Source organism: Gallinula chloropus, assembly GCF_964237585.1.
Source record: "Gallinula chloropus genome assembly, chromosome: 4".
In the NCBI taxonomy this organism is placed as follows: Eukaryota; Metazoa; Chordata; class Aves; order Gruiformes; family Rallidae; genus Gallinula; species Gallinula chloropus.
This window is the reverse complement of record NC_140088.1, coordinates 16,460,943-16,564,274: the sequence shown is the minus strand read 5'-3', so window position 1 is coordinate 16,564,274 and position 103,332 is coordinate 16,460,943. Positions and strand designations below refer to the sequence as shown.

General features: G+C 42.7%; 2 protein-coding genes across 2 annotated transcripts; one reads left to right on the top strand and one right to left on the bottom strand.

Annotated features, from left to right (window-relative positions):
* Positions 1-4,854: 4,854 nt before the first annotated feature.
* On the bottom strand, positions 4,855-16,210 carry EXD2 (exonuclease 3'-5' domain containing 2; the record flags this gene model as incomplete). The annotated part of the gene is made up of 8 exons (XM_084263804.1): positions 4,855-6,404; positions 7,513-7,869; positions 9,013-9,148; positions 9,370-9,476; positions 12,480-12,802; positions 13,581-13,707; positions 14,740-14,996; positions 15,872-16,210. 8 exons carry the CDS (start codon positions 16,208-16,210, stop codon positions 6,188-6,190), a joined length of 1,863 nt encoding a protein of 620 aa, XP_084119930.1. The 3' UTR covers positions 4,855-6,187.
* Positions 16,211-26,888: 10,678 nt separating this feature from the next.
* Positions 26,889-102,239, top strand: DCAF5 (DDB1 and CUL4 associated factor 5; the record flags this gene model as incomplete). Its single annotated transcript, XM_084263327.1, has 9 exons — positions 26,889-27,102; positions 36,192-36,335; positions 41,952-41,988; positions 44,220-44,359; positions 47,727-47,856; positions 67,550-67,763; positions 82,039-82,105; positions 93,487-93,614; positions 100,335-102,239. The coding sequence occupies 9 exons, from the start codon at positions 26,889-26,891 to the stop codon at positions 102,141-102,143; spliced, it is 2,883 nt and encodes a 960-aa protein (XP_084119453.1). The 3' UTR covers positions 102,144-102,239.
* Positions 102,240-103,332: the final 1,093 nt, after the last annotated feature.

Below are 103,332 nucleotides of genomic sequence, written 5' to 3'. Positions count from 1 at the left end.
CTACAGTATTTCAGCTTTTCTCACCCTCAGGTCAGCGCTGATCGTTTGCAGCTGCACTTGTAAGGAAGCCATGTGACCTGTGTCATAAAGTGATGAGTACCATAAGGAAGCTTTTCTCCGTGACTAGCCCAAATCTTCTTTGTTGACATTTAAGTCCATAACCTCCTGTCCTGGCTAGGCAAGAAAGCAGACCACAAAAATCCCCCTCCTCGTCACCACAGTTATTTATTGGTTTTAATCTCCTTGTCCCTCAGTTCTTTGTTTCCCTTAAGCTAGTCAAACTCAGTTCTTCAGGGTTTGGCTCATAAGCCACGTATCTGTGCTGGTGTCCCTCACAGGGCACAGGGCTCACTTTCCAGAGCGGCAGGTCCATAGAAAAAGAGGCAGTGAGGAGGACAAGGACCCATTCGAGCTTCCCTGAGCTCCCTTCCCTCCACGGTTAGGCCAGGGCCAGCTGAAACGGTTGAGGTTATCACCCGAGCACAAACCTGCTAGCTACCTCCATTTCTCTTCCTTGTCACCTACTGCAGTCTGTCATGAGAAATAAGTGTTTGCTATGAACCCACTCATGAGCCATCAGCTGAGGGCGAAACACCTCCAGCTAAAGGATGATGGCTAGCAGGAAGCCGTTCTGGTTTTAAGTGGTTATTATTTCAATTAAGTGAAATGAAGATAATCCACTTTTTAAGCTCTTACATCTACCTACCTGTACCTACCCCATCTCCCAGTTTCTTTGTCTGAGGTTGCAGCAGGGCTTCCCCACTGCAAGAGCACCGTCTGGTATTTCACTACACATGGGGAACCTTGAAATCAGTGACCTGTGGGAGGGGCATGGAGCAAACAGGGCCAGAGCTCAGTGGCACTGGGAGTTCTCATGCCCATTTACAAGGCAGAGAAAAAAAAAAAAAGATACTTGAGTATTCTTGAGGGTCTCATGCTCAGCACCATCAGGCAGCTGTCCCCTATCGCTATCACGCAGAGAACATGCACTTGAAGGCCTGCTGAATACTGAGTTTTCTCCCCCGTAACCAATTTGTTAAGAGACAGACAGTCTAGTCTGGTGTTTTCCAGGGCTCTGTAAGGACCTCTTAAGTTCTAATCTTACAGCTTGGACTGACTCTTTTTCTAGTGTTGGGAAAATAGCTGTAAAATGGAGCCAGTCTTTTAAGACATCACAGCACTTTGAGATGTGCAGCTGAACATCTAGTATCGCTACCCATATATCACAGGAGAACCAGAGGGGGGAAGAAAAGGGCGTCATGCATTTAAAACATATGGAAAGCATTATCTGAATAGCAAAAATCTGACATAAAACTGTATACATGTACTTATAGCTCAGCTCTTGCTAGACACGTAGGGATAACTATGTTTTATTCACAGTGCGTTGGAAGGAGGTCCCACTCTCACAACTTGCCACCACCAGCAGTCGGTCTCTCTGCCCTTATTTACAGCTACAAGTCCTGGACAGTGCCAGGGCAGAGAGGAAAAAGGGAAGAGCAATTGGCAGCTCTCAGCTGATGCAAAGTACTGATTGTCTTTTGAAAAACGCCAATCAATCACAAAGGACCCGCTGTTAATCAATGCGAAACAGACTCGGGTCAGCTCCCCACAGAGCACAGTACGATGGGAAACAGCTTCTTGGAGTAGCAGGTTTTTTGTGGAGGGGATTTGGACAGGCAGTTTTTCCCTCAAGCCTGCGTTTCTGACAGCTGCCTACTACCTTTTCCTCAGACTCGACACATTTGTGCCCAGATAGATAAATGTCTTTTCTCTTTCACTCCTTAACTACTGCATCATCTCTCCATTTTTTTAAGCAACAAATGACAGAAGCCACATTTTGTATCATCTATAGCTGAAGCTTTGAGCTTTTCCTGTACAAGGCAGTGGTTCCTTGTTATCCAAAGATGACATCTCTTTTACAGCAAAAGCCTCCATCCTTTTTTTTCCAGTTTTCTCAGAAACTGAACTCACCCAATAGCTTGCACAGAAGAACAATGGAAGAAAGGTGGTTTTGCTGTTTCCTGGTGACTCCTGCCACTGAGACCCCAGGTAGGACCACGCTGGCTGATTCAAGACAGAAACAGGCACCCTGATGGTTAAGTGGGAAGCGAGGATGCAGCGCTAACCTTGGTGCAGAGGATTCTCACCACAGCTGCCTGCTGTTCACGATGGAATTCACAGTGATAAAAGAATCTGTTCTGAGTATAGGAAATTATGTTCTGCACATGTTTGTTTGGCTTCCCCACCACCTCCCTTACTAAGCTTAACCATACTGGCACTCTTCCATTACCATCTCTGCCTGCAAAAGCCTGTAACAAAACTCCCTTGATGTGGGGCTAGTACAAAAGGGCAACTCTGAGTCCCTAATGACTTAATGAGAGAAAGCTAAATACGTCTTAACCACATCTTAACTACATCTTAACTGGCACTTACCTCAAACTGCCACTCCCTCTCACCAGAACAGTGTACATCTGAGGGTGGGAAATAGCCCTTACACCAGCAATACACCACTAAGTAAACATGAGAGGAAAGAAAAGGCTTTAGAATGGCCCTTGTTTCCAAGGGAGGTCAAGGGCATGACAGTTTGTGTCAGACTGTGGGAATGAAGAGGGCAGTATAGTCCTGGACTACTGTGGACACCTAAAGGAAGGAGAAGATCAAGGAGCAGCGATAGGAGCTGACCAACTGGTTCAGACTGGAGGTGCCCAAAACACTCTGGCACAGGGCCAGAGCAATGACATGCTGCTCAAGGCTAACCACATCACCCTCACTGAAAACAAAAACCCACCAAAACCTCATTACAGGTAGTGCAGAGTTGAGATACTCCCTGGGGAGCTGGAGCAATAGAAATGCAACAGGAAGACAGGTTCCCATCCCTGCCATTAGTGAATGCCACAGAGAAAAATGCAAGAAGCCCACAGGTATACGTTGTTTTCAGTCCTTAGTCATGGATGTGACAGCTGAGACCTTTAAAGACTGTCAAAGGAAGGAAACTAAGGCATTCCAAATACCAAGTCCATCAGCAGTGTAATTAACATGTCAGGTATGGTCTGCTCAGAACTGCGCTCAGGCATCGGAAATGCTGCTCAGCTGGCAACTCCTGCACCTGGTAATAATGCCTGTGGAGCACTATTAATTACTGCAGAGCCAAGAAGGTGGCAACCCGTAGTGTCTGGGAGGACAGAAAGCAGTCTGTAGCCCGTGGGGGAAGGCAAGCTAACCTATCACTGGGGCTGGAGGTACTCCCACTCCAGAGTGTCTCTGGAAACATACCCAGTCAAATTCTTCAAAAAGCACATCCATTTCATGTGGGCAGAACACCTAAAATATAAGGACAGAGGCAAGTTCTGCAGGGAGTTCATAAACTGAGCCCCCTCAGCAGCCGGAGCATGCTCCCCACAAACCTGCATGTTTGAGGCAGGGAAATTTGCTCTCCCCTGTCTCTAGCAGTGTACCCTGGGCAAACTTACGAACATGCAGTAACAAAAGACAGAAAGAAAAATCCCATGTTGTAAGAACTAACCTGCACAGAAAGGCTTGACAGACAAAATGGATGTTCCAAGTAAGAGGGTCCCATTATGGGCACGATACTTGGGGCAACCTAGGTAAATTCTCAAGTTGAGCAAAATCTAAGTTTTTATGTAAAAAATGTAGAAGCACAACCAACACGACTAACAAGACCAGGCCAAGGACAGCACTCAAATGCACAAAGTACTTCAGAACAACAATTCAAGTATACCTGAGCAAACTTGTTATCACACTGTGTAGATGTACAGTATTGCAGCCAGCACGGGCTCTTCCATGGCTGATCCCTGGTGTATGGATCAGGGAAGGCACCGGAAAGAGAAACTCAGAGGTTGAGACCCAGGTGTAACTGTAAGGAATGATGGTCTCACAAGGAAAGGGTGAGATGCAGGGAAAGAAGAGAAAGAGCAGGCAGGCAAAAACAGGACAAAGAGCTTCACCAGTAGTTGTGGTGGTTTGACCCTGGCTGGAGGCCAGATGCCCACCAAAGTCAGTCTATCACTCCTCAGCTGGACAGGGGAGAAAATATATATTGAGAGGCTTAGGAGTTGAGATAAGGACAGGGAGACACCATTCTATAATTAGTGTCACGGGCAAACCAGACTCAACGTGGAATAAAATGCAACTCATTTATTACCAAACCCACAAAACTCTTCAGTGATATTACCACCTCCTTAAATTTAGAGGACCTGTAGTCCAATTCTTGTCTCAACATAATTTCCTTGTCTTAACCGAAAAGGAACACAGCAGCCCTGTGGTCAGCCCATCGGTTCCAGGAAACAAGAAGAGCTTTACCAGGAGTTCCTGCATCAGAACAAAGGGAGAAAACCAAAGCAGAATGAAGAAGTGAGATGGACACCTTGTGCTCCTGATTACTGAAAAGGCGTGTCTGAGCCATGCAAAGAGCTCTCCCCACCCTGACCAGGTAGCGCTAAGGACAGGAGATAGCACAATCTGAACACACGCAAAGTGCTTTGGAGAGCAACAGCTATATCCCAGCTGCTGCTCTAGACAGGAGGTTCTTGCTGAGATTACAATCAGCACAGAGACAGAACTCAGTTTGGTGAGATCGGGTTTTGTTATGACCTCATCAGTGGCACAGGAAAGGAACAGAATTGCCCTTATAATGAAACTGGTCTCATTTGAAGCTCAGTGGCAAGTAGTATTTATCATCAACTTTTGATTCCCTGTGCTCAGGCTGCTACTGCAGCTCCTCTGGGATGGCATTAATGTACCATTTCTCCAAGGCTCCTACTTATCTCAGACCTGCTGCAAACAGGTTTTTCACCCCTGGCCTGTAAAATCTCTTGAATTATCTGATAAGGGAGAGTTTCAGCCACAGTCACAGCAGATTCACGATTCTGCCCCAAATGGTATAACAAAATATGGGTCAACTGCACTATATACAGCAGTGTGAAGTATGAGTTCAGAGTTTTACTGAAACTTCTTTACAAAGATGTATGAAAGTTGAGAATAGCTTCATCATTCAGGAGAAGCACACTCATGCAACCAAAATCATCCAAAGTGACTTCATGAAAGCAGTATGTATTTTAAAAAGTTAAATATAATCAAGATCTAGCACCAGGCAAAAACCATGACTATGTAAGAAAGTCAGACAGCAGCACATTTTAAAAAACAACAGTAATAATTAACACACACTAGCTTCTATTTTCAAAGCATTTTACAAAAACATGAATTAATTAAGCCTCACAACACCCTTGTGAGATATGTAAGTATTATTAGTCCCATTTTAGAGACAGGGAAACAGGCATGGAAAGAGTATGACCTGCTCACCACCTCAAATCCAGGAATAGGACACCTGATTTTCCAGTTTTCTGCCACACGTGTCCTGATCTCTTCAAGATGCTGGTCTTTAAATAAAATTTGTTTCCTCTCACCCCTTTTAAGACACCTGATCTCCTTTCAGTCTGTTATGAAAAGGTACCCACCAAGAACTATTCATGATAAACAACTGGAAGTAGGAAATCACTTTTTTTTAAAAAAAAAAAAAAGATGATGCTTTGCTGTTTAAGAAAAGACTTGACATGAGTGTTTCCATACTGCCAAAAAGTGACACTTCTCATCAGGCACCTGCCACCAGGAAATTCACTGAGGTCCACTGAGGCAATGCTGATACAGCCCAAAATCTGCAAAAAAAAAAAGGTAAGGTTTCTTTGCCACTTCCAAATGAGGAATCTCTCTCTGGCAGGGGGTCTTCTCTGAGAAGAACTCATAGGTGTACAACTGCACCAAAAGCAGAGTTTTATCAGGAGACTCCAAGGCGCAGCTAAAGGTGCGCTGGTATCTGTTGGATAACCTGTTTGTACATTGTGCTCTGTGTTAAGTAAACGAGCTGGTCTGGAGGCATCACACACCCTGGGGGTTAGAAAGTAACTCTCCGTAGTCTCTGACAAGGCAAGTTCCCTTAGCACATCACTCTTGCACTGAAATAGTCAGTGACAGACTAGGATTAAAAATTAACCACCTGAAAAGTCAAAGTCACCCGATTTAACTCTATAAAATGCCAAATCTGGCAGATCCATTGCTGCCTGTTTCCAAATCCAGGCCCAGATGTTAGTGGAGACACAGAAACAAAACCCATCCTTCCACCTGCAGTTACATATCTCCATTGGACACTATCTGTAGTCCAGGAAGTTGAGTCTCATGACAGATTGATCTGAAGATCCTCCCCATACTTTTGGATCAGCCTCACATGGTTATGGTCCACTGACCACTGCTCTGGGAGGTGCTTGGGCTGCATACTGTCCAGGAAGTGCTGCCGCCAGCGTCTCTCCAACTGCATAAGGGAGCGCAGGCCTCCTTTAGCAAAACACTGCACCACCTTCAGTCCGTGTGGCATGTAGCTCTCATTGCAGATCCTGCCAAGACACAAGCAGAGTTCACCCTCACACAAGCCTGTTCTCAGACTCCAGACGTGTCTACTACAAACAGCAAGACACTGCAGATACTTTCCGCTGCGAAGTTTAATTACAGACACAAGCTAACCAGGAGGGAGACTTTTTAGCTTTGCTTCAACAGCAGGCTCCTTTCTGGAACACACTTACAGCAGGAAGCTGGTTTCTTTGAATTGAGAAAGTATTCTGGTTTTATAGCAGCACCAAACAAAGCTCTCCAAGTCCATTACAAGCTCCTCAGGAAGACAGACTGCAAATTTCTCAAGGCAAGAGCCATAGAACAGTCCAGAGCCCTGATCCTGCCACTGAATTCCCTGCCTGGATAGGTCCTGAGTTATAACACCAGCACATTACACACAACGGTGAGCATGACAAGGAGAAAATACTGGCTTCATGCAGACAGAGACCAGATATTTGGGGAGGCTTTGAGAAAAAGAGGAGACTTCTGGTTGGATTGTTTTTCAGTCTCCCTGGTCTTTCAAAAGAAATATTTCTTTCAAAAGAAATATAAAAGATCAGTGGGGAAGATGGAGAGCAAGAACAGAAGGAGATTGTTGGAAGAGAAAGGAAAAGGAAGCAACAAGAGCTGCAGTTCGCAGACCACTGCTGGATTGAGGGGAGAAGGGGTTAAACAAAAACACAGCAAAAAACAGGGTGTGCTTCTCTGCTTAGAGCCTTAGACTACAGCACAGTTATCTCCTTCCTGTCCTTGCTTTCTAGTTAAATGTATCAAAGTACTACAAATCCAGACTCTGCAGGGTAATCTCATGCTTTCAGAAGCTTGATCAACTCTGAAATTCAGACACTCCTTAACTTGACATCATCACTTTAGGAAGGATACATCAATGTCCCAAGGAGACTAGCAGTTGGTTTTGTCTTATTATCACTACAAAGCCAGGGGGTGGGTGTAAGTCAGCATGTGTGATTCTTAGCTCTGCAGATCCTGCTGGATTTCATTTTATTTTGCTGCCTCATATTTACCCAAGGCTCTGTGCATAGGCAACTTGTCATTGAACTGATGTGTCAGCATAAACGACTAAAATGTTACACCTACTTGATGGGCTTGTTATACCTGGTTTCCAGACCAGCTGCTTCCTGGAGCATCTCTGGGGTGACTGCCTCTGTGTTAAAGTAGTCCTTGATACTTTTCAGAAGTTCTGCCCTTCGGGGGTCAGGCAGGCTGTCTGCATTCAGCAAGGCCCGGGCACCCGAGCGCACTTGCCTGCGCAGAGGGTCCTCCAGCACACGCACACCTTCCTCAGAGCCGATGGGGGCACCAAACTCCTCAGCCAGCTGCTGCTTGAGGTGGTTGTCATAGTAATTGGAGACCGCGTGGCAGGATGTGCAGAGCAGGAGCACATCGTGGGAATTGTGGTCCTTCATCTGGATGGGGAAGTGTCTTCGGTATTCGTGAGGAACAATGTTCTTCCTAGGGAAGAGAAGCCAGCCAGCTCATTACATTTGCCTGGAGCTGTGACTCTCTGGTTCCTCCTCTTCCTGGTCCACAAAGGGTCAACTAATACTAAAAGCCCAGGAAAACAAAGAACCCCAGGGTCAGGGCCCTGAGGGCAGCAATAGGTTTATTTGGTTATATAAGCTGTAATACCGTTCTGCAACTTCTCTTTATTTGTACTTCCTTTCAGGGGTTTTCTGCATTTCTTTTTCTTCCTCCTTCCAAAAAATAATTGGTTTATATTTTAAAAAAATAAAAATTCATACTGTTAGAAATAATAATAAAAAAGAACAATGGAGTAGTGCAAGCATACCTCTCAGCAGCAGCTGCTAAGACAAAAATCTCACCCTTTGTGACCTCGTGGGCTTCAGGCTGACCTAAACCTTTCAAAACTACAAGATTTAGTAGTAGCACTATTGGCAGGAGATGCCATGACAACAGCATGCGTCGGCACACTGCTGCCCCCTGTCACTCAAACTGCCTCGCACACACTTCTCTCCCCTGCCTCTAGAAGAGGCAAGGCTGACCTGCTCACTGCCAGACATACCCAGACTACACAGCATTCGAACAGCGACGGCCCACCCGGGATGATTAAGGGCCTGGAGCATCTCCCCTATGAGGAAAGGCTGAGTGAGCTGGGAATGTTCAGCCTAGAGAAAAGACTAAGGGGGGACCTTATTAATGTTTATAAATATCTTAAGTATGGGATGCAGGGGGAATCAGCCAGCCCCTTTTCAGTGGTCTGTGGAGACAGGACAAGGGGCAATGGCTGCAAGTTGGAGCACAGGAAGTTCCACACCAACACACAGAAGAACTTTTTCACAGTGAGGGTGACAGAGCCCTGGGACAGGCTGCCCAGGGAGGTGGTGGAGTCTCCATCTCTGGAGATATTCAAGACCCGTCTGGACACCTATCTGTGCAATATGAGCTGGGGAGCTGCTTTGGCAGGGGGGTTGGACCCGATGATCTCTCAAGGTCCCTTCCAACCCCTATGATTCTGTGATTCTATGTGAACCAGCAGGGCATTTCAGGCCACCATCCAAGCTTCTGGATGCCAAACTAGATACAGACCTCTGTCCTGTTTAAATATGCATTTTTCTCCTACCCCACTAAACTCACCGGATGTAGGACTCCCGCTTGCCACATACGACACACAGGTTCTCTTTGACTGTCAGGTAATAATCAACTTGAGACTCGGGACGTCCTGAAGGCTCAAACCGCAGCTTCACCACAAATGGGTCTGTGCTAACAAGCTCTGACAGGGGACAGGCAAACAGAGAATAACCAAGACAACTTTGTATTTGCAAGGTAAACTAACAGCGCTAACACACAGGCGTCATCCTAGTGAATCCCCAGCAGTATTTCCAATAAGGACACAAAAAATTCATGCCCAGTTATCTAAGAAATAAGGCAACAAGCCCCCCCTGCCCCACCCCCTCAGTCTATCAAATACCGACAGGAAAGCTGGTAGCTCACCTCCGATCCCCTTGTCCAGGTACCACTGGGCCTTCTTGCGATCACAGGTGCACAGGGGCTGTCCGTCCGGCGCGTGCAGGAAGCAGTTGTCATACAGCGGCGATTTCCTACGGAGCAAGCGCTGCGTGACAGCGCTGGAACCCCGCGCCAGAACCGGAGCGCTCTGCGGCCACGGGCGCCACGCTGCGCTTCCTGCGGCCTCCTCCCGACCACAGCAGCGCCTCAACACACGCTGACAGCTGCTGGGCGCTGCACAGGCTGCTGCTCAGGGAAGCAGAACATCTGAAAACTTACCTGGGGTTCACCAACTGACCGTTAAGGTTATCGCTGCTCTCCTGCTGCCAGCAGAATTCTAACTCTGAACCCCAGTTTTCAGAAGAGGCCATCAGTTTTAAAAAAAATTACATTAGAAAAAAAAAAAGGAAATTGAAGTCAAGAAGGACAATGAGCTAAGAGTAAGCTACAAGACAGTGCCAGCTTACAGGCAAGGCAATTTCAAGGATCACTTGCCTAAGTCTGTATTTTAATGTTTTATTAAGACAACTTTTCTAAAACTTACTGTGAACAGCAATTACTTTATTCACCCAAGAGAAATACTACCAAAAAAGCTCTTGGAGCACTGGGAACATGTTAACTCCATGGCAACAATTAAGCTGAGCTGAGGTCCTCAAACACAGGCACCTAACCTTAGTCAGTGGGGAAAAGTCCTGCTTGAGCGGAGTCTGGGGGTCTGTGGCCACGTGTGGTTCTGCTTTCCAGAAAAACGTTTCCTTACTCTGCCAACCTCCCTCAAAGAAAATCAAACAGGAGGGCAGGCTGGGCTCTGGGAGCCCCTGGGAGGAACTGGCCAAGGACCCAGATATGTCTCAATACATTATGGAAAAGTCTCCTTTCTTTCTATCAAGATTACATAAATAGAATCACAGAATCATTGAATGTATTGGGATGGAAGGGACCTTTAAAGGTCCAAGCCCCCTGCAGTAAGCAGGGCCATCTTTAACTAGATCATGCTGCTCAGAGCTTCATCAAGCTGACCTTGAATGTCTCCAGGGAGGCGGTCTCCACCACCTCTCTGAGAAACCTTGCCAGTGTCTCACCACCCTCAGAGTGAAGAACTTCTTCCTAATGTCCAATCTCTCCTGCTGTAGTTTAAAACCATTGCTTCTCATCCTATTGCTCCATGCCCTTACAGTCTTTCCCTTCCCCAGCTTTCTTGCAGGTCCCTTCAGGTACTGGAAGGTCACTATAAGGTCTCCCCAGAGCATTCTCCAGGCTGAACTAGCCCAACTTTCTCAGCCTGTCTTTGTAGGAGAGGTGCTCCAGCCCTCTGATCACCCTTGCAGCCTCCTCTAAACTCGCTCCATGAGGTCCATGTCCTTGTGTTGAGAGCTCCAGAACTGGACACAGTAATCCAGGTGGGGTCCCACCAGAGTAGAAGGGGAAAAATCACCTCTCTCGACCTGCTGGCCACACTTCTTTTAATGCAACCCAGGATGTGGTTGGCTTTCTGGGCTGTGAGTGCACATTGTTGGTTCCTGTCCAGCTTTCTGTCCATCAGTATCCCCAAGACCTTTATTGCAGGGCTGCTCTCTATTACATCATCCCCCAGTATAGTAAATAGTAAAAAAAAAAACTCATCAGAGCTCTACCAGCTGAAAATGTTGATTTACAGACCATGTAATGTGACAAAAGGATTCCTTCTCAGATCTATGGGGAGGGAAAAAACCAACAAAACAATAATGATACAGGAGGCCTCTTTCCACTGAGCATCAGCAGTTCAGCTCAATCACCGTAATAATTTGAGTACTTCCCAATTTCAAACAAATAAACATTGAAACTAAACAGGCTTAAAGAAAGAATGGAAAAGGACTTTTGAAATAGTATCAAGCCTTATTACAGACCTGAGACAGACTGTTGGAAATACTGTAAAAAAGAGGCTCTAAAGATCTCTCATGAAGTCAAGCATGGTTAAAAACAATAAATAAATTAACAAACATTGGGGAGATTTTATTTAGCTTGGAATGCAATTCCACTTTAAAAAATTTAAACTTTATTCCTCCCATGAGGTGCTGTCCTGTTTGGTCTGACACAGGCTCCAACTGAACAAAAAAACAAATCTGAGGGGACTTGCTGTGTACAATGCAACACCATTAATGACTGGTAATGAAATCAATATTATTGACTGCATTAAAATGCCTTCATTGCCAATCCAATAAACTTGAAAAGGAGACAACAAATACTTAAGTGAATGGGTTTCTTTCCAAATGGTAATTACAGACAGTTTTAGTTCCTACATCCATATAATTAATTTGATTAGATTGCATCCAAACAAAACCAAACATATGAACTTTCCACATCTACCACCATGTCAAGCTTAAAGAGACTTCTCCAACTTATTTTAATGTAAAAACAATTGAAGTTTCGTTAACAAAAGGCTGTAAGAATTTAGGATTTGCTGCACAGAAGCCTCCTGCTGGACAAAGATCTTGAGTCCAGCAATAGTTGTCTCTGCAAGCCCCAAGTAGCACCATTCCCTCCTCTCTCTCTCTCCCTAGCCCACACAGAAGCGCAGTACTTTGATGTTGCCATAGACTGTTCCTTCCTGTGCTCTCTGGCATCTCACATAACCCCTCTCACCCCTCCCAGCTTGAGCTTTCAGCTCTGCTCAGCACCCTCAGTACTCTGCTTAGCACCTCTGTGCCCACAGCGACCTGGGCACAATACAAACAGCAGCCCAAGAGGCAGATTCTGCTCGCAGCACATTGAGGTGGTAGGGGATGGCTGACGGGGCAGTAAATGCCACCTGGACAGACAGACGGCTACTTCCTGCTGGCACTCTGCTCTCCAGCTAAGACTTCCACAGGAAGAGGAAGGGTAAAAGCTGAAGACAACCCCTCAACTGCTCATGACCTAGTACAGGCCCAAGTGCAGCCCCACTTTCAGTATCACGTAGAGGAAAACGGGGACAACAGAAACAGGATCTGTCTCCCAGCACTGTCAGGTCCTGTGTTTCCTTTCCCAGCTCATATTAGCCATTTGGTTTAATGAGGAAAGTGTGAGGCATTGTTTAAAGTCTCCCCCCTGCAGCACAAGGAGTAAAACATTCTCACCTGGCAGAATATCCCACACCAAGAGGCTTTCGCTTCTGCCTCCGTGGATCCCTGATCTGCTGACTGACAGAGGGCTGCCCATTCACCGAAGACTTGCGATTCTTTGCTTTCTGAGGGGAGCGCCCCTCCCCACTCTTCTCTCCTGTGCCACCACTCCTTCTTCCTCTAAAGGGGATGTCCACCAATCCCCGGCATTTACCCAGGGCTCTTTCCCACGCAGTGACAGGGTTTTCACCTTCAGATGTAGGGGGGAGCCTGGCAAACCCCAACAAATGGAGGAACAGGGCCACGGAGACCTGGGCATCCCGTGCAGCATAGAGGACCTGCAGGAAAAGTTTAGATATTGGGATAGCGATGAACAGCGAACACTCTCAGACACACCAGTGTTTAACATCAGGTACAGTGAAGCCAGGAGCTGGATTTATTTCCTTCTGAAGTTCACACAAAGTTCTGGCAGTTGAGCGAAACTTTCACAACATTATCACACCCCTCAGTTTTTAGGGTGCCTGCCAGAACCACAAGGGACTGAAAACATTTTAGGTCAGACAGGCTTCAAACACCCTTGGGTCCCACCAAGCCCTCCCTAATTAAAAAAGCAACAACAAAACAACTCCCTTTTAACACACTGAATATTCTGTATGGTTCTTTATCCTGTCACTCCCTCTACCGGCCACTGAGTTTGTAGACGTCTGCACCCTGACTGAAAAGAAAAGGAGCCATCAGGGAAACCATAATGGTCTAAAGATGGTGAACAAGGTTTCCAGGATCCCTCTCTAACATTGCATCAACAGCTATTGATTTGAGGAAAGAAAATAATAAAAAGGTGACGTTTTGGATGCACAAACACTTCTTCAAGGAATCTTGCCTTATAGATCTTTCAGGACTAAAGGAAAACAAAGGTCAAGAATCCAGGGAGAACAGCAGAAAATTATCTTCATGGAAAAAGGGAAACCCAGGCACAGACTCTGAAATTAACTTCAGACCAGTCACACATACCATTTTGAGGCAGAACTTGATCAGATCTCCCTGTTGTCATGCCTCTTCTCTACTAGAAAAGACTACTTTTCCTCCCAAAATACTAAGTTGGAGTGGAAGACACACCTGATCTTGCGTCAGTTGTTCTGCCTCCCAGTCGCTGCAACGCACATGAGGAGACTTGTCAAGCGGGCAGTTGAGGACTTTTTCAGCTAGAGACTTAAGGCTAAGGCAGTTGTGAAGTAGATCCTTCCTTCAGTTTAACAAAGAAAGTGAAACAAGCATATTAAGAACAAAACTATACACCCATGCAAATTTGGATGGCCTCATACACCCTGAACCTGCCAGAACACAATGCATGTGATGTGTGACTCCCACTCAAGCAGCACACAGACGTCTGTCAGCTTTACAGCACCTCTCCCTCCCCTCAAATGGCCTTTCTAAATTTAGTAATCATCTAGTGCCTGCAATATGCAAAACAGGCAAGCCTGGGAGTTGGTAATATTTAAGGCTGAAGTGTTTGGCTCTAACTACCCAATTCTGAAGGAAGAGGTCTGTCATAGAGCGATGAACCACCTATCTCAGGGATTCATGAGGAGCATGAGAGCCAGGAACCACTCAGAGGAATCCTGGCCACTACAGACAAAAAGTCGATGCTCAATGCTCAAAGGCACCATCAGGTCAGCAAAAGCAAGCTCCACATCAGTAACAACCCACCCAAGCATGCACACTGTACATGAATATTCCCAAGTAAAACATTTTACTTTTAAGAAGAAAGAATTATGGGAGAATGACATCACAATTGTAGTCTTTTAATTGAATCACTGTTATTAGAAAAAAAAATTAGAGCTGGTTTATTTTAGCCTTTTTTCAAGAAAGCCTGTAATTCAACAGTTCCTCTTAGGTGCCCCTGGCGCATTTACCCCACACTTCTAGGCAGTGTATTCAAACACTTGCTGATATGGTGATTACTCTCACTGTGTTACATCACTGTGCCTGGACTTCTTAGAAGCTGAAGCATGATACTCAGAATGAGTCCGTACTGGTACTAAGAACACTAACAGACACCACTAGTGTACTGAAATCTTTGTTAAGGATTTCCACCAAGAGCACAGAATAGAAGCATGACATGCTCTTGGTCTGCAGATGTCAATGCCCATGCCCTAAAACCACCATGAGAACTCCAGACCTACCCTCCTGTTATCGTTCAGCCTATGCAAATTAATTTAAGAATATTTCCAACTCAAACAACACCTCAGAGCTGCATCTGTCTTCAGACACTCACCGCTGTCTCACGGCCAAATACCGGAGATCCACATTCCCTTTGACTGGAAAACCATAATCATGAAGTAACTTGCAAGCATCTTCCCAGCATCCTACCCCAACTTTCAACACAGTGCTGTCTGCCATGATGTCCAACAGAGTCTTTGGGATAGCCTGTCCACTGGCAACAAGCCTGGGCAACCGAACAAGAACGCAGAGGCCACTTGAAGAAGCCATCTGTAGAAGGGATACAGGATTTGGTCTTCCCTCCACAGATACCTGAAACAAAGACAAAAGTCAGAGTCTGGATTACAGTATTTGTAGCAGTACTGGGGCTGGAACAAGCTGTAAAAGAGGCCACTGAAGACAGGAAATACCTATTAAGTCTATACAGTCAAGTTATCACCTCTTGAATTTTATTGCAAACGATGTCATCAGTTTCATAGTATTACTGTATTACTGTGCCCCAGCTACTTTCTGACACACTCCTACTAGAGAAACTTCCCCCCTTTCACCCTTCCCTCTCATAGCTGAGCTGGTTGAAGAAATTGGACACAGTTTCTTAACCCACACCGGCACAAAGCCACCCACTGCATAAACGTTTATGGCAAACACACTGTTCAACTGTGGCTTATACTAATGGCTGTGAGGTGAATACATTTCCAGCCAAAATAACAGCAAAGCCAGGCTTTATCTATTACTCAAAGCCTGTTCTGAGGGTTCACACAGGCAAATGTACCAACATAAAAGGATCTTTGTTTTCTAGTCCTTCCAGTGAGTTGTGTCTAGATATCAGTATTATCCTCCCTTCTGGGTTTGTTATTCTTCAGAAGCTGTTTCTTAAGTATGTGGCTAGATTTAAAACACAGTGTAAACCCAAGCTACTTTACAGGTATGCTGTATTTAGTCCAACATTTATCACTACGTTTAGTATAGGTGATTTATGATAGGAGTCCAGCAAATGAATAGAACTAGTGAATCAGAGACTTGCAGTCTGCACACTTAAATACAATGAGACTTAGCGGCCAGTACACTGCTGTCAGGAGAGATAATCACACAGGCAGTTTCCATAGTCACTCCTGTCTTATCTATTCAAGTAACTGGCTTCCCATTGCAATTTCCAATCTAAATGAGAGGGCTTCTTGATCACTTACCCACTCACAATCGATTCCAAGCACCGGCAGCTTCTCCAGCTCCTTTTTCAGCAAAGGTTCAGCCCGATCCCACTCCTCCTGCTTTGAAACTACCACTATGTCTGCACCAAGGGTCCTCTCTACCCAGGAAAAGGTGGGAGATCTGAAGAAGGAAAGCACTTCCTTATCCTCTGCCTGAATCAGTTTTTCATCTCCCAAGTTTATAACTGCTTTCTCCTGCTGACTACTACAGCATGCTTTTCCTTTCCGACGCTGCGTTGCTTTCCACAAAACCAGGCCCCCCACTGCAACACCCAGCAGGGTCGCCAAAGTAATCGTCACTGCTGTTTGCTTGGTCATTTTTTTATCCCCCTTTCCCCCCTTCACTTCACCCACTCAAAATGGCATTGTAGGATTTTATCATGGCCTGCAAAGAGAAAGGAGAGAATTGAAAATTAAAGACAGCTTAATGAAACATGTTTAGAGGCATTAAACACACTAACTGGTATCATACCAAGGTTCCAGCCACAACCTGTGATCCTCACCAAAAAAGGACTGGGTTTCACTATGATAGACTGGGGGTCAAGGGACAGACTGCTGCAGTGGTGGACTGGGCAGCAACAGGAGACTGAATACTGCTGTTCATCACACCACCAGAAACTTTAAAGAGAATCCACTGGCTTATACTAATGCACTTACATGCTTCCACAAACTCTAGTACTTAAAAAAATAATAAAAATCAGGACTATTATCAACATCTTTTAGCTCAGTTTTGAACCAGTTTTACACAAGTAGCTGCAGAATAAGCATGTCCACTCATGCATTAGTAAAAAATAGGTATTGTCCACCTGTATTAAGGTGACATGGCTCTTCAGGCATTGAAAAGCCCTAAAGAAGCAGCACCTATTCTTAACACAGCTTTCCCTCTATCACACGGAAGGTTAGCTCCCCTTCAGAGTAAACTGAAGTCAGTCCTGCTCATCTTCCTAGCCCCCCAAGTCACTTTTGAAGGTCTACACACTCAAAGAGAAGTTGTGGCATTGCAGCTACCAGGGCCTTGCACTGCCACTAACAGCATTCAGAGCAGGGACAGCTGCCTCGGTGCTTGTGATGCGACAGGTAATCTACTCTCACTTCCTGACCCGAGCGAGAACTCGAAAACCAGTGAGGGCCACCCGCACCTGGCGCCTCTCGGCCCGGTCCAAAAGCTCCCACCTCTTTGGGAAACGGGGCTGCAGACCGCGGCCCTGTCAGGCAGCCCGTCCGTGCGGATGCCCCATCCCGTGCCCAGCTCAGCCCCAGAGCGGTGCGTGGGGACGCCGTCCGGGACGAGGAGGCCCAGATCACCCGCTATGGGGAGGCGCAGGGGCAGGCCGAGGACCCGAGGCCGGGGCCTGGGTCCCTGGGAGAGAGCAGAGAGCGCTCCTCCGGGCCGCTCCGCCGGCATGGGGGCAGGTAGGCGCCGGCCGTTGGGCCCCCAGGCACTACGGCTGCGGGGGAAGACGCTGCCCGTTTGAAGCTCGCTCGGAGCTGTATCGGGAAAAGGCCGTCGCCAGGGGGAACGGGCAGGTGGAAAGCGCCGAGAGCCCGGCCAGGGAGGCCGCGGCCCACCGGCCTGCGCAGCCGGGGTACCTGCCGGCGAAACCCGCCCCCGGGCTGAGCGCAGCCACCTCTCCCCTCCCGATCCGGCCCCGGCCGCGCCGCCACCTGGCGCACAGACGCCCCGTCGAGGGCACCCGCCTGCCCGCTCGCTACCTGCGTCTCGGCGGAACGGCTGTCTCCGGGGCGGCAGGAACCCCCCATAGAGTAGTCGCCACGCACACCGGGAGGCTTAAGAGCGGCGGACGCTTCCTCCTTCCTGGCGGCGCGAGCGGGCGGCGGGCGCTGCCATGTTGTACGGCAGCTGCTGCCCGTGCGGCTGGGGCCGGGCGCGCGGCGGCGGCTCTCCGTACTGGCCCGGCCCGCGGCCCCGGGGTGCTTCCGGGCTGCCGTGCCCAGATCCTCCGCGGAAGGCGTGCGCCACCTTGGCCACGGAGCCTCCGCTGCTACCCCCGGAGCGCCCGTGGGGTTGTCGCGCCGCTCCGGGGGCGATTGGACCCGGCCAGGTCTCAGGCAGCGCGCTCGGGGCGGCGGCCCGATGACGCGCTCGGGTGGCGGGGTTAGGGTGGCCGCGGCTGAGACCCTGAGCGGGCACCGCGGGTCTCCAGCTGGGGATACCTGCCCGACAGATGCCGCTGGGGTATCTCGGCAGGCGAGCTCCCTGGGGAGGCTTAGCCGTTCGCAGGCGGGGAGGCGCGACAAGCGAGCTGTAGCGGGGCTGCGGCCGCCCCCCGTGCCCGGAGAGTGCCGTGAAGCGGCTGGGCAGCGGCCAGACCCCAGCGCTGGGAGGTGAGGCGAGCAGAGAGAACGGTGAAGAACAAAGGCTGGCGGGAGAACGAAAAGCAAATCGTACCCACGTCCCGGGTAGCGAACGGGAAGGAAACAAGTGCGAGGGGAAGGAGTGTCAGCGTCAGAGCTGCAGCACCGCAGCACAGACAGCGATGATCCAGCCGGCTGCCATGCTCAGGGTTACCCAGGATTACCAGAACGCAGCTTTCCAGCCCAAATTCCATTGCAACCACAAGGGATCCAGGGACCCTATTCCTTCCCATTTCTTTTCAATTGCCCATATTTTGCAGGTTTTGTGCTGTTACAGCCCCAGCTAATTGCATCTGAGGAAGAAACTGAAGCCCCAGGAAACCACGCTTTAAATTTCTCCACCGATTTGTCAGCCAGCATCGAACTTCATTTCGTTTTAACTTTGCCACTCAAAGTGTAATCTTCAGGGTTGGAGCATCTCCCTAGCAGAGACCAGGCATTTAGCAGACAGGTTGTCCAGGGGGTGCAACGGCAGCTAATGGCCATCATCAGGGTAGAATCCCTACAGAAGCTGTAGGTAAATGCTTGCTCCTTCACACACACACCCCCTCCACCTCGGGGATGAGGTAAGGACCAATTGATAGCACACAAGGAACACAGCTGGTTTCTAGAAGAACACTTCTCTGAGCCAGTAAGGCTCTCTCCTGCTGAGTGTGATGCCGTATGGTAGGGGACATCCCTTTGGTCAACTGGGGACAGCTGTCCTGGCTGCATCCCCTCCCAACTCCCTGTACACCCCAATCCATCCTGCTGGTGGAGTGGTGTGAGGAGTTGAAAAGGATGTGACTGTGTAAGCACCTTTCAGCAGTAACACAAACATCCATTATCAACATTGTTTTCAGCACAAATCCAAATCACAGCCCCATACCAGCTACTGTGAAGAAAATTAACTCTATCCCAGCCAAGACCAGCTCAGGTCCCACCAGGAAAGTTTGTTTTCCATTGATTTGTGTCTGTATTTTGAACATACAGGTGAGCATACAGAAACTTTCAGCTTCTGTATGTCTTACTACAAAGACCCTCAGTCTTGCTTTACAGTAAATAAATTTTTAATCCATTTTTATATTTATCCATGGGGAGTTACAAAGCATTGCAATCTCACACGCTAACTCACAGATCTTGTCTCTGGTTCATTCTCCTCTACAGGGAAGGTCTGCATGACCCTTCCAGCTACAACCCAGCCAGAGCTTCTCTGTCCATCTCCTGTGATCTGATGGACCAGACACAGCTGACCAGCTGAAACAGAGGTCACCAAGCAGGAGCCAGCACTACTCTGAAGCTCATCATGTGGCTTGTGCTCAAGAGAAAAAGCTCTAAGTCTAGCTATAACCAAGTTCCCACAGTCAGACAGACATCTTCTCCATCCTTCACACCCCCACCCTCTGCCCCTCAATGTATAATGCTTTGCTCTATGTGGTTCTCACATAAGTCTGGATCACCATTTGGAAGGTTAGTCCCACATTTCCTGTTCAGCCTGATTGCCTGCTTGCTCCTTGCTCCAGCACCAGCATTTCTGTAATGACAGGGTCAGAGAAACAGGGAACTGATCCAGCTGTAAACTACTTAAAAAAAAAAGTTAACATCTGGGGACACAACAGATTTATTTCAAGGCTCAAGTGACTGGAAGGAGACCCAAAAAGCCAATGTGGCTGCAGCTCCAGGATCCAGCTGCCTTGTGTGGAGTTGGCAAGGTATTCCTGAGAGAACTCTATCAGAGCTCAAGGTAATCTCAGAAGAAGAACCAAATCTGAATAGAACTGCCAAGTTTGTTCCTAGCTGGACCCATCTGTAATAAACTGGCATGCACCCAGAAATCTGAAATAGGCCAGTTTTTCCTTCTACAAACTGTTTATTTTAGTTTCTAAGGTAATGGGAGCATAAATGTACAGTCACAAAACAGGAAAGCAATTAAATACCCCAGCATTTATTACGCAGTTAAAGTCTCACAGAGAAGATGCTACGTAATGGAACACCCAAGTCTAGCTTTTCTACACTAACAAGACTGTATCCTTGGCTGCATTTACAGCCTTTATTTTTCATGGCATCACTGACATAAACAGAGTCCTGTAAACCACAAGTCTCTAACAGCTTGTTTTACTACCTACATAGCCATTTATTCAAGTATAAAGGTTAAATTAAAAATAAATTAAAGCAGCTGATGCATGACTGCACTCTGGAAAAAAAAAAAAAAACAAAACACACAAGTTCCCAAAGCCTGATGGGGTCATTGCTGGGGATGAGAAGGTAACTGAGTGAGTAAACACCAACTGCTGGCTTAGCCTTACTTATAAGAAATCTGTTATGGCAGGTATCTGGAAGCCTTTATGTGGTAAACAGCAAGATTTACTTTTCTTTCTGTCTCCATAGCCTGATCTGACTCATTTTTAGCCTGATTTCCTAAGGAAAGAAGGCTTATGCAATTACACTGTCTGTTGGTATTTCTGCCTGTGGGTCTCCTTTCTTCCCCCCTTCCCTTGCCAAAAAAGCATGTTTAAGACATTGCCCAATTCCATCTAAAGTTGTACAAAGGTAGCTTCTGTGAAATGCAAAGCCAAATCAATGAAACAGACCCTAATAAAGCTGTTCCTGATAAAACAGCCAGCATGTGCAGAGACTGCTTAATATACATACGAGAAGCCACACAGCAGTGCCACATCAGGACAAGCCCATAGGAGACCAGGCTTCACTTGTTCTGCTGATCACAGGGAAAAAAAAAAGTATTTTTATAATCACATTAGCTCATCCTTTAACAGGGAGAAGACTAGGTTAAATGACTCAGTCTTCAAAGGAAAATCAATGATTGTGGAATATCAAAGGGAAGAGGCTCCAGTCAAGACTGAAATTGCTGTTAGCAGACAATGAGCAGAGAGCTGCATGTAGTCCCCACTAGCTCATTAATAACACTACTTGGGGCCCCATCCCAAGCTACAGGACAAAGCCAAAGTTGCGTTTCAACGCATAATGGGAATTTATCTTTCTTGTGCCAATGCTACTAACCCCAGGACTACACACTCAAACAAGTAATTTTGAGCAAGGTTTGTTTTAACAGGGCTGATACCAGCAGGCAGTAGGACCACTTCTTTCATCAAAAAGTCAGAATGAGATCCATCAGCTGTGAAGTCACTTCCTGACGGTGGAGTTTCACACTGCAAGAAGGCGGACAGAAGGTTTAGCTTCTGTTGAAAAGGCAACTCTGCTTCCTGTAGCATTTTTAGAATCATTTAGGTTGGAAAAAACTGTTAAGATCATCATGTCAAACCATAGCCCTAGTACTGCCGAGTCCAACCACTAAACCGTGTCCTGAAGTGCTACACCTGCACGTCTTTTGGGCAGCCTGTTCCAGTGCTTGACAACCCTGGGGCTGTTGTGACCCAAGTGCAGGGTCTAGCACTGAGCCTTGTTGATCCTCATACAGTTGGCCTCAGGCTATTGATGCAGCCTGCCCCTCTGTAGAGCCTTCCTCAAGCAGCTCAACACTCCTGCCCATCCCATCCAATTTGGCGGCATCTGCAAACTGAGTGCTCCCTCTGGGTGAGCACTCAATCTCCTCACCCAGATCATTGATAAGATATTGAAGAGAACTGGCCCCAGCACAAGGGGACCACCACATGTGACCAGCTGCCAACTGGATTCAACTCCCTTCACCATCACTCTTTGGGCCTGGCCATCCAGCCAGCTATTTACCTGAGGAACTTGAGTACACCCATCCAAGCCATGAGCAGCCAGTTTCTCTAGGAGAACGCTGTGAGAAGTGGTGTCAAAAAGCTTTACTAAAGTCTAGGCAGGCTGCCCAGAATTACCCTGATTCTACTGCCTCACTTCTGCTAACACTGGTGCCAGTCTGATTCAAAGAATTGTGAGCAGAAAGCTATCACAGCAAAAAATAGATTTCTTCTGGTTTAACTCCTTGAACTAGCTCACCATAGAGCCAAATCTCAGCAAAACTACATCCTAAGCCAAAACATGAATCAGTGGTAACTCACTGCAGGGATCTGACAGAGTTTGCAGGTTTCACAAAGAACCTGAAAAAACTGCTCTGAGAGGCACAAGCTGCCAGCTTGATCCCATGAGGATGAGCTGTATTAACATTCATCATCATCCACACATTTCTTCATTAATTGCCAGCTCTTCCATTGCTTATGTAGGTACAGAGAGGAATTTCACAATTCCGTTTCCTGAAGAGCTGCTGACTTTACCCCAGTGGTTCAGTTCCAGAAGGCGTGCTAAGCTGCCCTCACAGCCCACAGCTGCTGAGGAGACACCCCCCATCTCCCCCAAGACTCCATTCCCAGCTGGGCACCACTGACTAACCTGTCCTGATTCTGTCACTCTTTGGAACACTTATACTTTGGGTTTGCATAGCAAGGGGGGAACAGCACTGCAGGGGCAGCTTCTGGAAGAAGCTGCTAGAAGCTTCCCCCAGGTCTGACATAGTCAATACCAGCTGGTTCAAGGATGGACCCACCACTGACCAATAGGGAGCCAACCAGTGACGATGGTAGCACCTCTGTAGTAACATATTTAAGGGGTGTGGTGGCTCAGCCTCAGGCAGCAGCTGAGCACCACAAACCACTTGTTCACAGAGAGGAGAAACAGACAGAGCCTCTGGGTTGGGATAAGGACAGTTTACTGACAAAATCACCTTGAAAGGGGAACAGTAACAGCCCTTGGAAAGTTTTACTCACACCCAGTGATAACAGAGTACCTTGCCAACTGGACCAGAACACCAACAGGAGGCCTGACCCAACACCCCACCACACTCTGACTGCCCTGGAGGCACGGAGAAGCACCCATCCCCGACCTCCTTTTATGGAGGACTGATATCAAGTGGTATGGGAAACAGCCCCGGGCTAACTCAGATCACCTGGGCTGGATACTTGGGGAGGTCAATTCTGGCCTGACCAGGAAAAGAAGGAAAAAGTTCCTGGCAGGACCTGCAGCCAGTGGAGATAGTGGCCCACATCTGGGCAGGTTTGCTGAGGAGACTTGTCTCAGCCTCATTTTCCTCCTTAATACCTGCTCTTTTATTTCTAGACTCACTCCATAGACATCTCAGCACCCAAACTTCTCCATTTCCACTCTGGATTCACCAAAGCCATTCAAAGGTTCCACAGAGCTCAAAAATTTATTTAAACCTCATAGTCTCTGACCTGACAATCAATCACACTTCATTTAAAATCTTTTCCTTTTAGCCATTCAAGCATTCCTTCTATGTTTTTGACAGACTCTCACAGAACTGCATCCTTGGTCTTCTTTCATTCTCCCACATTATCATCAAGTTCTCTTACCTGAAATATAAATACAGATAACATCTCCCTACAGATGATTTACAGATCTGTTCCTTTCCCCAGAGCTATCACCTTCTATCCAAACTCTAATCATAGTTTTTTCTCTCTTCTATGAATGACTAACAGGAAGTTAAAGCTCAGCAAAGCTAGAACATGGTTCTTTTCCCTGAAAGACCTCTTATTATCTTCATTCTGCATACCTGTGGATAACACCACCAGTCTACCTGCCCTCAAGCTTGTATGTCTACTGTCCGCTCCAACTGAAACCTTTTTGTAGATCCTGGCACCCAGGACACATCTAAATTTTAGACTTCTATATGGCATCTCTAAGACAAAGTCCTTTGATCCATCTGTGCACCCAAGACCCTTGTTTAGGTTTCTTCTTTCCACACCCAGACTGCCCCAGTACCTCTCCCTTTTGAACCAACACAGCTCATAACACAACAGCTATTAACTACTGTAAATGCATGATCTGACAATACAGTGAAGCTGACTGTAGGCCTCCTCTTAATGATCAAATATGGCACGGCCATTAAATGGAAACCACTAATGAAATTTAACTCATTCTGCCAATTCAAATTCATTCAGAAAAAAATGTTGAAGGGATAGTTTTGTAGCAGCAGACATCAAAACCAGATCAGGCACTGTCAGTCCTTCCAGAGGCAGAACAAAATCTCTGTAGCACAGGCAGAAGGTAACGTGAGAGCAATGTGACACCATGGCTATACCTGATCCAGATCAATTTAGTACTGCAGGGAGTCAAGGCGGTGCACAGTGCTGGAATCAACAACTCTGAAACCACAACCCAAGACTGTTTACACAGATCATTACTCTGACCACACCACTTCTCTGTTGCGTTCTGCTAGTTCCCTCCTCTGTATTGCATCAAACATTATTTACTCATCTTCATTTTCAAGAGCACCTACTGAAAGTGACCACCCTGTAATTATGTCCCCGTTTCCTTTCCAGTTGACTCCTCTCTACTGCCCACTTGTTGAAATTCCAATCAAAACTTTTTTTTTGGTGCTTTGTTTCCTGCTGCTTTTGAGGCACGGAGACTATAAACATCCTACACAATTAAGTTTCTCAAGCAGCGCGTAGAAACAGATCCTGACTTACTCTGCCCAGTGAGTCCAGCCAGGCACAATCCACTTTGGTCTGTGACATTCAGCCTCGGTACATGCTACGCTTAACACGTCCAACAGAACAGAGACTTGATGCAATCTCCTTGACTAAGTACTGTCCATACCTTAATTCCGTTCCAAGCTGCGGAAGGTTCCTATTAAAGTAGGAAAAGATGCTTCATTGATGCTATGACTCAAGCCAACAGCATATGTGTTTTGAAGAGATTACAGCACTCTGGCATTATTAACACAGCAATATGTTATTTTCAGAGGAAAATTTTACCAGTGTAGGGCATGATAACTTTCCTAGGTGTTATTCCTCTGTTTAACTTTGAAAATACATAAGAGAGTGAAAAGAATGCTTACCAACACCTATGTGTATGTAGTCATGTGAGAGAATACTGCATTTAGCAGGAAAGGCTGGCAGACTTGTATTATTTTTCTTTCAAATTCTGACAACATGGTATCTTCTTTCTAACTGCTTACAAACTTGATTAAAAAAAATAATAAAACCCAACAAACTTTGTTTAAATTTTTCCTGCAAATCCTGGCACTGAGGATTTAGGAAATAATTTCTGTTTGTCTGTGTAAGTACACCACGTTCCTAGAGACTGGAACCAGAACACAGAGAAAAAGCACCAAAGATTTTATTGTGTTGCATTTCAGTTGGAAGCCTCCTACATTTTTTTTTATTTATTTCAATACAGAATGTTTGTTATTTGCTTTTGTTATATGTTAAGACTATAGTGTTCTCAACTAAGAAGCGTAGCTTATAGAATTTCACGTTCTTTCTATAACCTTAGCCAAGAAGAATCCCAAAGCACTTAACTGTCTATAATGAAATAATTTCAATTTCTACAGAAAAGCTGTCAGTGGAACACGGCAGCAGTCTGACAGTACCCATTAATAGTGCCACACCACAGTTTATGTCAGGAAGGATTTTTTGTTTATTTTGAAGTTTGGAAACTCCTAAGTCTCATCAGGTACAATTCCACACAGAGAAGGCCAGGTCCATCATGCTAATAATTCCTAACATGAAAGCTGTATCTTCCCTAGGTACTGATGCCAGTTCACCTGCACAAGTGGGGTAAATACAGACCTGAAAGTTTCAAGCCACAGGTCTGGGACCACTCACCTTGTGCGTAGGGAGTCTATGGTCAGGCACAGCGAGGCAGGACTGGGGGCTACGTGCCATTGCTCTTCAAATGCCAGTCCTGCGTCTCCCAGTGTCAGGCACTGTATGTGAGGAACAGGGTCTAATGAAAGACATTTTTTGCAACAACCACCCTGGTTAGGGCGTTGTAAAGTGGTGAGGACAACACAGATCAGTTCCAACTGTTTAGCTGTCTGCCTTTTTGGGTCTTGTTGATACTGAAGGGTAAGAGAACTAAATGATATTTCTGACAGTTTGTGCAGAGAGGTCTGCTGCTTATTTGAGAAGGGGCAACCCTCGTGTTGTCAGCGTTGCTCAGGCAGGATCAGGAAAGAGCAAGCAGTGCAGCTTCTGACAGTCCCATAAAAGCTGTCTCAGGTGAAAAAAAGAAACAAAAGTCCGAGGACGCGGTGTTTGGAAGCGCCTCAGAAATCTCTCACCGCTTCCACAGGGCAAACCCCGCTGCAGAGTCGTTCTCCCTCCTGAGGCGCCCGCAGGACCCCGCGGAGCACCCCTCGCGCCCCACGGCATGCCGGCCGCGGCGCCGGGGAGGTCCCTTCTTCTTCGCCTCAACCGGGGGACGACGCCCGCTGGCGGCGGCAGCACCTGCCCATCGTCCGCCCCCCGGAGCGGCCGCGGGGCCGTTGGCTGCAGCGAGTCCCCTCTGGCGGGCCGGGCCGCCCCTCAGGCGGCGCGGCGCGGGCGCGAGCAGCGGCGGCGGGAAACCTCCTCCCGCAGGTCCTCGGAGTTGCGAATTTATCCACCCCCCCCTCGCGCCGTTACAGGAGCGAGTTAAAAAGCGGCGGCGCGACGTTAGAGCCGGGCCGGGAGCAGTGGGGAGGCGCGGGCTGCAGCTGAGGATCAGCTGCTGAGGGGAAGCGGGGAGGAGCCAGTGGGATCAGGAAGCGGTGGAGTGTCTAACACCTCTCTGCCATGGCTGGCTAAAGAAAAATCATCATAACCATAACAAGGGGGGAAGCGGGGGAGGGGAGGCGGCGGCGGCGGGGGAAGGGGCGGCGGGGGAAGGAGCGGCGGGGAGCGGCGCAGGCGGCAGCATGAAGAGGAGAGGCGGCCGGGGGGGCAGCATGCGGTCGGTGGTGGGGTTCCTGTCCCAGCGGGGCTTGGAGGGGGACCCCCTGCTCACCCAGGACTTCCAGCGGAGACGCTTGCGGGGCTGCAGGAACCTCTACAAGAAGGACCTCCTGGGCCACTTCGGCTGTGTCAATGCCATTGAATTCTCCAACAATGGAGGCCAGTGGCTGGTCTCAGGTAAAGCGAACGATCCCCGTCCCTCGCCCCCTCCCGCCACCCCCTCCCCAGAAAGCATCTTCTCCTCCTCGGCCGCCTCCCTCGCGGCCCGGGGGGAGGGGAGCCGCGACGGCGCTCAGAGTCATTTCTCAAACCCACCGGTGCCCGGGAATAATGTTTCCCAAGTAGAGATCTAAAATGGTTGACAGGTTTTAAATTCTACTATTGGAAGGGTGGGGGGGGAGCCCTGGGCAAAGTTTTTACGGGAGTGTTTCCAGGGAGCGGGAGGTGGAAGCTGGGGGTACCTTTATTTGCTGGCTGGCGTGTTCTGCCCCTGAAAAAAAGGGGTTTATTATTTGGAGGGGGGGGGGAGATGATGACGGAGGGGACGCAACCCCGCGGCATGCATTGTGGGCGCCGGGTGACATTTGTCAGCGTCGTGCCCCGGGCCGGGTCTCCGGGGCACGGGCGGGGGTCAGCGGTCGCTGCCGGGGGGCTGCTGGCGGGCCAGAGTTTGGCCGGAGGGGGCTGCAGTCCCGCTTAGGCTGGGAACCGGATCGGTTTAATTTCGGGACCGGTCACTTTCGGACCACACCTCCCCCCCCATCTTCTTCTGGGGGAGGGGAGTAGGTTTTTGTTTTGTTCCTTCTTCCTCCCCGTACAGGGCGCTGGGGGGGGGGAGGGGAAGGAATTATTTTGGTAGTGATGGTTTTGGCTTCAGTCCCCCCTGTTGCCTGCCCGGGGCTGAGGGAGCCATGGGAGTGAGGAGTGGGGGGATGCTGTCAGGTAGGAAGGGAGGTGAGGGTTTGACATCTGCTGTGATATCGAGAACAGGGAAAGGTTCTATACCCCCTTCCTCCCGCCGGGGAGGGGCTGCGGGTCTCTACGGCCGGCTGCCCGTCTCCCTTCACCCCAGTAGTGCTTGGCGCAGGTGCTTCTACCTCCTTCCCTGCCTCTGGGCTCGGAGGTGCGGCGGGGAAAGGAGACAACTTTAGTCCGGGGCCTGGCCGGGCGCTGCAGGCCGCGCTCTCCTCGGGCGGCTCTTAGCGACAGGCCGGGGAATCGAGGGCCTATCCCGCCCGCGGCGGGGCACGACGCGGCGCCCCGAGGACTCGGGCCGTGAAGGGCCACCGGCGCTCCTCTCCTGCTGAGCCGGGAGACCCCGCGCCTCGCTGAGAAGGGGCAGACCCTTCGGGCGGCGGGGAGGGGGCTGCCAGTCCGAGAGGGGCCGCCCCTGCCGCGCCGCCCCTGCCGCGCCGCCCCTGGGACGGCCTGTCCGTTGAGCGCGGCGAGTCCTTTGCAGGCCGCGGGCCAGGGGTTCTCGTCGTGTCCCCGCCGCCCTACGCCCCTTCCCCTCTTTCCTCGTGGGCTGGGGTTGCCGACAGCTCCTTACGCGGAGGCCGGGCTACGGCGGGGAGGGCCCGGTCCCTGTCGTGTGGGGCAACGGCCCTCGGGGGAATTGCAGAGCTCCTTGGCATAAGGCCGTAGCAGCTTTGTTGAGAATGGTCTAGGGGGTAATGGCCTGGTTACCAACCAGGGGTGGAGGAGGGGCGGGAAGGTCTCGGTTTTCCCTGATCATCCTCTGGTGGGCTGTAAATAGCGACAGGAGCTACTGAGGAAGGTGATGAGGGCATATCTGAGTGGGCTGCTTATTGCTGTGGTGTCTGCCTGGACAGAGGCAGGCTCTATTGCACAAAGGTGACAATAATAACTCCAGAAATGTTGCAGGGATTCAGTAAAAAGTTATTATGGCTGTTTTAAGCAAGGAGGGACTAAAACCACCTTTTAAAGTGGAAGCTGATACATTGAAATCTACCTTGATTTAACTTTCTTACTGAAGAAACTTAAAACCCTGAGTCCAGTGATGTCTGAAATAAATGTCCATCAAGCATCCAAGACTTCCTGTCAGGTATTCTTGTATCTATATGCACATGTGACTGTTGAGATATGCATCCATTTATCTTGTGAATATATGGATACATATATTTATGTATGTATATACACATGTGTCTGTGTGCTGGGGGGAATGCTTATTCATTTAAAGTTTCCAGATGTGGTAGGGTCAGCATGCTGGTTTGTACAGGTCCTTCTCCAGTAGTAAGTAGAACTAGGTATTTCTAATCATAAAGCACTACAGAGAGCTCAAGTGCATCTGTTGTTGCTTTTTGATTTTCTGTGATAAGTGATGGAAACACCATCTGTATTTTCTGTTCCTGTTCAAGAAAGCCTTGGGAGGTACTTCAGGTCTTGTCATACCATTAATGTACTTACCTAAGTGGGCATCCATTCTTTAGGTAGAAGCATAAAAAGTTGAGAGCTGGAAGGGTCTTCAAGAATTAATTTTGTCCAAACTGCTTGAGTCAAGGCATGGTAAGAGAATGAAGGCAGATTTACCATTATGTGAAAACGTAAAGAAGTGTAGGAAGGCTCTCAGACTATGTCCAGTTTTCAATTTCCTAACTTCTCTTAAAGCTACAAGATGTTTACAGGGTTAAACTTTTCCCTAGTATGTAAAAGATAAATAGCACTAGAGTTTTACCCTCCTCTAAGTTTAAAAAAAAATCCTAGGAAACAAGCGAGGGGGGAAAAAAGTGGGAGTGGCAAGAGGATGCTTAAGTTACAGGTGTCAGCAGTGCACAAGTTTTGGATAATCAAGAAAAGCCCACCATAGGCCTGTCCTTGTATTGATGCCCTGACAAAATTAAGATTGCTAATTACAGTAACGGTTTTTAACAAAGTTTTATGTTAACTGTGACCAGAGGATCTAAAATGCTTATTGTGACATAGCGACAGCAGACAGGTGCTTTGTTCTTCCTTCAAGAATAAGACGTTATGGATATTTATGGATACTCTGTGAAATTTCTTGCCATTGTAAACCTTGGCTTCATTAAAATTGCACTCAAAATGCTCCTTTTTAAGGTCATACTTAATCTTGAAAGTCTGAGAAATAGCAAAAGCAGGAAAAAAACCTAAGAAGAGCTCAGATGAAAGATGAAGGGTATAAGCTGCCTCTAACGTGAAGTTTTCCAGAAGAGCTGCTTCAGAAGGCAGATAAAGCCTTAGAATAGATGGCATGTGGGTCTCTCCTCCCTCAAAATAGTGTGCTGAGGTAAGGATGAGATGTTAGAGGCTTCCATCTGCGCTTATAGCAGCTAGGAGAGTTAATGGGGATAGTGGAGTGTGTGAAGAGGGAGGGTGCAAGCAGTCTTTTCAGTCATTCAGTTTTAAGTAATACGTATATTCTTAACCTAGAGAAGTCTGCTTCAGCTAATTGACTTGTTAACAACTTAGGCCTTGTTAGAGCTGTTTTAAGTACAGCTGATACAGTGCACTTGCGATGGCTATACTGATGCCATTTAAATGCTATCCTGCATCCAAATTAGTGCAGTTCTCATCAGTATTGGCTGGAATGCCTTTTCTGGGCATGTCCCCCACGTTTTTTTCTTATTATTTTATTTTTATGTGTATCTTACAGGAATAAGTCTGTAGGGCTAGTGGTTACTATTTCAGTAAACATTTCAAACTGCTTAAGCAGAGTTTACATTACAGTTCCAGATCGTTTTTCTGTTCGGATTTTGGAAAGAGCGTCAGTGATGGCAAGCCTCAGCAGGCCTTTTGAAAGCATGTTTGAAGCTTCTTGGTATCATAACGTCTTTCAATCTTCTACTGGAGATTACAGATCTAATAATAAGTAATTTTGTTCCTAACCATATTTTCAAGTTAAAAAGTTTAGATCAAGCGATTGGGTTAGGAGCCAGTCTGTAGGCTTTTGTTGTGTCTGTGTGGAAATAAACAGTGTCACTTTAGAGAGGCACTACTTTTCTGGGGCAGGAGTGCTAGAAGAAGGGGCAGGCGTAAGAATTAAAAGACCCAAGAGAAATGAAAGGAGGAGGCAAATGCTTGGGAGAAGATGCAATGTGACAAGTAGAAAAGGCCTATCTGTAGAATGACACAAGGAAAGAGGAAAACTTAATGTAGAAGAAATGTGTAAATGGGCTGAAATTACCTCTAACTAGCTGCTGGATGGACTTGAAAGACTTAATTGGACAAGATGTGTCTTTGCAACACTTTATATACTAGGTGGTTGTTTTTTCTGTTACCAGTATGAGAAACACATGACTGCATGGAAATTAACCTAATGCAACTGACTTCTTCACTCAGATACACCAAGCTTCTCCTCCTGTAATTTAACTTCTTAAAAATCATCTCTGCTTAGTCTCTTTAATAGGCTTTCTTTCTCCCATCCTTGAGTTTGGTGGGTATGTTTTACTATTTGTTTATCTGGCTGTCATTTTTCATGACTGCTATCTCTCAGAAACATGAGTATCTTTATCGGAGCGTCCCATTTTTTTTCCTCCCTACTTTAAACTGCACTTTCAAGATAACTTCTGGAAGTACTATAATCTGAGGTTTACTTAATCCATGCTATGTTCTTTTTCTCTCAACGTTTTTCCCTTACCAAATAATGCAAAAATTATACCTCTTCTATGACCATAAATTTGTAGGGATGTGAGAAAGTACTGGAAATTCATCTGTCATTTGATTGCCATGTAAATTTGAAGAAGCCTGAAACAGGACAATGAGGCGACTTCAGGAAATGTAGTGGAATATTTCTTCCGAACTAAGGAGATTGTGTATCAAGTATGTTTTAAAAACAGGAAGTCTTGATCTTAGTCCCTTTGTATCAAGCAGAAATCTGTGTGAGGTGGGATCTTGGGTCCAGTTACTATGTGGTGTTTTCATTAATGTCTGAGAAACTATAAAATTTAAAGGTGATACAGTAGCAAACTGTGGCATATTAATAAAAATGCTCAACTTACAAATACGCTATGCAGAATAGACTGTAGTCATGAAGAAGAGGATTCAAATGTAGTAGATCACAACACAAGTATCATCAGATATGATAAAGCATGTGAAGTAATCCTGCTTTAGTTGGTGCTACTGGGGCCCCAGGTGGAGCGTTGTGCTCAATTTTGGGCACAGGACTTCAAGAAAGATGTGGGCAAACTAGAAATAGTTGGGAAGGGGATCTGAAGAGTGATCAGTGGTCCAGAAAAGGGTCCATTTAGTATACCGAAGGAAAACCCAACTAGTGATGCAAATCTTAAACTGCATAAAAGTGTTTTTAATTATTATTACATAAAGGTGTAAACTCTGCTTTGTCTGCTGAGAATAGGCCAAAGAAATGGCCTGAAATTAGAGGAAGAAATAGTTTAGGATGCTCTTTGATCTTACATGTTCCCTTCATTCTGTAGTTCATTCAATTATTTCTCGTATCCATTGTTTGTAATGTGGGACTTAGACCAGTTGATGACTTTAGGCTATAAAATGTAAACACCTGAACAGTGGGAAAGAATAGGGAAGGAGAGGTTGTTTGTCTGACAGTTTATTTTCAGTCAGGTCAACTTCTTTAACCTACTTACCCTCTAGCTGTATCACCACTGGATTCAATGGGAAGGAAAACAGCAGAAGCACATGGCAAGGGGGGGGTGGGATTATATATATAAGTCAAACTGCACCCTTGGGCTACATATTAGGATAATCTGCCTAATGGCAAAGATAATGAAGCACTGAAATAGGCTGCCTAAGGAGGGTGTGAAATCTACCTCAGTGGTGTTTTTTTTAAGAACAAACTAGACACACATCTACTGGGAGCAATTCTGTCAGTCTGGCCTTTTGCCTATGGCTGGGGTCAGCTAAGTGGTCAACTTCTTGAAATACTGTCTGATTTCTCTTTCTGTGATTTGTGCAACTCCTGGAGTAGATAGAAGCAATAAGATTAATATGTTATGATTGAGAAGTGTTTCCCACTGGACCTGATAAATGGTAGACAAAGAGGAGTAGCAGTCTTGAGTTTTGTATAAATCTTGCTGATTGCAGACGTTGTAAAACTGCAGGTGTGAAGTCTTGACTGGTGGGAATGTTGAAGTGCTTCTGGTAGCACACAAGTGCTCAAGCGCGTTTCATGAGCAATGCAGATACTGTTTGATTTGCTTTTGGCAAGGGTATGTTCTGGCTCCCTTTGAACCATTTTAGGACTAAAATAACAGTCATGGACCACTGTTACTGTAAGGTAGACTTTTCTTCCAAATTTGTTTATAAATTTAGTGATTACCTATTTAGAAGGTACTCACATCAGAAAACTTTATTTGGGCATAAGTAGTCCAAAAGCAGGGCAAAACCAGGAAGTTAGGAACTATGGAAGTAATGTTTGTGCTGCAATATATGCCTTGCTGAGTCATATGGGACCTGTTATCTACAACAGACATATTCTACCTATAGTGTTTGTCTGTGCTACTTAAAAAGCAAACAAAAGAAAAAAAAAACAAACAAGCCCAACACCCCAAACACCAAAAGAAAAGAGAGAACTTTTGTGGGGAGGCTTTCTTTGTAGATGTCCAAGTTAGGACTTCTGGCACAATGAACTGAAAAATTAACAAATTAAGATGTTATATGGGACTTCAATTTCCAGCAAATCCACATGTGGAGCCCTGATGGCTAAGGTGTTTTAATATGAGGCCATACATCTGTATTTCTCAGATATGTAGCAAACCTGTTGCTGTTACATGCTCTGTGTCATGTCAAAAACATACCCTCGCCTTAGACAGTTACTCCCTTTTGGGGGAGCATTGTGGGGTTACCATGAGTTTGTGCAGCAGGACCAGTGCTTTTTGAGAAGTTTTGAGTGGCTTCTGTTTCACATGTTATGAAATTGGTGTACACACCCAATAAATGCACTGTATAATGAAAGCATCTTAACCTATCTGCATTCGCTGATCAACTGTACAGACCAAATGCTATAGGCCTGGACTTTCCTATAGTTCTCAGCTTTATGAGGCATAACATGCATACACTTGGTGTCTGAGTCATGGTTCTTTCCCAGAGTGTAAAAGCTCTATATATTCACATTTTCTTTGCTCTCTCCCTATATACCTTTCCATACAGTATGTCTCCCTCCTTTCTTCCCTCTACTTAAAAGTCCAATTTTGATAGTGGAGAGTGCATTTGTGGATTTGCATCTCTCCCTGTTTGTCACAAGACTTGCCTTTTCTTGGGTATATTTGCTTGTGACTTAATACTTCTGTTGTGTGAAGATGTGGTATTATACTTTTTGCCAGAAATCCTCCTCTGTGACTGGACACATTGATTGGTAAGGCTTTTTCTTAAGTCACAAATATTTCTGCAGTAGCTGAATTGGAGTTTGAAGGGAACACATTTCCAACCCAGTTAACATTGTACCTTTATTAAAATTTTCTGTCTCAGCAGGGTATGAGAGGAATGAAACTGAGGCAAGAAACGGGTGTAGAAGTTCTCAAAGACAAGTATGTGCAAGGCAGTGCATAGATGGAGAATGCACAGAATTGTATGAGTATGGCAAACATTTAAAAGCTCTTAAAGCATGGAACCTGGGCCACCATAAAGGCAAACACAGTTCTCAAGACTGCTGTAGTCTTTAATTTGTAATAGTGAGGCCCTTTGTATCCGAGTATCACATAGAGATCTTGGTGTCTGGGAAGAGGCAGGTATTTGGGTTTAGTAGGAAGAGTTGCTTCTAAGCTGGGGTCAGAAGAAATGGACACAAACTTATAGGAACTTAAAAGTTGCCACTACTTTTTTTTTTTTTAAACACTGACAAATATTTTTCTGCAAAGATTTATCCCTTAAATTTATCCCTTACCATACTGTATGTGTGCTGGAAACCACAGTAATGTTTGTTGGGTTTGGATATCTTTATTATTTTTTGTTTGTATCTGGGCTAAGTGGGTAGTGGAAATGAATAGGAGTTTGCTGTTAAGTGAAGCACCTAGATGGCTGTTGGAGGATGAGTAGACTGCAGTGGCTTTGCGAATTGGTTTGCTGTGGTAACAGTTAACAACAGTATGTTAATATGTTTTGTCCGGAAATGTCTTTTACGGAAGTCTTGAAGGACAAAATATGTAGTCTGATAGATGCAATATTGATGTTCACCACCTTAAATGTTGCTTGAGTTGTTTACCAGGTAATCATAACATTAAGATGTGGCTGTTGGCAGCTTTGGAAAATAACCATTTCAAGTGTGACAATCACTTCTTGATTTCAGCATGCCCAGCGTGGTCATATGTTTCAGCAGTCCTGCATTTCTGTGTCTCCTTATTCCTAGTTCATGTGCAATACAACTTTCTGTCCTATTTCTAGACTGAAAGTACTCTAAGCTCCCATCAGTGTAGTTGACTGCAAATGACTGTGAGTTTTTCTGGACCCTTCACATTTGACTCTTATTCCCAGTAGTTATGAAATGTGTCACAAATCTTTATATCGTGTATTACTTGTTTGCTCTGTAAAGTACAAAATCAGGAGGAGAAACACACAATAAATTTCATGGAGCATGGGTAAGCATAACATGCAGCTGTACTGTCTCTCAAAGTGATTGTCATAAAATCTGTTAGGAGACTTAAAGGCTGAGAGGCTGTTAATGGATGTTTGACATAGCACGGTTCTATTGGAAAACTTCTTAATAGCATCACATGATGTGAAAAGTTTTAAGAAATCTGATTAAAACTAGTAATGAATTCTATTTATGCATTTACTTCTTGAAGTAAACTGCAGACCAATTGATTTGTTTCCTTTTGTTTCGTGCTTCATGCTTTTTTCCTTCTAGATAGCAACTCAGAAGTCTGTCATAACCTTTACAGATCTAGAAGCATGATATAGCTGTGCATGCTGAAGACTTCTGAATGCTTCAGTAAAATCTTTTTATGGCCATATGTCAGTGCTGTAGCCAACCTATACTATGAAGGCTTTGCAAAGACTGCTAGAGGAGATACAGTTGTCAGTGAAAGGGGAAAAAAGTTCCTATTTCATGAATAACATTAAGTGATGCTGGCAACAAGGAGTTGGTGTAGAAGCATTTTGCCAACATGCATATGTTAATTTGGCATGTAATTCATCCACAGCTTGCCACAGAATTTTACATACCAGTAAAACTCTTGAGTCTTCAGGTTGCTGTAGGTTGTCACTATGTGTTGGCAGAGTGGCAGCTGTTTAATCCAAACTTTTCCTGCTGATTCTTCTGTTTCCATTAATTTACATGTGGCTCAGACAGTAATGCACATTTCCTTCCTTTCTTCTAGGAGGGGATGACCGCCGGGTTTTACTTTGGCATATGGAAGAAGCCATCCACTCAAGAGTCAAACCAGTTCAGCTGAAAGGGGAGCATCACTCTAATATCTTCTGCCTCGCTTTCAACAGTGGTAATACAAAAGTGTTCTCTGGAGGTAAGGAAGGAAGAGCACCCTGACTTCATAGGACTTTGCATTGTGAATGCCTTGGAGTAGAAGTCGTGACAGATCCTGCCCCATATGACAGGTTTTTTCTGTGGTCCCCTGCGGATCTGGAAGGTGTTGTCAATCAGTAGCTGAAGGTCCTTAGGGGACAGGGAGTTCTGTAGCTAGTACAGCATTTTCAATTTTGTTATGCTTTTCCTTTTCCAAACTCTGGTGTAAGGGCATTGTGTCTCAAGCCATTGTGGTGATAATCCTGGGTCTAGTCTGCTCCCAGTTGTGCTACAGGCTGTGGAACATGATCTTTGTTATTCCCTCTTAGCTGACCTGGGAGCAGACCCTGCATCCTCTCTGGCACTCAAGCCTGATGCTTGAAAATCTCTGCTGCTATAGCTGATTTTAATGCACCCTTAGATGGCTAATGAAGGGCTGTTGCCATCTATTGGTAGATCACTTTTTCACAGACTTTCACTTTCTTTTTAGCCCTCACTAGATAAGTGTATGCCTTTTAGAACTGTTGGCACACGGGGCTCTAATTCGCCTTGTTATTCTTGATCTTTTTAAATATAAATCCACTTTTCAACAGAAAATTTAATTCAGTCTTAAAGCTAGTACAAGGAAAGTGGGCATGTATTCATGTATGGGCATGTATAATCCTAGAATTTAGGTTCGCTTCATCACTTGATATTTGAAATGTTGAGGTAGGGATGAAGACTGAATTGAGAAGAAAAAGGAACAAGACTCAAAATGGATTTAGTGTCACTTTCTTCTGTACTTCATTTCCTCTATCTAACAGTATAATAGAATGGACTGGAATTCGTATCTTTCATCTGTATGTTCATTAACATATAGCTAGATTTATTTTAGGATATTATGAGACTACTTGGTCAGAGCCCTCTTATGACCTTTTTGGACCAACTGCAGATCAGTGCTATAAATTGATTCTAAGTTCATGTGAATGGTGGAAGCTTCCAGTCTTTCCATGCTGTGTTAAATCTCAGAGTGTGGGGGAAGGGCATGACAGAGCTTAAGATAATGTCAATTTTAAGGATGAAATTATTCAGATATACTTCTTGTGTGGAGAAAATGCCAAAAATATCAAAATAGTGATGCCTGTCTTCTAATTCTGAGGTCAGTTTGTTTTATGAGAGAGACAGTGTCCACGGTGTCTTCAAATGAACATAGTTGCACAAGGGATTCCAGTGAAATTTTGGGCTGGAGTCTGTTTTACTTCTAGTTTGAATTCAGACAAATGAAACCTTACATGAATATTCAAATAATGAACTTTGCCAAATCTTGTTGGTGCAGCTGTTAATGGTATTTTCTCACTTCCAACTCAACCCACTCTCCATTGGGCCCTGCTATCAGAGGCTACTGTTTCACAGGAAGGGCAAAGTGGTCTGACTGTACCTTGCCACTCCAGCTAACACCTGCAGTTAAAGATTGACACCATCACTGATGATGGTGGAATTTTGCTAAGATGCCAGGTTAGATGAGATGTGACAGCTGATGCACAGACAAACTGGCCGTTCTCCTCTCTTTTTCCTCCTCCAGTTTGCATAAACTGTGCCTCTGCCAGGAATTATTTCCATTGCAGGAGTCAGGAACTTTCAGCTGCTCCACCAAGATTCACAGAGCTCAAGGGCTGTGAGTCTGACTCTTGGATCACTTGTAGGGAGTCATTTTGCTTCATGGCCTACATGTGCCATCTGTTTTATCTGTCACTAAAATGGGGCTAACTATATTTATTCACTCAACAATGTTCTGGGAAATTCTTAAAGGGTCTGAAAGAATTGTGAATCCCAAGATCTGTTGGTTTTCATCCCCCTTAGTACTGAAATTGGACTTGTACTCAAATCATGGAGGTCAGAATACTTAAAAAAAACCCCTAAAAATTAGAGTATGGATGCTAGCACAAGGTCCACAGAACGCAGTTAATTGTGTAAATAAAGTTGCCAAGGACTAATGACTTAGGATCTGATGACCTTTCCCTAAAATGGCTCTTGATAACAGAGGAGAAAGGATTTTCCACTTCAGTACAAATTGAATTGCATCCAAAACATTTGCAAGCTCTCTGCTTTGAAGGATTGCGTGTGTAGTATGTACCTCATGTAGCCATTACAAAAATGGAAGGCAGGAACTGAGTGGAAAGCATTTTGTTTCTAATCTCTGTAGGAAAAAAAACACAAGATACTAAAGAAGTTCCCATCCCTGAAGAATACTGTTGCCCTTCTCTGTCCACGCACACTGAGAGGAAAAATAGCATTTGAAGTGAAAGATTGCCTCTTAGTAAACCACATGGAGTTTTGGGGGTTTGGTTGGCTTTTGTTTTTCATGTTAGGTATGAAAAGCTGAAATAAACCTACAGGGAGTTGCATTTGTTTCTGCAGAGGCTTGGTGTGACAGATGTGGGGTTTAGGCCACCTTAACTGTGCTACTCCACATGTGTTCTGCAGTGTTTAATCCTCACAAGTATAATTGAGGGGAATGGCAGATACTTCTTGTTTCTGATCAGCATAACTGCAGTTACCAAAACAAGAGAGATAAACAGGAGAGTTGCGTATACAGCTACCACCCAGGTATTCTCAACAAAGAATGAGCTCTCCCGTGCTGATGCAAAACACTGTAAGTGGGAACCCTACTGTACTGAACAGCAGTGATGTGTTCTGCAGGGATGGATCCTTACCGGAAGCAACTGGGCAGTTAGAGTTTTGTCAGCACCTTTTCCTCCCACACAAAAAAGAGAGAAGCAGCGGTTATTTTACACCCCCCCTCCTTTCATTTTTTTCTCTTCCCATTTTGGAGCTTGCAATGGAAGGGAAGGTTGATCTCATGTTTACTAGTGGCCTGAAGCCAGGTATCTAGAATGATTCTTGTGTTCATTTGTCATGGAGGATGGGAAGCAAGAATGTCTGCTGGAGGAAACTTTGTCGCTGGAGAATCTAGACTACTCGCAGGAACACCACGCTGCCATTCTGGACAGGGAGAAGCCAGTTGAGATTCAACAAAAGCACGTGTAGAGACTTGCACCTGGGAAGGAATAACTGCTTGTATCAATACAGGCTGGGGGATGACCTGCTGGATGTCGTGGTTTCACCCCGGCTGAGAGCTGAGATCCACGCAGCTGCCTGCTCCTTAAAGGAAAAGAGCAGGGAAAAGGGAAGGAGGGGGGTGAGAGGCAAGGGAAGGGAAAAGGAAGGGGCAAATCACCCCAAAACCAAGAAACTAAGAGGCCCATGGGTTGGGATAAGGATAGTTTACTAAGATAACAGAAAGATACAATATAACAATGCTAACAGGACTTTAGAGCAAAAATCTATGAAGCTGTTGATACACAATGCAGTTTCTCACCAAACCACACAACTCAGGCCGTGCCACCCAGAGCCGTCCCAGAACCTGACCGTCCCCCAAGAACCGCACGTCCCAGAGCCCCCCCAGCCTTCCTCCTGTCAGCCCCCCCCCGATATCCTGGGCAGGACGTAACTGGTGTGGAATACTCTATTTGGTCACTTGGGTCACCTGTCCTGGCTTCCCCCCTCCTTTCTCATGAAGAGCTGAGAAAGTCCTTGACTGTCTGACAGCAGTGAACAACATCAGGGTGTTATCAGCACTGCTCCCCTTTTAACTCTCAAACACAGCATTCCACCCGCTGCTACAAATGAAGTTAACTCCATCCTGACCAAAACCAGGACACTGGAGTCCTTCTGTGGAGAAGGACTTGGGGGTCCTGGTTGATGGCAGGTTGGCCATGAGCTAGCAGTGTGCCCTGGTGGCTAAGAGAGCCAGTGGGATCCTGGGATGCATGAAGTGGCCAGCAGGTTGAAAGAGGTGATCCTCCCGCTCTACTCTGCCCTGGTCAGGCCCCACCTGGAGTACTGTGTCTAGTTCTGGGCTCCCTGGTATAAAAAAAGACAGGGATCTCCTGGAGAGAGTCCAGAGGAGGGCTACAAAGATGATTAAGGGCCTGGAGCATCTCCCCTATGAGGAAAGGCTGAGTGAGCTGGGAATGTTCAGCCTAGAGAAAAGAAGACTAAGGGGGGACCTTATTAATATTTATAAATATCTTAAGTATGGGATGCAGGGGGAATCAGCCAGCCCCTTTTCAGTGGTCTGTGGAGACAGGACAAGGGGCAATGGCTGCAAGTTGGAGCACAGGAAGTTCCACACCAACACGCAGAAGAACTTTTTCACAGTGAGGGTGACAGAGCCCTGGGACAGGCTGCCCAGGGAGGTGGTGGAGTCTCCATCTCTGGAGATATTCAAGACCCATCTGGACACCTGTCTGTGCCATATGAGCTGGGGAGCTGCTTTGGCAGGGGGTTGGACCCGATGATCTCTCAAGGTCCCTTCCAACCCCTGTGATTCTATGATTCTATGATTTTTCACTGGTGAAATATGTAGACACTAGAGTAGTTTTACTAGGTAGAAGCCTTTCCTGTAATGTACAATGGGCAGTTTCCATTGCAATTAATGATCAAAGGACACTTAGATATAAGTGACTTGTTTATTGTACTATGGAAAAGATGAGCTAAAGCTGGCACAAATTAACTAGGAGCCTGTACAAAAGGCAAGCTGATGTAGAAAAATCTCACACCTCATTAGTCAAAGGGAAACATTCTCATGTTTCTTCTGTTGGGACAGAATACAAATTGAAATGTGTATGGCATAAAAGAAAACTGAGTCAACTGAACACTTAAGAATCATAACATGAAATCTTACTACTGAACCTCAGGCTTTGTGCATTAAGAAAGCTACAAAGACTTACTGAGCATAAAAATACAACTATGTGAGCTTTGTTTTTTTTCTTCTGAATCAAATACTAAATTATTATCCTAAATTAAATTCTTTAAATATTTCTAAAGGGGAGGTGCCAAACTAGATAAATTAATATTAACTGAAGAGGCCTAAAAAAGGTTGTGTTGCTCTAGTTTGAAGAACACTGTGTGAGCTAGTGGAATTACATTCTAGCTGTGACCCTCGTAGTTTGAGTGCATGTGGTTAGTTCCCATTGTGTTCAATGGATGTGATCAAAGAATTGTGACATGATTGGTTGCTTGGTTTGGTTTTTGTTAGTACAAAAGAAATTACACTAGCTGTCATGTTTATGCCTTCTCAGTGGTTGCAAACCCCTGAATGCTGATAGTGTGAACTGGCAGCGTTGGAGTTTGAGCCCAGTGCATGTTGCTTATGGCATATTTCACCTTCTATTATCTTTTTATGGAGTATCTTCTGAGCAGGAAGAAAGGTGTATTTACATGAGAGCTAAAGGTGTTCTGTGGCTTCATGTGATATTCTTTACTGCAAATGTCCCAAAGTCAAGCTGAATAAAAAATTATCATTACCACAGTTAAGTGGAGTTATATGGTGAGCAGTTGCAGGTGGAATGTATTTGATCAGTGTATTTGATCAGGCCTGGAAGTTATGGAGCCTTTCACATAACTGACCAGAGGGCTGACCACTTGAGAACTGAACTGTTCTCTCTGCTTCAGTTCTGTTTTGAAATATAAAATTAAAGCAGAAAACATTTATTGGTTGGTTGTGGGTTTTTTCCAAAATAATGCTTTTTAACCACTAAAATATGATGTTAAGTGTTTATATTTCTCTTTATAGGCAATGACGAGCAAGTTATACTCCATGATGTTGAAAGGTAAATACACAGTTTCTGTTTCCACTGCTTCAAGAGCTTCCTTAATGTCATCTCACTGGAGGCACTCTTTCTTTTAGAGAAAAGCACAGTGTTTCAATCCTGAAACGCGCTTTTTATTTATCTAAATTAATATCTGGAATGAAGTATTTCCCATCACACTATTTTTGTTTGTTTGTTTGTTTGTTTCAGGAATTGGATTCTGCATCATTTTGACCTTTGGAAATAGTGGTTATTTAATTCATGTGGCAGGCAGCATAGTAGGTTCTGGGTAGATTGAGTGCTGGGTTATTCTGGCACATTTACAAATGCTGTGGCACTCACCTGACTTGTATTTTACCTAACTGCTATTTAGGACTTTGGGTGCAGCTGCCTGGCTCTCCACACTAATGTGAAGCATTTATTTTGGTACTTACTTCTTACCAAAAGTGCAATTAGACTTTGTTGTACTACGCCAAGATTAGACTGGTAATCAAAATATAATTAATACAGTAGTGGTAGTGTATTAGGTTGGAGTACTCTGGATATTTTCTTTTGAGCTTACTGCTTTTGCAGTAGAAAAGCTATAAAGTTAAAGTTTTTGGTCTACTAATACCTTCACAGATTTAAGCAATGACCATTCAAATAACATGAACTCCAGAAAAATCAAATTTGAAGAAAAAGCAGGAAGTGATATATGTGAGAACAGAGAAGTAGAAAACCTCAAATCTTTTAAAGCTGCCTGAATCTTGGTTAACATAATTTGGACCTGTATTTTGCTAGATTTGTCCAGAGCCTTTTGCATTGAACTGATCAGTGTACAACTGCCTTCTATCATACCTTATATCTACTTACAAATCTTATATGAGAGCTGGGTAACAGTAACTATTGTACTTTTCTAATGCTTTCTTAAGAATATTATGTTGTTTGATGGTTGGGGTTTTTGTTGTTTTGGTTTGACTACTGGGGGGTTTCTTTTTTGGGAGGGCTGTATGTGTTTGGGAGGATGCTTGCTTTGAGGGGAGGTTTTTTTTTTAATTTTTTGTTACTGGTTTTTAATTAATTGTGGAAATGTGGAAATTTTAGATGCTGATATTTGTGTTCTGTTTCCTCAAGCTTCTTGATCTTTCTCCTTGACAATTTTCTGTATAACACTTTTTTTTCTGCTACGTCTGTCTTAGTTGTTTTAACAAGTCTTCTTGGTATGTTTTGTTTTTAATGTGCTTTCATTATCAGCGTTTTGGGGTTTTTTAGGCATGCAAAGATTGGTTGTAACACATACAGCCTTCATTCCTCTAGGAATATTTGTGTCATCTTCTGAAAGAAATCTTACTAGGCTGGCACACTGAATTCTGAATGATTTCTAGAGAAAGTTACCCTGAAAGTTCTTTTTCTGTTGCTTCTTTTTTGGCCTTTTTGTTACTGGTCCATGAGACAGAAGTAAGAGTATCAGTTGCCATGTGAGCAAAACACTGGTTTTATTATTGTTTTGTTGGAATTTTTTTTGTGGAGTTTCCATGAGGTACAAAGTGCATTCTCTAAAGACATAATAAAGATGTTTTGCCAAAGAAACAAAACAATCTCTAAATCTTCTCTCTTAGTATTTTAGCTTTTGGCCTCTCCATGCTACTATTCCTCCTTTTTAAATGATCTAAAAAGATGAGAAAGGAGCAAAGTGGGCTTTTTTTATAGCTGTGGAATGGCTGGAATCTAGGTACTTCTGAGGGAACATGGGAAAAAAAATACAGATCTGATCTATCCTGGAGAACCAGGAAAGCTTGCTAAAAAGCCAGCTAGATAGTTGCTCTTTTATGAGTATCAGCTGAACTTTTGGAGTAAAAAGGAAAACAAGACAGAAACTTGTTCATTTCTGTCTCATTTTCATTTTTACATTAAGTGGTAAGAATGTAGTCCACAGGTCCCAAGACCTCTTTCCCTTTTTCTTTCTCCCAAGCTTATTCTAAGACAACATGATTTCCATGACATCTTGCAGTTTCTGAAGTTCCTAATATGTGGGGTTTTGTCTGAGGGGTTTGGTTTGGGTTTGTTGGTTTGTTTTTTTTCTTGTAGCATGACATCTTGTTCTCTCTATATGGGCTTTTTGGTTTTTATTCCAATTAAATACAAGGGTTGTCTTAGGAAGTTACATAAACCTTGTCACTATTACTAGGTAGAAAAAAATGTAAATACTTTGCTTTTTAGAACAACAGCAAAAGAAGGAAGAATAGTAATATCGTGTGGGGTTTTTTTTCCAGCACTGAGACCTTGGATGTGTTTGCCCATGAAGATGCCGTGTACGGCCTTTCAGTGAGCCCAGTAAATGACAACATCTTTGCCAGCTCATCAGATGATGGCCGGGTTCTTATTTGGGACATCCGAGAGTCTTCCCATGGAGGTGAGATCTCAAGATGGAAAAGAACATTGATTAGGAAGAATCTGGTCAAGGCAGGGAAGGGAAAATTTATGTTTTTCTGGAATAACCAATAACGGAGTGTTGGAGAAGGGCGAAAGATGCGCAACTCCTGTGGCTGGTGATAGGCAAGTTTTGGTCTTTACAGTTCAGTGTTCCTGTCTTAAATTAAAGTGCCACCATAGAACTTGATGTGAATAGGTTTTGACTTGAGTAAAGAAGCAGTGGAGGACATGTTTCTTCAATAAAAGCATCTTGCTAAACTTGGTATCAGTTAGGAATGTGGAGGGTTTTTTGGTTTTGTCTATAGCCCGGGATAAAAGATTTTTTAAAAAAGCTGTTCCTTTGATTTGGATAATTTTCTAAATCTATTTTTATACTTCCCTGTGGCCGTGAGAATTGTTCTTATGCATAATGTTTTCTGGGTATATGGAAACTTACGTGATACAGGGAAGTTGAATTACTACTTCAATCTTTGTTTTCTAAAACAGAACTGAATGCTGTTGATTTATGTAACAAACCTGCAGCTTCTTCAAAGCATTGCAGCTGTAAAAACACAGATTGCAGTTTCAAGGCTGAAGAATCTGTTTAGAATGGTAGTTACATAAATTTGAAGAGGAATACTTCAGTAATTGAGTTTCAGTATATGAATACTTAAGTAATACTTCAGTAAATGAAGTTGTGAGTTTACTCCATCCTAAAGAACACAAAGCTGAGAATTTGAAACTTAGCAGTCTACAGGAGTACAGAGCCTGCTTTCCTTCCTTCATAGTTAAAATAAACTTTCATCTTCTTTTTGTAAGCTAATGAAATGCAATTGCGTCAACTCAGTTTCTACTGGTCTTACTGGAAAGTCGTTCATGGCACTGAAATCCAGCTTATGCACTTCGCAGTGATTTGGAAATGTTTTTTGTTGGGACAAAGTTGCTGTTTAACTGAATTAGCTTTTTCCATACCTCCGTGTTTTTCTGGTTTTATAATATGCAAGTGGTAAGACAAGACTCTGAATGTGGCTTCTACGTTAGAGTTGGTGAAATGCTGCTTTACTGCCTTCTGAACTCTTTGCCATGAAGATGATCTGTCTCTGTTAGGAGAAGTACCTGTTGCTTATTGTGGATGTCAGCAGTCAGCTGGACCCAATGCTTAAATGCATCTGTGTGAAGCTGCTCAGTATCATGAGCTTATGTCCAATCTGATCTGAGTTTCTGAAATTGCATGAAATGAAGTTTGTTTTTACTGTTGCTGAGACTTTGAAGGAGAAAGCTGCACCAGTGAACATGGAGTGAAGAAGTGTTTGCTCTGGTTTATTTGGAGCTTTTTTGGAGTAGTGTCTTAGGTTCTCTGAATTTTTACTAAAGGGCTTTTTCATGCTTATATAGGAGTCCCGAGTCAGCATTTATATGTGAGCCCTGCCAATGTTTACTACAATATGCTGCTTGTCACTGGGGTAATCCTCTTGTCTGCAGTGGTATTGTAATGGGAATAGGCACTGTGCCTGCCAGTGTTAGGTACAGTTAGCTACCCTGAGCGGCCAGGCCATTAAAATCTTGCAAATAACCTCCTATCTTAAAAAAAGTGTATTAAAAAAAGGTGGAAAATGAGTTTTGTTCCCCTTCTGTTTCTCCCTGCCTTTCACTGCTGAGTGATTTATTCAGTAATTTCTATAAGCTCTCTTTTCATTTTTGTTAGAGATGTCGTTGAGCTACTCCCTTAAGTGTTTTCATATTGCAGTGTATAAGAGCTATGACTGTAAATGAGCATAAAGAACAAAAAAAAATAAGCCCCCTACTTTTCATTAGTGACTTAATGCCTCCTTAGTTTAGCTCCTGTAATCTCTTTAATTTAACAAGCTGAAAGGCAACTTTTGATATCTCAGAAGGAAACCGTTGCACCAGGCTATTTATTACAAAGGGGTGAAGGAAGACGCTATTTATTACAAAGGGGTGAAGGAAGACACCAGTATTTGGTGATAATGATTTGACTAAACAAATGATACAAATTAACAGTTGAAAACCAGCAATTTTATGTGGCAATATGATGTTGTTGGGCTCTTCACTCAGCTAATGCAGGCCATTGCTCCTTAGTGGAGGTTGCCCTTTTAGTACCAGCCTTTTATGTCCCAGCAAGGATCTGATTTGATGATGCAAGTGTAGAAGGTCAGTTTTGGTGCTGTAACTTACTTGGAGCTGCCAGCAGACCATCAGCAATCTCTAAAGCCTTTGGGCAGGCTGGCAGAAGAATGGGTCTCTCTCTTTTACCTCTGACTCCTATGACAAAACTTAACCATGTTTTGTATATCTTGATGAGTGATACAAGGGAAAAATAATTAAGTACCTTTGGAGGTGCTTGTGGGGCTAAAGGTGCCTTCACACAGCAGCTCAAATCTGGGCGGTAAAATTCTCCAAAGCATGTGAGCAGCACTGGTTACATCAAAACAATGAATAGAGAAAAATCTGGCATAATCCATGGATTAAAATTGGCATTGATTCTGGTTTCTTAGTTGAGGAAGGAGTGGCAGTGTGCCACCAACAATACGTCAAAGAGAATTTGACTGTGTGTAAAGCCAAAAAGCTAGGAGGAAGATACAGGGAAGGATGAGAGTGTCATGGCTTTTCCCCTGCTCTTCATGGAAGCAGCTTTTTGATGGAGTGAACAGGGCAGAGTAGCAGGCCAAACAGAATCTTGTCACACTGAGATGAGTGATCTGGATGAGCATGTTTTTAACTCTGTGTGAACAGCAAAAGCCAACTGCTAACGTTTTATGTAAGAGGGGCACCCTTGTGTACATGTACAGCTGCTTGTGCACTGAAGGGGTGGCAGGCCTGTCTTCCCCAGGGTCGGCAGCTTGTTTTGAGCTGAGATCCATACAGACTCCCTCACTTTTTATAATATTATTTTCCTGTATAAGCAATGGCTGCTGCATTTACAGTTTGGGTGAACATCAATGGCTGTGGAAACGTCTGGGTATATATTGCTGGGAAACGTTCAGGAGCCCCCCAGAGTGTAGTCTTCCATAGATGATGATTTGGTCATGGGCCTTAAGAAGACTGAAATGCTTCATCTTTAAGTGGCTAGTTTTAAACTCTGATAACCTTCCATAAGCAAAATGGTGTCTTGAAATCCAGTATGTGTCATTTTCCATATTTAGACAAAGTTAATCTACATGTGGGTGGATTTTAAAACCTCAGGTTTTATATTGCTTTGGATGTGTCAGCATGAGAAGTGGTTTGAACATGTCTCTGTATCTTCAGATCTTGTTATGCTGTTTCCACATTAAGCTGCCAAACTCATTACACTGAACAGTTATATGCATAGTTTGTTCTTATGTCTGAAATCTCAATTTTTTCAACAGAGCCTTTCTGCTTGGCACACTACCCATCAGCCTTTCATAGTGTGATGTTTAATCCAGTAGAACCCAGATTACTGGCCACTGCCAACTCTAAGGAAGGTGTGGGACTCTGGGATATTCGTAAACCTCAGAGGTAAGATCTGGCTGTTCTTGTCTGATGCAGGGCTATTTTTTTCCATGGAAGGGTGATGGTATGCCTTTTTAAAGTCAGAACATACGATGGTAAGAGCAGATGCAGAGCAATGTTAACAGCAATGTTAGTAATGCCAAACTAAATTATTTTGCATAATTAACATTCTACTTCATATGTATGATCTAATTTGATTTTAAATGGAGCAAGATATTCAGTGTTAAGGCATGTGAAATTTTTTTTTTGGAATCCTGCCTGGCCTCACCACTGCAGATTATCTTGGATTATCGTGTCAAGTTCACATTGTTATATTTAGCACTGGCTTGTGAATACTGGAAGAGAAGGCATGGTGGGCACTGCCTGGTTGGCTGCCTGAGTTTTTTGGGGGTTTTTTTCTTCCAAGCTTAGTCTTCATTGGCTTACTACAGATTGTGGTCAAGGCAGCTTTTTACTCAAAGTTTAAGAGGTTTACATGACTTCCTAGACACCTGGATAATCAGTTTGGCTGCATAAAGTGCTTCCAGCTTTTCATAGGATTTTAAAAAAAAAAAAAGTTTGCAGTATGAAGTGTGGTTAGGCTGGGATCTAAAGTAGATATATGCAATGTCTGATACCAGAGTGTTGCATGCATGAGAGATTAAGCTTCTATTGAAGTTTTTTTTTCAATCTTTTAGATTTTGAAAGTAATTTCCTTTTTCTTCCTAATTATCATAATAAGAAATTGAGCACCTGAATTAAATTATTTTCCCGTATCCCCCAACTTTTATTTGTAATTGTAGAAGGAAAGGATAACTTCAAAAAAGTGAAGAGTAGAAAACAGGCGGTATTTGTTTTACAGTACAGTAGCCTCAGCTATTTAAAATCTTCCAGAGTATACACGTGACTCCTTATTGCTGAATTTCTTGGAATATCTAGAGGTGCCTATCACTGAAACATTCTTCTTGGGTTTGTACTCTAGAGAGAGAAAAAGCAATCTGATATAAGGTTAATTATAACTGGCTTAAAAAGTGTTAAAATGTTTAGACAACCCTTACAATAGCAAACAAATATGGTTTCAGAAGGGTTTATTATTCTTAAATTGTAAACACTAATGGGTTGAATTGATTTTTATTTTTAAGCTTGAATAAGAATTTGTGTGCTGACTGATGCTGGTGGCTCTGGAGCTCACTCACATGTATAGTTTGCCAGAGCCCTTGTTGGCAGCTGTCCTTGTCAAGCTCTTTATGTCTAGGTCTTAATAAGGAACTTTCTCACATCAAAGTAACTTAATTTACTTGCTAGGGGGAGAGAAATACAAGTTGCTAGAGTTATTTAGCTCTTACAGCAGTTTGCCGATAACACCAAGCCATTTGGGGGGGCAGGGGGGGTCCCCCATAAAACTTCTGTCATTTTAACTTGAGTTCATGCCTGTTTTTTCCTTGTGAACTGAAATGGACAAAGTTGGCTGCTTCTTCCCAGGCCAGCTAGCCTCATACTGGGTTTGTAGGATTCTTTGTTTCTCAGCTTCTACCTCATTTTTGTGAACCCATACTTCTGCAGGTTGCGTTGGTCTGTTACACCAAACCCAAAGCATTTCTCTTTTCACACATTTATTCTCAAAGTGTGATTATAAAAGGTATTGTGTGTTACAGTAGAATGGTGTAGCTTCAATAGAGAATCAATAGAGATTCTATATGGATGCAAAATTTAGAAGTCTTTCATTTAGTGAAAATGGGATCTCCTCTGGAAAGTTTGTACAAGGCTATCTATCTGTCTATCTATAAAACCAGTTATATCTGACCAGGGATGTCAATGGTGACAAGAAAAGCTTCTGTACATATGTCAGTGATAAAAGAAAGACTTGGGAAAATGTGGGCCCTCTCTGGAAAGAAATAGCATACCTGCTTACCTGGAGTATGGATAAAGCTGAAGGACTCACCCTCTTTGTTTCAGTCTTCACTGGCAAGTGCTCTAGCCACACTGCCCATGTTGCAGTAGGCAAAGGCAGGGAATGGGAGAATGATGAACTGCCCATTGTAGGAGAAGATCAGCTTTGAGATCATCTAAGGAACCTGAAGATGCACAAGTCCATGGGACTTAACGAGATGCATCCTCTGTTTGAAGTTGCTAAGCCACTATCCATCATATTTAGGAAATGCTAGTCCAGTGAAGTTCCCACTGACTGGGAAAGGGAAACATAAACTCCATTTTCAGAAAGGGTAAAAAAGGATGACGACCCAGGGAACTACAGGCCAGTCATTCTTACCTCTGTGCCCAGGAAGATCACAGAGCAGATCCTCCTTCCATATGCTCAGGCACATGGAAAATAAGGAGGTGACTGGTGACAGCCACCAGGGCTTCCCTAAGGGCAAATCATGCCTGACAACTTTGATGGCCTTCTATGACAGGTTTAAAGTCTTGGTGGATAAAGGAAGAGCAACTGATATCATCTACCTGAACTTGTGCAAAGCATTTGACACTGTTCCACATGACATCCTTGTCTCCAAATTGGAGATATGTTTACTTTATGGATGGACCACTTGGTGGATAAGGAGTTGGTTGGGATAGTTGCACTCATTTGTGGTCCAGGTTCACTTGATGTCCAAGGGAAGACCAGTGATGAGTGGTGCTCCTCAAGTGTCAGTATTGTGACATGCTGTTCAGCATACTTTTTGGCAGCATAGGCAGTGGGATTGTGTGCACCCTCAGCAAGTTTGCTGACAACACCAAGCTGTGTAGTGCGGTCAGCATGCTGGAAGGGATGCCATCCGGTGGTACCTTCACAGGCTTGATGGATTGGGCCCATGTAAGCCTCATGAAGTGCACCAAGGCCAAGTGCAAGCTCCTTCATGGGGACAGGGACAATGCCAAGCACAAGTATAGTCTGGGCAGAGAATGGATTGAGAGCAGCCCTGAGTGGAAAGACTTGGGGGTGTTTAAGGAGAAGTTCAACATGAGCTAACTATGCACTTGCAGCCCAGAAAGCCAACTATATCTTGGGCTGCATCAAAGGAAGCATGAGGTCAAGAGAGGTGATTCTGCCCTCTCCCTCTACTCCAGTACATTTGCAGTATTGCATTCATCTCTGGGGTCCTTAACATAAGAAAGAAATGGAGCTGTTGGAAGAAGTCCAGAGGATGGCCACAAAGACGACCAGAGGGCTGGAGCATCTCTCCTATGCAGACAGGCTGAGAGAGCTGGTCTTATTCAGCCTGGAGAAGAGAAGGCTCCAGGGAGACCTTAGAGTCAGCCTTCCAGTAGGCTGGAAGGGCCTACAGGATAGCTTGAGTTGGACTGTTTGTTTACAGGGGCAAGTAGTGATAGGACAAGGGCTTTAAGTCAAAGGAGCTTAGATTTCATTTAGATATAAGGAAGTTCTTCCTTGTGAGAGTGGTGAGGCGGTATCACATGTACCCCGGAGAAGCTGTGAATGCCCCTTCCTTGGTGCCTGGTAGTGTTCAGGGCCAGGTTGGATGGGGCTTTGGGCAACCTGGGCTAGTGGAGGGTGTCCCTGGGGGTTGGAACTAGATGATCTTTGTGGTTGCTTCCAACACAGACTGTTCTATGATTCAATATAGAAGTGTTGAACTATTCCGTGGGGTGGCAGCAGCTGTCAGGTCATGGAAAGATCTCCACTCCAGATGCTAAGCTGCCTTCTTCCTCAGTCTTAACCACAAGGCAAAGTGCTTGCTTTGATTTTGTTGGGGGCTACTGTGCATGTATGGGATAATGGTCTGTGCTCACACATTTAAGGACATGCATTTTTTTCTGTATTGTGTTATTGTTCTTTCCAATGCCAAATATAAAATAGCTATAACAGAACTTAATGATCCTTGGCAAGATTATTAATTTTTCTCCAGTTTTAACACTAGTATTGAAGACTTAATAACCTTTGACGAATCTGAATTCTACAGTTTTCCACTGAATGATGAAAGAGGAGGAGAAAGGTTGCTTTATGTTACAACCTCTGGGTTGTCTTGAAGACCTTGCATAAAATAAATTGTTTGCTGCTTGTACACTTACATCTGATGTACAAGAGCTGCCCTTCTCTGGTCCTAAACTGATTGAAACAGATCTTTAAAAAGTTAAATGGTGATGGCTAAACATCATACCTTGCAACTACAGTGCTGAAATCCTTAAGTGGATATGTCACACCACTTTTTCTATGCATAGGGGTGTGCAGGCAACACCCTATACTGGGCAGCTGTTCCCTGAAGCACTGAATTTAAAGCCTTTGCACTTAATAGGTGCATTGTGTACAGTAGGCACATGCTTTCTGCCTGTAGCCTGCTTCTCCCAGAGACCTCAGACAGGAAGGTGAATGAGAGACAGGCTGCTCCTTGCAGAGTCAGTGCTGATATTGACAGCCCCAGACTTGGGCTGAAGAAGCTGTAACTTGCATGGATACACCTGGTAAGTCTGCTTCCAGCTGCCATTTTCCTGGGACAGCAATGAGCTTTCCTCCTTTGCTTGATCAGCAATGTGCCCAAAACACAGTGAGAAAGATGTGCTTGGCTGAGGGTAAGAAAGTGGTCGAAAGTGGTCTAAAGTGTTCTGTTGCCACTGCAGTTTGTTCTGAGGAAACACTCAGGAAAGACGTGCCTTCAGAGAGAGCTGCCTGTCCTGCTAGTGGGCTGCTAAAGTCTTTATTGAACTAACAAAGCATTTCCCAAAGCTCATGCTGATCTCTGCAGATCTAATTTGCTGATCTGGAAATGTGGAACTTGGTCTTTAACATATTTGGGGGCAATCTACTTTGTCTTATGAGGAAATAATTGTATGAATTTGTAGATCAGTTAAGATGTAATCCATGCTCCAATGAGGAAGTGGAAACCAGAATTTAGATTTTTATCTATGAGGTTTAGTTCGTTACAGTTTCTTCTGGGGAAAATACACTGTGAACTTCCATTATCAGGGCAAAAAAAAAAAGATTTTGGTTGTAATCCACATAGTGAATGCTTAAGTACTTGTGATGGATAGAACATAGAACTGAAGTTGGTATGTGAGGAACTTTGTATATTTTCTGTATTCTTATTAATAATAAAAGATTCAACAGGTAGTTTCAGGTGAGATGTGTGCCAGAAGCCCTTTGGCTGATAAATTTTATAGGCAGAATGGATTAAACAGCCCTGAAGTTCTCCATAATCTCAGGAAAAACAGGAAGCAGCCTGTGTAACTTGCATGCCAGCACACAGCAAAGAAGGCTTACTGCATCAGCTGCTTTTCTCGTTGTCAGAAAAGTCTGCTGATGGTGGATATCTTTGCTTCTCTGCAGGTTTATAGCTCTCTTCTATATTGATGTCAGTATCCAAGAAAATGTAACACTGCCTGAGATGTAGGAAGGATGAAGGAATAGAGACTTTCAGGGGGCACAATGTGGAAGTATTAACTTGCTGGGTTTGTTGAACAGCACAATATATAACTGTAGTAAAAAATTGCTATTCCTTCCCTAGTCTATTTATTTCCATTGCTGTATGTGAAGCTCGCTTGTGAAGGGATTTTATGCCTTAAGCTGTCAAGGAAAATTCCTCCTTTCCTTCAATATTGATGCAATTATTCATAATACTGTAGATATTGTGGGAGTTTCTCAGTCTTATCGTTCCACCTGTGGTGCTAGCAGAAATTACTAGATGAAGGAAACCTTAGCTGCTTTGTCACCGTGTGTGGTAGTGGGATTTTGATTCAAGGTCGAATGGACAGACAGGGAAGAAGTGTAGATAATTTTTGTGTTTGTTATGGATTGCCAAAATTCCAGCTTCTAGTGGGTTAAGCAGGGCTGCAGCACTCTTCCAACATGGGAAAGGTGAAATGGTTGGATGTAGTTAATAATTTGCTGCTAGTATAACACTTGATGTAAAGCTCATTTCCCCCAACTACTGTCCTGTTCTCTGTCAGTTCTCAAATAGGAGTTACACTGACACAGCTGCTAGTTGGTTTGCCTCATAACTGGAGGCTGTTCTGGGGACTCCTGTTGCTGCTTCCCTGCAAGATCCATAAGGCAAATGAAAAGCCTGGAATTTCAAGGATTACCAGTTTACAGCAAATAGCAGTACTGTAGTTAGCATTACCTTCACATAATGTGTATTGTGGCTAACAGCAGTTCTCTACAGATAGAGGTGAGGTTTGATAAGCCCACAGGATGCAGCTGGCCTTCAGTCATTTGGAGGGGATCAGCCTTAGTGCTGAATTTCTGGTTTTAATCAGCAGACACTCCTCAGGTGAGATACAGGGTTTTTTTTTAGCTTCATTCAGCTTGATGCTACATGGTCAGAAAAGGGATGATTCACTGTTAACTTCAAAACTTGTATGTCAGTGCAATATGGCTTATTTTGTGGTTGTAAACTAATAGCTTGAAAGTGTCAGAATCTTAAAAGGAGCAGTGATAACCTAGTGAGTTAGAGAATTCAGGTGTAGATTCTGCTCGTCAGAAATAAATGAAATGCATCACTTAGCAAAAAAAAAAACCAGAGGACTTTTACACCAGAGTATTTTTTTCCAAAATAAACAGCTCTTCTCCAATTGGGTTACAGGATAATGTATCTTCTAGCTTGCTGTTACATGCTGACAGCCAGGAGATTTGATTGTATCCATCTCTTCAGTCAGGCAACCCTGAACATTTAAATAATTTTTTTAGAGTTAGAAACATGTCCTGATTATGAGTAGATTTTATGCCTATACTGTGAAATTAGCTAACTTTCTGGTGAGAAGCTGGGAGTGTTTTATGCTCAGCTACAACAGTGAAGACAATAATTGAAAAGCCAGCATTTCTTGGCATGGATGGAGAAATGGAGAGACCGTTGCCCAGCTCTGAATTGTGAAAAGTTTAGCTCGCTTCAAATAGGCATAATTTGATTAGTCTTGCTGACTGAGTCAGGGTTCAGAGGCGGATGCATTTTGCTTTTTCCTAAAGCTCATTCACAGCTTGATATCTCTTTGTGTCAGATTCAATGTAATTGAGATTTCCCCCTTTTCCCCCCAATATGCTAACAAGATCTGAAGGTGGTGGAGTTGCCTCTCAAAATAGTTTATGAAGCTCAGTTGAAATAGAAGTTCAGTTGGATTGCAGGTTGACTAGTGATTCTGGAAACCTTACTTTTCTATATTTAGAACGTGTGAGTATTGACAGTCTTTCAGGTGGACGTTAAACTGAAACCAATTGCATTTATTTCATTTTTTAAAAGTGCATTGAGAAGTTTGAATACGGTCTTGATTAATTAGGCTGTTGTAAGGCGCTCAGACCACTAGATGGGGTCTGGAAGCTGTGTCTTTTTAAAGTCAGTCAAAAAGGGCACGTCTGTGCATCTTAAACTGCTTACAATAAAATATGTGTTGCACCTATGTTTTGTTTCAGAGTTGCTGGGGGCATCTCAGCAAAGTCACTATACATATTGATTTCAAGCAATGACTGTAAAGTTCCAGTTATTTTTAGGTACTTGTGTTCCCCCCCTCTTTCCCTTTTCCATACAGCCTCCTTCTTTTTACTGAAATAAAAAGGCTGTTGTTTTGGGGTGTTTTTTCTCTACGAAAATATGATAATGGTACTCTTAATTCTTTCTTTTCTTATGTTCCCCTCCCTGCCACTTGCATCAACTAATCTGGAAGCTTCTGAGATGAAAATTATTATTGTCCTATTAAAGACCATCGCATACTTTTAAACTGTTTTTCATACTACAAAAAGGTTGTTCACAGAAGTGTTTTCTGCCTGTGATGGAAGTATTGAGTGTGTGTTTTTAATACAGTGGGATCTGTTTGTGTGTCCAAAATGGTAAGTCTTGGGTCAGTATCAGAAATATGTATCTCAGGGCATTTTTATGAGCCTGGGAGGGCTTGGCTAAAAGCTCCCAGGCCCTCATTTCTGCTATGTGCATTGCACTAATTCTGTGGTTGACCTGTTTTTTTTTGAGCCAACTCATTGTGCTCATGAGTTAGAAAGCTAACCTGGAAAAGCTTTGTAGCTTTCTTATGGCCTGGCAAGTTGGGCTGGGTTCCGGGAGGGCCCAGTGAATTGCGTAGACGGAGAAGAAAGCAGCAGGCATCTGAGGCTGAGATCAGGAGATAAGAAGGAAGACCTTCCTCATTTGAGGAGCAGTGAGCTATTAAATATGTTCAGCTGCTTGTGGCATTACTGTTTGACTTGCTTCAGTTTCTTTTGCTACACTAAACTTTCCCCCTCTTGCCTTTGTTTTTTTTTTTTCTTTACTAGCATTCCTGGTGGCTTTTTATAAGATAGAAGTGGTGAAACAACCAAAGTTGGGGGTGACTCACCTGCCAAGGTGGCCTGTTTCATAAGGATAAACTGTAAGCAGAGAGTTTGAGAACTTACGTTCCTGCAGCACTATGTAATGTTCCAGGACACCAGTCTTGAATGTTGAGTCTTGAACTGTTTAGTCCCCAGAACTCAAGTTCTAGATTCAAGCTCTAAGTGAAGTAGAAATGCTTAAATGCATTTTAAGATTATTCCAAAAGCTTGAGGAGTCCTCTGCTGTCTGTGTAGTTACAAGTCTGTGTATGTAAAAAGCCCAAATGATGAGTTAAAAAAAAAATAAATCCTAGACTACTAGGGCAGTCACTTGGTGACTGTAAACCATATGGCATATTTTAAAAGTTAACTTGATCATAAAAGTCATAGTAAGCCCAAGTTAAAAGAATGGCAATTTCAGTGTTTTCCATCAAGGCTTTACAGAAAAAGCCAAACAGGAACATTAATTCAGCTTTGATTTCTCTTTGTCTTGGCAGAGGAGGAACTGCAGTTCAGAGCCTTTTTAAGCAAACATTTTTAGCTCACATTTAACTGAATATTCGTGTCTCAGAAAATGCCTATCAAGGTGGTTTTCATAAGACTTCAAACTAAGGTCAAATTTGCATCCTGCACTGAGAATTCAGAAGAAGCAAACTCCTAAGCTGTGGATGAGGGATACCTGTTGTTAGTGATTAGCTCATTTAATAGTAAGCAAAATACAGAAATGGAAACTTCTTCCCTGTAATAGACTAATTAGGTTCAGGTGGATCTCGAGGGAGGGCTCTCCTTAGCATGTTTATGAATATGGAGATTTGTTGATCTTGCCAGTGTGTGGAGGACTTTGGAGGATGGTGTCTGTATGGTGCTGCTGGTCTCCAACTGACAGTGTGTTCTCTAGTCTTTGTCTTGAACAGAGCTTTTTCTGCCAAGTGCTGATTACTAGGTGTTGAGCTTAATTGTTGTCCGCAAGAAAACACGTGTACTGAATGCATAACTTCTGGTCCAAGTCTAATGGAAATCACAGGTACTCAGTATTTAAGAAAATCTACTTCTTGGCTCCTGATTGCTTTGCCTTGGTTTCATTTCTTTCATTTAGTTTGCAGCCTTTTAAAGACTCCATGAGTGTTACCTTCTTGTTTCTGGATCAGTATAATGGTCTCTGGTAGCAGGAAGAAAGCACTGCACATACTGCATGTCTTCTTTCTGTGGAGGTATATGGAAAATCTCTATATTTTTGCTCCTTTAAGGATGTAGAGGTCTTGAAAGTGGCTTATATTAGATTGATCTGCTGATACCTAGTTGGAAAAGCTAGTTTGCAGGTTCACAAATGCTTTGCCTGTTTTGAAACTGAAGTGGTAGCTGACAGAACTACAGGCAATTTGAGAACAGTTCTTCAGTTTACTTAGATGTATGTCAAATAGACCGTATTTGTAAGAGTGGGCTTAAGTATTACTTCTGATTAGAGGCATGGTTAATTTTGTTGGGTTGGGGTTTTTTGTTGATGGGTGGGAGTGCAAGGAGCAGGGAGGGAAGGGAGATGATGAATATTTGCAGCTCTGCCTGTACCATCGATGATATTTATAGCCTGTTGCACAGAGAAGGCTTTAAAAAAAAACCTTGTGTGGTGATATGGAAAGTATTCTAATGTCATAAAACCAGCATCATAAATCGTAACTGAGTCCAAATCCATAGATTTAGGCCTCCAACAGTTGCAAATTTTAGTTTCCATTTTACTTTCAAGGTATTTGATCCTTAAAGATCATGCCAGAACAACAGAAACAGCAGTTACTTTCTGAGAAATGCATGTGCTGAGTTCTACCCTTTCTAGCTTATCTTCCAGATGTCACTCTAAAAAGTAGCTGTTGACTAATTTCCATCTATGTGTTACCAAGATGTCTGGTATGTTGGCTGAAATACCAAGCTTCTGGAAGTGCAAATGTGGGATCCAGTATTGTTGATGATTGTGTTGCAGGGGATATTAATCCAGGGGATAACCTAAGGGTTTGCTTCTGACAATCAGTGAGTTTAGTGAGGTTCAGGACTCTTGAGGGGCCAGGACTGGTAGATTTTAAATTTTCTCAAAGTAGCCCCTTGGGTTATAATTGCCTTTTACTTACAGGTTTTTAATAAGGTGTTACATGATTGCTACAGGAGTGGGAATGCAGGAATGGTGTGGTGTTCTTTGGCTGCCTTCAATGTAAGGGAAAGAAGCTTGTGATTATTATCACCACTAATGCATGTTCTTTGGATTGCCAAAGCCCCTGCTCATGGAGGAGTCCTCTGCACCACTGCATTGGCCCACTACCTGTTTAAACTGTTTCAGTGCTGAATGTTTCTCTTTGGATACTTCTGTCAGTCCTGTTCTGAGCAGAGCACTGTTGTATTAATGAGTACAGGAGAAATGTGTGTACCTTGGCAACCACTTTTTCATTGTTACGCTTATCAGTTAATTTCTTTCCTTGTGAATTTTGACTAATTTTATCCTGCTTCAAGTAATAAAATAACAAATACTAAGTGCTGTTTAGGCATTTACCATATGGGCCAACCACACCACCTCAAATAGTTCAAGTAACTATTTGTCTTCTCTTGTAGCTCAGGAAATAAAACTTACCCCACAGATGTATCATTCTCATTTGTTTTGCTTCTGTGCTATTGAGGCAGCTCAACTGATCTGTATCTTGACCTAGAATTTAAAGCTCTCCTGACCATGTCCCACTTGGTATATTTGCCCCAAACAGAACCTAAACATAGATATTTACCCTTCTATTTGTTTTCCATTATTCCTTAAAAGTGCTTTTTAATGTCATAGAACGTGAGTGGGTTGTAGCTTAAGTTCATGGGCAGCAAATTACTCTTTGGAAATCTTTGGGATGTGTTGAAGGAACTTTTGAATCATAGTGGCATCTGGGAGGTGGTATTTTTTGATTTGTTTTCCTCATTGTAACCATAAATAGCTCTCCAGCTTGTGTTTGCCACATGTTTAGCCAAATCAGATGACTTTTTTAGTGTTAGAAAAATCCAAGGTAGTCTCATCTGCCTTTCTAGTATGGGGGAACTGAAGGCAAAAAAAGGACTTTGGTCAAAGAGAGATGGTGACAATCCTTAAGGCTTTAGTTATGCTGATGTCTCAAATGGTATTTCTGCTGGGAAGAGCACTTTATTGCATATGGACTCCTTTTTTGTGGTTGCCACTTTCAACCAGTTGATGCTGTGCTCTTTTATCTTTTATTTTAAAGACAGAAGTGCTGTGCTAAAGCTGAAGATGTAAATCAGTGAATTGATTGATTGCTACATATTTTTTTACTCTGAAGCAAGTGATCCTTTCCTTGGTGTGAGCTCCAGGTAGTAGTCTAGAAATACTTAAGTAAGTGTGCAGGTCTGCCAAATACTGCCTGTATGTTCAAGGGTGTGAGGCAGCTGCTGTAGTCTCTTTTTCCCACCTCTATGTTGTCTTATTACTGTGACATTAACTATGATGGTGCCATGTGAGGGGCCCTCTCACTTAGCTTCTGTCTCAGAAGTACACATTCCTTGCCTCTTTTGCAGTCCTGCTTCATGCCTGATGTTTTCAGCCCCTCTTGCGATAAAGGGTTTAGCTTAGCTCTTGCTATGTTTAGGCTGGTATCCTTCCTTTGGTGGAGTGTATTCAGATTAGTCCACTGATGTGCACACTGAAGGTCTTTGAAGTTATTTGGTTGTTTTTTTCCAATAGCAGAATGAAATTATTTTTTTTTGCCTTCCTGCAGCATCCCCAGATTTGTTGCTCAGATACATGTAACTGAGTTGTGGAGTGCTGAGGTTCAAATTGGGTAATAAAAATGTGTATTGTTAGTAGTTCAGTGTTTAATTCTTTACTGTTTTCACATATGGCTATAGTGACTCTTCTGTTCATCTTTGCCTGTCTTGATTTAGTATTTTTCTTGGACCTTCAGTAGTTAAAATCCATTGCAGATAGTTAGGTCTCCATCATATACATGGGTTTTTTCTAATTTGAAGATTAAACTTTTTCACACCTACCAGCATTCTCACACTAGTCCTGGTTTGGTTCTGGTCAGGCACTGTAAGCTGGGTATTGTCCCTTTGCTATGTGAGATCCAGCTTGTTTCCAGAAGCAGCAGTGGTATTCAGGTTTATAATTTTCAGGAATATAAAGTAGCTTCATGCAGCAAATGGGAAGTCAGAAAACCTGGTTTTGTTTCACAGTGTTGGCTAGGTCTGTTGATTGACCTCTCTTGCCCTCAGTTTTTCCTGTATCAAGGAATGGGAATACTGCCTGCTTCAAAAGCCTCATAATGCTTACATTTTTTGGTAGTTTTGAAATTTTCTAAGACACTTTCTAAAGCAAGAATTTAAAGTGCAGAGTATTGTCCTAGCAATGCAAGTTTAAAAGCTACAAAATAGTAATCTGATGTTCAAAAGCTCTGCCCTAATGGGATTAAGAAAGCCTGCTTTCTTAAGGAAATAGGTCTGTGATCATATAAACCTTTCCCTAATCATCTCTATGCCTCATTTGGAGGAAGGAATTAAAATGAGGAATGAAATTAAGAGATACCTCTTCCTTTTTGTATTTTTTTAAATGGTGACTGAATGCAAAGGAGAGTTCCCCCCTTAGTGAGTTTACTGGGAGAATATCTGAAATGTTAGTTTGGCCTTATTGTAAGACAAGGGAATTGGTCTTGGAAACATTAGTCCATGGGAAACTGTGATGGAACTAAATTGATGAGACTGAAGTTTGTGTGGTTCATTCGGTTAGTTCTACATGTAATTTCTATTCGTCTTGTACCAAGTCAAATGCTGTACTGATTCAAGACTGTATCTTCTCAGCTCTTGCCAGTTTTCCTGACAAAAGAAAGGCCTGCTTTCTTGTTGCTGCTCTTTAATTTCAGCTTCTGTAGCGTTGGTAAACTAAAAATTCATGTAGCTTTGCTAGAGAAAAGAAGGAGGGTGATTGTGTATATACTATTGGATGAGAGAACAGAGAACTATTGGATGAGTAACTGATGTTACTCAGCTTTCCTAATGCGATGTAAGAACTGCAGCACAGAAGTATGTGTAGGAAAAAATGCTTCATAGAGCTGCAGTATTGATACATGACTGCTTTTGCATAGGCAGTGAGGTGTGAAAATAGATTTAATTTTCAGGAGGAGTTACCAACTTTTACATTCAGATTATTTTTCTGATGTAACATTCACTGGTGTCTGTGTTCTTCCTGTTGTGCTGACTTAGTGTGCATCGTTTTGGAAACAGCTCCTGTTCCTTCATTTGGCCTAAAAGGTCATTTTCCCATGCCATGTCTGGCTGTACTTGCATCTTCTCTGCCTGATTATCTGATGGTCTGATGGAATCTACTCTCTTGTGTTTTGCTGGATTCAGATGAACAGTGTTCTCCCCTCATAGTCTGTACTCAATCCTACAAGGTACAATTTCGGAACTGGCTGGGTAATGGTCTCCGACTGTAGAGTTTTGGGATTAGAAAAGGAGGAAAATGATCAAGTGATTTACCTGAATTTTACCTGGTTTGTCTGTGGCTGCTGGACAGTTAATCTCTGCTTTGCATTCTCTACTTTTTTCTAATCTTGCACTTTTTTATTGTGGTTTTTTTTGCGAAGGAACACTAGCATTCTGTGACTCAATTAGACTGTAAGGGTCAAAAGCATGCAAGTCTTTGCTGTTATGAGGTATCACTGCTCTGGGCTTGTAAATCTGGTGATGTTCTAAAGGCTCCAGAATCTGAAGTCATTTAACAGATATAAATCTGTCATTGTGAAAAAATTAATAGATTATTTTTTCGAAGAAAAGCTTCTGTTTACCTTAGCGCTTGCCAAACAAGACAGTTTATTAATGATGGATGATATCTTTCTATATACTATTTTACATGTTCCTGACCCAAACAGTAAAGTGAGGAAGGAATGACGCATTCTTGAACATTCCAAATCTTCACCTTAAATCCCCTACTTTTCCAGTCTCAGTAGAGCTTACATGTATGTTTTCAGTTGGGTTTTGTTATTTTTTGAAGGAAAGCAAAGGTGGTTAGTTTTGCTAACAATGCATAGCCTTTATTTTCTATTCTATAAAGTCCAAGCAAATACTCCTTGCTTCCTATTATGGGTTCTGGGGGATGTAGTTTTTGAAGATAGTTCTTGTAAGAGTAGTGGGATTATCAGAAGTGATGACAGAGTTTAGGAAAATGAGCATGCTACTGAAAAATAATAAAATCCTGGGTATGGTTTGTGTGCTTTTTTTAAGACACTGATGGACATTCTTAACATTTGTTAGCACTTCCAAATACATACAGAGGAACTCCATGCACTTTGCCACGATTTATCTGCTCTTCAAAGAAACTATCGTGAGACTTCTGGGAGACTTGTAATCTACTTGGGGAAAAAAAGGAAGTTAATCCTGTGGTTGATTTTCTGTTGTTGGTTAATTTAGCTCTTTCTGAGTGTTTGTTCCAGACTAAATAAAAAAAGTGTGTTTTTACACACACAGAATAATTTTCTTCCAAATAAACCCCAAACTTTCCTGCAGCTTTCCAGGCTGAGATTCTGTTTGCCAAGTTCCATTCCAGTTCTTTTTTGTGCAGTTAGAATTTCTCAATTTTGTGGTTATAGAAATGCTGACAAATGCAGTTGTGTGCAATGCTGTGTATTGGTTACAAGCATTCAATTCATTTTTTCCATTTAAGATCATTCTTTCATTAAGTTACTTTCACACACTGCTGTTTATGGTTCCCTTCCTCCCTCCCTTTCTTTCTCCTTTCCCCCCTTCCCTCCCTCCTTCCTTCCCCCTCTTAAATGACACTCACTTCCCAATGACATTATCTGTACTGATGTTAGTTGTCAAATTTGCAGCTTGTCAAGAGAAGCTATTCAGTGGTTTTATTTCATGATTCCATTTAATGCTCTCATGCATGCTGTTTTCATTTTATTTCTACCAAGACACCAATATTTTTTTTTCTCTCAGTTTTAATGGCCACTGTCTGTTGCCAAGCGAACTTTTGAATAGCCTGGGTTAAACTTATGTTACACTCAGGCCATCCAGTCCTTTGAAAAGGATGAAACAATTTATTTGTTCAGAGAGAAGTAGAGCAGGAGGAGCAAAGGGAAATGCTTGTTTCAGGTATAGGCTTGAGTGCAGAGACTACGATTTCCCTCACCCCACTAGCTGCCAGTAGAAATGGATTTATTTACATTGGAGGTGCTACTTTTGGGTTGAAAGCCTTCCTTTGTTTGGCTGAGCTGGTATTTAGTTGACACTTGAGTGCTGCCTTTGTGCAGCCTATCTAGCTACGGAAATGACATGACCATATTGCACGTAACTGTCCATTCTCTCCCTCAGCCTCCCTCCAGCTCCAGCACGTGTGTTTGGATTGTTGTGTTCCATCTGTGGACCAAATGTTTCTCTTAATCACACAAGATGACTCTTTAAAAAGCTCAGAAGTACGTGTGCGTCTTTATGTTGCTTCTGGATGTGGTAGGCAACATCAGCATTCCGTGGCTGACTGAGCCAAATTTGGAAGCGCAGTAAAACCCACAGTAGTCTGGGTTTGAATTCATAAATATAATGCCTCTGGCAGAAAGGGCCATCTTGTTCAGAGATGCTCTTTCAGGATTGTCTTCAGATTTTTTGCTAGCCTGGGTCTTTGAGGTGAGAGTATTGCTTTTAGTCTGCAGCAGTAAACTGCAAGAAGGCGTTCCCTTTGAAATTCTTTTCCTGGAGCATGGAGTAAGGAGCAGACAGAAGTGAAAGTTCTAACATGAGCAACGAATCCAAGCATGTCTCCACTGCCCCATGTAATCCTGTATGAAAATACCCAAAAGCAGCACTGACTAAAGGTACAGAACAGCACCACAGTGCAATGGGGAAAGTGGTGATACACATTTGAACGCTGAACATCTTTTAACACAGCTCTTCCCTGCTTTTTCCCTCCCCATGCTCCTCCAAAAGAGAAAAAGTTTTAGTTCTGATTAGAAGATTATTTATAGAGTTTCTTGATTCAGATACCCTCTTTGGTACTAGTGAGTATTATTAGTGGTTTAATATTGTAAAAAAAAAATAACTTCCCCCATCTTCTTTCATGGAGATGGCTGACTGCTTTTTCCTTTGATTTTGATGGAGACTAATACTCTAGCAGTAAATTTGGACATTTATTTCTTTTTCCCTAGAGCCATTGTGGTTGTTTTCTTATCAACTAAATTTTGTAATTAAAGATACTGAAATCTTGGAGTTTCTCAGTTGGAAATACTGCCACCATGTGCACTGTCTTCAGCAGGAGGCAGAGGAAGAAAGACTTCTCAAATATTTTGTTTTCTATTGGTGAGCTGTGTGCCCTGCTTTTCCACCAATACTGAGCTGCACCCTTCTGTCTCTTCCCCCATCATGTTTCAGATCATCTCTCTCAGACATTGTCTCTTAGTAGAGAGAGCATGCAAATATTTCTCCTCTGTTTGGGTCAGGAAATGGATTTGGGGGTGGGGGCTTGGTGTCTGTCACTACTCATCACCTGACTACTTGCTGCCTCTTTTTGTAGCTTGTTAAAGGAAAACACTGTGCACTTAATGTTAACAAACCATTTCAAAACTGTAGAGACAGATCGAGCAGGGTGGGGAAAACAGAAAACTACTGTCCTGTGTTTAGTGCAGCAAAGTGCACTGGAGTCTGATTTTTGGGAACAGAATTGAGGTTAAGTGGAGAGTCATCAGCATGCTGCTCTTATCTATGAGTGTTGAGTAGCTATTTTTAGCATTTTTTTCTCTATCAGCCAGACTTAGGCCACTGCCTTTTTTTTCTTAGGCTGGGTTGGTTTTTTTGTTTTGGTTTGGTTTTGTTTCATTTTCCTTTGAATGAAATGTCAAGTTCAAGGAGCTGCAGCAAAAACTGTATTTCCATTACACCAGTGGCTGGACTGTGTGGAGTTGTGACATGAGTGGGCAAAGTGATAGATCTTTTAAGGAGTCTCAACTATGCAGCTCCTTCATTCTAGACATCTTATGTGTGTATATGATCATAACTTCTGAAGTTCTAGTCTTTGTTATTTAATTTCTGAAATAAAATACTCTTTTAGGTCTCTTTTACATAAAGTTCCTGAAATACAATACAGAATTCAACTCTGAGAGGTGTTTTCTTTGATAGCTATGACTGCTATAGGAGTTTAATGAAAACATCTACAAGCAGAATGGAAGCTGGTTTAATATTGCACTACTATCACTATAAAATAGAATCTCAAAATATTTCATTCAGGGCATAATAATAGTAACCATAGAAACTTTGCTTGAAAACTTGAAAGGATGGGGCATCTGGTAGGCTCACTCACTTGCAGGCAGGAGAGAATTCCAGGTTGCATTTTGGATTGAGGAGGAAAACTGGTAATGAGAAGAGAGGCTTAGTCTTGGTGCCGTGGTGATGGCACCTTAACGTGAAGGCTGGTTGGTGCATGTAGACTACAGCATTCTTATCCACAGTGGGAAAACTTACATGTTTTTATAGAAGAATTGACCTTTCTTAGCCAAGAAAAAATACCGATTTATTTCTTCTGCGTGTTTTTTTCAGGTTGGGCTTTTGTTTGGTTTTTGGGTAGTGTTATTGTTTAATTTTTGTCATGGTTTGGTTTGTGTTGGGGCTTTTTATGTTTGTTTGTTTTAAGGAAGTAAAAACTTACATAAACCTGGCGGGGGGAAGGAGAAATTTGTGTTTCAGAGGTTTTTTCTTAGTGTTTTTTTTAATGCCTGACTGAGTATTTTGAACTGGTTGAATACTTTAGTTGCTGTTTATCAAGATAAATAGGGGTGTTGGGGGGGGGGGTGCACACACACCTAAATTCTTGTGTCAAAGGTTGCAGTTTCTAGTATTAAATTTTCTCACGTTTTAGTTTTAAAACCATGAACACTACTAAGAGAAGCTCAGCGGCTTCTCCACTTGCCTGGGAGGGGCAGAAGGCACACAATAAAGAGCAGAGCTCTTCATGCTCATACAGACATTCAGAATTTTTGGTGGGCAGCCTTAAGCTCTTACTAGTTGGCTGTGACAGTGTGACTTCTGGTTCCTTTGTGGCACCTTGGCTTTGACTGTTTGGCCCACAAAGTGCGTATGTGAGAGAGAGAGCAGTGTAATTCTAGTGCAGTCATTGTGTGGAGTCTCCTTTTTTGGTTTTGTTTAACTGGCTTAGAAACAATAGTTTCCTAACTTTACAGTGTCTCATGTAATTCTGCATGCTTCAACCTGCATGGAATGTGGCTTCCCATCCGTGTGGAGTGACTAAGTTTCACAAGTGTTGGGGCAGAGGACTACATCAGAAAGTATAATGCATTAAAATCTAGGAGTACACTTCCCTCTAGATTCTGCAAATTCTGTGCTGACAAGTCTTATCTGGTTTAGAAGTCACAGCTCTTAAGATTTCATCCAGGGTTGCTCAAATGTTAAAAGGTTGAGCTCTGGCACTGCTTAAAGAAGTTTCAGTGATTAGTGAACAAAAAAGGGATAAAATATCTTCTTTGTCTCCCTTTCCATACACACAATTGTTTCTAGTACAAAGATTGAAGAAAGTCTTTGAAAAAAGCCCAGAAAGTCCATACAGCGCAAATTAAATTTCAGGTCTGCTTTGGTTATCTTTAGTTTACTGGATGCAACAAATTCCATATTCTATTACAATTTTAAAGAGAGCCTGGAAACTTGTGACCTTTTGGTTTTGGCTTGTATATATCAGTAAGAATGGATACAAATACTCCAACTTTGATCAGACAGCCTTATGTGGGATGAGGAAGCTAGCTAATTCAACCATGTGAGGATTTTAGGGAACAGTGTCATGTGGTAACATAATTGTCTTGCCTACTTCGCAATATTTTTAGATTAAGCAAGTTTGAGATCAGCCAAGATTAGCAAGATTAGCATTTTTTTCAATAACTTTGTTAGTATGACAGCCTTTTATTTGAGACATCTGGAACTGGTTGTAGAGTTCAAACATCCTCTGATGCCCTGTAGAAATGAAAATAGAAGCAGAAGTGAGATAGTGGTCAGAGTATCTACTTTTGGAGAAGATGCCTTCCAGTGCTGGAGTAGAAGTGAGGAAAACGTTTGAGCTGGCTGGATTCAGTCACCAGCTAAGCATAAAGAATGCTGATAGGATCAGTCTCAAATGCAGACACCCCAGAATTACAAGAACAGTCATTTGAAGGCTAAGACTGCTCAGTGAGGTTTTTGCTCCTGTGGAGGAAATGTAGTTGTTATTAACCAAAACCAATCACAGTGTTTAACTTTGCTCTTCTGAAGGCTTTATAGAATTAGCATTTTGATGCTTTTTCATGCAGGTTTTTGAATCAAGTTTGTTCAGGAATTGATGCTTTGAAGCAGAAACTAAATAAGACTATAGTTTACTGGGCACGTTTGTTTGAAAGGACTCAGTGAAGTTAGAGTTCTGTCTTTTAAGTAGTTCCACTCACATGCCCAGCCCATCTGACTTGTTTCCTTTGTCCTTTTTCTCAGTTCGCTTCTCCGCTATGGTGGAAACCTCTCCCTTCAGAGTGCCATGAGCGTCCGGTTCAACAGCAATGGAACCCAGCTGCTGGCGCTGCGTCGGCGCCTTCCCCCGGTCCTCTATGACATTCACTGCCGGCTGCCTGTCTTCCAGTTTGATAACCAAGGGTACTTTAACTCATGTACCATGAAGAGCTGCTGTTTTGCAGGTGATCGTGATCAGGTAAATAAGCAAGCAATGCTGTCCAGGTCTCCAGAGTTTTCGTGAGTGTTTGAAAACACCTCAGTAAAGTCTGTTTTGTTTTTCTGATTCAGGAGACAAAGCAGGAGGCAGGGCACATGTAGGTTTGCCTCAGAACTGCCTTGAAATATAGGTTCTGAGAGAAAATAAAGGTATACCAAAGTGCATAATAAATTTTACCTCATTTGGTGTGATCCAATACTTGGAAGGTAGTATTCACAAGAAAAATATTTGCAGAGGCTTTTTAGGTCCAATTAATGTGATTTTTTTTTAAATCATATTCTCTACATATAGTAAGGAATCACCTTCCTTACCATTCCAGTATTGTTGGGCACAGTAGAGGCACTTCTAGAAAATACAAATATAATCCTTCAGATTATAATGGTTCTCCTTTAATAGTATACAATACTATTGGATCAGATTATAGATCTTTACAGTTGGGTGTTCTTTAAGTGGTGATGGCGGGCAATCAGGAAGGAATAGTTTGTTACTTCACTGAGGCAGGAGTCTGTCGGTACTAGTAAACACAAATGAATGGGTCACACATGCAAACAACTAACAGTACCTTTATCATTCTGGATATTACCTTTGGGCAGTTGTATTTAATATCCACTAACAGTGTTTAAGGACAAAAAACATTTTTCAAACCAGGATAGCATAGAACTGAGATCTGGAATGGTCTTGCTTTTATCAGCAAAACTGCGGTCAGAATTCAGTCTTAATTCTATTGTTGCTGCTGCAGGAGGCAGAGTTGAGCTTCTTTCAGATTGCAAGTGGGAAATATATTTAAATCGCTGTACTTGAGCAGCGTTTCTGAGTTTTACATAGTTTTTGGCAGAAGGAGTGTGAAAATGCAGTAATGAAACCATCTTAGATAGTGGTTTACCATAAAAATGGGCAAACACGTGTCACTGTGTAAGTAGAAAACTGCTGATGATTTGTGGCCCATTACTTAGTCAGTCTAAGGATGACAGATGCTCTTTTCTCCTCTGGAAGTCAGAATAGACCTGTGTGCACACTGACATAGAGTTTAACTTCTCAAGCTTGACTGAGTTCAAGAAGCGTCTGGATGATGCCCTCAGTCACATGCTCTGACTTGGCTGGCCCTGTGTGGAGCCAGGAGTTGGACTGTGAGATCCTTATGGGTCCCTTCCAACTCAGGAGATTCTGTGATTGTCATTTGTTAGTGAAGGTGTAGATAAAAGCTAGAGAAATACTTTCTAAGCCATTTTCTTGTGGATATGTTGTTATTTTAAAGGGAAGGATATGGCTGTTCTGTATCAGGTTGATGAGTACTTCAGAAGCCTTTTTAGGTCTTGGAAGTATTTTTTTAAAAAAACCTCTATTCCTTTGGCTTGATGGACATTCTCTTCAGATAAGTAGTAGTATATAATGCTATTAACCAACAGGAAATCAGAGCAAAAGGCATTCATATTCCCTTATAAGTGCTGTAAGAAGCTAGTAGGGAAGATGAGGTTAATGTGTAATATTAGAGGTGTGGAATTTGACATTTAGGTACCTGCTTGTACTCATCCTCTTATGGGAAGGTAAAAAGATAATGAAGTCTAAGAAACATGTGGTCCAACTGTGCATACCTGAAACTTTCTAGTAATGCTCAAATTCAGCTAAGATTGTAAACACTATGGAGAAACCTTAGGGACTTCCTTTTACAGAGGATCCAAATCCAGGTGTGTCTAGGAAAGAAAACGAGAATCGGAACCTACTGTAAGATACCCAAGATCAAGGGAAAAAAAAATCACAATTTTTGAGTTTTCCACTTCTATACAACTAGTATGCTTTTGCACTTGGAGTTTTGTGAGTAGGAAATAAGGTATAAAAGATTCCCCCTTCAAATTAATTCACACAAAACAAATACAAGTCTGTTTCCAATTTAATCTGGTTCCAGCCCCATCTCCCATTTAATAATGCTGTCCTTTGCGGTAATGAAGAACGTCTTTCATTCAAGATCCATGCGAAGTGAGCTTTATAGGATTTCTTGTTTGTGTTTCCTTGTGGGATCAAAACATTTGGGCTATGGCTCATTTGAAGGGTGAATAAGGATAAGAACGTGGTGTTCAAATTATGAACGGTGCTTATGGTAGGACGACTATTTCAGAAATCTCTCATTGCACCTCTCATTTTCTCTGCCTTCAGTTTTTCTTTCATCTTTATTAAATTGATTTGATCTTCCTTTCTCTTTTAAGCTGTCTTAAATAGTTAGGTTTTAATACTTCATACAGAGCCTAATAACTTAAAAATGTGACTCTTTGTTCAAAAACTATGTGTTGCCTTGCAGAGAATGCAACTTTATCAGATGAATGATATTTTATTCCTTTCTTACTGGACTATACTTAAGTCTTCTGTGCTTAGAATGCGGAGTTGCATTGGAAAAAGGGTCAGCTGCTGAAAGAGGGAAGCCTTTCTTATCTAGCAGAGGTGATACAAAACCTTTCACTGATTCAGCTTCCCAACCTGGCAGATGTGTGTACTTTTTTTTTTTTTCCTCTGGGTTCAGTTAGACTTCCAGGTTTAAAATCCCACAACTGTTAGTACCTTAGTACTTACCTTTGGAAGTTTGCTGTAACACAGTGGTGAAAATCTACAGAGAAGGTAAATGACACCATAGTCTATATGGAGCTGTTGGATTCTGGGATGGCAAAAATTAACAGATCCCAAGCTGCAAGCACACATCTTAAGGATGATCTCTTAGAGAACCCCTATATCTTAAGTAAAGTATGTAAGTCCCTAGGATGATCAGATGTGTTATTCTTGGTTTGACAAGGGATGTGTGTTTAAATTAATAGTTTCTTTGCACAAGTAAAACACAGGCTACTAGTTGGGGAACCGTTTGATTGGTTTGTTGATGGCAGTTAGGCTCTGTATACTATCTCAGTGTTGTCTTTTAGTACCCACAGCTTGGGTCAGGTACTCGACTGGACTTGGATCCAGAACTCCTGATTTGTCACTTTTTAGCTGGAGCCTGATACCAGGAGGTGTGCTTGTTTGATTGGAGCACCTTGCATGCAAGTAGAATGAAATCTTGTAACAAAGAGTGAAATACCATTAATGCTTTAAGGAACTCAGAAACATTCACCTGTTCACCCCCATGATTTTTCTTTAAAAGAACATATTCTGAAGTGCTTAGATGGTTCTGAGTTGTTACAGGTATTTTGGGTGTGTGGGCTGTAGCGCAACCAAAGTGACAGGGATCTTGGAAGATGAACAGCTTTGCTTCTTTTTATGTCTCTGCAAACTGTTGTTTTCTTCCAAAAGCATCATTGCTCTATTCCTTGTGAACCTGATTTGAAAATTGGTGAACAGTATATGCAAGCATTTTTCCTAGAAATACCACAGTCAAACTCTGCTTTACTTGTTAGCACTACGAAAGCTTGAGAGGCGATGTTTAGCTGGTGTTTTATTTGCACCCGTTTATAATTGCCTTCATTTGCTCTTCTCAGAAATAAGACTTGTCCACGTCATGAGTGTAATGACCTCATTCACATATCACCAATTTTTCTTTTCTTTGTAGGAGAGCTCTGATGTTGGTAGATAATCATGTTGAAAATTGTATGCCATTTGTGTTACCTGGGAGCACACTTGAGTCATACAGCTGTGGAAGGAAGGGAGGATAAGATGCTAGGAGAATCAAGTATGACTCTCAGCTGCCCACTCCCTCTGGCTGTAGAAATTTATGTTAGCATATAATGTATCCATCCTTCTGGTACAGGCATCCAGGCCCAGAACGCTGAAGGCATTTATTTATGCACCCAGCTCCCACTGGCTTTACCCGAGTGCGCACAAGTGTTTGTTTACGTACAGATCAGAAAATGTGTGAGATCTCACGTTGTGTCAGGATACTGGGAGAATTTCCATTCTTGTCAGTGTTAGAATTTGGGAAATGTTTAAATACTAAGGCTTTTTAGATGCTAGACTGGTATGGAAACTATCTTTTTGAATCTGATGATATGGGAAGCATTAAAGGGCTTCAGGTAACCAAATGCATTTTTGAGTGTAGGCACCTTGGAGGCCACAGTGATAGGAAGCAGCAAAAAAAGCCCTGCAAACTCCCCCCAAATGCAACCCCCCCTTCAAACTAAAATAGACCAAAAGTTTTTCTTGCTCAAGAATTGTTGCCTGTGTCATAATGATGAATGCTATCAGCTCATTCCTTTTTTTTACTGCGCAGATAATGAGAGGCTCTATAACGCTTGTAGCTGTAAAACCAACTGCTTATTGCCCGCTTTAAAAAAGGCGGGGGTGGGGAGAAATAACTTGTACCCTGTGAATCAAACAAAAAGCGTCTTGACTCTGGCATACCCTCAGACATTACATCACCGCTTAGCCCTTTCTGTTGACATTACACTGGTATAGGAGAGTTTCAGGAATGCACCGCTCATGGTAGTGCAGACTGCTCCAACTCCCTATAAAGTTACAGCCTTCATTATGTGGAAGTCTGTGTGCTAAATAGCTCTGGTTAAGGACAGTCCAGTTTTTAGCAGGACAGAATTATTACATGAATGTTACCCTTCCAAAACCAGGGTTAGCTGTATAGGTGCCAGAGGTCCTCTGTGGTTTTGCATGGCCTTTTGAACTTTTCTTCTGTGTTCTTCCTTGTGTCATCTAACTGAAAGGCCATTTATCTCAGGAAATAGTACTTATCAATGTCTAGCTTTAAAAACTAAAAAGAAGAAAGGGAATTACTCTTCTAAAGAATATATTGTGAGTTTCCTGTGCATAGCAGACTTCTTAGTCATAGCTTATTGCAGTCAATATCTCTTAATATATGAGAAACACTCACTTTGCAAATATGTCATCCTGCTTGGATGAAAAGGAAATTGGTGTCCTACATTGTCTTATATAGGTTTCTCCCAAGATTTACTGATCAGGTTGTATTTTGTTTTCTATTTTGTCTAAATAGCAGTTTAAATCCCAGCTATACACATAACATTACTTCTATATAAAATACATAGGCAAGTAATTTATCTTGCTATGAAATTACTTATTTCTTTGTTCTCCATCACTTCTGGTAACCAGTGTGGGAGGGTCATACTGAAAGTGGTTTTTCAGAGTCAGGGTCTCAACAGAAGGGGCTAGGAGTTTTCTTTAACCCTTCTTATTTAGATCACTTCTTCCCTGTTCCCTGAGGCATCCTACCTGTTCCATTTCCTGTCTCTCTTCCTTTCTGCAATCTTTAAGCCCTTCAGGGGAGATTTTTAGACCCATACTGAAGCTAAGTTCTGGTGGAGTGGAACACTGACCCACAGACTTCGGTGTTTCTAGGCTTCATGTCCCTCAGAGGCCCATCACAGGAGATCTGCAGTTTAGTAGCATCCCTTGCAAGCTGGGGAGAGGGAAGGGCTGGGAGGGTGAGTTGGAATGCACTGCTAAAAATGCCACACAGTGGGTGCCACATTCACTATGTTTCTTGTTGAACTGTTTAAACAAGGCTTTGTCTGCATACTGAAAAACAATACTATGTGTTCTGGAAGATTTTGTTTAATAAAATATTTCATTTAATGTGTATTTGGAAAAATAAGAGATGGCTGAAGAAAACAAAACAGAGCAATTAGGGTACAGACGGTTTCAACCATGAGTTCCTTTCATATGCTCAGGTAAACTTCGTTTTGCTTTTTGTAGAATGTAAAAAAGTATTTTCTTTGCCATAGAAATCCACTGTAAGGCTTTCTAAGTTGCCTTTGTTCATGAATAAAATTACTGTTACGGCTTTTCTGCATGGCAAAAAGGCAGTTGTAAAAATATTGATGGATTGTTCCCGATCATGCTTCTGTGAGCATTTAAAACTGCCCCACACAGAGTTGGCTACATACAAGATTAGGGATTTAGGGAGTGGGAATACAAAATTTGGCTTTGAATTTTATGTATTAGAAGCGATTTGTGTTTTTCTCCAGTCTGCTGTGTCACAGCTTTTCTTTTTCCAGATCATAAGATAGGCATGCTTCTTACTGAGGAACAAAGTGTCTGTTGTAAAAAAGCCTTTGGACGTACCTGCTTAATTCTCAGGCTGAGATGGAAAACTTTTAAGCTCTTTTTTTTGTGCCAGTTTCAACATTGCTGGAAACGGTCTCAAACAGTACAGGTTGCAAGCTGCTCTTCTGGCCAGTATGAAAAAAGGTGGCTGTTTTCAAAGCAAATGTGTTTCTTAATGGCACAGTGCTGTGAGCCCTAGTTGTAGATTACTCTTAAAATTTCTTAAATGTTGCACAACAGTTTCAATTTGTGCCCCAGAATTTATTGCAAAGCAGAAGATAAAAGAATGTATAGGTGTCATTTCTTGTAGGTAATTTATTTTCTGTTAACAATAAGTTTTCCACAACACACTTCAAAAATAGTTTTCCCGGTTCTGTTTCTTCTTGCTTTAGGCTTTATCATTGTGAGACAGCAACAAGAGGTTAATAGCCTGTGCAGGTGACTGCTCTTTGTCTTCCCCGCACGACCCCCTGCTTAACTGCCCTGGGGGGAGGAACTTCTGAGTTAGTAGTAGCGAGAGCATCTAAAAGAAGAGGCAGCATTCTGACTGGGGTTGGAGTCTGACGGTACAAACACTACAGTGTGCCATCGAGAGGGGAGATCCTGTACTTCACTTGGGCTGTATTGACACCCACCCGAGCCCTATACAACCTGGTTGAAATCCTAAATGAGAAGAAATCTATTGAATGAGAGATTTGTATGGGATTTTATTGTTACAGCTGCTGAAGCAGACCACTGCTGGTCTCAAGAGCTGTTGTTGGCCCAGGGGATCTAGGTGGGAGTTTACCTACCAAGGAGGTTAGCTGATGAACATCAGAGCAGTTTTTCAAGCTGTAATTTGTGAGAACTCTATGCTAAAAGCCGAAATTTAACACCATAAAGGTGAAAGCTCAACAGAAAGATCAGGAATTGCAAAGAGATGCAAATACCTGACCAATTGACTGTTGTTTATTTCTTCATTGTTTAAGAAAAGGAGTCCTCTGGGAGATCCTTTTTTTTTTCTTTTATTCCTCTGGTACTTCGCATCTCAAACAAGCTGTATTATCTTGGTGGTTCCGTGTTTGCTTGCTTCTTGTTGCTTTATGAATAGGAGAAAGTCTTCTCCTCCTCCGTGGTGGGTATGGCCTTACCTTGTTTTCCCCCTGAAAAGATGATTTGAAAACAAATCTTCAAGTTTTCTACCTGCACAAAATGTAGACTTAACCCTAAATTCTGATCACATCGTAAGTTAAGTATCAGTTGTTCTTTAAAAATGGATAAAATAGCAGGGGAAGTATCACTTACAAGGGAGATTTGTGGAGCAGAGCAGCCTTGGCATCAGAAAAGGCCCAGAAGCAGTTACAGACACAAAACCAAACCCCAGTAAACAAAACTTGGTTGTGTTGTGTCAAACATTTTTCATGCAAAATATGTAATGTATAGCAGGAACTGTGTTCATAGTTGTGGTATTTTATATAGGTGTATATGTGCAAGCATAGGCATATATACATATGTGTGTATGAGGTGACCTTTCTTATTTTATGCTCCTCATTCATTTATAACTTGTTTTTGTAGTCCCTTTGAAATAGTCCCCTGATAAGCAGATCATGGTGATATCACTGGGATTTGTTTGGATTCAAGGACAAGTTTAGTAGGGGGTTGTGATTATGGTGCTGCTTTGCTCTCAGTGGCTACTTAAGGGGTCTTTCTCTCATCTGTGTGGCTGTCTGTTTGAAAAAAAAAAAAAAAAAGAGTGTTTGTAGGCAGCCCATAATTCTGGAACCCTCAGGTTCTCTGTCAAATTTGAAATTGGCCATTAGGCTTAAAAGTTCTGGGAGACTAAGAGATGCCACAAAGAACAAACTAGCATAAGCCCTGTTTCATCAGGAAACTTTTCCTCCTTGGAAAAATACACAGTTTTTATGTTATTCATGTAAATGGATTCCTTCTCCAAAGTGCTGATGGCTATGAATTTCAATCTCTCTTGGACAAATAATCAATGTTTTTCAGACTTCAGTGATGCTTGCTGTCCAACTGTGGTTTCCTCAGTGCATATCCCACCACCGAGATGATATGCAAGGCAGCTCTTCTCCTATGCTCAAGAGGAGTTAAGACTTCAGCCTAGCAAATTGCTACTAATCCAGTTTTATCTATTGCCACAGGGGGGAAAAAAGCAAGAGCCTACATTCCCCCCACCTCCCCCCCCCCCCCAAGTTATGTTATGTTACTTGAAGGGATTGTGTATCCTTCTTCTTAAAGGAGCTGTGCAAAGCACCAAATTTGGATGCTTCTCTGCTTCTTCCCCAGAATGTGGATTTGCATTACTTCAAGAAGCTAAGGGATAGCTCACTAAAATCCTGAGAAAAATTCTCTCTGCTCTGATCTTTCCTGCCCCAAGTTTCATTCTCCCCTCTGAGGAAAGGACACGTGTTCCAGCGAGTGGGAATTGAGATTCAAGAAGTACAGTCTGTTTCAGAGCTGCTGTGTTAGTGAAGCTGCAAGCAGCAGCATGGAATTTGAGTCTCCCTAATAACTATTTTCCTGTTAGTAACTTAGCAGCAATCACTTTTCAAGTGGTTGTACTTTTACCCCTAGTCTCATTCATGCATTTATGGTGATGATGCTTTTTGTTTGTGCTTTTAAGACAAATTCTGGTAGGTTCTTCTTGTTCTCCCCGACATTAGGAGAGCTGTTCAAAAAGACTTGCTGATACTTTTGGGAAAATGATCCGTGCCTGCTGGTGCCTTTTCTGGGGCCAAAAGCTTAAAAATGTTTCTGACATAGGTCATAAGTAAAGCAAAATTTTATGGAAACAGGAAATGTCGATGCTGGAAACTGTAAAATAAGGTTTGATTTAGAAACAGTTTTATTGAAATGCTCCATGCTCGGGAGCACCCGAGGAAACGCAGCTAGTGGGAATTTGAAAGCTTTCAAACTGGCAGTGCTAAGAACAGAAATAAATTCCCCAGAGTGGTAGTACTCTGCAAAATGCAATGCTAATGCTACTGTTAGGAGATTATAGCAGCAGCAGATTAGATCTCCCATTTATTTATATCGACTGCTGCAATTTCCTTGGGAAAAGAGAAAATTAGAAGAGTTAGAGTGGAACGAGTGGGGAGTGCTAGTCTGAAGTAATTCTGCCAGATTCCTGATGATAGCTCATTTTAAGCATTTCATGCGTACTTGAAGCTCAGGCTGAATTTGTGTTTCTCCAGCAGCAGACTCTGACTGCGCCTGAGAGTTTTCTTCCTTCTAAGGCAAACTTCTGAATCAGCAGCTTGTAGTCATCTGGAAGCCTTTTCCTGTCATTGTTGCTAACAGCTAGACAGAAGCTGGTTCTTCCCTTCTAAAAAAAACTCCAATATTAATTATTAGCAACTGTTTTTCTGTCTAATCTCATGTTCATGTGAATATTGTGAACGTTGATTTCCGAAGTCCTGATCAGATACAGCAGCAAAAACGCAGAGAATGGAACAGGTGGTTTTAATATAGGTCTCTTCCCCCCCACCTCCCCCCGCCAGACATGTGAACATCTGAGCTCCTCATGCAGTGTCTGGTCTGATTCACAGTTCGGCACTGCACTAGTTCTTGGGGTTATGTTCTGCTTGGAGTTTGTCTTTTGGGGGGCGAGAGCCAGAGGAGGAGAGGGGCGCGCTCTCTTAGCCATTTCCTTGTCTCTGCTAATGCATGTGTGCTTGCCTCTCACTGGCTCTCCTCTGTGATTTGATTATCTGGGCTTTTGTTCCTAGAGTGAGTAGAAGGTACTCTGCTAGGGATTACATTTTGCACATTCCCCTCAGGACTGAAAATCCTTGGCCACAATTAAGTGGAGTCCAAGCATATGCAGCATGACATTCTTTCATCTACCTCACCCCAACCATTTTTCTTTCCTTTCTGCTCCTTCCTTTTAAGTCAACTCTATTCTCTCAGCATTTTAGCCTTATTAACTAGAGCTTGGTGCACTTCATAGTTAGTATTTCTTCAAACTTTCTAGTAGTATGGACTGACTTTTGTGTTTTCTCAATCCTTATTCTCCAACTTTCTCAACTAATGTGGAAAACTGTTTGCTTATTGTTACACTAATAATGAATCCATCGAAGAAAAATTTTGACAGATGATCATGTAATGTCCTAGTAATGTCACTCCAGAGGCCTTGGGTTCCCATTGTCTTGTGCAGAGTACTAATTGGAATTGGGTTTCTTTTTCAGATGCCATGGAAGAGGCGTGTTTCTGGCTTTAGCAGCTTGGGTGTCTGCTCTTGAAGCTTCAGCTGGCACATTTTTCTTGCATTAGCCACAGCCATGAAGCTGTGTGTTTGCCAGTCTCTTGGTCTCTGTTTGAAAAGTCACATTCTGTTTCTCAGAACCCTATCACCTGGTCTTACAGCAAAGGACAAAAGGAATGTATTTGGGTATTCAATTCTGGGTTGTGAGTACCTTAGAGGTATCCTAACGGGGAAGCATTGCTGGTTCCTGTAGTGGTGGCAGTGAAATGGCAGAGATACCAAATAGTTGGATAACTTGTGGAACATGATCTGTTTCTGGTAATTATTGGCAAAGCTAACTTCATATGAATTTAAATTTTATTTTGATAAAGTTTTGCAACTCACAGCCCATTGCTTACAACATCAAACTTTTGTAGATGATCTTATCAGTTAATGCTTTTGGAACTTACTGATGGCTCGCTCAGTTGCAGGATTAAACCCACAAGCACTTCAGCTCAGATCCTGAGCTGAGCTTTGTTCTGTGACTAAAAATAAATAGTGATGCAGATGCTGTATTCATTCATTCATTCCTACTTATTTTCTTTTGATAAATGGAATACTTTGGCCAAGTTGTTTGATTGGTGCAAATGTCATTAGGCTAGAAAATGGTAATGAAGTGAAGGACTTAAGGGTGCTTTTCAGTAGGTAGGAAATATCTCACCAGGAAATAGTTGGGTTGCGTATCTCCTCCACTGGAGATACTCAGATGCCATCTGGACATTGTCCTGGTCAGCTGGTTCTAGGTGGGTCAGGTTGGTTGGACCAGATGAGCTCCAGAGGTCCCTTCCAGCTTCAGACATTCTGTGAACTACTTAAAGAAAGAAATTGTGAAGTATCTTCGTATTCCCCAGACTTTAACTACCTGAATCGATGCAAGTCTTACGTGCTGAACTGAAGCTTATGTCTCTGCCTGTGTGGCCTAAGTTCGTATTCCCAATGGAGTTTTCATGAAGCTGTGATCTGTGATGGAGTCTAAAAGGTTTCAGGTGGGTGTTTTCCTGACACTGCCCACCTCTCCTTTCCCCTCCACTCCTGCCCTCCAACACAAAAATCAACCCACATCCACCAAGACAATTATTTCCCTTTTCATTTTGGTAATCTTTGGAGGGGAAAAAGTTGAATCAGAAGAGAGCTCTGGAGGTATCTGATCTCAGAGTGGAGCATCTTCAAAGTCAGATCAGGTTGCTCAAGGAATTGGCCAGGTAAATTTCAGATTTACAGTTGTGGGGATTCCACTGCCTTTCTGTGGCTGAGTTGTGTTTGTTAGACTACTCCTGAACATGCTGTTCCTTTGTGCTCAGCTGGAATTTCCCTTGCTGTGACTTGTGACTGTTGCTTCCTGAGAGTCCACTGCATTCCTCTGAGAAGAGTCTGTTCCCGGCAGCTCTGTATTCCTCCAGGCAGTGGGAGACTGTTAAGGTCTACTCTGTCCTATCATTTGATTGTCTGGCTAAATAAGGCTGGTTCCCTTAGCTTTTCCTCTCTGTTCACATGCCTTCAGCCCCAGTGGCCCTTCTCCACTCTCTGTCCTATTCATCAGTGTCATTCTTATATCAGGGGACCCAAACAGGACACAGTACTCCAGGGGCTTCAAAAGTGCCAGGTGAGGGGAATAATCACTTGGTTTGATCCACTTGTAACACTCTTGATAGTGCAATCAAATTGCCATTAGTCTGCATCACTGCAAGGACACTCTAAATTTTGCTGTGTCCAAAGCAAGACAAAGTATACTTGGATCAGTGGTCACTGCAGGTAATATGTTCTTGTTCAGCAGGCAGTGATTCACCAGAATTCCTAGATAACTGGCCATTGCATCTTACAGGATACACAGTGTGTTCCTTTGCAGATCAGTTTTGAAGCTGATTGGAAGAGCCTCTCAGACACTTCATTCCCTGCACATATGTAACATGTTGGGGTTTTTTCTGTGCTGTGTGCCTGGTGCAGGATATCTGAAATATGTCACTTTAGGGCCTGTCATTGTTGGTAGGCTTGTTTGATTTATGACATAAAGTGGAAAATGCCTCTCATAGTGAGGTGGTGTTAGGGCTTGTTTGGTTTAAAAAAAAGTGTGTCACGGTCATAAATTCAAGATACCAAGCTTCCTACCTGTCTTAGTAATCTCTGTTTCCTCCCCAAGTCCTAGGCAACCCAGTCCCTGTTTCAACCACATGATTTGATAACCAATACTAACAATTGGCAACATCTTTATAACTTTAAACAAGACTTTTTTTCTCCGCCCCCACCCTCCCCTGCCCCCAGCATTTCTTGTGTAACAAAACCTATTAAGAGGTGCTTTCTTTCTGCTTGCTGGGAGGTTGCCTATCTGAGCCCTAATTTGTGTAGTTTTGGCAGAGTGGCTCAGCCTGCTGTGGGCTAACATTTATGAGCAGTCAAATGAAAGAGAAACACATATTCCTGGCACCATCAGGTCAGTTTGGCAGAGGTAAGCTATGTAAGTGCTTGAACATGTTGGCTTGTAGAAATAACTTTCTGGCTTGGACATACTAGGTCTGAGTGATGCAGAACTAGTGGGCACAAGTTTTTAAAGGAACTGTTGTTTGATCAGTGCTCCTTATCTGTCAGAAAAGGAGCAGAATTGCATTTATAAGTGCTTACTCACATCCTACATCGTTAAAATTAAGAGAACAAAGAATGGTTGGATTGTGGTAGTAGAAGACCAGAGAAGCGATTTTAGTGGTCAATTATTGCATTTTTGCAGCTGAAAACATTCAACCACTGCATAAACATAATTAGCATTTCAAACAGAATGTATGCAAATTTTTAGCCATTTTCTCCGTGTTACTGTGTATGTTTTATTTGCTTCTCAGTCCTACGTTATTCCAGGACTGATCTCCTGACTACTTGCTGTTTCTTTGAGCTTCTTATCCCTGGAGACCAAAAGATAGAAACCGGTTATATTTGAGCCAAACAAAATAGAATTTGTCTCTTATCAAAGGTTAGAAAAGGAGCAAACTTGCTCTATTTCTTCCTTTTTCTCCCTCCCCTCTACCCTAACAATAATAAAATGAAAAACCCAACTTCTTGACTGCATTAATTAAACAGAAGTCTTAAGTCAGTTGAGGGCTAGAGATTTACACTGTCTACACCAGTATAACTGGAATTGGAATCTGCATTTGGTTCCACTGTGTGCCGTCTCCTCTCTAATTTGGGAGAGAAATAAATGACAGGGAGTACAGTTTATTGGTGAATAGATACTTGGAGACAAGGGACAGTTAGTGACCTCTTGTAACTGAGAGGCATAAACTTCTTAAGATGTCAAATGTCACCTGTCATTCCAATGCATGTTTGTGGTATATTAAGCTACTTTAAATTCCATATTGCCTAAACTTGTGTACAGCAAAATGATTGTTTATCGTTCGTGCACTGTTGAAAAAGGGCAGCCTCCCATCACTTCAGAGCAATTGCAATTCAGGAAGAAATGAACAGTGTGATAAACAAGGTTCTTTTTAAATGGCTTGAGACTTGCTGGCAGACAGTGTTTAGCTTTGATTTCGTTCAGTGTTGAAGATCATCGAAAGTCAGTGACTGAGGATAGTCTTTAGTCAATTGATGAGCCAGACATGTTGTGCTTGTGTGTGATGGATGTGCTAGCTTTCTTTTTAGGTATGTGTTTGATTGAGTTTTTTGGTAGTTTGGGACCCAGATAAGGAAAAAGGATGAAAGACACTTAAAAAAATACCAGAATTGTAGGCTGCAAGGTACAAGAGTTTGATCTAGAAATGCTTGTATTAAAGCCAACCAAAAGCCATAGCCTTATTTAGCAAAAGAAACACACACTTTGGGCAGTAGGCATTAGATACATAAAGCATGCTTTTCAGTTCTGTTTATATGCATGCAAAGTTTTTGTGCTGGTACCTGACCCCCAGTTAAGGGTAAGCTGCAAAAGAGTCATACAAATTGGCTTTGTTTTTAACTTGTTGTTTTGGATTTGGAGAAACTGGATCTGCAGTAACATGATTTAGGTGATGCTTTGTGGTAAACCGCTTTCATTTTTATTCCTAACAGTACATCCTTTCGGGCTCTGATGACTTCAATTTGTATATGTGGAGGATTCCTCCAGATCCAGAAGCAGGTAAGCTTTGTTGTTTTGGAACTTGGGGAAGGGGGGACAGGTGTCTGACAAATACTAGCTTGTTTTTTTAAAAAATTGCTGTTCTCAGTCTCTGGATTGAGAGTAAATCCAGTAAAGCTGAATGTGGAGAGTTTACAGATGCCTAATCCAGTCTCTGTGTGACAATGGACAAAACCGTTTGAACCTTTATCATACTGATTTTATTTCTCTTCTCAAATAATGATCATTTGAATGTTCTAGATGAGCTGATGAAGAGAGAGAGAGAGACTCTGCTCCAGCCACAGCTTTCCTCCCTCTTGTATACCAACTCCACTGCTTCTAAGCTGATCTGAGTTTACTGAAGAACTTACAATGCTACTAAGAAATTCTATCTCGTAATGAAACTTGCAGCATAAAATGGTGCTGGGTTCAGAGGCTGCTCCTTACAGCTCTGGTGCATTGGCCTCTTCCCCTCTTTCTTTCCTCTTACACAAAAACCCTTCTACTGGTTTCTCATGCAGAGCAGTTATGCTCTTTTACATTCTGGGTGGAGGAGCACTATCAGCTGGTGGAAATGACCGTTTGGGGCTCATTTCTGACCCTTTCACATGCTGGGGCAGGCGTGCTAAGCAAGTAGCACTAGCTCAACTTTACATGAATGTGTGGGAGAGGGGTGCCAGAGCAAAGAAAAAAGGAGCAGCATGTGGGATTTTGCAGAAGTGTTGCAGATGCCACAGGTGGTCAGTGCCTAATTTGATGTTGTCTGGTATTACATAAGATGTGGCAGTACATCATCCACTGCTGTCTCTGAGCCACACAATGTCAGCACATGTCTTCTGTTGAAACAAATTGCTGTGCTCTTTTAGAGGGGTGTTGAATCTTGATTGAAAGACTCAAGACTTCAGGAAGTGCACTACTGTTTCTATTTGTAATGGCTCTGACAGTTTAAACTGTACATTTCAGAGGTATTAAGTACAACTGAGAGCCATCCTGTGGACTCAGGTGCTTTAGCAATAGTGAGAGCAAATTGCAAGCTGTGTTAGAAGTAAAATGAAAATATTTTGTTTCATTTTCAAAGGCTGTTAATCACAGCTGTGTAGTCCACAGCTGAGAGGATGACGAGCTTCTACAAGGATCGGTTAGCGGCAGGGTTTTGAGGAAAATGGCATTCTAATCTTGGATTGATTATTTCACCAACATTTGATGCTGTAGTCCAGAATTCTTTAAGATGGTCCTGCCTTCTGTCTTTTTGTAGGGTCTGTAGGGACTTCTCCCTGTTTTACTTTTAATCTGTATGATTTCTTTTTAACAATTTTACTACTACTTAGGGAATTTCCTCCTTGTTAAAACAGAGCTCACGTACATTTAAATTATTTATCTATATGTTTTTGTATGAGGAATGTAGAATTAGATTTTGTGTATCTTGCTAGACTTGTCCAACTCAATTTGTAAATTCTTGATTTGGGATTTTATGTTTATTTGGCTGTGATGCTTTCAAACTCTTTTTCTCAGGCAGCTGCCTGAGACCTTTGCACAAAGGGCGATAGCTAGAGTTACCACAAAACAATGTCATATGTGTTTTGGTCAGCTTTCTTGTTTCTGGTTCTTGTAACTTGAGGAAGGGTGTCAGTAAACTTGCAACATTGCAGTTACAAAATTAATTACTTAATGGCAATTGCCCTCAGTGGTTGCTTAAGTATCAGAAGATCCTGTAGTAGGGACCTGTATATCTTAGTCTCTTGTAACTTGAGCAGTTCTCTTATTACAACATTTTAGTGAAACTGGTGAGCTTGCTTTGTTAGATCTATGGATTAGGCTTCAGTGGCAAACAATTCATTTGCCATCCAAATCACCTGTGATGGGTGATGATTGGAGCTCTTTTCTTCAGCTCTTCTTGAAGGGCTGTGCCTGTTTTGGATGTGATGAATAATCACATTGAGCTAGAGAGGTTGCTGTGTTTCCTTCTTGGGGAAAGACTCTTGCTGTGGGGATGTGGAGACCTTGGAAAACTCCTTGTTCTCATGTTCTAGCGTAAAATAGGAGTGCCTTTGGGTCTGTGATCTGAGTGGGTGGAATGTGGTCTTTCACTTTGAAATACAAGCTAGACAGGATGATGTCATGTCCCACAACATTGGTTGGTTGGTATTTTAAATAAAAATGTCTCTCTGATTTCTACCTTCTGGTTGAATTCAGACATTGTGTTGCTATAAATATTTATAATACACCTCCCTTAAATTATTTGTAAGTAGCAACGTTTTTGCAAGTATAAATCCATAAATCTTTTTACAGAGCTGCATTCTTAATGACAACTCTAAAACAGATTGTGTTGCTTAAGTACAGGTGCAGCAAGTACTAGCTATCTAATGGTTAGCAACATTGTTACATAAAAGAGGAAGAAAAGTGGTAAGGAACATACCAGTCAGGGGATTTCAGGATGGAGGAATGTGGTTACCTGGACCCATATTTTGCCAGGAATATGGAACAAATTCTCCTGTGTTTTGCAAATAATCGTAATTTAGAGGTGCTTCCCAGTAGGTTGTGTTGAGTCATTCTCCCTCAGATGGAAATTCTGCCAGCTGTTTTGTTCAGTCCAGTTGCTAGACAGGATTTACCTCAGGGCAGGGAGGTCTGTGGAAAAAAAAAAAAAAAGGTATTTTCTAAATTGCTTAGGAAGCTGTTCTTTTGAAGAGTTTTATTGGCTGTCCACAATCTTAGATTATTCTGAATAGACCAGGATTTCCAAAGCCACAAGGTTGGTTGCTTTTTTTCCACCTTTTATCCTTCTTTGAAGATGGACTAGTTTGCTTATTTTTCCACTTCCTTCTCCATCTGAGTACCACCCAGCTTTCCACTATGCTTCAGGAATAATTGCTGATTGATTGTTTGATAAATTTGTTAGCCAATTCCCTCTTCAAAGTATATATCCTAGTTTTCATCAGAGGCAGAGCTTCCAGCAAAATTAAGACATTAGTCTGGCAGAAGCAAAGTAGTACTGAATGTCCACAGCTTTTAATTTACTCCAAGGCAAGCTAGAAGTGAGAAGAGACCTGGGCCCTATGTGACCTGTCCAGCAAGACTCTTAACATACAAGCACTTCAGGCAGTATTTAAGCTTAACTCCTATAAACACAGTCTCTTAAATGGTAAAGAATCCTTGTTCAAGACAGAACCTGACATGTCTTGTGGGGTAATAGAGGGCTTAGTAGACCACATGTTTTGCAAAATGGAATTTACATTCCTCACCCGCTACTCTGAATCATCTTTGCAACTCAGAGCTTGTCTCTTGCTTTTGAAATACTGCCCAGAGTTGCTCTGTGAGGGATGTGATATTTATTTGCCACTGAGAAGACGGTTGGGGATTCTTCAGTTTCCGTGTGCAGGCTGTCACCAGACTTCTGGAAAACTTCACTAAATCACAACAGCAAACTGCATTTCAAAACCTCCTGTTAAGTCTGTCTTTGACTGTAACTGCTAGCAAGAAAGGGCCTGTCATTGTGGTCCAATTACTAAACTAATTGCACCAATTTTCAGCAAACTGATGTAATTTTTCTTCCCCTTTTCTGTCCTCATTGTTCATTGTAAATGCAGACACCTCTTTAGGCTTGAAGATTTCAGTAACTGATCTTTTCACAACACTTGAACAGAGTTATCTCATTGGAGAAAGCTTTTGCTTTAAGTTCTCAAAGTTCCAGGCTGATAAGGGGAGAGGAATAGTAGATGATTGAGAGTTTCTTAATGTCTTTAGCTATTTGTGAGATTTCTGTATATGTGTACATACACATACTGGTGGGGATGGGTTGGGGGAAGCCAGCTAGCCCAAAGGGAAGCATGATCTGAAGGGTTTGTATCTCTTTTTAAAAACTGATTTTTGTGAGGCATGGTGTTGGAATCTAATGTTTTGCTTTAAGGACTGTAGTTTGTCTGTCTCTCTCTCTTCCCTTTTTTTTTTGTTTTGAGTGGTAGTGTTGACTGTAGTGGTCTCAGGTACAGTTGTGTCATTATCACAGCAAGTGCATGCTGGGGCAGTGTAGAAGAGGCCCTTGTATTCAGTGGGATTTAGACAGGTTTCCATGTCATGTGGGTTATAATACCAGAAACTGCACAAGTGTCCTGACCAAATGGCATCTCCCAGAAAACAAGGCAGTGATGAGTGCTTCACAGTGCTGTAGCCAAGAGGAGGCAGATTCAGCATCCACGAGTGTTTCTGTAACCAGGCTTAGCATGTTTAATACCTAATTTAACACTGGAAAGCTGAAAATAATGCTGAGCACTGGGAGGGACTGGAGAAGTCTCATTCCCCAGCAATTAGCCACCTGATTGTACCCAAAGCTCCTTTCTTTCTATTGTATTGAACACGTTGGCAGATACCAGCACAAAATAAATGCACAGGCAAGCAGTTTTCACTCCTCTAGTTAAAAAAACACAACAACAAAAAACCACAACAACAAAACAACCCAACTTTCATTTGTGTGAGAATTTGGCTAACTTTATTCCTTTTATGTTCAGAAAGCATAGTTATTGCTGGTAATCTGCATGGTTCCAATAACATTGTAAAAAACATTGAGACTTAGGCAGTTAAACATGCCAAAAGAGTGACCTCTCTCAGATGAGGAGTGGGGACAGAGTGGAAAGGGTGTGCCAGAGTTCATTTCTATAGTCATTTTGTCTTAGTTTTCACATTGTTGTTCAGCATTACTGGTGATAACAACGGTGGGAGTGTTGGTATAGATAAGTGTCGTGGTTTCACCTGGCTGAGGGCCAAGATCCACGCAGCTGCCTGCTCCTTTAAGGAAAAGAGCAGGTTAAAGGAAAGGGGAGGGGGGGGGGTGAGAAGTAAGGGAAGGGAAAAGGAAGAGAAAGGGGCAAATAACCCCAAGATCAAGAAATTAAGAGGCCCGTGGGTTGGGATAAGGATAGTTTACTAAGATAACAGAAAGATACAATGTAACAATACTAACAGGACTTCAAAGCAAAAATATATGAAGCTGTTGATACACAATGCAGTTTCTCACCGAACCACACAACTCAGGCCGTGCCACCCAGAGCCGTCCCAGAACCCGACCGTCCCCCAAGAACCGCGCGTCCCGGAGCCGCCCCAGGCCTTCCTCCCGTCAGCCCCCCGATATCCTGGGCAGGACGTAACTGGCGTGGAATACTCTCTTTGGTCAGTTGGGTCACCTGTCCTGGCTTCGCCCCTCCTTTCTCATGAAGAGCTGAGAAAGTCCTTGACTGTCTGACAGCAACTAGAAACATCAGGGTGTTATCAGCACTACTCCCATTTTACTCTCAAACACAGCATTCATCTGCTGCTACAAATGAAATTAACTCCATCCTGACCAAAACCAGGACAATAAGGCATAGATAGGTTGAGCAGCAACAAAAGAGGGGAGAAAATATGTATCCAAAAATAGCCACCACCACTACAGCTTTCTGCATGTTCTTTAGATGTTTAAGTATGATTTTTTTTTTTCCATTGGCTTTTGGAGCTTCTGCAGCGGTACAAGACCACCACAGGGCTGGTTTTAGGTGTAGGCTAGGCAAACTACCTGTTTGCCTAGAAGAGCAGGTTGCTGACACCAGCACACTGCTCCTCATACTTATGCTTAAAGCTCTGCAAAGCCAGGCTGATCCTTTCACCTGGCCTGGGAGGTGGAGGGTGGGTTCAGAACTGATGAAGGAGTCATTCTGCGGGTGGAGTTGGAGCTGCTTTCTTATGGGTAGACACTCCCTTTCACTTTTTCTTGCAGCAACAAAAGGACTAAGCCAGAGTCTTCTGGTGCCTCCTCCAAACTGTCTCCTCTTACCGTTCTGGGAGGAGAAAAGATGTTTGCCAGCCCTCGCTGTTCACACCCTGTCTTTCCTGTGACCAAAGTCAGTTTTGCTGTGCTGCTGAGAAGCCTTGAAGTTGCCAGAGCTGGAATCAGTTTCCTGATCCTGCAGGGCCTTGTGCTCTTGGGATAGGAGAGTTTGTGTTTATTTATATCTAGGCTCTCTACAGAGGGTCTCTGAGGAGTAAAGCCACCTGGTGACACTGTGTACTAAACAACTGGAGGTGTCTGAGTGACCTGGGAGAGGCTTTTAAGGGTGTTTGCACGTAATGGGCTGCACTGAAGGCAGAGGCTGTGCATATCTGCTTCCATTGTGCTGGGCATTTGCATTCCAAACTGTGGTATCTCTCTTCTGTTAGTACATCATGACCTCATAGGATTCAAATGCAGGGCATCAGCCTATGGTATAAATGTGTCCTGGATTATTATTAATGAAAACTAAATTAATTTTAAATAGGCTTTCTACTGTAGTGCCAAGTACTACAGTGGAATGGTATGCTATGGCACACTGGCAGCTGCTGCAAATATCTGGTTCTTCTCAGGAGTTTTCAGCACTTTGAGTAATTCACAAGGCTTGTATGAAGTTATGCTTTGGGTTGTGGAACGTCTTTCTACCTTATATGAACAACTAGTGAGACTTCTTTTTCAGTGTCCTAGATAGAACAGACTTCTTCTTAATGAGGTCATTTAATTCCTTTGTTACAGAGCCAGTGGAGGATTGTTCCTTATCCCAGCAAGTTCTCTGGTGCTTTGACAGTTTCTTTTAATGTTTGGAACAACGTGGCTTCCATTAGTTTAGAGACTGTTCAACATTTCTACAGGAATTTTCTGCACTAGGGCACTTTTCCTAATAATCTATCACTTGTCTTTCTTCCTTATACTTTAAATTATTCATTCTTCTGTTATTTGGGCTTATTTTTTCTTTTTTAAAACACTGCTATGTGTTGTGGAACTTGTGCATGGGAAGTCAGATCGCTGTCCAAATATCTCCCAGTCCTTTATGATTTACTGGTGTTTTTTAAAATGTTGGTATGTAGCATCCAGCATCTTCGCAATATGTGAAATGTCAAGTTATTTGCATAAATATTTACAAATCTACATAATTGACACGGGTTTCATTAGCATAATGTTTAAAACATAAAATAATAAAGCAGACCAAGAAGTAATCACTTTGGCAACTTAGTAGACATTTACTACTTCAAAGCTGTATTATTCCTTCCTTATACTGGAGCCTTGTGTTGCCATGGTATTCTTGTCAAGTGTGTGCAGAGGGAATCTGTTTGAAAATGTACACTTATAAGTTATTTCTTCCAGCTGATAAGATACGATAGTAGGATATTATTGAAACATATTTTTTTGTATTCCTCCTCTTTGGAGCCCTTATTTGCAAGGTGTAAAGAATGGAAGAGGGATTTTCTTGACATTTCACTTTGTGTATCTAATAAAAGCAGACCAAAAAAAACCCAACATTGACCAACACAGTTACAGTACTGAACCACTACTCAGTACTGTTTTTAAGTATGTTTTTTTCAAAAACTGCTGGTTTTGGAAAGTGTTGCAAAACCAGCTAGTGTATCGCCATCCCTTGTCTCCAGTCCTTAGAGGTTAGAAAGTTAGAAACGTTCTAAAATCATCATAATCAGCGTCCAAAGACTTTGAAAGATGTTAGTAGTAATATATACATAAGCTAATGGCTTCTGTATAAACACTGCTTAGATACTTGGTGACTATTTAAGAATATCAAAGCTGCCATGTTAAACCAGTTGCAGGACATGTACATGCCACTAAATTCAAAAGCAAACAAACAACACCCCCATCCCCAAAAGAAAAACAAATGACCCAAACCTCAAAAACAACATTTGAGTTTTATTAGGATAGCAGAGGTCAATTCTGGTGAAATATTACAAATAAAAACCACCAGTTCAAGTGAAGACAGCAAAAAGAAATGGAAATTGTTACATGCACAAAAGGGAAAATGGCCTCAGGAATTCAAACACTTTATGGCAACCTCCACTTAATGCACAGATGCACTTTTTTTTTTTTTCTTCCAGAAAACATGAGCAAACTGAACTCACGCTGTGAGATGGCTACAAAAGCTGTATGGCTGCAGCTAAGCCTCTGCTGAGACACCAGGGGGATTCCAGACAAGTCTGGGCGCAAGCAAATGTCTGCCCCACAGATACTCATGTAATGTGATACTAACTTGGCTGGGCTACTGTGATGTGAAGGGACCACTGACAGGATAAGGATGTAGAAGGCTCTGCATTAAGTACTTACAGACATTGCTTAAGTGCATTGGAGGTGTTAGACTAAAATTGTATCAAGCAAGGGATCATCCAAAAAAAGGATGTTCTGGGGCAGTCTATTGTATTTGACACAAAGATAATCAGAATATTGTTGGAGTCAACACTTTTCTGTTTAAATTATTAAAATGCTTTGTACTGCTGGAAAAAGCTGACTGCTAAGCTTTGTGATTGCAGTGTTCTGCTCCTGGGGGACTTTCCCTGTATTTGGGCAGTTAGTTTGAAGGGGCCTTGTAGGGAAGCTCTCCTTCGCTCTTAAGAGGAGTGCAGTATGTTCTAGTGCTATATTTTCTCTGATTTTACAAGGAACAGCTTAAAAAATTTAAGGAACCTCAGTATTAAATTAGCAAGCTTTGGAGTTTCTTCACAGAATCATAGGGTTTGGTTTGTTTTGGAAGGAACTTTGGAAGATCATCTAGTCCAACGCTCTGCCAAGGGCAGGGACACCTGCTGCTAGACCTGGTTGCCCAAAGCCCCGTCCATCCTGGCCTTGAACACTGCCAGGGAGGGGGGACCAACAGCTTCTCTGGGTAGCCTGTGCCAGGGCCTTGCCACCCTCATTGTAAGAAAACATCTTCCTTATATCTAATCTAAATCTATGCTCTTTCAGCTCAAAAGTGTTGCCCCTTCTCTAGTCACTACAGGCCTTGGTTAAAAAGTCTCTTTAGGTCTTTCTTAGAAGCCCCAGCCTTATTTAAAGGCTGATATAAGGTCATCTTGCAGCCTGCTCTTCTCCAGGCTGAATGACTCCAACTCTCTCAGCATTTCCTCATAGGAGAGATGTTCCATCCTGCTGTTCGTTTTTGTGGCCGTCCTCTGGACCTGGTCTAGCATGTCCATATCTGTCTTGTACTGGGGACCCCAGTCTCAAGAAAGGGGAGTAGAGGGTGAGAACCTCCCTCAACCTGATGGCCAGACTTCTTTGTATGCAGTCTGGTATGGCTGGCTGGCTGGGCTTCAGACACCATCTAAATTTGAGGGAGAGCTGTGTTCTAGACAGGCATGCTGTGCGCTTGTCATCCGGTGCTCTTAGTGTATTGATAAACATTTTAAGTTTAATGCCAGAGCACAGGTCTCCTTTGAAATAACTTACCACTGTTTTACTAGGAAAATAACCACGGGTTAATTCACACTGCTGACAGTCCCTGAGAGGCTGGTGACTGACTTAGAAGTGTAACCCCAAATATTGGTGCCCTAGATTTGTATTTCATCTGCATGGTAGTTCTTTCTTTGCTTATTGTCTTTTCTACCTTCTGAGCCTTTTGTGTTTCATAGGGGATGTTTCTTCTTGCACACTGAATTCAAGCAGCTTAGAGCGCATGGATAGTTAAAACTTTTAATAGGCATTACTTACAGACTTGGGAACATTTCCTAAGCAAATTGTCTCTTCATTCCAGAGGCTGTCTTTCCTGGAACATTTGTCTGCTAGGGTCAAGCTAAATGCCCTGACAACTGGAGTTGGTGTAACCATCTACCATTGGCTTGATAGATGCATTTGGATTGACATTTGGGATTTAGCTGGAAGGAATGCTGTGGTAGTAGGGCAGCTTGCCATCAGCCATAAATGTGGTCATGAATATCTGGCAGGGTGAGCAGAATGAAAGGATGTGAGGCATCCCATAAAATGGAAAAGAAAATCGAAAGAGCCCAATTTGTTATTTAATGAACATTCTCTCCAGTCAGTTACTTCTCATTCAACCTCTCTTACTCTGGTGAAAGCTTGCTGCAGTGGCTGAGGGCAGAACTTACCTCTGAGCCTTTAGAGAAAACACAGCTGTACCCAGATAAAGGATATGTTCCAGGTAGCACAGTCTCAGTGCAGTACATGCAGAGATTAACTGGAGTGATGGTCTTCCTTGCAAGTTTTTTTAGTTTTAAATGAGCTTTAATTTTTGCTATAAAAGTCTTTAAAATGGCTGCAGCTTTTGGGCTTTAGAGTTACTTGCCATCTCTTTTTCCTTCTTCAGGCATGTTACTGGTTTTTTTGCAGATTGCCATGAGACTGCTGTTTGGTCTGTAAAAATTGATTTATACAAAAAGAACACTTTCCAGAAGCAGTACAAAGATCTGTCTGCAGCCTTTCAGGGTTGGATGACTCCTCATTTCTGAATGCTTACCATAGTTTGTACACCATGTATGCGTCCATCTGGTCTTCAGAGTGTAGTTACAGTGAGTGGAAAGGATAGAGTACTTTTTCCTAAGAGGAGAGGGGCTGAACACAGATTCACTAGCTCCAGTTCTTTAATGTTTATGTAACCTAACAAATGGAAGGTGATGCAGAAATGCTTTTGTTTTGTTAGTTGGTTGGGGTTTTTTAACCCTTCTGTCTAGCTATTCTTCAGTGTCGATGCAAACTTTCTATTAGTAAACGTGTGTTGCAGGTCTCTGACTCTTGTTTTCTTAAACAAATTCTTCAGCGTTGGACTTAAGACTTGAACCAGCAGCTATGTCAGCTGAAAGAGCTCTTGTTGAGAACAGAGGAGGATAGCAGACATCTTCAGCAAGAAGAACATGAAGTTTACTTGTTTAGCATTAAGACAACTATAAGTAGCACGGAAGCTAATGAAATCATTTTAGCTTTCTGTAAGATGTGCTTATGGCTTTTGAAGTTGTAAAGACTGTTTTTCTCTGAAGTGGTGTTCAGTTTTTACTTCTCTTAAAAGTTTTGGTTTCTTTTACTGAAGTTGTTAATCACAGCATGTTGATTGACACTTGTTTATTCATATACACTGGTGTGCTTTCTAACAAGTTTACAGCTTTCACTGTGAGAATCTACGAATAGAAAACGTTACTGGGTGGCAGTTTCTTGCTTTGGTGTATAGACCTAGTAAGAGTCGATGACCAAGCAGAAAGTAGAATATAGCTATTTAAAAAGTCAACTCTTTATTTGTCACTGCTTCAGATTTACCAGCTGTGAGTAGAGTCATGCCTTAGGCACTATGGTTTCACTAGTGATTTCATTAAGTATGTATGTTGTTCTTATTCATATACTTGTCATATTAGGTCAAAAAACCTTCATTGTTTGTTTAGATAGTTGAACTAAAGCTAGTTCCAAGTTCTAATTTGCAGGAAGGATGCTTTCCATCAAGCTTGCAGCTTTTCATAGAGGCTTTGCTCATAAAATTGGAATTCTGTGGCCAGCACAGGCCTTAAAATATTGCAAAATAAAGCTGAAGCACATTTTCAGATACAATACAGCTTTAAATGATTAGGAATGAAATCGATATTAAGACTTAATTACTCATTTCAGTGTGTGCTTGTTTTTCCTCTAGGTGGCATTGGCAGGGTCGTCAATGGTGCTTTCATGGTGTTGAAAGGTCATCGATCAATTGTAAACCAAGTCCGGTTTAATCCTTACACTTACATGATCTGTTCTTCTGGTGTTGAAAAGATCATAAAGGTAAGATTAACTGTCAGAAAATGTGTTCATTCAGTATTTCAGGAAGCAATGCTTTGTCTTGCTGAGCATCATTCTTTTTCCACACCCATCCTATCTCCTGCTCTTACTCTTTTTGTAGAATGCTATGTCTCATTTGCTGGCTAAACTGATGCAAATTCTTAATTGGCATTTCAACTTTAAACCCTGTTTCAGTTTCAGTTTTTAAGAGATAAGCAATAAGATCGGATATCCCTAGATTTTGTACCTTTTCCCCCCCCTCCCCCCAGTATCATTCTATATGTAACTGCAGCATTATGCAAACAGTCTTTCTTGGGAGAGTTTGGTCACAGCTGTAACATGTGATTTCCTGATACTTGGGCTAAATTTTCATTAAAAAAATCTCTATAAAAGTATCATTGAGCCTTAGCCTAGCCTGACCTATCTTCATTTGGCCCAAATACTGCTTCTGTAGTTGTTGTACACACCTCTGCATTGATTCAGTGCAACACACTGTGGTGCATTCTTGGCTTTCAGAGGAAACAGGAATCCTAATACCTACTACAATATGTCTTTTCTGAATCCTCTGACAATGTGCAGTATATTCAGCAAGTTTTATGTGGAATGTAAAGAAATAACAAACTGTGTTAGGTTCTGAAGCTTTCTTTCCTTAAGGAAAGACAGCCAATACTGTGGGAGCAAGGCAGGAACTTCTTTGTCATTTCTAATAACAGAGGTTGAGGGTGGGGAAGCAGAGGATTATGCTACACTAATGCACTTTGTATTCTGCTGCCACAGAAATTCTGCTGTAATTTAGGTCTATCAACAAGATGAAAGAAACCAGGAAGATTTAGTTCTGAAGCAGAATAATGAGAACTGATGCCTGCTTCTAACTCCTTGTTGAATGCCTTCATAAAAGTCTTAACATGCATGTGCCTATAAATGAGGTGGTCTGAGTCTTAGTAAACACTTTAGTTAGCTACAAGTTGCCCGAATGAACTTGTCCTGCAAAGGAATGTTTTAGTGGTCTGCAATGTATGGACCAGAACTGGCCCAAATCCTTAGGACTGCAGACCAATCAATGTCTAGCTGCATCATTTGCATTACAGCTACTGTCAACATTTGGGTTCCCATTGTGGTTTGACTTTCCTTCTCTTCCACTGGTACCTGAGTTTGCTTGTCTACTTTTTTCTTCATCCGTGTCCCTCTGACAGGCTTGAGCACAAATCTGTCAAATACCAACTTGGAACAACAGTGCATTCAACAGTCTTAGCAGCTCATTGACTTGTCATTTTCCAAGCAGGCAAACTGCCACTGCTGAACAGTTTTACCAGAGGGTTTTTTAGTCTTTTTGCTTTGGGAACTTGATTCATGCAGCCTGAATTTCTTTCTTTTGGATTTTCGATCTGCTGACCCTTCACCCTGTGAATCCTTCCTGCATGAGTGTGCTTAGACTGTTGGATTAGCATTGGTATAAACATCCCCTGTGTTGCTTTTGTGTACCTCTGCTAGGGTTTTTTTGCCCAGGGATTAAAAGGTTAGTTTGATTAAGGCTCCAGTCACAGGTTGTGTAACTCTTTCAAAGACACCTCTGCTTGAATGCTTCCTTAGAAGAGAATGCCTGTTGTGTCACAGTATGTGTAGTGGAACTCGTGTAGCTGCTTTGAAGGAACTGAATTCCCCAAATACTGCAAGCTAGAAACAAATTAAAGGGTCTTGGTGTGTTAAGAACCCAGAACTTCTTACCCTTTTGTTGTGTGTCATTTTGGCTCTGCTTTTAATGTGCCTTGTTCATGGATCAGGTGGTTTTAAGGTCATACCTTGTCTGGTCTGCGTGGCCTCGCTGCACTGCCATAGTGAACAGCCGTTTGCAGGTGACTCTACAATGGCAGCTGCTTCTTCATTCCAGCTACTTCTGCAGACAGGGTGGAGCCTACTAACTACCACAAGCATAAGGGCAGAACAGGAAGAACAACACCTGAGGCTGTTTTCTGAGGGGCTGCTTACTGTGTTAAAAGCAGCTGGGAGTGCATGTCCCTCCCTTGCATGGCTCTTTTTTTTTCTCCCATATAAATGCTTGATGTGCTTGCTCAAAGAAGTTGAGATGACAAAAGGAAGAGCTGTAACTAAAAATTGTAGTTAATGTGGGTTTTTTTTTCTGTTTTCTTGGCTTTTTCTTGTTTTGATCAGCTTCTTGAAGAAGTGTCCTTCACTTTGCTGTCCTTCATGTGTCTTCTAAAAGTCTATGGAATTAAATCACAGAAGATAACTTTGCTGTGGTTAGCTAGTGTTCCAGCCCTTCAATTGTCAAAACTGTGGTGACAAAAATGTGGATGCAAGTAGCTGTTTATTTGGGCCTTTCATTTTTAGACTAGTTGGCCTAAATTTAGTACTCATAGAAGTGAAGAACTGATAGCACCAGCAGCAAGGCATGATACAGACAAGCCATTGAATAATTCCACGTGCTTCTGCCAACATGCTTGCTATTTTAATGCTGATTGCAAATGAGATACAAATTCATCTCAGGCCTAGACCTGTTAAATGAATAGTATTCACAGGAATGATTCTGACCTTTGTAGTTACAGGCTTTTTGCTTTAGTTTTATTTTGTTGTAAAGCACCTACAAAAATATTATTTAATATTCACTCAGTGGTTTAAGGTTTGACTTCTGCTGGGACTGAGAATATAATGGATAAGATGGGGTGGGGGCGTACAAATATTCGAGTGAGGAGGTTTCAGAAACCTAAAATAAGACTCAACAAGCTCGTTAACAAAGGACACGAGAAGCCTTGACAGTGTGTGCTGGACACATCAGCCCAGATGAATTGCTCATTACCACTTCAGAAACACAAACCTCGGGAAAATTGTATGGAAAAGCACAGCTGTGAACTGAAATTACCATTTCCAGCAAGCATTCACCATGAGGGCTAAAGCAATAGAGATCAAAAAATACCACTTAAGCATGTGAGACATTGGGATGTGACAGCAGGAAAACCAATTGCATTGCAGGAGAAATGAATGAGGCATTCCCTCTGGGTGTGGGGCTGGGAGGAGTGCCACAGAATAGATAGTGTGTCAGGATTTTCAGAAACACGGGTTTGTATTGGAGATGGGATCCTGTGTAACTGAGCACAACTGGGGTAGGTCCCGTTTGATTGAAAGTCATCAGTATACCAATGATAGCAAGTCTATTTGCTCGTGTTGCTATGGTGACAGGCTAATGTCATTGTGGCTAGCTGCCTCTGCCTAATCAGATAATTTAATTATTCTCACGCTACGGACATAATTGCCTTTTTGTTTCAAAATTTGGGGGTTTGCCACCATGGAATACAGGCAATTCAAAGATACTCTCTGAAGCATCTCTACTGAAGTAGAGAACCAGTTTTGTACTGCCATTTTCTGTTACTGTTCCTATTTTTGTATCTGTACTCAGGGCACCAGTGAGTAATATTCAGCTCCTTAATCCTCTGTCAGGGAAAGAACTTCGTGAAGGATTGTTGTTTCAGTGGGATGATTGCCAGCTGATTTTCTCCCAGTTTGCTCAGATTCTTCCTTGACGTGGAAGGATGAGAAAAGGCAAAGGCATTCCATTTACAAAGAAGTCCATTTCACAATGCCACTGAGCACTGAACCAGTTGCTGCCAATTTGAAGACATCCTGATTCTGCCAAGGACAGATTCTTAGTTTGATTTCTTTCAAAGACTCTAGTAGGTCCTTGCACTCCTTCATAGCAAAATGTCTGAGAAGTAGAAATATCAATTTCCAGAGGCATCTAATCCTGTACAAACAAGATCCTGAATTCCCCAACTTCTCATTATTATTTACTCTTCCTCTGTGAACAAATCTGTCTCAAAGGGAAAAGTCTCGCTGTGGACTCTTTATAGTTATCTTTTCACTACTTATCATAGAATCATACAATAGAATCGTAGAATGGTTTGAGTTGGAAGGGAAAGTCCAATGCTCCTGCTGAGGGCAGGGAGACCCTCCACTAGCCCACATTGTCAAAAGCCCCATCCAGCCTGGCCTTGAACACTGCCAAGGGATCCAGGGGCAGCCACAGCTTCACTGGGCAGCCTGAGCCAGGGCCTCACCACTCTCATAGAGAAAAATCTAACTTTTAGGTTAGCTCTAAAGCCATTACCCCTTATCCTATCACTCCATGCCCCTGTAAACAGTTCCTCTACAGCTTTTCTGTAGGCACCTTCAGGTACTGGAAGGCTGCTGTAAGGTCTCCTTGGAGCCTTCTTTCTCCACGCTGAACAAGCTCAACTGTCTCTCAGCCTGTCTGCATAGGTGTTCCAATTATAGATGGTGCTCCAGCCATCTATTGCCTTTGTGGCAAGAGTAGAGTAGAGGGGCAGATTCACCTCCCTTGACCTGCTGGTCACGCCTCTTTTGCTGCAGCCAAGGTCATGGTTGGCTTTCTGGACTGCAAGCATGCATTGCCAGATCACGTTGAGCTTTTCATCAACCAACACCCCCAAATCCTTCTCCCCCATTTATATTGGTTCACACAAAATCTAAGAGTTTTCTAATTATCTTGATTTAAAAAAAAAAAAAAAACTTTATAAAACCTAGTGATCAATCTAACGCTGCTTAAGACTGTTTGAGGAAGGGACATGCCAGCTTGTTCGTCCAGTATGAAGCATTTACAAGAAGTTCTATGCTTCTTAAATACACAAAGATCTGATCTACTTGCTGAAATGCTCAGTAGTGGGACAAAGGGGCAAACATCCGATAAATTGTGAGAGAAGGTACTGAACACTTGTTAGTTAAATCATCAAGATGACAGCAATTCTGAATGGTCATTTGAGCAAGTAGAGTTGTTTTTCTGTTCAAAAACTTGGTGTATCCCCAAATCAACAGTCTCTCTCTCATGTATCAACTGAGAGAAGACGCTTTCCTACATTGTCTTTAGGAAGTGGAGCATGGGAAATAATTAGAGGATGGTCTCTTGATTAATTCATAAAGGTTAAGTATGGTTGGTGGAAGTCTATACCTAGTGGGCTTAAGTTTAGTTTTGTTATATTTAGCCAAACCTGCTGCTTGTCCCTTAAGCTGTGTGTCTAGTAAGTGCAGTGCTTGAACCAAGCATTGAAAATTGTCTTCATTCTTGTTTCAAGTATTACATTAATGAGCAGTACTGGAAAACAATTTGTTTAATTAAGTATTGTAAATAACAAAAATAGCAATTAAGTACAAATAGCAAATACACCTTGATATCGAGGCATGTTCCCAGCAACAGACTAATGTAAGGCAATGTAAAGCTGCATTGTCTTTGCTCTGAAAGGCAGCTTGATGAGTGCCATACAGAAGAAGGATTATTTGCAGCCCTCTGGAATAGTGACTCTTATCAATATAGCCAGATCATGGGTAGAAGCTCTGTTAACTATAAGTTGCAGAGCATGCAACATAAAGGCATTCAAGTTTGGGAGAATTCCAGAATAAAGGTTATCTATGCATCTTAAATTTGACTGTGCTGAAGAAGTAGATGCAAGGTAATTTATATCATTTTACTTCCAACTTTAAAGGTGTAAGGACTTTCTCTCTCTCTCTGTTTTTTGGTTTGGGGGTTTTTTTTAGTGGTTTTGTCTACTTGGAATAAAACTTGACTAATTTCTGTTGGGAATAGAGTTAGACATTTTTGTCAAAGTCTATCCCAAAATGCCAACCTGGTATAGACAGATGGCACAGAATTTTTTTCCCTGAGTTTGTTAGCATGGTAAAATCGTAGCATGACTGAAATTGGGTATTTTTTAAGCAGAACATTAAGGCAGTATCATGGATAAGCTACATACTAGCTCTGCTTACAGTGGGTGTTGTGCATGGTGTTAATCATTGATCTAGAATAAAGTGATAGTGATTCTCTAGTGAGTGCCTTAATCTTACTGCCCCTGGATCTGGACCTGTGAATAAAGGTGAGGAGAATTAACTATTATGTTTGCTATGTTTCTCAGGTATGTTGGTGGATGTTCTTTAGGGCTTTTTTTTATTCCCACACACACACCCCCCTTTTTCCCAGGAAGACTGAGGGAAGACTAGAAGGAATGCAGTCTAGGCTATTGCTGTTGGTGAAATCATTACACTTTGCAGTGTTACTACCTCTCTCCACCTTAAAAGTAGCTTTCAATAAAACTCTTCTTCACCTTTCCCTATGAACTGCTGCTGTGTCTTGAGAGGATCTTGGATGCTTTCTTTCCTTCATGACTGTTCCCTAAAGGGAATAGTGCAGGGTCTGCTTTTCACCTCCCTACATTGAGCTCCCTGCCTGCTGATGAGGTGTAACTGACTGTGCAGCTGGATGAAACATTACCCTACATCACTGGCACAAGCAAGTCTAGTTTCCTGGGAAACAAGTGCCTTCATTAGTGCTAAGACTGTATTGTAGGCAACAAACTATTCTTACCCTTAGTGAGTAAGCATCCCCTATCACATAAAAATAGAGCCCTGCAATTTGGGAGAAAGTATTACACAATGAAATATTGAAATGATGGATAATCTGCAGTGTGAGACCTTTTAAATTCTGTATGAGTGAAGTAGATGCACGAAAAACACATTTGTAAAGGAGGAGAAAAAACCCCACATCTCTAGAATACTTGTAAGTATCGGTCTGAGGGGTAACAAATAATGTAACAGTCTGCAGTTTGCAGTTGTTCTGGGCCTGGGCCCTCCTGTTCTGGTTGAAAGGCATGTAACACTTTATGGATTCAAAGACACAGGTGTGTTTTTCATCTTCTGTTACAGATCTGGAGTCCTTACAAGCAGCCCGACTGCACGGGGGATCTGGATGGTAGAATTGAGGATGATTCTCGCTGCCTCTACACTCACGAAGAGTACATCAGTCTCGTCTTGAACAGCGGTAGCGGCTTGTCCCATGATTATGCCAACCAGTCAGTCCAGGAGGACCCACGTATGATGGCCTTTTTCGACTCCCTGGTGCGGAGGGAGATCGAGGGCTGGAGTTCTGACTCAGACAGCGACCTGAGTGAGAGCACAATCCTGCAGCTCCACGCGGGAGTAAGCGAGCGCTCTGCCTACAGCGAGTCGGAGTCCTCCACCTCTTTGCATCACTCACCACCACATGTGGCTGAAGAGGCTGATGAAAATGCCTATAACTTAAGGGCCTTAAGATCAACTGAATCCCCCTCAGCCAGAGAAGATGTGGCTTCCCGTCAGCAGAGGCTCTCTGCACTGAGAAAGTATCAGGATAAACGTCTCCTGGCCCTTTCCAATGAGTCTGACTCTGATGACAATACCTGTGAGGCAGAACTAGATACAGACCTTTTCCCACGGCCACGGTCCCCGAGTCCTGAGGAGAATGAATCCAGCAGTTCCAGCAGCAGCAGCAGCACAGAAGATGAGGAGGAACTGAATGAACGGCGCACGTCTATGAGGCAACGCAATGCGCTGAGGCGCCGACAGAAGGTGCAAAAGGAGGAAAGGACTTGCATTATCACAGAGAATGTGGCCCCCTACATAGGTGAGGACATCTATGATTACCCCCAGATCAAAGTAGATGACCTTTCTTCTTCCCCAGCTTCTTCGCCAGAAAGGAGTTCAGCCAGCAAAGAAGTTCTAAAAGAAAGGACATCTCCTTGTTCAGACAGTGAATCAGTGGAAAGAAAGATTTACAAAGCTTACAAGTGGCTTCATTATTCTTACATATCATATTCAGCTAGTAAAGATGGTGAATCCTCCAGAGGAGATGGGGAGAATGATGATGGGAAACCAGGAACTAGTGGAAGGCACAGTACAGCACACTCGCTAAATAAGGAAGATGCTAGGAACTTGATTTCAGTAGGTCCCCAAGGTTCCCCAGCTCTTCCTACTGAAAGCCACAGCAAAGAAACTTTAAAAGAATGTGGCTTGATAGAAAATTCTAGTAATGGTCAAGCTCATGAATGTGACAATCAGTGGCAGATGGAGGGTCAAGAAAACACATCTGAAGACAATAGCAGTGGAGGTATAGATCATTCTTTTGAGACTAAAACGCTCAATGGGAAAGGTAACTGCAAAGGGCTAAATAGTTGTACTGAAGAGCCTTGCGTTCAGACTGCAGGACTTGTGGAACAGAAAAATAGTCAGAACTGTCAACCAGCATCAAGCCATCACTCACTGGTTCCTCAGTTCTCCACTGTTGCCATCTGTAGCGTGCCGGGTCACTGCTCCAGAAACCAGACTGATGACAGTGAGGAGAGGAGCTTTGACACCTCCTGTGTTAACCACAATAACGGCCACTTGCATCTTCGCCCTTCGTGCTTCAACAACGGACAGAGTTTTGGAGAGCAGGAGACTGTGACGCAAGGGCTACAGGGGCACTCAAATGCTGATAATGGCAACCTGGTACAGGTGGGTGGGACCTTGCGCAAAGACTGCCGCCTGTCAGAAATGGACTCCAACAGCTACAGTGTGAGCACAAGAGAGGATGCTGCCGACCTGCACCCTGCGAGCAGCGAGAGCACTCAGTCTCTCGGAGGACTGAAAAGACACAGAGCAGAGTTGGAAGATGCTGATTCAGAGAGCTCATCCTTAGAAAAGAAGTTAAAAACATGATAAATGCAAATGTCTGTTGTAGTGTGCACTCTCTCTAAAAAAAAAAAAAAAAAAAGAAAAAAGAAAGTATTAAAGGCACATAGAGCTTGGGTCTGACACATTGCGTTTGGTTCTCCATTCCATTCTTTGGTGGGTCTGTTTTAGATTGCCAGTGGTTCATGCTGTATAAAAATCCAACTTGCTCCTTAATGAGACTGAGTCTAGTGTACCCGTACAAGGTTCTGTTTAAAGTAAATCCTTATTAAGATGGTTGACTGAATTATTCTTGTGTGAACATGTGTCATTTGTTCAGCCAGCCAACCAGGATGACTGCTTTAAGTGTTAATTGTTCTTCTAAGAAGGAATTTTTCCATACTGACACATTACAGGCTGAAGAATGGTTTAATTAGATCACGCCGGTGGTAGCTCAGGGTATGTTTCTTGTTGAGGAAAATGGGGAAGAAGCCTTTCTGGCCCCTTTATTCTTCAGAAACTAAGGCAATGCAACCGGTAGGGAGGATATTTTTGGAACTGATTGGTATCTATAGAGATAATACTTCATAAGGCACTTGCTTCTGATACAGTTCAGTGACACTATTTTATGCCAACAGAAAAGCTATAGGAAATGAGCCTCTTTTCAAATCAACTTTAGACTGTTCCCATGGTGACGTTGACTTTTGTGGCTCTTCCTTAAGAAAAGAATGGAATAGCATAGTGTCATCACTGGACTAAAATGTGATTGTTTGGCAAGAGGAAGGTACTACGCTGTAGGCCTCACTAACCAAGAGCTTTTAGAAATCAGGCACTGAGGCATGCCTTCCTGAGAGCTTAATGCATACACGTTCTTATTACTGCTCCTACTATGCCTCTGAGTGCTGGGATGTATCTTGACTGTGCCTTTCCCTTCCCCCATGTCCTTACTTTTGGGAGGCAGCAGGTCAAAGAGAAAATAGCTGAAGGATGGACAGTGTAACTGTTGCATGTTAACAGCAAGAACTGGCAAAATCTGAAAACCAGTTTTTTAGCTGAAAGCTCAAAACAGATTGGAGATCAGGGCTGGTTCTCCACCACTGTGCTGCAGATACCACTGTGCATCTGCTGATACTGCAGATGGGTGGATGGATTCAGCAGAGCTGTGTGTGTTAGGGAGAGCCTCAGAGAAACATCCCCACACGTGAGGACCTGGGACTCCAGATCTGGCAGTCGGAAC